General features: G+C 36.2%; 1 protein-coding gene across 3 annotated transcripts; it reads right to left on the bottom strand.

Annotated features, from left to right (window-relative positions):
* Positions 1 to 41903: 41903 nt before the first annotated feature.
* Positions 41904 to 134400, bottom strand: RGS4 (regulator of G protein signaling 4). Of its 3 annotated transcripts, none has more exons than XM_074266471.1 (6): positions 134237 to 134400; positions 50728 to 51037; positions 47245 to 47349; positions 46187 to 46248; positions 45002 to 45168; positions 41904 to 44641 (listed from the first exon to the last, which is right to left on the bottom strand). In XM_074266471.1, exons 2-6 carry the CDS (start codon positions 50769 to 50771, stop codon positions 44393 to 44395), a joined length of 627 nt encoding a protein of 208 aa, XP_074122572.1. In that variant the 5' UTR covers positions 50772 to 51037; positions 134237 to 134400; the 3' UTR covers positions 41904 to 44392. The 3 variants fall into 3 exon arrangements, with proteins under 3 accessions (XP_074122572.1, XP_074122573.1, XP_074122574.1); XM_074266472.1 differs by having other exon boundaries at positions 50728 to 50992; XM_074266473.1 differs by lacking the exon at positions 134237 to 134400 and adding an exon at positions 75268 to 75405 and having other exon boundaries at positions 50728 to 50992.
* Between the last annotated feature and the right edge of the window lie 1023 nt (positions 134401 to 135423).

The following is a 135423-nucleotide window of genomic DNA, read 5'->3' as shown; positions in this document are numbered from 1 at the left end:
ATCTAACAATATGTAGTAGTGAGCTAATGGGGGCTGAAGCTAAAAGCAAAGCAGTTCACATTAAAAGCAGACCAGGCCAAATCTCCTATATTGACCAGTAGTGGGATTAGGCTGTGAGACGTCTCTATGCTTCCAACCTCTGTGAGATAGGAAAAAAAAAAGTAGAATGACTCTTGTTGGAGATAGTGGATTTCCTCTGACTAAAGCTCTTCAAGCAGAGGTTAGATGACTACTTTTGAGGTTGATTAGAGTGCATTATTGTTCAAGAGTAAACTGGACTTGATGGATATTATCAGGATAATTAATAAACAACTTGAGAAAAACTTGAATTTTTAATTGTTAATATCCAATTCATTTCTTATACTGTTTAGAGTAGGCAGCTATTTCTATTGTTCATCTATTATTCATTTGTTTGTGAAATCATTTGCGTTTGCAAATTACCAATATTTCCTCATGCTTGCTTATATTCATTCTCTAAAGCTTTTGAAGTATTCTCCTTGACCTATAGAATCTATAGATAGAATAACCCTAGGGGATTATCTAACCAATGCCCTTATTTTTCACATGAATAAACTGTCACTGAATGGTAGAACCTTTTCTTAGATCAAATAAGAAAGAAATAGCAGAGATGGAATTTGTTCTTCCCTCTCCATATTTAACAATCTGTTCACATTCCACAACACTGAGATTCTAAGGTAGTGAGTTGGCCACTCCTGGAAAATAATTGCTTTTTGGAATTCTAAGAATACAGGAATTCTTTTCATCTTCTCTCCCCCTCTTCAAAGATATTCTAAACAGAGTTTCTTATCTTTTTTGTGTGTTAAAGATCCCTTTGGAAGTCTGAGAAAGCTTATAGACCCCTTTATAAAAATAATGATTCAAATGCAGAAAATAAAATACACAGGGTTTCAAAGGAAACAAATTAAAGTGCAGTTATCAAAAAAAATTAAGACCCCATGTTAAAATACCCTTGTTTAGAGTTTGAATTCTACTAACTCTAAAAGTACTCAAATAAATTTTTTGGCTAATAGAGCTACTCAAAATAAAATTGACCTTGGAGAGACTGATGCTTAAATAACTATTACTCATTTCAGATCTTTTTTTTTCTTCTTTGACTCGATTCTCTGTTATTTAGGGGCAATGAATTTGAGTTTGAAGAAAGAAATCATATATTGGAGTAAATTCCATATTATAATATAATAGTGATAGCAATGAAAACTAACATTTTTTAAACTCTCTAAAGTTAGCAAAGAACTTGATAAACATTTTCTCATTTGAACCTTACAACTCTGAGAAAGAGTCTCGGAAAGTGTAAATTGGCAACATTTTTAGGAACTCAGGAAGAAAAGACCCAGAGAAGTTTAATAATTTATCCAAGACCATGAATCTAGTTAGTGGTAGGTCTGAATTAGAACCCAGGTTTCTAGATCCTTTCTCATGTAACCTTTAGCACCTACTGGGAACCCACAGTTATTGTTCCTAGTTCTCAGCTGAGGCCATTAATAGTATCAAAAATGGGTACTATTACTGGCTGGCACCAGAAATTTCAGAAGACACATACATCTCAAGTAGAACAAAAAGGTAGAATATTTATTGTACTCTCTTGGAGTCTGGGAAAGAATTTGAAATTGGTATTTATACAGCAATCTGTATTTCTAAGTAATTTTGTTAGTCATTTTTTTACCAGTCTGTGCAGGGGAGGTAAGATCATCATAGCCTTTACTTTATATATGACAAGAAAAAAATTTAAAACACACTAAATATAAAAACCTCCCAAACACTACACCTGCTGGATTTGTTCATTTCAAAACTTTCCAAGGCCATTTTTTTTCAAATAGCACAGTGGTTTTTTGGCTAAAACCATAGCAGACTAGTAGCATGTTGGCCACAATTATTTTCCATCCTAAGTAGAAAGAGTAAATCATAGCTTTAAAGTTAAAAGAGACTTTAAACTTGATTTAGCCCAATTCCCGTAGTTTATAGATGAGGAAATTGAGGTCTAGTTAGAAAAAGGAACTTAGCCAAAATTATGTAAGCAAGAGAGGACAAATTCAGAATTCAGATTCTGTGATTCCAAATCATCACACTTCCCACTATACCAGACTGTCTCCTTTTACAAGGTAACAAAAATTTCAATGATTAAATGCAGTTGTAAAGAATAAATGTTCCAGAAAAATTATAGTTATTCTCCCTGTACCTTTGAGTCAATAGAATGAAAATGAAAAGAGAAAAATTGACTGATATGGTTACTAAAAAGTCTGTGTAGCTTGCACAAATTTGGCTTCTCCTGATTTTTAGTATTCGAGCAGAGGTCTGACTATTCAATAATTATATCCTCATTATCCTCTTCACTATCAATTATGTTTCTCTGATCAATTAATTGCACCCTCTGCTTCAGACCTAGTAAACTTTCATAATCCCATGATTGCTTGTCTGACAAATTGTTGTGGTAGGTGTGGCAATGGAAAGACCCCTGAACTTCAACCCCAAATTTATGACTGCTTTGCCCCTCACTAACTGCTGCTAATTGGGCCGCTTGCATAACACATCTAAATCTCAGTTTCTTCTTATATAAAATTAGGTCAATCATATGAATCCATCAGTTAGCCAATAAGCATTTTAAAGTATTCACTATGGGTCAAACACTCTACTGGGTTCAGATGCTTTCCTTACAAAAAAGCACTTTGTAAACTTTTCTAGGCTGCATATAAGTGAGAAATATGATTTTTCCTTAAATGAGACAATCATGAATAAACTACAATATACCAAAGTTAAAAGTATCAATCTTAAGAAATTAGTTCCCAGTCCATATTTTAAGATAGATGTATTCCAAATGGGTTTCCTTGTCATAACTCAAGAAGAATTAATGTTTTAAGTAAGTCTTTGCCTATCTCTTTTATTTTTATATCACTTAAATTTTTTCTAGTATCTTTTTTCTACCATCTTGTTAATGCTAAATAAAAAAGAGAATGGCAGTGTATATTCAGGGACCCCTTGCAATACTTCATTTTGGAATCACTGACTTAATGAGTTATTTCTGTGTATCAAATTATGAATTTCTTAATAATGGCCTCCTCAAAGTAATTCTAATACAAAAAGAGTAAATTAAATAGTGGGAATTTTAGGCATGATGGTAAGTCAATGTGGGAGACATTTTGGAGGAATAGGCATGAAATTTCTTAGGTCACACTCCATAGGTGGCTGATTGCTCTCTTTTAGGAAGAATCATTCATTAAGTGACCTTTACACAGAAGCATAAAGTGTATCTAAAAATGGCCAGATTTGGGTCTACCAAATAATCACAGAATCAGAAGGGGCCTTAAAAACAATCTAACATAGTGGTTTAGTTCTCCAGGAGTGGTCTTAGAGCTTCTGGGGGTCCTCCAAGCTCTTCCAAAGCAGCCACAAAATCAAAAGAAGTTTCATAAGAATATTAACATTTTAATTTTTAATTTGGTAAATATCAATAGATATAACCCACATTAAAAAAGCTCTCTTTCATTCTCTTTTTTCCTCTGTCTCTCTCATTCTCTTTCTCTCTTCTTCTCTGTTTTTCTCTGTCTCTTTTTTCCTCCCCTTCTCTCTCTTCCTCCCTCTCTCACTCTCTTTTCCTCCCCCCCCTCTCTTTGACATACTCATCTATGCCAATGTGTTACCTTAATGTTCAAACACTTTTGAAAATCACTGTTCTCATCCAATTCCCTATACTTTTTACTTCAATGCAAAATGAAAATACTTCTCAAGGTCACATGCTATGACTAAACCCTAGATCCCCTGCTCCAAACAGGACATTATTAGACCCATGTAGAGTCATTCATAAACAGGAGCAGTATTGGCTTGAAGTAGAACTAAGGGAATAACAATAATAACTTTTTAGAAACATTTAAGAATGGGAATTATGTCTTTTATCTTTCAAAATCAACAAATGCCATGTTTGAAAGCCACATTATTCAAAGACAAATTTTTAACAATTTATGGTTGTGTCTCAGCACTCTGCTCCATAGGTCCCTCACAACTCTGTACTCCCTTATTATTTCTCAGATTGATTGCAAAGTTTGGGTTCATCAACTATATAAAAACTTTAGTTTGGGCAGTCACCTGGCAACCCTTATCACATCTCAGAACTTTTTCTTTCTTTTCTTTAAAAATATATTTAATATTTTATTTTTCTCTAATTGCATGGAAAAGCAGTTTTTAACATTTGCTTTTTTATTTAAATTTTGCTTTCCATATTTTCTTCCTCTCTCTCCTACCCCTTCGTTGAGAAGGCAAGCAATTTCATATAGGTAATACATGTACAGTTATATAAAACATATTAATCATGGTGTGAAACAAAATAGGCCAAAAAAGACCAAGAAATAAAACTTCTAAAATATGTTTAATCTATATTTCTTTCCCTGGAGAGGGATAGCATTTTTCATCATAAGTCTCTAAGAATTGTCTTGGATAACTGTATTGCTGAAAATAAATAATTTATTCACATTTGATCTGTATACAATATTGCTGTTATTGTATATAAAGTTCTCCTCCTTCTGTTTATTTCATTTTGCATCAATTTATATATATATCTTTCCAGATTTTTGTGAGAGCATCCTGCTCATCGTTTCTTATAATACTACTATATTCCATCACAAACATATACAACTTATTCATCCATTCTCCAATTGATGGGCAATCCCTCAATTTCTGATTCTTTGCCACTACTAAAAAAGCTGATATATTTTTGTATTTATATGTTCTTTTCCTATTTGTTTTTTTAATATCTTTGGGATAGAGACTTTGGGTCAAAGAGTATGCATGGTTTTATAACCTTTTGATCATAATTCCAAATTGCTCTTTATATTGATTGCATTAGTTCATAATTCTACCAGAGTTGTCCACCAACTCCATTGATATCTCAATTTTCACATATCTACTTCCATATTTATCATTTCTTTTTCTGTCACATTAGTCAATCTTATAGGTATAGGATGTTACATCAGAATTATTTTAATTTGAATTTCTTTAATGAATAGTGTTTAAAAATATTTTTTCACCTGATTATAGATAGCTTTGATTACTTCAACTGAAATCTACCTGTTTATAATCTTTGACCAATTATCAATTGAAGATTGGTATGTGTGTGTGTGTGTGTGTGTGTGTGTGTGTGTTTGTGTGTGTGTGTATTAGTTAGCATGTTCAAGGAGGATTAGTACCTCTATTGTGAGGATTTGCAAAAGCCTTTTCAGGACTGTTTATCCACCTCTGTTGTTCATCTTCACTCAACTCTTAGGTGTGACTTTAAGAAGCTATATCACGAATGGCAATTACATCCTTACACACACACACACACACACACACACACACACTTCAGTTGGATTTAAATAGCCTTGATTAATTTTTTGCATTTGGGCAGGCAATATGGTCATTTTTTCCTGAGAAGCTCTGCTTTCACCTATGGACTTAAATGAAGTTTATATTCTAATATCATGGATTTTTCTTTCTCAAGGAGAAAAAGATGGGTAAAGGGAGACAAAACAATAGGGAAGATTTAATTGAAGTTTAGGTAGGTAATCCCCACAGCATAGTGAACTGGCCGATAGTTTCTTCTGTTAAAGAGTCATTTGCCATCCATTTCTAATGAGAAAGTCACTGGAGAATTACTTTTCAGGATGTAGATAAAGGCAAGATTGCCCCTAGTACATGATGAACCTCTGGAAAGAAGTAATTGATAATTCTTAAAGAATTATCTGTTGAAGTGGGCTTACATGAGAAAAAAGGGGGTCAAAATTTTAGAGCTTAAAGGGAATTCAGAGGCCACCTTGAATAATCTAATTATTTTATAGAGAAGGAAACTTAGCCAGAGAGGCTAGGACTTCATCACAGCCACAGTATACTCTGAATTTGAACTTAGAACTTTTGAATACAAATCCATTATTAGTCCTCCTGAACCAACATTGTGTTCCCAAATACTCAGGCCCCCTATGAAGAGGAATTCCCAGAACTACTCAGAAAAGATCCATTTAGAAAGAGCCTCTACTGCTGTGGGGAGGCTGTAATGAGTCTATTTACATGGGGGATTGATTTCCCCTTTGCTTCTTTTATCTGTACACTCATTTTGACACATTCTTTATTTAGCAATTGAAGCTGTGACTTGCATTTCATTATACACATTCCATTTTCTCTGATTGCTTTGTTGTCAGAGAAGGAGAAAATGCCTCTCTTTCTTGATTTCTGAAATTTTACCCTCTTGGTGATTAATTCCATTTTGTTCAACTTTATCCTCTTAGAGGCTCTCTTAAATTCCAAAGAATTTTGGGAAGAGTAACACATAATACCTAACCCTCAGTGTAGAGTTCATCTGAAGCTGTTCTTGAATGACCAGAAAGGGAACAGCTTAAAAGCTTAGAATAGCTTAGAATTATAGGAAGGAACAGGGTCAGAAAGCTAGGAGGTGGTAGGAAACTAAAGCCAAATTTACTTAGATTGGCCTAAATGTGGACCTGGAAATTAAGCAGTGGGAAAACTGGTTCATGCTGCTCCAGCTCAAGAATCCTGCGAGGTAGGAAAAGTAAGTATTTTAATTTCATAGATGAGAAAAAATGAAGTTCAGAGCTGTTCACTGGTTTACTTAAAGTACATAAACTCTAGGCACACTGACTCCAAATTCAGTGCTACAAGATTATGTGTAGAATCCTTGATCCTGAAAATTCTTTTTTAAATAATATTTTATTTTTCCAAATAGATGTAAAGATGGGTTTCAACATTCATTTTTGAAGACATCGTGTTCTAAATTTTCTCCTTCTCTCTTTACCTTCCACCCATCTAAAACAGCAAGCAATCTGATATAGCTTAAATATGTGCAATCCTTTTAAACATATTTCCATATTTGTCATGTTGTGCAAGAAAAATCAAACTAAAAAATGGAAAAAATGAGAAAAAAAACAAAACAAACAGTGAAAACCTTATGCTTAAGTCCCCATTCTCTCTCTCTGAATGTGGATGGCATTTTCCATCCCAAATCTTAAGAGCCAAGTCCATCACAGTTGATTACCACAAAATCTTGTTATTGTGTACAATTTTATCCCAGTTCTATACATTTCACTCAGCATCAGTTAATTGAAATCTTTCTAGGATTTTCTGAAATCAGTCTGCTCATCAATTCTTATAGAACAATAATATTCTGTTATATTCATATACCATAATTTTTTCAGCCACTCCCCAACTGATGGGCATCCACTCAGTTTCCAGTTCTTTGCCACTACAAAAAGGGCTGCTATAAATATTTTTGCACATGTGGGTTATTTTCCCTTATCCTGAAAATTCTTTGAGAATTGAGTCTTTTTGAAGTCTGGCCCTTGAGTCCCACTGCGTCTTGGACTACTCTGAGCCTTGCATGGGTTGGGCAAAAGGTAAAAAGATGAAACCTAGGAAGGCTCAGATGGTTGAGAAACTTCCTAGGAAAAATAGAAAGAAGGTTCCTACAACACAAAGGTAAGGATTTTCCTTTTTCAAGAAGAAAAAAAGTGAATAAAAGGAGATAAATACAGTGATTTAGCTCCAATTTAAGTAGGTAATCCCCACAGTCCAATGATCATCTGATAGGTTCCTCTGTTGAGTTATTTGCATCCCTTTTTGATAAGGAAGTCACTGGAGAATGTTTTTTTTTTTTTTTTTTTTTTTTTTTTTTTTTTCAGAATGTAGATAAAGGCAAAGTTTCTCTGTAGGGATGGAATCTGGCCAGGTGATTCCCAGCTTTGATAGAATGAGGCTTTGGAATCATGGGGTTGAGCAAGGGATTTCAACAGCAGGAAATGTCCGAGATCAAAAAGGATTTTGTCAGTAGTTGGGGAACCCCTTGCCATACAAAGATGTTTCTGTGTCGGCTTGTTTGTAAATTAAGGGTTAAATCGGCATCTTTCTTACATTATATTTTACTCTGAGAATCACACTTTAAGAAGAACATTTAAAAACTAAAATACTTTGAAAGGAAAATTAAGAAGAGTGTCAGTGACTAAAATTCATATTATGAGTTCTCAGAAATATCATTTCAAAGAAGGGCCAAGACAATCCATCTATGAACCTCTCATTCTCCTTGGACCATACATAAATCTTATCAATAAAGATGTGATTGGGTTTGAGAGAATTGATTCTAATTTTGAAATAAGTTCTAAGTAAAATGCCATCAAATGGCATTGCTTGCTACAAAGAAATCATTTATGAAAGGAAAAGTCAATCTATGTAATAAACTTCATTGCTTCTTAAGAAATTATCACAGCTTCTCCAACCTTCAGCAACTGGCACCTTGATCACTTGGCAGCCATCAACACTGAGGTAAGACCCTTCACCAGCAAAAATATTATGATCTGCTGAAGGCTCAAAGGATGGGTTGGCACTTTTTGGCAATAATAAAATATTTTAATTATGATATGCCCTTTTTTAGGCATAATATGATTGTACATTTTATAGACTATAAGATTGTCATGAGATCAAAGAAAGCATGTATTTAAAATTCATTTGCCTGTATTGTTTTGTGTGTTTTTTTAGCAATGTTTATATATCAACTAATTCTTGTTAAAAATAATCTTTCCAGATATAACTTTCTTCTTTTCTACCACTGATTTATTAGCAACAGTCTCATAGAAACTCTACTAAATAGGAGTTGCCGATTAGTTCATTTGAAAATCTACCAGACAATAACAAAAGCAGAAAATGTGTTTAAATCTATAAGCAATCTTAAAACTTCAATGAAAGGCAACCTTATTTTGATTTCTAGAGAATATTTGTGATGGTTCATGATAGGTTTAAAATGTTTTATGAGGTTCAGTGATCATAGTTTTCAAACAGCCTGATATTTGCAAGAATTCAAATGTTTATGTGATCACATAGCTGATAAGGTACAACTATAGGGTACAGATACAGCAGAAACAAAGAAGCTACTCTGGCTTAGAGCACAGAAAAATAGAAGAGTATGCTATGCACCAGACTATTTGTTGGAAATCACTTTGCACTGAAATGTTGAACTTTTGTGGTAGTTTGGATACAACATGATGATAGCTTGAGAAACTGCAAAACACTATTCTCAGAAGTATTCAGAATTTAACACAATCACTGAACAAACTCCAAAATCATTGTGTTCATGACCATGATAATTTCAAATCACTAAAGAAACTAATATGTAATGCTTTAAACATTCACATGCTTGTGACAAAGGAAAAATATAATTATCTATACATTCCAATTATCTAAGATAATTGGAAAAACATTTGTTGTTTAATGTGCCATTAAAGAATTGGTACAAACTCTTTGAACCATCATGATGTTCATCAGTCATTAAATAGGAACTGTTGACCTAAAATGGAAGCACTGTCATGGGAGACAATGGGGACTTGAATCTAGAAAAAATATATTTTGCACTGGCCTTCTATGTTCAAAACAGTTTCTATTCATTGGCTGTGTAGATAGAACTGCCTATGTCTTTAGATCTATCTGCCTGAGACATAATTATTCTTTCTTTCCAGCAGAGTCCAGGAGTGAAGGTCTTTTTTGCTCAAAACAGAGATACCATGAAGTAAGTTGCACAGGGAAAGGCCTCTTTCCCTTACGTGCTATGGCCCTGAGAAACAGGCTTTGGTCTATAGACTTGCTTCATTTGACATTTTTTCAATTCCAAGTGCAGGCAATGTAGTGGCAAACAGGGGATCACAAGCTGTGATAATGTTTAGAGCCCAGGTGTCCAAGCCAGTTCACTGGGGAGCCCAGAGAAAGCAGGGTTCAAAGAGTGGGGTACTTTGGTTGGGAATTTAGTGTAACTGATCCCATTTGGGAATTGAGTTAAATTGTAAATCCTTCCAGAGACTCAGGGGGATATAGGTAGAATTATGTTCTCCAGGGAGTTGAGGAAAATGCTTACATATTTGTTTTTACTATATCTTAGAAGTAATTATGTCTTTGTAAAAGTCAATCTGTTAATTAAAACCGAGGTACTTGGACCCTTTTAATTGGAGTAAATGGACTGTTTGTGACCAATCTGTGGTAGAGCCTTCCAAGATCACATTGGTATGATCAGCCACAGTTAGACACACTCTACCTGGCAATGACTCAAGATGTAACTTTGGTCCTCTTCAAGTATAAAGAACACCACCAACAATAATTGGAGGAATATAGACAATAAATGTTTAAATCAATAGTCTAAAATGTTGAAGAAAGCTGGAGAAGGGATGGACATATAACCTTCATTTTCTGAAAGTTATCTGACTTTCAGGTAGTGAGGGACCTGAATAATTACTAAAATATTTAAAATTAGAGGAAATAGACTAGGTGATCTATGTGACTTAAGGAAAATTATTTCTTTCTGGTTCCCTCATCTATAAAACATAAGGGTTGGACCAGATGCCCTTTAAGGTCATAATAAACAATGTATAAATGTATATTGACTAATTAACTATTTTCCACTTCTATATCTATGTTCTATCATCTTTAAAGTTCTATGTACTTTTAACAGTTTGTGAGTACCTTTCCTGCAACCCTATTCTCCTGGCTGATATGTAAACATTTTAATCATGGCTTTTTGGAAACTCCAACTTCTGATTTTGGGTTGTCTTGTCCAAAGTAATACATTTCAGTAGAATTTCAGTCCTAATTATCCAGACACAAGGCCAGAACAGTGGGAGAGATCTTGGGGGCAGATAAAGACTCCTAGCACCTTTCAAGTTTACTTTATTGACTTAAAAGACCCTTCTTTTCCTTCTTATAGGTAATTGTCAATTAAATCACTTGGATTCTGCCTCCCAGACTGTGTTCCCTTCAGTGGATAAATAGGTCAGCCATCAGGCAGTGTTCACCAAAACATCCAAGGACAATTTATTTATTATTTTAAAAAAAGAAGAAACCAATTAAATGCATGTTGCTTATTGTGGGCAGAAAAAGTGGTTTTTCATCCTAATTCCATTTCTATTTCACTCCTGGGGACTTTGAAGCTCTGCTTCATTCCTCTAAAAAGGGATTAATTGTCTTCAGGGATTATGTGGTCCTCATCTTGCCAAATCTTGCCAACCCAAACACCCCTGAATAACGAAAGATACACAGGAGGGCCAAGAAGTTTGTATTTTTAGCCTGTATTTTTAGAAAGGAACTGAAGAGAAGAGGGCATGTTTATCCAATTACCTGTCCCACAGTGGGAGGCAATTGGCCTACAGAGGATGTTGTTAGTACAGGTGGCAGATTTGAGTAGAAACAAACCAGCTCAAAAATCTCAAAGCTACTGGTTTAATTTTTCATATCACAAAGACTTTCTCCTCAAAAACATTTTTTATTTTTAAAACAACTCTTATGGGGGAAACACTCTGCTAGGCACTGTCAAAAATTAATGTCAAAATGTCAAAACTGTAAATTTATTCTTGTCCTCAAAGAATTTCTAATCCCTTAGAGGATTTAACATGTATATAGTCCCTACCACTTGACTAAAACTAAAGGACTTAGGTCATATGATTAGTGACTAAGAAGCAAATAGGGGATGAGGAAGAGGATGTAAGGAGGGTAGTCTGTTTTACTTGGGAGTGTGTTTATACACCTGAACAGGAAGGGCTTTTTGGTCTTGCTTTATTTTCTTTATCTTCAGTAAAACTGGGGTACTGATATGACTCTAATCATACAACAAACATTTCTCAAATACTCAGTGTTAGGAATTAGAAACACAAAAACAAAAATTAATGAGATAGCATCTGATGCTAAGGTGCTTATATTCTACTAGTTGATACTACGTGTAAACAGAAATGGAAATTAAAAATAATTTGGAGACAGTGAGTGGAGTGATATACCTGGAATCAGGAGAACTTCAGCTCAAATCTGGTTTTAGACATTACTAGCTGAGTGACTCTGAGTAATCCCTGTTATTTTCCCCATCTCATCATAAAAAAAAGATAATTTGGAATGAAATAAGAACACTAGCAGTTAGGCAGGTCAGAGAAGACTTTAGAGAAAAGGATGTAGCTGCATTAAAGATTCAGAGGCACAGTTTGAAGGGAATGCATTTCAGGCATTCATTTAGTCAATAAATATCTGAGATTTTATTGTTTGAATAAAACCTCTGCTAGATGCTAAAAGCAATTACAAACTCCTAAACAAGACAATCCTCATCTTCTTAGTGCTAAAACTGCTCAAAGTCTATAAGAAAACATATAAATACACAACAAATTCTTGTACAAAATAATACATTCTAAATGAATTAAAGAACATTTTTAAGTGTGCTGTTTGAAGTCTTGGGTGAGGTAGAAGAGGGTATCATTAATTGGGATAATCAGAGAAGGCTTACTGGAAGAAGTATCATTTGAGTTAGTTGTAAAAGGTGGAGCAGAAACTCCACTGGAAGGTATTTAAGACTCAAAAATGGCTCTAGTAATCTACTGTTTGATAAACTCAAAGACTTCAGTTTCTGCGATAAGGATTCATTGTGACCAAAACTGCTTTGGAAAACTGGAACAATTTTGACAGAAACTAGGCATAGACCAACATCTTGCATACATGCAACTATGAGATCAAAATGGGATCATGATTTAGACTCCAATAAACAAATTGGGAGAACAAGGAAAAGTTTATCTGTTGCATCTATGGAGAAGGGAAGAATTTATGACCAAACAAGAAGGAGAGCATTATAAAATGCAAAATGAAATGCACCAAGATTAGGAGGAAAGCAGAAAGCTGGGAAACAAATTTTACAGCAAATGTTTTTTTTTTTTTTTTTATTATATATATATATATTTTATAATATTATCCCTTGTATTCATTTTTCCAAATTACCCCCCCTCCCTCTATTCCCTCCCCCCGACGACAGGCAATACCATACATTTTACATGTGTTACAATATAGTCTAAGTACAATACATGTGTGTGAATATCATTTTCTTGTTGCACAATAAACATTAGAATCCGAAGGTACATGCAACCTGGGCAGACAGATTGTAGTGCTAACAATTTACATTCCCCTCCCAGTGTTTCTTCTCTGGGTGTATCTACCTCTGTCCATCATTGATCAACTGGAAGTGAGTTGGATCTTCTTTATGTTGAAGATTTCCACTTCCATCAGAATACATCCTCATACAGTATTGTTGTCGAAGTATACAGTGATCTTCTGGTTCTGCTCATTTCACTCAGCATCAGTTGATTTAAGTCTCTCCAGGCCTCTCTGTATTCCTCCTGCTGGTCATTTCTTACCGAGCAATAATATTCCATAACTTTCATATACCACAATTTACCCAACCATTCTCCAACTGATGGACATCCATTCATCTTCCAGTTTCTAGCTACAACAAAAAGAGCTGCCACAAACATTTTGGCACATATATGTCTCTTTCCGCTCTTTAGTATTTCTTTGGGATATAATCCCAGTAGTAGCGCTGCTGGGTCAAAGGGTATGCACAGTTTGATAACTTTTTGGGCATAATTCCAGATTGCTCTCCAGAATGGCTGGATTCTTTCACAACTCCACCAGCAATGGATTAGTGTCCCAATTTCCCCACATCCCCTCCAACATTTGTCATTATTTGTTCCTGTCATCTTAGCCAATCTGACAGGTGTGTAGTGGTATCTCAGAGTGGTCTTAATTTGCATTTCTCTGATCAGTAGTGATTTGGAACACTCTTTCATGTGAGTGAATATAGTTTCAATTTCTTCCTCTGAGAATTGTCTGTTCATATCCTTTGACCATTTATCAATTGGAGAATGGTTCGGTTTCTTATAAATTATGGTCAGTTCTCTATATATTTTGGAAATGAGACCTTTGTCAGAACCTTTGTTTTTAAAAATATTTTCCCAATTTGTTACTTCCCTTCTAATCTTGTTTGCATTAGTATTATTTGTACAGAAACTTTTTAGTTTGATGTAATCAAAATCTTCTATTTTGTGATCAATAATGATCTCTAGTTCTCCTCTGGTCATAAATTCCTTCCTCCTCCACAAGTCTGAGAGGTAGATTATCCTCTGTTCCTCTAATCTATTTATTATCTCCCTCTTTATGCCTAAATCATGGACCCATTTTGATCTTATCTTGGTATATGGTGTTAAGTGTGGATCCATATCTAATTTCTGCCATACTAATTTCCAGTTTTCCCAACAGTTTTTTCCGAATAATGAATTTTTATCCCTAATGTTGGAATCTTTGGGTTTGTCAAAGATTAGATTGCTATAGATGTACCCTTTTTTGTCCTTTGTATCTAATCTGTTCCACTGATCTACCGGTCTATTTCTTAGCCAATACCAAATAGTTTTGGTGACTGCTGCTATATAATATAGCTTTAGATCAGGTACACTTAGACCACCTTCCTCTGAGTTTTTTTTCATTAGTTCCCTTGCAATTCTTGACCTTTTATTCTTCCATATGAATTTTGTTGTTATTTTTTCTAGGTCATTAAAATAGTTTCTTGGGAGTCTGATTGGTATAGCACTAAATAAATAGATTAGTTTGGGGAGTATTGTCATCTTTATTATATTCGCTCGGCCTATCCAAGAGCACTGAATGTCTTTCCAATTATTTAAATCTGATTTTATTTTTGTGGCAAGTGTTTTGTAATTTTTTTCATATAATTCCTGACTTTTCTTTGGTAGATGGATTCCCAAATATTTTATACTCTCAACATTTGTTTGGAATGGAATTTCTCTTTGTATCTCTTGCTGTTGCATTTTGTTAGTGATATATAAAAATGCCGAGGATTTATGTGGATTTATTTTGTATCCTGCCACTTTGCTGAAATTTTGAATTATTTCTAGTAGCTTTTTAGCAGAGTCTTTGGGGTTCTCTAAGTATACCATCATGTCATCTGCAAAAAGTGATAGTTTAATTTCCTCATTTCCTACTCTAATTCCTTGAATCTCTTTCTCGGCTCTTATTACCGAGGCTAGCGTTTCTAGTACTATATTGAATAGTAATGGTGATAGTGGGCAACCTTGTTTCACTCCTGATCTTACTGGGAAAGGTTGCAGTTTATTTCTATTGCATATTATGCTTACTGACGGTCTTAAATATATACTCCTGATTATTCTAAGGAATAATCCATTTATTCCTATACTCTCAAGAGTTTTTAGTAGGAATGGATGTTGGATTTTGTCAAATGCTTTTTCTGCATCTATTGAGATGATCATATGGTTCTTATTAATTTGATTATTAATATGGTCAATTATATTAATAGTTTTCCTAATATTAAACCAGCCCTGCATTCCTGGAATAAATCCTACTTGATCATAGTGTATTATCTTGGAGATGATTTTCTGAAGTCTTTTTGCTAATATCTTATTTAAGATTTTAGCATCAATATTCATTAAGGAGATTGGTCTATAATTTTCTTTCTCAGTTTTCGATCTACCAGGTTTAGGTATCAGTACCATGTCTGTGTCATAAAAGGAATTTGGTAGGACTCCTTCATTCCCTATTTTTTCAAATAATTTATATAACATTGGGGCTAATTGTTCTTTAAATGTTTGGTAGAATTCACATGTGAATCCATCTGGCCCTGGGGATTTTTTCCTGGGGAGTTGATTAATAGCTTGTTCTATTTCTTTTTCTGAAATGGGACTATTTAAGCAATTTATCTCCTCCTCTGTTAATCTAGGGAGCCTATATTTTTGGAGGAAGTCATCCATTTCACTTAAGTTATCAAATTTATTGGCATAAAGTTGGGCAAAGTAACTCCTTATTATTTCTCTAATTTCCTCTTCATTGGTGGAAAGATCCCCCTTTTCATTTGTAAGACTATCAATTTGATTTTCCTCTTTCTTTTTTTTGATCAAATTTACCAAAGGTTTATCTATTTTATTGGCTTTTTCATAAAACCAACTCTTGGTTTTATTTATTAATTCAATAGTTTTTTTACTTTCAATTTTATTGATTTCTCCTTTTAATTTTTGTATTTCGAGTTTAATTTTTGGTTGGGGGTTTATAATTTGGTCTTTTTCTAGCCTTTTAAGTTGTAAGCCCAATTCGTTAATCTTCTCTTTCTCAATTTTCTTCAAATAAGCCTCTAAAGATATAAAATTTCCCCTTATTACCGCTTTAGCTGCATCCCAAAGATTTTGATATGATGTCTCATCATTATCATTATCTTGGGTGAAATTGTTAATTGTTTCTATAATTTGCTCTTTCACCCAGTCATTCTTTAAGATGAGATTATTCAGTTTCCAATTACTTTTTGGTCTATTTACCCCTAACTTTTTACTGAATGTAGCTTTTATTGCATTGTGATCTGAGAAGAAGGCATTTATTATTTCTGCCTTCCTACATTTAATTTTGAGATCTTTATGTCCTAGTATATGGTCAATTTTTGTATAGGATCCATGAACTGCTGAGAAGAAAGTATATTCCTTCCTATTGCCAATCAGTTTTCTCCAAAGGTCTATCATACCTAGTTTTTCTAATGTTCTATTTACTTTTTTAATTTCTTTCTTGTTTGTTTTGTGGTTTGATTTGTCTAAATCTGAGAGTGCAAGGTTGAGATCTCCCACTATTATAGTTTTACTGTCTATTTCTTCTTGCAGTTCTCTTAACTTTTCCTTTAGAAAGTTAGATGCTATACCATTTGGTGCATATATGTTTAGTATTGATATGGCTTCATTATTTATGCTACCTTTCAGCAGGATATAGTTTCCTTCCTTATCTTTTTTAACGAGATCTACTTCTGCTTTTGCTTGATCTGAGATAAGGATAGCTACCCCTGCTTTTTTGGCTTTACCTGAAGCATAATAGGCTCTGTTCCAACCTTTTACCTTTACTCTGTATGTATCTCCCTGCTTTAAGTGTGTTTCCTGTAGGCAACATATTGTAGGGTTCTGCTTTTTGATCCAATCTACTATCCGTCTCAGTTTGATGGGATCGTTCATCCCATTTACATTTACAGTTAAAATTACTAATTCTGTATTTCCTGCCATCGTATTATCCCCAGATTATGCTTTTTTCCCTTGACCCCCCTGATCCCCCTCCCCGATATTTAATTTACAGACCCCCCTTGTGACGCGCAACCCTCCCTCTTTTTTTTTTTTTTTTTTTTTTTTTAGGATCCCTCCCCCCTCCCTCCAAGTCCCTCCACTTATTCTCCTTTTCCTTTTCCCTTTTCCTCTCCCCCCTTTTAATGAGGCGAGAGAAAATTCTCTGAAAAACAAATATGTTAATTATTTACTCTTTGAGCCTCTTCTGATGAGAGTAAGATTCACACAATGATTCTCCCCCTCACTAAGTTCCCTCAGATATGGTGTATTTTCTATGTCTCTTCCTGGGATGTAGTTTCCCTCTTTTTATCACTCCTTCCCTTTACTACACCCCCCTTTTTTTCTTTTATATCAGTAAAATCAAATTATCCTTGAGTATTTTTTATATACCCACAACAGAGTTACAGTTCTCAAGGGTTCTGTGTACCTTTTTCTGTTTCTCTTCAGTCTTGTGGATGTAGATCAAATTTTTTGTTTAAGTCTGGTTTTTTTCTTAGAAACATATAGAATTCCTCTGTTTCATTGAATGACCATCTTCTTCCATGGAAAAAGATGCTAAACTTAGCTGGGTAGTTCATTCTTGGTTGCAGTCCTTGATCTTTTGCCTTACGGAATATCAGGTTCCAGGCCCTTCTATCTTTTAATGTGGAGGCAGCCAGATCTTGGGTGACCCTTATTGTGGCACCTTGGTATTTAAATTGTTTTTTTCTAGCTGCTTGCAGGATTTTCTCCTTTGTGTGGTAATTCTGCAGCTTAGCCACAATATTCCGTGGTGTTCTTTTTTTAGGGTCTATTTCAGAAGGAGTTCGATGAATTCTTTCCACATCTACTTTCCCTTCTGTTTCTATTATCTCTGGACAGTTCTCTTTGATAATTTCCTGTAAAATAGAATCTAGGCTCTTTTTTTGGTCATAGTTTTCTGGAAGTCCAATAATCCGCAGATTATCTCTCCTAAATCTATTTTCCAGGTCTATAGATTTTCCCAGTAAGTATTTGATGTTGTTCTCCAGCTTCTCATTTTTTTTGTTTTGTTTGACTGATTCTTGGGTTCTCTGTGAATCATTCATTTCTATTTGTTCCATCCTGACTTTTAAGGAGTTATTTTCTTCTTTCACAGTTTTTAGTTCTTTTTGTAAATGCCCAATTTCGTTTTTAAATGAATTATTTTGCTCTATTGAATTTTTTTCCATTTCCCTAATTTTTTTTTTTTGAGAATTATTTTCTTTTTCCAATTCAGAAATTCTATTTTCTTGAGACTTTTTTATCTTTTCCAATTCAGAAATCCTACTTTCCTGTGTTTTTTTAACCTTTTCTAATTCACTAATTTTGTTTCCCTGCATCTCCTGTGAATTCTTTATTTTTTCCAACTCCAATTTCAGGACGTTGTTATTCTCTATCATAACTTCCCTTTCCTTTCCCCATTTTTCTTCGATCTCCCTCAATTTTTTAAGAGCTTCTTCTAGGAGAGAGTTATGTGATGGGGGGCAGGAATCGTTCCCCTTTAGGTTGTTATCTTCTGAATCTTTGCTGTTAACTTCCTCGGGGTTGGATACCCGCTCTTTCTCTGTATAGAAGGAATCTATAGTTTTTCTAGCTTTTTTGCTCATACTTAAAAAATGTTTTGGGGTCTGTCCCTGGGGTAGGAAATTATTTACTTCTTTACCAGCTTCCTCCCAGACCGGATGGATGCAGCGGCCCCTGCGCCTGAGCTAAGAGAGAGCTCTGGGAGAGAGTTCCCCACCCCCTCCCTGGAAGTGCCTCAGAGGTGATTAGCACTACTGTGCTTCGAGGGCGTAGAATAGTGAAAACTGCAGGAAGCCCAGCCTATGTGTCCGGGTGGGGAGTGAATGTCTGCAGCAGGTGATGTGAGAAGCCCCTGCGCTCAAACTGGAAGTGTCTGCCAGAAACCGCGGTCCCTAGTTCAAAGGTTCCGCTCCTCTGGGACTTCCTGGAGCTGAGTTCCACTCCCTCCAGCTAAGCTAGGCAGTGTGTGTTGCCTTGGGCCGTATCCACCCACTTGTCAGTCTCTTAACTATTCTCAGGAGGTAGCTGTGGCCACACCCCCTGGTGCCAAGAGATTTGCTGAGTCACCCCCCAGGATCGGGGAAAATCTAATCTGAGTTTTAAAATATTTTGGCTTTCTCTTCTGAACTGCTAAATAATTAGCAGAGAAGAGCTAACAGCCTGTGCCAGATTCCTTTACCTCAGTGGCTTCTCTGATCCCAGAGCCCCTCCCAGCGCAATGGGCGCAGTGTGCCCCTACCCCACCGTCTGTGCTGGTCTTTCTTATTCCTCCCCTGAGAACTGACCTTTCCTGTTGAAACTCCAGATTCTCTTTAGCTGGTAAGTCGTGCTTCCAGTCCTTGTGGTATCTATCAGTCCTGAGCTAATTTTGAGACTTAATTTATCTAATTGGTTGTGAGGGAGTGAGGACGTTCACTGAGTCGTGTGTTTCTTCTCCGCCATCTTGGCTCTGCCCCCCTACAGCAAATGTTTTTAATAAAAAGCCTCATTTCTCAAATATATAGATAAGGTAGTCAAATTAATAAGACTACAAGTCATTCCCCAATTGGTAAATAGTCCCAAGTAGATTCATAGATAGTTTTCAGATGAAGAAATTAAAACTATGACCAAATGAAAAAGTACTCTAAATCAACTCTTCTCAAACTTTTTCCACTCATGAAATCTTTTCTCCTGAGAAATTTTACATGAATCCAGGTATATATGTACATAAAATATGCATAAAAATCAAATATTTATGGATAATAAATCCTAATTTTGTGATCACCACATTAAGTTCTGTGACTTCATGTGGGATCACAACCCATAACTTAAGAAGCCTTGTTCTAAGTCATTCTTGATTAGAGAAATGCAAATTAAAACAATTCTGAGGTACTACTTTACATCTATCAAATTGACTACTGTGACAAAAAAGGAAAATGATAAATCTTGGAGAAGATGCAGGAAAATTGGAACAGTAATTCTTCATTGGTGGAGTTATGTACTGATCCAACCATTCTGGAGACCACTTTGCAACTGTGCCCAAAGGGACTCTGATTGAGCAATACCACTACTAGGTCAATATCCCAAAGAGATCTTTAAAAAGGGAAAGGACCTATATGTACAATTCCAAAAGACTCAGGATGGAAAATACTATTCACAACCAGAGAAAGAACTATGAAGTCCAAATGCAGATCCAAGCACACTATTTTATTTTTTTGCACATGGTTTTTCCCCTTGTTCTGTTCCTTCTTTCATAACTTGACTAATGTGGAAATATGTTTAACATGATTGCATATGTATAACTAGATCAGATTTCTTGCTCTTTTGAGGAAGGGAGAGATAAGGGAGGAAGGGAGAAAAATTGGGAACAAAATATAAAAATGAATGTTGAAAACTATTTTCACATGCAATTAGAAAAAAATAAAATATTATTTACAAAAAAAGTAAACAAGAGATGAGGGAGAAGAAGAACATTACAAACATAGGAAATGATATAATTAGATGTTATAAAAGAGATTATTGAAATACAGGGGAATATGAATCATAAGACCTAGTATTTGAATCCAACTTCTGCCTATTACTACCCATGTGACCTTGGAGTAATTGACCCTCTCTGAGTCTCAGTTTTCTCATCTGTAAAATGAGGGAGTTGGCACAATGACAACTAAAGGAACTTCAACCTCAAATCATGTAATCCTATAATAAACTAACTAGTCTTTCCTGTAATAATATTGAAATGGAAACTGAAGAAGAGAAGTTAAATGACTTGTTCAATTTTAATTGGATTTATTTGTTTTTTTAAAATTTTATTTAGCAATTTATTATTCAGTTACTAAGGCAGTTTATGTTTTATTATTTTGGCAGGAATAATTGTGTGGTTTTAAAAAAAACCACTCAATTGGGAAACAAAAGTCTTGGTAAATTATAGATTTGACTATTAACAACAAACTATGTAACTTTGTGCAAGTGACTTGCTCTTTCTGTTTTTCATTTTCATCATTTGGAAAGGAACATGGAGATATTGGACTTTGGGGGAGGAATTATGGAGTTCTAGATCATGTTGTCACATGGGATCCCAGGAAGAAAGAGTTCTACTGCTAGTTCTAGCAACAGAATGGAGAAGTAAACTTCATCAGTAGTAGAACTAACTGAGTTTTGTGTTTGGCAATTTCTTTCCTTGGCCAAGTAAACAAATGAGAGAGAGAAAGATTAGGTCAAAAGAAGAAAAGAATCTAGAAGTACAGAGAGAGAAGACACACAGAAACCTACAGACAGAAAAATGGATAGTTCACAAGTATTTATTAAGCATTGTATGCCAAGAAAAGACAAAGACAGAAAGAAACAGACACACAGAGAGAGGATATATGGTTGAAAAAAGGAAATGATTCTCCTCCTTTATCTTTTCTTGCTCTGGTCATAATCTAAAAGGATCCTAGAATTATTGTTAGGACAATTCAAGTTTGGAATGATTGAGAATGTGTTTCTATGCTATCCTTTAAGATTCAAGGAGTAATCATATTCTTAAGCTACAAATCAAATTTTAACCATTTAAAAGTCTATGCTGTTATTAGTGGGGTCCAAACTGGCTTTAGCCCTTTGCACAATATATGGGTACTCAGTCTATTAGGAAACGATGAGACAGCCTTTTTGGCAAGGTCTCTTTCCAAGGCAGCCAACTTGAAAAGATTCCAGGAAACTTGGAAGCAAAGGGCATACCAGCTGGATCTGCTTTCTCCCCTTGTACTTGTAGATAGATATACACAGAAGACATTAAATGATGAGCTTAGGCATTTAACAATAATACCAATCCAACAAACAATTTGGCAAAAATTTGTCAAGCACCCATTCTATAAAATACAATGTGTAAGAAATAGAGAAAGAGAATAGAGATAGAGGAAGATGAAATAAGAAATAATCTATGCTCTCAAGGATTTTACAATCTGATAGATATGTTTAAAACTTCTTTGTATTTGTGTGTGAGAGTGAATGTATACATATTCACATATATATGTTGTGTGTGTATGTTTACACACACACACACACACACACACACACACATCTTGGGGGACAAATAGGACAAGCAAATCAAAGTTTGGCCTCTCAAATATATAACTTTGTTAGATACCATTACAGGTAGGGAGGAACTTAAAAAAAATCCGATCTAACAAAATAGGAATATAATCAACAAGTTGAGAAAGGAAAAGGAAAACAACTGATCCTCCTCTTTCCATCTCATCCACTGTCAAGTTAAAAAAAAAGTACAAGGTCAGTAAAGATGGCTGGCAGCTTGATAGGGATCTCTAAGAAAAAGATCTATCTGTTGGAAAGGAGATGACTTGGATTCAAGGGTTTCTGAATGAACTCATTCATTATGACCAACTTTTAATACACTGATTCTGCAAGCATTTATTTGCTAATTAAGTGATATGCATTAGCTCTGAAAAGTTGAATGCTACCTAGGATGCCATTCTAGTATCCTATGTGAACCCCAATTTCTTATGTGAACAGACAGATATCAACCCACCATCCTGATTTCTGGTAAGCATGTAATTAAGGCTTTTTTTTTTTGCTTAATCAGTCATTCATTCTTCATACCCTGTGACCCACCAGAAGAACCCCATAAAGGATTTATTTGAGCCAAAAGTAAGAACCAGGAAAGGTACCTTCCTTTGGGGACTGCAGTGAGAGACAAGAGATTCCAGGACATTTGTTCAAAAGGAAATGAAGAATTCACTCCTGCAGATTATCTGATAACTTCACATCCCAACTCAATCCAATCCAATCCAATCCAATCCAATCCAATCCAATCCAATCAAAGAATAGCAACTATGTTCTAACTCACTACCCTAGAGCCAGGCTGCCTTAGGGCTTGAGAGCATCTCAAGAGGTTTGAAGATATATTTCTTTTTTCTATTCTTATTGTTTTGAGCTCTCACTTGCGTTTCCCTTATTATTAGAGGGCCAGTGCCATTTCTCCCATTTCCCCTAGCTTCATTTAGCCAATGATTTTTTTTTTTTTACAAAGGGATACCTTCTTCCCTGATATATTGAGTTCAAATATACAAATATTTCCTCCCAGTTCAAAGGCATAATGTTCTCTATATCATCTTAAACTTTTTCCACTCACAACCTCTTTTTTACCTGAGAAATTTTCATATGATCCCAGATATATACTTAAAATAGGTATACAAATCAATTATTGATAATAAACCATAATTTTTCAACCCTCATATTCACTTACAAGATCCCATGTAGGGTCATGAACCATAGTTTAAGAAGCTAGGTTCCATATCACCTTAGCTTCTGGGAAGAATAGGTTCAAAGCTTAACTCGGTTTACACATTCATTACACTGTATTCACCAAATTCATCACAAAAAGTAGCATTTCTTTCAGCTGTGCTTCTGTCTTAGGTACTGTTAGACTGGAGTCCTGAAGCTTGCTTTTTGTTTTCTGGAACATCAATAATGTACTAACTAAAAAGTTGGAACTCTGAAATAGGAATCTAAAATATGCTCTAGACCTTTCAGATTCACAGTCATTAATTAGCTCTAGTTCTATTCTCTTCACCAGTTGCCAAGAATAAAGGAATCACCTAATGAAACCAAGAGTAAAGAGGCAAAGAAAGAACTTTTTGAATGACTCCATGACTGATCAACAAACCACCGCTCCATCATAGGATCTTGACTATAAAGGGGATGAGAGATATAAGGAATTATCTTATTTTTAAATGATTATTCTTACTAATTAGAATGGCACTAAGCCAGCATCTATCAAAGGTGAAATCAGTGGTACCTGGCACATAGTAAAAACTTAATGCTTGCTGCCTTATCTTTTGATTGATTGACTCTTAATCTCTAGAAAACTTTTACTTTAGCTCTCTGGACCCACTTCCTCACTTCTTAAATGGAAATGTTTCAAGATGAGATCTCTAAGGTCCTTTCCAGAACTAACATTCTATCAAAGATTTACCATGACAAGAATGATCCAAGGAAACCGTCTGGGCGGCACATACTTGGCAGGAGCATCAATCTGTTCTAACTACTTGGCAGTGACTCACTGACATTTGACAGACTTCCAGGAAGGACGATAGAAAGGAAAAAGAATGTGTGATTTCTGAGTAAGGGAGTATTCTGAGAGGGAGGAGATGCATGAAGATAATGGGGAAAATCAGTTTTCTGGAATGGTGGTCATGGAGATGTCCTTATAGGGGAGTAACAGTCTATGTTCAGGACCAGATAATAACAAACATCTTAGTGCTGTATTAAACTTAAAATGACACTAAGATTTTTGGGACACCTTGCTTTAGAAAACAATTTGTTTAATCCTTTCCCAGCAATTGGCATCTGATTTGTTTCCAGTTCTTTGGTTTGACAAAAAAAAAATACTGCTATATTATTGTGGGATTTGCTATATTATGCTATAATATGGTGTTTTTCTTTTTCTTGTTGATCTGTATGCTTAGTAAAGGTGATCCCTTAGTCAAAAAGTATGGATATTTTAATTATTTTCTTTGTATAATTTCAAATTGCTTCTCAGAATCTTTCAACTAATTTTACAGGCCCAGCAACAGACTTACTAGTGTTCCTCTCCTTCTTTGACAAATAATTTAGACAATTCCCATCTTTTATTATCTTGGTCAATTTATTACATGTCAGGTTAAAACTTAGGGTTTTGTTTTTAAGTTTTTAATTCCCTAATTTAGAGCAGTCTTTTCTGTGGCAGCTTTTAGTTTGTATTTTGAGGAAAATTATTTCTTTATGTCCTTATCCATCAGGGAACAGGTTTTACTCTCACCTATTTGTGTTGCTTGCCTATCTTATATTTTGGGTTTTTGAAAATGGTTATTATTGTCAATGATAATTATTATATATAAATAAATATAAATTATTGATAATAATTGCTAAAACTATTAAAGATACTTAATGCAAACATTCTTCCCAACTTTCCCTTCTTCTTTTAGTCATGATAATATTTCTCCCCTTGCTACATTTATGAAAGTTAAAAAGTCTGATTCTCTTCTGATTATTTTATGGCATGACTTTTAATTTCTGTCACATCCATTTTGAGCTTGTATATGAGGTAAGATGTTGTTATAAACAAAATTTCTGCGAACAACTTTAAATTTCCCCAAGCATTTTCTTATCAGATAAAAATGGTTCCTGGTTTTGCTGGATCATTAAAAGGATGATCCCCTGTAACTTTCCTTTTGGAATCCTTGTAGAGTCTTGAAGCTGTCTTTCTATGGGTTCCTGGTTTGCCCATGGTTCCTTATGTGGGTGATATGCCAATGGTTCTGGGGAAATTGCTAAGAGTACAATGCCAACAAAAAGCACATCACCCTCTGAAGTTCACAAAATCTTCCTCCAGTCAAGGGAAGGAAGAGACAACAACAGAGGCTAAACCTCCTTCCTTTTCTTCCTCCGGCACCTTCTTCTCAGAGGTTTGATTGGAAAGTTTCCACCACAATATCACCAGACACTTTAATCCACAGGTTTTAAGCAGACTTGATATTTTCCATAACATTCACAGGCTTCATCAAGTTTCTTTAAGCAATGTGAATATATTTCCTGTGCTAGATCACTCCAGTTTTTATAAAATAGGTTCTCAGAAGTTTTGACCAACCTAGTAAATCCAACTAGATTTTTTTTCTTTGATAGCTTCTTTACAGCTTGCCTAAGTTTCATAGATTCCAAGATGAAAGGTCTATCAGGTACTCCAAAGGTAGTATCTAGTGTTGTTTGATTCAGCCATTTTTCAATCACACCTCTCTTTGTGATTCCTTTTGGGATTTTCTTGGCAAATATACTGTAGTGTACCATTTTCTTCTCCAGTTCATTTTACAGATAAGAAGACTAAGCCAAACAGGGCTAAGTGACTTGCCCAGGTTCACTTACCTAGTAAGGATCTGAGATGATATTCAGGTCTTCCTGACTCCAGGTCCAGTTAACTATCCACTAAATTATCTAGTTCATCTTCTGTATTTTACAAATCAAAAAACTCTAACCCAGTGAGATTAAATCTCTTATCCCAAATAACATAGGAAGCAAGTGTTTGAGAAGGTTGAATCTTGAACTGAGGTTTTCTGCCTTCAGAATAGTACAATTACTGGGGCAGCTAGGTGGCGCCAGTGGATAGAGCACCAGCCTTGAATTCAGGAGGACCCGAGTTCAAATTTGGTCTCAGACACTTAACACTTCCTAGCTGTGTGACCCTGGGCAAGTCACTTAACCCCAGCCTCAGGAGGGGAAAAAAACAAAGAAAGAAAAGAAAAAAAAAACTGAAAAAAATAAAGAATAGTACAATCACTAGTTAGTATTATTTTTATTTGAATGTTTTATATTTTTGTAGATTAATATCTATTTCTTGTAAATTCTCAATTTGTAGGATTACAATGTATAGCATTTATAATTTATTCCTTCTTTGTTGTGATTTTACCTCGTTCATTTTTATTTTTGCCAATGTAATTTTCTTGACTCTTCTTATTAATAAGAATAGCTAAAGATTTATTGATTTTCTGAGTTTTTAAAATTCTGTTAGTCCTCTATTTACATTTTTTCTCTCTGTGGGTGTGATATATCTATTCCTCTAATTTTTAAGATTTTCTCCTTTGTACTTTTTAAAGCTTATTTACTTGTTGATTTTCTAATTTTTGAAATTCTATATCCAAATTCCATATAGAGCTTTTTGATGCTTTTTCTGTTTTGTTAATTTAGGTTCTCAAGAATATAATGTCTTCCCTAAGATCCATTTTATTGGTTTCCTAGACATTTTAATATATTGTCCCATCATTTTTTTTTCTTTTTACCTCTTCTCTTTCCTTTACCCCTTTACTTTGAGTCTTAAAGTTTGCTTTCTCAATCAATGTTTAATTATTTCAAAAATAACAAGCCTTCTTCCTAGACCTGTATTTATAATCTGACTTTTGTATATCTGATATTGTCATATTAAGTCCATAAACATGTATCCTAGGGAGTTCTCCTCTCATAACTTCTAGTGACATTGCCTTGAGCTAGTCACTTAATGTCTTTGAAAAAAAAATGGAGAGAGTAACATTTATACTACATCAAAAATTAAAGATCATATAAGGCAGCTAGGAGTCACAATGGATAGAATATCAGATCTGAAATCAGGAAGACCTGAATTGAAATTCAGCTTTAGATATTAGCTGTGGGACCCCAGCAAATCACTTTTCCTCTTGTGTAAGATGAGCTGAAGAAGGAAATGGTAAACTATTCCAGTATCTTTGTCAAGAAAACTCCAAATGGGATCACAAAGAGTTGGACAAGACTGAAAAGTCTGAACAACAATAAAATCAAGTGAGATAATATCTCAAAAGCACTTTGAATCCAGAAAGAACCACTTGAATGTGATCCTGCTCTTCTACTTATCCCCTTCTTTTTTTCCTGGATGACCACTTGCTAATCTTGTAGATGGGATCTCTTCTGAGATTCTGTGTCTTTTCCTTTAGTTGTCTCCTATTTTCTCACTTCTTTTTCATTTCTTTCTTTTCATCTTTATTTCTTCCATCCCCCATAGTACTCTCTTATTCTTAGGTTACTATAGACATTGGCGTATGAAACTTAGAACTAAAAAGGTGATTACTCTCTAGGCTACCTCAGATTCCAGAAGTAGTAAATCCAGGCCTTCAAGATCATGGATTCTAAAGGAGCCTTTATAGAAAGGAAGCGTGAGAGGTGGGAAAGAACATGATATTGGGAAGCCAAAGACTTGAATTCTAGCCTTGGTTCTGCCATTGACTTACTGTGTGACTTTGATTATGTCACTTAATTTGGAGGGTCCATTTCCTCATCTCTAAAATGAGGAGGATGAACTGGACCAGTGATGTTAAAATCAAATATAAATAAAAGCTATTAATTCATACATAGGGATTTCTGAAGGGTAGATATTAACTTATCTTTAAAATGTAATGTTATCTGCTTTATCATATATATATATATATGTTATCTATTTTATTTATTCTGTTAAATATTTTATGATTACATTTTAATCTAGTTCAGATAGCATTCAGGCAGCTGTTGACAACTACAGGTCTTTTGTCTGATACTTTGAATTAAATAATCTCTGAAGAATTTTTTTTTTTAGCTTTCACAATCTTTCTACATTTGCAGCTTTCTACTATGTGTAATGGGACAATGTTCATTTGGGAAGGGACGGCAAAGATGCTACTAGGAAATGCTTGAACACTTGTGAGTTAGTTAAGTTGGTTTCTTACCCACGATAGCCCAGTGTTTATCAAGAGAAAGCAGCCACAGCTGGACCAGCTCAGCATCAGTGGTTCATTACAGTAAAGCTTGTTGACTTTAGCAATGGGACTGATAAATTACGTTTCCCACACCCTGCAAATATTTGTCAAATCTGTTCTTAAAGAGAGTATTGGGATGTGAGCCCAACACTAATGTCAACACTTTAAAAAAGTTTTTTTTTTCCTTTCTCTTTTCCCTTCATACATAGATAATTCTAGAAGGTACCAAATATACACTTTGGAACACTCTGGAAGCACAATTAGGAATATAAAGGGTAGCATAGAACCCCTACCCTCAAGGACCTCACAACCTTCTCAAACCCTAATCCTTTCTCTTAGTGGATCATCTGGCTTCTTAGTTTATTGAGAAAATAGAGATCATGTCACCTCCCTATCCCAAGCACCATATTCTATCTCCTCCTTCTGTTCATTCAAACTAACTATCCCTCATACATAAAATATGCCCCTTCTTCACCTCCTTTGGCACTACTAGTTGTTAGTAGTCCTTTCTCACTCATTTCTACTTCTACTGTACTGATTTATGTATAAATTCTATCTCTGAGTAGCATGTAAGCTCTTCAAGGGCAGGGACTGTTTTATCTGTATCCTCAGAAATTGATATATAGCCTTGACCTTTTTAGGTACTTAAGTCTTTATTGATATTATCCTCATTTTATTGATAAGGAAAACAAGTCTTAGAGAAGTGACTTGTTCAAGCCCATGCAGGGAGGAAGTGTCAAGGATTGTAGTCAAGAGTCAAGTTATTAAGTATCATATGTTTTTCCCAAAAGCCAGTGCTTCTAGCTAAAGACTACAAAGGTTGGGCAGTCTTTGACATCATATGCTGCTTTCAGAGGGCAGATCAGAGAGCAGCAAAACTAAGAGCAGATTTGGCTCCTATAAGGTGTGGAGGTATTCACTCTCACCCATGTAGCCTGAGCTAACATTCTGCATTTCAGATTTGGAGAAACCATGGTTTAATCTCGAAGTCTGGAAGATGGCTGATGTAGCCAATTAGTGGGAGTACCATCTGGTACCCCTAAGATCCTTGGTAGAGCAAGGAAATTTTCTAGGTGATGTCAGATTTAGGATCACTTCTAACCTTAAATTTGAGAGTCCCTGGTCCCCTACTACTGAAGAGAGAAAAGAAGTTTCTAGGCAGTCATCCTATCTAGAGGAAAAGATCACATATCTTGCCCCCCCAGAGCTAGAATTTCAACAAGAAACAAAAGTCATGACATGGGATAGTAAAAGATGTGTACTTTTAATATTATTATCTTGGTTTCCCTTGACTCTTTGTAATGAGAAAGTTGTAGACTTTCTGGAAACTCCAAGTTCATTTCTCTTCTAAGAGTTCAAATCAAAGGATAATATCATTAGTCTTGTGGACTGGATAGGGTCCTGGGGAAAAGGTGGGACTGACTAGAGATATAGGAGAATTGTACTAACTTTTCACAGTCTTCTCTGTAATCTTTATATGTATTCTGAATTTTTTTGTGGGTTAAAATAAAAGCTGTCCTGTACTTAATATTCACTGTCACCTTGCAAGCTTGCATTGAAGTTAGGGACTTTTTTAATTCAGCCACTATGTTTATGAGCTCAATGTGACTGATTTTATAAAGCTACCTGCAATACTGAATCCAGTACATGAAAACTTAGAGTCCTGAGCTATTTTTAGACTATTAAGAAAAGAGAATTTGAAAGCCTGAGAGAATCTTTCATCTTCTGGGTTCTTTTAAACTTTTAATTGGGGCAGGGTTTTTTTTTTTTAACTTAATGGTCTGTGGTCTTTGCAGACCATTTTTGCAGTAATTAGGAAATCTCAGTAACTCCAGTAATCTCAGTCCACTGTTTGAAGTCTTTTTAATGTGTTTATTTAACTGGGAAGTCAGTGGGCTTATTTGAACAGCAAATGACTGGCTCGTATTTTCCCTCCCATACTATTTCTTATTCAAATATGTTATCTTTATTTATTTTCTAACTTGGACATTTTTGTTTCTTTAATTTTCTCAACTTTCAAAAAAGTATTTTCCCCCAATACCTACCTGGAACTAATTACCAGCACCATCCATTCCTTATTCATCTACCCAATATATTGATTGCATTAGATATGTGTAAGATTTTGAGCTTAATGGAATGGGGAGATAGGAAAAAATAGATAATCATTGACCTAAATCTGGAAAGGACTTAAGAAGCCAACTCTATTTTTGCAGAAGAGGAAACCAACTTAAGAAATAATTCTAGAAGCTTGTTCAGGCTCCCACAGGTAGTAAATACTAGTGGTAGGATCTGAACCCAAAGCTAGCATTTTTTCCTCCTATATCATATTGTCTCAGAATTGAGCTCAGAATTATGTAATTGTAAGACTTGTCTGCAACATACCCTGAATAGCAGAGTGTCTACTTGGATATAGGCATTTATAATAGCACTCCCATATTTTAGTGCATAATCAATAAGCATTATCAGAGCATGCAGTGATATATAAGGTCTTGTTGAAAGTTACAGAAGTATAAGATGTAAGATCTTCCCTCAAGGACTTCATAGCCCAACAAGGGAAATAAGACACAGGAATACATTATGACACGATGTAATTAATTACTAAATTGTGTGGCACAAATCCAAGAGTATTCTGGAACCAGCTCAAACCATTGCATAAAAGCTAATTGTTCAATTTTCAGTGTTAGCATTTACACCTCAAAGATCTGTAAATGTTTTAAGTCAGGGCTTGATTTATTGTTTTGCTAATAGTCTAGACTTAGGAAAATATCAATTATGCAGATTAAACTTTAAAATGTGTCATATGTATTTTTTCTAGAGTGTCGTTGTTTCAATGTTTTAAGCTGTGTTTAATTGTGAGTCCATTTGGGGTTTCCTTGGCAAAAATACTAGAGTGGTTTGTAATTTCCTTCTCCAATTCCTTTTACAGATGAGGAAACTGAGGCAAACAGGATTAACTATCTTGCCTAGAATCATACAGCTTCTTCTGGAGAACAATATGGAACTATGTCCAAAAGGCTCTCAAACTATGCATAGTCTTTGACTATCCATCCAGCAGTGTTTCTATTTGCCTGTAACCCAATCATTAAAAAGGGAAGGGATCCACATGCATGTGCAAAAATGTTTGTGGCAGGCCTTTTTGTAATGGCAAGGAACTGGAAACTGAGCAAATGCCCATCAGTTGGAGAATGGCTGAATAAGTTATGGTATATGAATGTGATGGAGTATTATTGTTCAATAAAAAACTATCAGGAGAATTTCAGAGAGGCCTGGAGAGACTGACATGAACTGATGCTAAATAAAGGAAGTAGAACCAAGAAAGCATTGTACACAGCAACAATAAGATTATGTGATGATCAGCTGTGATGGATGTGACTCTTTTCAATAATGAGGTGATTCAGACCAATTCCAATAGATTTGTGGTGGAAAGAGCCACAAAGGATTATGTGGACTGAATGCGGATTACAACATAGTATTTTCATTTTTGTCGTCATTGTTGTTTGTTGTTTGTTTACTTGCTTTTTTACTTTCTCATTTTTTCCCTTTTTGATCTGATTTTTCTTGCATAGCATGATAAATGTAGAAATATGAATAGAGGAATTTAACATGTTTAACCTATATTGAATTATTTCTTGTCTTGGGGGAAGATGGAGAAAAAATTTGGAACACAAGGTTTGCAAGGGTGTAGGCTTAAAACTATTTTTACATGTATTTTGAAAATAAAAAAGCTATTATTAAAATTCCAAAAATGAATACAATCTGAAGTATCACCTCCAGTTATCAATATCATATTATCAGAATCTGTAAGATGGAAGACATCTTGTGGTAAATAAAGATGGCAAAGGAAATAAAGACCATGCTATATGAGGAGCAATTGATAGATCTGGAGACATTACTCTGAATAAAAGGAAATTTGGGATGGGGGAAGGAAAACATGATATATCATGTCCTTAAAAATATTCAAAGGGTTTTATATCAAAGAGCATTAACTGTTTTCAGTTTGGACTAGGGAGAAGAAAAAAAAAGAAATTATGACTAGAAATGAGAGAGAAAAATTCAGTTGGATCTAAAGAATAAGTTCTAAACAATCAAGACTAACCCAAAGAGGAATAGAGTGACTTATTGAATAATAGGATTCTCATCATAGAGTCCCTCAAAGAGAGTATAGATGAACAGCAGTAAAGAATGTGATCAAGGGGATTTTAATACATATGTGAATTGGACTAGAAGGCCTTTGAAATTCCTTCTCATGGTGAGATTTCATAATTACATGATAGATGGAGAGAGAAAAGGGATACAAATCAAGCAAGGAGAAACAACATGAGCAGAAAGTTACAGAGGATACAATTATCTCCCCTCTAATTTTCTACTCCTCTTATCCCATAAATCTTTCTTGACATTATTGGTTCAGAGAGATGTTCCATCCTTTTGCATGATTTCATTTCCAAAGCTACATCCATAAATCTTTTTTTTTTCAGAGAAAAGGCTAATGTTAATAATCTTGATTCTCACTCCTAAATTGTAAGCATCTAAAGTTAGGTTTTTTAAAACTATAAACCAAAAGGTTTCTCTTTAGTTCTTTTCAGAATTCTAGAGCTCATTATTTTTTGTATTGGTGTATGAGCATTTTAAAAGTAAAACAAGAATCATAAGGAAGCATGGGAGGAGGATGAAGATGATGATGATGAGTCAACATTTATATAGTGACTTAAGCTCCACAAAGCAATTTAAACACATTTTTTCTTTTTTTTAAATTTTATTTATTTATAATTTTTTGACAGTATATATGCATGAGTAATTTTTTTTATAACATTATCCCTTGTATTCATTTTTCAAATTATCCCCTCCCTCCATCTACTCCCTCCCCTTGATGACAGGCAATCCCATACATTTTACATGTGTTACAATAAAACCTAGATACAATATATGTGTGTAAATACCATTTTCTTGTTGCACATTAAGTATTAGATTCCAAAGGTATAAGTAACCTAGGTAGATAGACAGTAGTAGTAACAATTTACATTCTCTTCCCAGTGTTCCTTCTCTAGGTGTAGTTGTTTCTGTCCATCATTGATCAACTGGAAGTGAGTTGGATCTTCTTTATGTCGAAGATATCCACTTCCATCAGAATACATCTTCATACAACATTGAAGTGTACAGCGATCTTCTGGTTCTATTCATTTCACTCAGCATCAGTTGATGTAAGTCTCTCCAAGCCTCTCTGTATTCGTCCTGCTGGTCATTTCTTACAGAGCAATAATATTCCATAGCCTTCATATACCATAATTTACCCAACCATTCTCCAATTGATGGACATCCATTCATCTTCCAGTTTCTAGCCACTATGAAAAGAGCTGCCACAAACATTTTGGCACATACAGGTCCCTTTCCCCTCCTCAGTATTTCTTTGGGATATAAGCCCAATAGCAGCAATGCTGGATCAAAAGGTATGCACAGTTTGATAACTTTTTGGACATAGTTCCAAATTACTCTCCAGAATGGCTGGATTCTTTCACAACTCCACCAACAATGTATTAGTGTCCCAGTTTTCCCACATCCCCTCCAACATTCATCATTGTTCCTGTCATCTTAGCCAATCTGACAGGTGTGTAGTGGTATCTCAGAGTTGTCTTAATTTGCATTTCTCTGATTAGTAGTGATTTGGAACACTCTTTCATATGAGTGGATATAGTTTCAATTTCATCACCTGAGAATTGTTTGTTAATATCCTTTGACCATTTATCAATTGGAGAATGGTTTGATTTCTTATAAATTATGGATCAGTTCTCTATATATTTTGGAAATGAGACCTTTATGAGAACCTTTAACTATAAAAATATTTTCCCAATTTGTTACTTCCCTTCTAATCTTGTTTGCATTAGTATTGTTTGTACAGAAACTTTTTAGTTTGATGTAATCAAAATCTTCTATTTTGTGATTAATAATGATCTCTAGTTCTCCTCTGGTCATAAATTCCTTCGTCCTCCACAGGTCTGATAGGTAGACTATTCTCTGTTCCTCTAATCTATTTATGATCTCATTCTTTATGCCTAAATCATGGACCCATTTTGATCTTATCTTGGTATATGGTGTTAAGTGTGGATCCATATCTAATTTCTGCCATACTAATTTCCAGTTTTCCCAACAGTTTTTTCCAAATAATGAATTTTTATCCCTAATGTTGGTATCTTTGGGTTTGTCAAAGACTAGATTGCTATAGATGTACCCTTTTTTTATCCTTTGTATCTAATCTGTGCCACTGATTGACCGATCTATTTCTTAGCCAATACCAAATTTTTTGGTGACTGCTGCTATATAATATAGCTTTAGATCAGGTACACCTAGACCACCTTCATCTGACTTTTTTTTTTTCATTAGTTCCCTTGCAATTCTCGACCTTTTATTCTTCCATATGAATTTTGTTGTTATTTTTTCTAGGTCATTAAAATAGTTTCTTGGGAGTCTGATTGGTATAGCACTAAATAAATAGATTAGTTTGGGGAGTATTGTCATCTTTATTATATTCGCTTGGCCTATCCAAGAGCACTGAATGTCTTTTCAATTATTTAAATCTGACTTTATTTTTACACACATTTTTTCTTCTGAATATGTAATACCTTCTTTGTGTAGTATAATACATGGTCTTTCAATATCTCCAAACCACCATCCCATCCTTTTGGAGATACTTATTTCTTTCTCACTCTGTGGCTTGTTTCCCATTGACCTAGATCCAAGTGGATAATTTGGGATTTTTTTCAGAGTAGGAAGAATGCTACATTCATTACTTTACGCTAGAGGTAATCTTTGTGGATGATTATTAACCATATGCTACAAAAAGTAATGATGATAATAATGATAATGATTCATATAGCACTTTAAAGTTTGTAGAGCACTTGACAAATATTTTCTCATTTGATCCTCATAGCAACTGTGGGAGGTAGGTTTAATTATTATCCCTATTTTACAGATGAAGAAACTGAAGCAGACAAATTAAGTGACTTGCCAATGATGATACAGTTGCTACATGTCTAAATTTGAACTTAGGTCTTTCTGTTTCTATGTACAATATTTTAATCCCTAATGCTATCTTTTGACTTTCTCCAATTTATCCCATATATATCTTGCTTGTATATATATATGTATATATATATGTATATACATATATATATATATATATATACATTTGCATACATATGTATGTATATATGTACAAGGGAGGTATATACCTTTCTACATACCCCACCATTGAACACAGTGGCTGGCACCTAGCAGGTGTTAATACATGCTTGTTGTTGACTTGACTATCGATTGTACAATCTAATTGTCTATAGCTATACCTATATATCTCAATCATACTCTCACATCAAGTCACATGGTATTCATGGGGAGAATGGGTATATACTTGAAGACCTAGTACTAGAATGGAATATGAATAGTGGATATATATATAGTGAAGGTAACTTTTAATTCTGGAACTGCCAAAATCAATACTGTCTATTTCAATAAATGTCCAAAACATTGTTTGATGGGGGTTTCTTCTGTGTGAAGAAATTCTTCCACTGCTAAACTGAGCCAATCTGTTCCATGGCATATCATTTCAGCCATACAAGTCAATCCATTCATCAGTCCTTGATAGCAACTATAGTATCTGCCACTTCTAGCTTCAGGCTTAGATGATGCCTTTAGCTAAAGAGTGTGGCCTTTTTTAGGAAAAGAAATTACCTGTCTCCTATTATTGGCAAAGGCCTTTCCAATTCTGTTGGTTTGATAGTGTTCTTTTTCATCTCTACTAATTCTCAACAGAAGGCACTGCAAAGAAATATCTCTTCTTTCTCCTTTACTTTCTCTTTTTCTCGCTTCTTTCTCCTATTTTCTTCCTCTTTCTTCCTTTTAACAAGAAGCAATAGAAAACAGAGTATATTCTCTCCACTTCCTTTCCTTCTTAGTAGTAAATAGTAGCTGGCACTTTTCTAACCTATAATATGTGAATCAGCAAGTGCTCTCTCAGAACACTCAAATGCTGCTTTTCTCAGAACACTGAAGCTGACATGCCCCAGACAAGTGAACTTCCAAGAGTCAGCTCCTTTAAAAAAATATAATGGAAAGGTCTCAGTATTAGAAGACCTGTGTTTGTATAAGACCTGACTCTTGTATTATACACTATCTAACCTTTCATAAAGGCTTACTTTACTTTCCTCTTCTATAAAATGGAGCTAGTAATACTTATCTCAGAGAGTTGTTGTGAAAAAGTGTTTTAAACAACTTTAAAGCATACATATTTATATCACAAGTTAAACATACATTTATTTGTTAAAATTTATTGCTTATTTAACATATATTTAATAAGCCATCATGCTTGAATGACCTAATTCTTGTCTTGACAGAGTTACTAGATTTTAGTAAGGTGTTTCACAAAACTCTGACAATATGCTTATAGGCAAGGTGAAGAGTATGACTCTACACTAAATAGATTCAGGTTATGGTTGAATCAATGGACCCAGAACAATGATGATTGATAGATCAATGGTAACCTCAAATAGAGGCTCTTAACCTGGGGTCTGTGAACTTGATTTTTAAAATTAATAATATTTCCTTGTTTCAATATAATTTGTTTCATTTGAAATCCTATGAATTTTATTTTATGTATTTGAAAACATTCTGAATAGGAGGATATAAACTTTATCTGATTCACACACATATACAACATTAAGAATTTTTTATCTAGAGAATGGTATCTAGTGAAATGTTTCAGGGGTCTGTCCTTCAGGTTATATTAATGAACATTTTTTAGCAATATCTCAAAAGTATAGATTACATGTTTATCAAATTTATTGGTAGTCTGGGAGACATAATTAACATGCTGAATGTCAATCAAAAGACCAAAACTTCCCTCTAAGATCTCTTCTTTTTTCTCTGGATTTTTTTCTAACTCCTCTTGTATTACTTTCTCACCTTGGAGATGCCTCAAATCCTGTGGTCCCCTCCTCCAATTGGATCATCTTTGAAGGAAGTATCCTGGCCATCGATGATCACTTTTCTCCCAGATGTTCTTCTGACACTACATTTTTGCCACATAACTCTCATTTTTACCTCTCTCCTGCTTTCTAACCCCCTTCTATGTGTTGTTTTCTATATTAGAATATAAACTTCTTGATAGAGGGAACTGGTAGGTTTTGAATTTGAATTTCCACTGTTTATTACAATGCCCAGTCTGGTCTCACCTAAACAAACTAGAGTTCTGGGCTTAATATAATGAAATTCAGTAAGGATAAATGTAAAATATTCCCCTTTACTTAAAAAAAACACATAAGTTACTACATAAGTAACAAAGGAACAACATAGCCAGATAAGAATTAATTGAAAAAGTTGCACATTTAGTGGATTGTGAGGTCAATATAAGTCGAAGGAGGGATTGAGCAGCCAAAAAAGAAATAATGCAATCAGAGGCAGCTTGAAGAAAGTTGCCTTGTCCAAAGCTTAGAAAGTGATGACTCTGCACTGATCAGATCCCAGCCTGTTACTGTGATCCATTCTAGGCTGCACATTTTAGGAAACACTTTGACAAATTGAACTGTATCAAAGGAAGGGACCTTATAAAGTCATTTAATTTCTCTAATCCTAAATTACCTCATTTCTAAAGTAGAAAGAATGATGAGGGTACTACTTAATTGATAGGTCATTATAAGGAAATCATTCTCATTTGAATCCACATCTGATTTTTCTCCTTTATCATTACACTTAAATCTCTTTCTTCACGATTCCTATAAAAATTCAAATATAGGTGGATGGATGACATTTTGTTGAGCTGGAGTGAACATGTCAAAGAGAAATTTTTAAGAGGATCTCCAAAAGCAGAGTGCTTTCTAAATAGTGATTAGAATTAAAGAATCAAAGAGCAAGTGCCATATTGAATATGGCCACCCAAGAATTTGCCATTCCAATATTTTGGTTTATTTGAGAGGAAGTATGATAGCTACACTATTCTGAGAGAAAATAGCTCCTGAAAGAATGACATATGATTTAGAGGAAGGAACTGGGAATTTTACCAATGAAATCTGTTTATTTATTTATTTTGAAATTAAGAACAAAACTTTTCCTTTTCTTTCCCAACAAAGCAATGCCCTTGGGGTCAACCCTAGAGAGCTACTTTCTAAGGTCATTCCTGATTCCCACAGTCTCTCTCAGTACTGACTTGGACATCCTGTTGTTTTGACCAGACCCTTGTTTGGAGTTGTTCCCACTTAACCCTAGTGCCATCATGACAGCTGGACATCCTCACAAGGGAAAGCTGGGAGCAACGTGACCGGATCCTGGAGCAATCCTCTGGTTTCCATTTTGAGTCTTGACTTCGTGCAGTTTCCCCAGTGAATGTATGACCCTGGTTCCCTTTGAACTTCTACTTCCACCAATAAAGAAAAAAAAATTTTTTTTGTTTCTTCCTTTTTGAAGAGGGGAAGGGAATAGCACAAAAATACTATTGAGTCAGGAGAAAAGGCAAATTTCAGGAATTTGAAGAGAAAAAAAAGAAATGTTGTAGTATAGAGGACTCTAATCCAATCTTCTACCAACAGAAAATAGGATTACCACAGCAAGACAAATTATTTCTCAGCAAATGTGGCTCAGCCAAATACTGAGATCAAACAATTATAACCTAGATAGAAATCATAGAATTTTAACCACCTAATCATAGAATTTCTGATTGATAGGAACTTTTGTTGCCACAAAATCCAGTCATGTCTCATTCTTCATGATCCCATGTGGGATTTTCTTGACAAAGATATGGGAGTGGTTTGCAATTTCCTTCTCTAGTTTATTTTACACATGAGAAAACTGAGGCAAACAGGGTTAAATGACTTGCAGACTGATACAGCTAGTAAATATGAGGCACGATTTGAATTCAGGTCTTCCAGACTTCAGTACCAGAACCCCAGCCATACCTAGCTGCCTTCTTATATATTCACTGGCCCTTGATTATCTGTTATCTAAGACCCATAGTCCTTGTCATCAGTGCCTGTTGGCTAATGCAACCAATATTAATCACCAAGATGAGATATGGTCTGATCATATCACCCTCCTTTTCAATGAACTCCAGTAGTTCCCTATTGCCCATAAGATCAAAGCTATTAGATTATAAGCTCCTTGATAGCAGAGGCTAATTTTTGTCTCTTTTTAGGTATCCTCAGCACTTAGTACAGTTCCCTTGATGTTAGTCTCTCTCTCCTCTCTTAACTCCTTTCCTTTTCCTTCCTTTCCTTTCCTTGTCCCTCCTTTTCTTCTCTTGAAGTATGAGTTAAATCTTGAAGGGAGCTAGATATTCCTAGAGATGGAGGTAAAGAATCGGAAGATCAATCAATCAATAAACATTTATTAAGCACCTAATATGTGCCAGACACTGTAGTAAGTATTTCAGCCGTGAGGAATAGCCTGTACAAAGTAACAGATGCAGGAAATTGGATGTGGTATATGAGGAACACCAAGTAGTCCAGCTTATCTGGGATTTAGAATGCATATGTAATCATTCTGGAAAGATACTCCAGAGCCAGATCTTAATGGGTTTCAAATTCCGGACAAAGTTTGTTTTTTATTCTGCCACAATAGAAAGCCACTAAAATGTCTTGTGATGGGAATGACATAGTCAGAACTGTTCTTCAGGAATAATTATTTGGCAGCTGTATAAAACATGGATTGGGTGCTGGGAGACTAATTAGTAGGCTATTGCCCTATCTAGGCAAGAGGCCCAAGGACCTGAATAAGGAAGATTATGTTATGAATGAAGAGAGGAAGATTATGTTGTGAATGCAATAGATGTTAAGGAGATAAAAATGACAAGACTTGGAAAGTGATTGGAAGGGTATTTTGTTTGTTTGTTTTTTAAAAGTTGAAGCTGACTCTTAGGTTGTGAAACTAGATACATGGAACAATGAGGGTAACCTGGACAAAAATCAGGGAAATTAAGAAGAAAACTAGGTTTGGATAGAAAGATAATGAGTTTGGTTTTAGATCCATTGAGAGTGATGTATGTAGTTGACAATCTAGACTGAGATGTCTGGTAAGCAGTTAGAAATGTGTGACCTAGAGCGCAAGAGAGAGATACAGGTTAGATTTGAGGATTTGTGAGTCATTTACATAGAAATGAGAATTAAACACATGAAAGTTATAATATAATAGTAATAGCTACCTTGTAATATAGTATTTTAATTTGCAAAGTACTTGGTCCTCCAACATTCCTGGGAGGGAGGATTATATGAGACATTCATGCTTTAGGTAGGAAGCAGTATTTGGTGTCATGGAAAGAACTCTAGATTTGGATTCAAAACAACTGAGTTCAAAGAATATCTTTGCAATTTATGATTTGTGTGAATTTGGACAAGCCACTTAGTTCTGGAATCTCAGTTTCCTAATATGAAAAGCGAAAGGGTTGCAGTGGATAATTTCTAAGCCTTCAAATAAGGCTAAACATCCCCTTTCATGGCATATCATATTCCAATTAAATATGGAATATTTAATTCAATATATGGAATATAAGTTTTTCCTTCAGAATCTCCATTTGAGGAAAATATTTTTTCCTTTCCAGCCTGGCTTTGCCTTAGACTCTCTAGACTACTTTTCCTCCAAGCTAGAAATTGTACTAGCTTTATTTATTTATTTATTTTTGCTCCTCTTTAAGTCTTGTCTAGTTTAATTAGAATATAAGCTCTTTGAAGACAGGAATTATATTTATTATTTTGTTATATTTGTGTTCCCAACACTTATAACTGTGCCTGTTACATAGTTGCTGTTTATTCATTGTTAGAAGACAACCAATGAGATTATAGGGGAATTAGATTTAAGTGAGACAGAGTTGCACAAAATCCACCTCACTCTCTCTTCCTTAGTCACTGAAGCCCAATAGAAGGACAAAAGCCAAGACCACTGGCAATGGCCTGGGATACAGTGGATGCCCTTGGTGTATATGCTGCCTGCCCAAGCTCTCAGCAAACCACAGTCCATGCTTCAGTTACCTTCATGGCCATCGGAACAAATTCTTCTCTTCCACCCATTGTAAACTTTTAAACAATTGATCTTTCTCTCTGTGTCTCTCTCTTTCTCCCATATCCCTCCTTCATTTCCTCTCTCATATTTTCTTACACTAAATGTATCAATAATCCATTGGTTGGCCTCTGATGTGCTTACCAAGCCAATTCTCAGGTTCCATACATAAAAAGTATAGTAGGATAAGAAAGAGATTGATTATGGTGGGGACCCTTGATTTATGAGAGGAGTACCCACTATAGCACATCTGAAAAACAACTGTTGAGGGAAGATCAACAAGAGGAAAAGATTAACCTCCAGTAATTTTGTGGGGATTTCTAAACACTGTACTTCGAAGACTTTCACCTGTTACTATTCCCATCTCTTCTCAACATTACAAAAGAGAAGAGGTGCAGGTGTAAAATGTGAACTCATAGTCTGGGAAATTAAAAAAATACCTCTCAATGAATTATTTGGTGACACATTTAGTCAGAGTGCCCCAGGACTTTAGTGTCTCCTGAAAGATGGGAGGGATTTGGTGTCTGCTCTTTTTTTGCCAATATAGGCATGAAATGTGATGTAAAGGTGAAAAGAAGGGGATTTTGTTGCACTCCTCTGGGTTTTCCACTCATTATGTAACATCATCCCCAATCATGATTCATATGTTAATAAGCAGACATTTTGTATGAAGCATTTATTCATTGTTAATAAAATATCTTGGGTTTTTCACTGGAAGTATCAGCATTGAATTGTATGGTATTTGCCACACCGTACAGAGAGGACATCAAGGGGAATCATGCATAGTTTGGAAGGAGAGGCATCTGTGTGGATCCTGGCAATCAAGATCACTTTGCCAAACAGAGCCTGAAGTTGAGGGGGAAATACAGAGGAAAACCACACTTCCAAAAATCTTACATGAAATAATTTACTTCTCATTCTGAATCATCTCCTGGCTATCCCTCAGTTTCTATCCCCCACAAAATATCTGCTCAAAAATATGTCAGGACAACTATAATAAACCAGGTGATTGTTAAGTTTGGGCCTCTAGTTCTGAAGTCTAGCATGGAGTAGGGAGCAGAGCAAGGAGGATGTAAGAGACAGAGGGAAGACCAAAAGACATCCTTCAGGAATGGGAGATCAGGAGAGAAGGGTGAATGTGACTGTCAAAGAGATGAGGAAGACACAATGGAAAGAACCTCTCTCTCTAATACAAAATTATATTACATTGATACATACACAGCACATCACAAACTTATTCTCCTGCCTTCATCTTGCAGCCTGAGGGAGTGACTCAGAAGCCAAAAGTGTGTTTGTGCATATGAAAAATTTGGAAAGGATTTTTAATATAGATGTATATACATATATCTGCAAATATCATTACATATTTAAAATGGCAGCTCCAGAAGAATGAGAAGAAAATTAGTACCCCAACCATTAAAAGGTAATTGACAAAACACCTTACACTTAGAAAATATAATAACAACAATAATAAACATTGTACAAAACAAAAGTCATAAATAACAAAAATGAGAAGTCTTCAAGTATTCAGCCTGCCCTCAAATTCCAAATAGTAGTTGTCAACTGTGGGGATTTTCTTCTTGCTTCATGATCCAAGATCCTGTCATGTTCCAATCAGTGCAGGGACAGACCTTGTGTGCAGGCTACGCATGGGAATTAAGCTGGGGGAAATGAAAAGGTCCTCAAGAATTCACTCAGGTGATTTGCCTCAAACTGCTTTCCTTTTCCTTTATAAAACTGAAACTTTCTCCTTAAGAGGTAACAACAATTGTTACCTCTTACAACAATTGGTAGCAAGAACTAGCTAAGGGACCTTGGGGATGGGATTGATAATTAATAATAATAAATAAAATGACATTCATAAAGCACTTTACATTTACAAAGTACTTTCCGATACACTATTTTATTTGATTGGGTAAGTCACTCCATTCTTCCAGAATTCACTTTCCTCATCTATAAACTGAAGGGCTATGCTAAATGGGAGGGCACGGGACTCTCTCAGCCCTAAGATTCCTTTTCATTGGGTGTACATTATCTTCAGAAGCAAAATGTAGAGAATACCTTGCACAGAGGTGGGAAAGAGCATTTTTAATTCTTTAACATCTTACAAATTGATCATTGAACTGGGAGTGGACAGAATACTGCTTTTGGCAAGTAGATTCACAAAGACCTCAACTTTCTCTCTTTTAGTCCAAATACTCCTTCATCTGTATCATCGATACCATCATTTAAGAAATACAGACAAAAAATCTGTGTGTTTAATAAAGCTCTGTGCAAGGAGAATGACAGGCAAGTTCCTGGTTGCTTAAAGAAATGACCACATGGGGCTTTGTGGGCTAAGCAGAGGAGCATTGAATTAATTCTAGACCCAACAGTCATTCATACTTTCTTTCTGCTCTGTCTGTTCAATAAAGTAAGAGAGCATTTCAGTCTGTATTTTTATGGAGTCCATTAAAAATTCAGCATGCAGCTTCTTGGAGATTTCTTTCTACCAAAGGGTCAAAGGTGGCTGTGGTTTTGTCCATTGAAATTCACGATAATAGCACAATGATCACTTCTCTCTGTCTGTCTGTCTCTCTCTTTCTCATACATACACACACATACACACATATACACACACACACACACACATACACACTGTAGTTCTGAGCACCTAGGGTCCTTTTTTTTTCTCCTCTTAGAGCTGTGTCTGCATATATGATATAGGTCACCCTCATACAAAATCTACAGCATAAAGCATTGATTAACAGCATACATATGCACATATGGATACCACACCATGTAGGGCAGTCAGCCCAGGATTCAAAGAGCTGGATGAAAAGCTCTTAAGGCCTTGATGATGAGTTTTAGAGAATCAGATGGTAACCTTAAAGGGAATATAAGGAAAAGGGATTTGGATGATATTCCTGCCCTGATGAATGTCAAGACAAAAGACATTTAAACACTGAAATGGAACATCTACAGGTGAGTGAAACATTGCACATGCCTGCAGTAGATGAGATGGTGAGTTCTGTCATGGGGACATGATGTGGACACTAGGCTACTATTTGTTTATAGCACTGATGCTTAATAATACAGATTAGTGATTTGCCTTAGTGGGTTCCAGATGAGAGAGTCTTGGAAATGTCCCCTTTCCCCTCCCCTTGGGGCTTAGGCACACTGGGAAACCAAAGGACAGTCTAAAGTGGCACCCTTGGCTCCTTTTTGGTTCTCCGATCCACAGCCACTGCTGCTAGCTTGGTTGACCAAGTCAAGATAGAACCGGGACTTCAGGAAACGGCGGTAGGAATCCTTCTCCATGAGGTTGAAGATTTTTTTCTGGGCTTCATCAAAGCAGGTTATTGTAGGCTCCAGCATGTTCCGGCTGGTCTCCTCTCGTGTACAAGAATCCAGATTCACCTTGGGGTAAATAGTTGAGAATTCTGTTAGGACTTATCATTCTGTAGGATTCATAGGGAGGAACAGCCTCAGAGAGTTAGTTGAGATACATATATACAAACACACACACCCTACTACCATACTACCATTACTAACAACAACAATAACAACCAAAAGCAAAATACATTCTTTAGTGCTCAAATAATTTCTGCAAAAAAAAAGTGTGATTCAAGAAAAAGTAGGTTTGGAGAGAGGAAGCAGAATTTGCAAATTCTATAAACTTTGGCTACCTCTGTTCTGTAAAGATATAGCCCTGTATCCTTTCCCCTAGCTCTCTCCTCCATTTTCTTTCTAAGATAGCACAGCACCATGGATACCTACCTCTTTAGTTGCCTGGACAGAGATGAATTCATTGTATATCTTCTTGGCCTTGGGGCTGAGTTTGCTGGGTGATTTGATCTTCTTATACTCCTCACAGCTGACCCAGAAATCGATATTCTCCTCACTATATTCAGACTTCAGAAAAGCTTTGAAAGCAGCCAAGCCACCTGTAGCAAAACAAGAGACATAGCTCTGTTTGTCATGTCGGGCTCCTTCTGTGAGATACTACATTTAAGACCAAACTGAAGGATCAGGCTGCTGAAGGGGGCCACATTAAGGGTTAGGGACCTTTGATCTTGGGGTTGATCTATCAGATTTTTTTTCCCTTCTTGTGTAATGTAAAAAAGGGTCAGATATTCTTGGACTAATTGTAGTGGGATCTTTGCCCTATCCCATTACTAGTTCTGTCTTCAAGAACAATTTTTCAAAGAAAAAATTCATTGAAACTGTAACAAAAATGGTCATGAAATAGGAAAGCATTCCTGATCTACCAAGTGTCACATGATAATTTAATTTAAAAAGCTAGACTTTGGAAAATTGAATACTTCTATTTGAGGGAGAGGAAAAAAAAGATTTCAAAAGAATCCTCCAATAACATGACTCAATCTTCAAGAGAATGAGGTTTCACTTGCATTTATTTCACCTCTCTTCTCAAATTTGCTAAGTCTCTCCTCCCATATAGATATGAGTGCTTGATCAAAATCATCTGATGTTGGGGAAAAGAACTTGTGCATTTCTTTAGCAAGCTGTTTAGATTCTGAATTTCCATTCCCTGATGTCATGTTTCCTTAACAGAAGGGGTGAACATTTTTGTTCTGAGAGGATACCTATATTCTCTATGGAGCCATCTCAGAATCAGAATTTGAGAAGTCATTCAGCTTGACCTTCTGAAAGTGGTGTTTCTTCTCTGTGACAGGCCTACAATGTAATCACTTAGCCTTTGTGTGAATGCCTCCAATGAGGAAAAGAGAGCATCCCTCTTCCAAAAACTCTGTTAATTCATCCTTGGCTCAAGCTCAAAGGCTATTAGAGCATCTTTACATGCAACAGATCCCCCTTATTTGGGAAAATCCATATACGATATGAAAATACTCTTATTGAAAAAAGTTTTTGTGAAGTATCTAAATGCTAAAAGACAGTGATATTGATCCCTCATTATAAGGAATGAAGAGCAAGCCTACTTACAGTCATGACTAATCAGGTTTTCCAAAGATTCAGCCCATTTCTTGACTTCCTCATGGCTCACCCTATATGCAAGAGAAATAGATTGGGGAGAGAATAATTGAACATGCCTGTTTGACATAACCTATAAGACCTAACTCCCATCTTCATGCATCAGGGATGTGTTTTCTCCCTATTCCCACCCATTCCCCTCAACAAATCCTTTTGACATTATACGTATAGTCTCTTTTTCAGTTTTTCTCTTGATACAATACTGATAAAATCTAAATTTGCTGAATCTTGAAATTAAAAAAAAACTAAGTCACTGGGATGCTAATACAATTATGCAGGAGCCAGATGTACTCGCTTCTTAAGCATAAAGATATTTACTGATATAGAAGGAAGAACTTCTGAAAATCTTGGGATGGGCTGAATCAACTGCTCTAATTATACAAAAAATAATAGCTTAAATTAGTAAAACTTGCTTGCCTTTACAAAACCCCTTCATGTACACTTGCTTATCTGATCCTAAAATGGTCATTGTAAAGTAGGTTATGAAAATATTAATCCCTATTTTATAGAAAAGGAAACTGAAGTTCATAAAAAGATTAATGACATTCAAAGTTTCTTAACTAGTATGTAATTGAGCAAAGAGACTCAAATTCAGCTTTTCTGACTCTTAGGTACAGCATGGCATACTAGAAAAGAAGATTTATGTTATTTTCAGAATTCTGGGTTCAATTTCCAGCTCTAGGAGGCAGCTGGGTAGTGCAGTATATAGAGCACGAGCCCTGAATTCAGGAGGACCTGATTTCACATCTGGCCTCAGACAGCTGTGTGAAGCTAGGCAAGTCACTTAACCCCAATTGCCTAATGAAAAAAAAATAGGGATACTCAATTTCTTGCTTAACCACTCATTTCTCATGCAATTTTAGGCAAATCACAACCTTTATAATCTCAGTTTCCCCATGTATAAAATGAGAGACTTGATTTTGTGACATCTAAGGTCCCTTCTATGTATCTGAAATGAGATATCTACCATGGGATTTCAAATGGTTTCATTATATGGGATTACTCTTTACCTCTGGGAAGAAGATGCCTTGTCCTTCTTGCTATGGGAAGAATTTTGATCGCAGGAATCTGTTTTCTGGAGCAAGAATCCTAGGCGGTGTTTCATATCCTTTGCACTGTGAAAGAAGAAATTAAGAAAAGTAAAGATAACCTGATAATCACGTCTCTGGTTTCCCTAAAGGAGCCTTGATAATGATAAGAGAATTTAGAGGCATAAGCTTAGTAATGACATTTCATTCAGTGGTAAAGGTCGAAAAGCAAGTTAGTCTCTGAATGTAATCTAGAAGGAACAATTCAGATGTCTGAATTCAATTTCTGTTTACACCTATGTCTTTCTGGAGAACTGGAGGCCAGTCCCTTCTCTTAGGGATTTTCATATGTAAACCAGGGGTCTTGGGACCTGGTCCCTAGCTAATATGCAACTACTGAAAGTATAAACTGTAAGTATAAACTGTAAAATTTATTTGCATTCCCTGGAAAAATAAACCTATCACCTCCAAATTCAGGGATAAGATCTGAATAATTACTATGTATGTGTATTCATGTATGTATATGTATATATTTATATATATGTGTGTATATGTATATATGTATGTGTATCTACACATGTATGCATGTGTATATATTTATATATGTATATGCATGTATGTATATATTTTTTTTCATTAAATGAGAAAGCAGCAAGTAAGTATATGCATGACAAAGTAACTGCAGAGTTGGGTATTTTAGTGTCACCACCTACAGAGTGCCTTGAAATCACAGCCTGCCTCCTGGCTGCCTGCAAATCCAGACACTACACCGCAATGCTGACAAGTAGGAAAAAGCAATGCAGTTATCAGAGAGGGAAGGAGGGAGGGAATGAGAGAGGGAGGAAAAGACCGAGGAAGGGGGGAGGCATTGGATGCTTCCTGCATCTTCATCAAGGCATTCACAACTTAGTCTTCCTTGTGGGTTTCCTATACGTGATGTGGGGGCACTTGTGGGACTCTGAAGTACTGTGCCAACAGAGGCAATGAAAGGAGGGGAGAAAAGAGGGAGGAGGGATTGTTAAACCTCCAAAAAAAGAACTAGCTTTCTGTTCACAAATGCTCTTCCGGGGCTAAATCTTAGGTCACCTGTGAACAAGTTTTCCCCTTCTCTGCCCCTTCCCCCCAATTTATTGTTCATAAATACCTCATAAAAGAAATTACAAAGGAGTTAAAGATTGAGAAAATGGGGAGAGAAACTGGGCTCAGGATTTAGGAAGAAGCAGGTGGGATAGTTATTAACACCGACAACCTGTTTTAATTAAAGCAGAGGTTTTTAGCTTATTATCTATGGTTGGGGATTTTTTTAAAATCAACTTTCAATTAGGTTCCCTAGCTAGCGACCTGTTGATTGTTCTGGGTTAATAATCCATTTATATGCAGGATCATTCCTCTAGCCAGTAATTTAGCAATTCTCAAACCAAGAGAAGCATGAGATTGAAAGGTAGATAGGACAGAAGAAATCCATGGCTTAGTAGAAAGTGTGCTGGATAGGAAGGCAAGAGACATCTACAGGTACCAGCTCATTATATTATATTATATTATATTAACCAAATGTCTTCATTTCTCTGGCCCTCACATTTCCTCTGCTATAAATTGAGAGGGTTGATACTCTCCTGTTCAAAGACTTATCTCACCTAGAGGACAGACTTCGGGTCTAATTTTTAATCTGAAATCCAAAGCTGTTAGGAAAATAAACCTCCCTCCCAACACTGATATATTTGAATACTTTGCAAAGGCTCAGCCCAGGCCCAGAAATGCTTAAGTTATTTACTGGACTGGCGGAAGAAAGAAGCACTGACATATTCAAGGGTCAAAATTGCCCTAGATGCTACTGTCCCCCTTACTAAGATCAATGGCATCTTTTAACAGTCTGTGGAAAGAAAGATAAGGAAGAAGGATGTCCTGGAATTGATGGCAGTTTTCTTGGTAAGAACTAGAGGGATCTGATGAACTGGAATCTGTTATCAGTAGGAAGTAAAGTTATTCTCTGTGGTGGATGACCTTGCCCTAAATTTGCTTGAAAAAAAAATGGAATTTGTTCCACTTTAAGGCAACAAGCATGAAAGGAGAGAAAATATTGTAACAGAAGCCATTCATTTATTCAAATGTGTGTTAGGGGTCCCTGTAGGCATTTCTGTGGTCCATTTTCTTAAGAGCTATATACATGTCAGCAGCTGAAACTGTCTTAAAGGTTAAATAACATGGAACCATCTTTAGGATGTAATCTTCTGTGGATTCCCTTACAGAATGCCTGCAGTGTAAACCTCCCCTGAGCCACAATGCACTCATATGGAGCCTTTTAAAAGCTGGGAAGCAGTGAGAGAGGCTAGATTTGAAGAAAAAATATTCTGTTTATATAAAAATATAGCTTTCTGTCTCAGCACAAGCAGTTCTGTGCACAGCAACACATCAGTTATGAAGGGTTGGAATGTGTGACAGGCTAATAAAAGTTAACCATGAGTTTCTAACATATAGCTGTAAAAAGAAGCAAAATGTCTCAAAGTGAGTTTTCTTTAACAGATGAATACTAATAGAAAATTTAAAAAATCTTAGGAGTTCAATTGAACACATTGTGATTACTGCTTTGTTTGAAGAAACATATGACTGTCATGGCTAGCCAGAGCCCCATGTACTAATTTAGAGTAACTGGGATGGGCTCACTGCATTGTCTAAAAGTATTGGTTGTTATACAGCATAGTTCTTGTTGACAGCTTTATCCCTATGCTATTTACTCCAAATCTGTGTTTCAGGAAAATATAAAACATGGAGTCACCAAGCTTTTCGTGAATATTGATTTTTAACACCCCCTTTGGTAGAGTGTTTCATTGATACTGGAAAATACTACAGCATAATATAGATCCTCAAATTCAGAATGATACAATTCATGAATTGGAACAGTAGAATCAAAAGAAATCCCAGAGATCATCCAACTCAAAATCTTCATTTTTTTTTTTTTAACAAAAGAACAAACTGAGATTCAGAGGGAGCTGACCTGCTCAAGGTCATACAGTCAGATAGAGCATTCTTTTCACATCAGACTATACTTTTTATATCAACAAAGTGATATGTCATTGGAGAAAAACTGTCTAGTTTATGCTCATTGCTAGCACAGAACAATCATAATACCCACCTATAAGGAATACTAACTAAACATCCATAATGAGATAGATTTCAATGCATTCAAGACAAAAAACTAATTCTTCTTCCCCAGACTAGAGGACCCATTATAAGGCATAGAGACATTAGAAGTAAAGGAGAAAAATATTCCTTAAGTTAGTATTCATATCTAGTTTTTAAGAAAAGTCTAGTAAGTTGATGTTGCACTGACTGAATGCAAATACAGGGTATCCTCAAAGTCAGAATTTTGAGCTCATAATTGCACTAAGATTTTTAGGACAACCTGCATAGTAAGTTCAAGCTTAATAGAGCACATCTGTCATAATTGATACATGAAAATAACCTTACCTCCTCAAGCAAGTGGCTGGCAGGGCAGCAAGTCCTTTGCACATCTTGCTTTCTTATTTGTCTTCAAAGTGCAGAGGAGAAACAGGGCAGGAGCGCTGGAGCTTCTGTTGGAGCCTTTTTGTCTCAGGCAGGATGCTGTCAGAATCCTCTGAGGGTCTTTCTTGTGAACCTGCCTGAGTTTCTTTTATAGTCCAGTCCAGCCCAGGCAGCCAATCAGAAGGCAGTACTGCGGCACTAGTTCTCCTCCCCTCTGCCTCCTCCAACCCTTGGAAGAGAAATGAGGAATAGACAGGCTGACGCATGAACAATGCTAAATGGATAAACGGGGGATAAAGAAAAAAAAGAGGAAAAATAAAGCACACACCAGAGAAAAACTTTACCCCAATACCCCACCAGATGTCTGTTTTGACATGTTCGGGCTAACAGAAAAGAAAAAGCAAGACTTTTATGATTTTTTTTCTAAAGAAGGCAATTTAGGGATTAAGAGCTCTGACATGGGAATCATTTCTAGACTTGTCTCTGCCACTAGCTTTGTGACACCTGAGAAGTTATTACCCTTCTCACGGCCTGAAATCAATTAATAATCACCAGCTGTTCTCATCTCTAAAATGAGACATCTATACTAGATGGTCTCTGAGGCTCCTACTGAGCTCTGACATCCATCCTCTGTTTATGTTTTTATCTGTTTTGCAGAATGAAAGAAAACCATCTCAAGGAAGCTAAGGTGTTATTTAGCAGGGGCATGTGCTTATTTTGTGGATAATTCCTATCACCTGTGCTCAGCTACTGTTATAGATAATACAGAAACCAATCATCACCAGTTTCCAAATGAGAACCATCAGGATGCTCTTATTTCTCAGTAGAGATTTGCAAAAGTTGAACCAACACCTGGCATATTGCAAAGGAGTGTACAAGGGGAAAAGGAACCTGGTAAGATGATGATTAGTCTGACAGCATATAAAACCCATCCAGGAAAGATGGATTAGCTGCACCTGTAATCAGCCTGTCTGTAAAATGTGTGCCTAGAAACCTTATAGGGCCAAAAAACAAAAATAAAAACATAAACAGCAAGCTGCCTAGCCAACTCTCATTTAAATGTCTATTTCAGGATGGAATAGCTACTTGAGGACCAGAGGAGGGAGTGTGTGAACCAATATAGAAATGTCTTTCTTTACAAATAGGTCTGTGCCTTCTACAGCTCTGAGCTTTGGCTCTGTTGTCTCACAGATGACAATTTAGATTTTTATCAGACAGCATCAAGTATCAGATGAAAACTGAAAAAAAAAATCAGCCATACCGATGCACACAGATATCAGGATGTTTGCTATCACAAGAATGAGTCATCCAGATGATTAAGTAAATGTTTCATATATTCAAGTCATTTCACTTAAACAATCATTTCAATCAATCAATTCTTAATCCCTTCTGTGCAAAATGTGTTGTCCAATAGGGATAATCTATAGTTCTCTTGGCAGATGGGAGAGCAATTCAACTGAATGCTCTTCTAAGAGACCCAAGCTATATATAGCAAATAGAGAATGTCTTGATAATTATTCAGGTACATGATTTGAAAATAAAAAGCTCTAATAACCCCCCAAAAAAGAGAATTAATCTCGAAATCAGGAAAACCTGATTTCAAATCCTTCTTTTTGATACATACAGACTCTAGACAAATCATTCATTCTTTCAGTGCTTTAGGCAGCTCTGGGAGTTGTAGGGAAGAAAATGATTTATCATGAGGGAGCTTCCTGTGTCAAGGAAGGCACAGATCTAGTCCCTATGTGCAAGATAGGACAGAAACTATCTAATGGAAGGAATGGAATATGCAGAAATAATCTGACAGGGGGTTGTTGAGCTTACAGGTCGTATGCTGTGAGAAATATGAGGAGGGAGAGATCCTTGTAAACTGTTCAGTGAAGGAGTGGGTGAGTTGGGAAGATTAGATAAACCTCTATGGAGACAGGGATTTCAAGACTGAAAGTGTCAAACACTCTCAGATGCATAAGACCCATTAAGACTTCCCAGTAGGGATTGAAAATCAGATTAAAACGTAATATGAAAATATTTAATGAAACAAAAAATAAGATAAAGCACTGATAATGTTATATTTTTAAGCTAAATCAGTATGTCCACAGGACTCCTTATATATGGTTTAGAAGCCCTGGTTTCTATTTAAGTTTGACTCTACTGGTGTAGAGAATGAAGGCAAGCACAGAGCATTCCAGGAAAAGGAATATTCTTCAGGAACTTCTGAGGAAGGATTAGAGGTCAAAGAAACCATGTTTTGTTGCAGCTGGCTACAGCAGCTTCCATTTTGAAAGTGGAGAGGTGGGTGTCAATTATGGAGACAAGGAGACATAAACAACAACAATAGCTGACCTTTCTGTAACATTTTATATCTCACAAAGGGTTTGACGTAAGTCTCCTTTGATCTTCAGGCTACACCTGTGTAGATAGAATAGTTTTTGCATCAGCCAGCTGTGGTAGAAAGGAGAGCCAGCAAGTGCCCTAAAGTGTAGCAGTGAGAATAACTATTTATGGTAGTCTGATACTTTCATTTGTTAATGTCTTGCATTTCCCTATGGAATGAAAACTTTTTGTTGCCTGAGATGGTTCTTTTTGCAAGAATTATAGTGGCGCTTTATAAATGCTCATTGGATTGAATTGGACATCACAGACATAATGTTCATTGATCCTTACAACAAAGTAGTAAGGCAGGCAGTGCAGCTCCTGCCCATTTTACAGATGATTAAAAACAGAGTAATAAAATAATCATAAATAATAATAATAATAATAATAATGTAATAAATATAATTTTAGGTAACAAAATGATTTTTTACAAGCCAGAATATAAACACCAATCTTTTGACTCCAAGTTCACAGTTATTTTCATGTTTCCAAACTGCTGGGAGAAATACAAATATTTCCAAATAAATATATAAATATAGAACCCATAGCCAACAGAGGAGTGAATGGTAAAATCACATTAGAAGGAGTCAGAAAATTGAAGATTAGATAACACATTGTTAGCTGGAGAAAAGCCAGAGAGGCTGAAAGGTCCAAAGCAAGCTTTCTAGATAGGCATACTTTAAACCCCCTTTACTTGAAAGTGGGATCCCTTGTCTTTTTCAGTCAATTAATGTGTCAGTTAAGTAAACCGGAAGATGGGAAAATATTGGATAAATAAATTTCACTGCCCAATTGTGTAATGAAATTCATTTATCCTATATGAAGGTAAAGGGTTGGGTGGACAAGTATGAGAAAATGAACATCATTCAGACAATTCCTAAGGAGCAATTCAATCTATCAGTCAGTTATGAAGTGCCCACTATGTGTAGGTACTATGTAAATGTATTAAGAAACAAAGACAAAAGTAAAAACAAGTTTTATCCTCAAAGGGGTTAACATTCTTTGTGTTCAACACTTGCCTCACAATGCACCTCAATCCATTTGATTCACTTCCCTATGTCAAAAATTGCCCAATTAGAGCTCCATTTGTTTAAAAACCTTAGCCAAAAGGGAATTTTTGTCTCTTGTTCAAACACAAACACTGTGGGAGAGATACTACTTAGAATTTTGAGGTCATCTGGTCCATTGAAGACATCAAAATTAAATGATTTGCCAAGGATATACACCTAGGTAGTGATAAAGCCAGTGCTACACTCATTCTTCTTGATCTTCATCCAGCCTAGTATTCTTCCCAGCATACCTAGCTGCTACTTATTGAATCTTAAGAGTCATTTACAGTTAGATGACCTTCCTTTCCTATATACTGATAAGAGTCATCATTCAAGTTAATTTTCTCATTCTCATTGCCTCTCACCTGAACTATGGCAAAAATCTCCAAATTGGTCTCCCTACCTCAAGATCTCCACATTACATTCTACAATACATCTGTCAATATGATTTTCCTAAAACGTATATCTGACAATGTAATCTCCCTAATCAATAAAGTCTGATGATTCCCTATTACCTCTAGGATCAAATAGAATATCTTTTGCTCAAAAGTACTGGAGGAGGATGGAGAATGAATCATGAAGAGCAGGGAAGGACAGAATTATGGGGCTGTAATTTGTTGGGAAGGACAAGAAACAGGATGATTTTGTCAAACAATACTGCTTTTGGAGGCAGAGACATGCATCAAAGTCTCAGTTTGTCACTGACTATCTAAAGAGAGTACTTAATCCTATCTGTAATGATGGTTGATGATTTGATAAGTCCAATGGTTCCCTATAATCTCTTCAAGTTGCTTAGGGGGTCATAGAACGAGACATGTTCCCATGTCTTGGGCTTTCTCCAAGATGATTAGTGACTGATGTAAGGATGGAACAGGTTGTTTTATGTTGGGATTACCCCTGATGCAGTCTATAAGAGTGAGCCATTGAATTTTCAGACTAAAATGTAGGAAAGTGAGGAACAGTGGAAAAAACTTTTCCTGTGGCATCCCAACCTTGAGGAGTTATGGTGATTCACAACAGAATCAAACAGCAGGAAACATTTTTGGGGGGATGGGAGGCAGTCAAGGTTAAGTAACTGGCCCAGAGTCATACAGCTAGTGAGGGATTGAGGCTAGATTTGAACTCTAAGATCCTTCTGACTCCAGGGCTCATGCTCTATCCACTGTACAACCAAGCTATCTCAGGAACACATACTTATATATACCCTAAAAGAAGAGTTTGTTGACCTTGACTTCTAGGATAACTTTTTCTCACTGTTTCCCTTACTGAATACATGTCAGAGAGTATAAATTTTGAGAAAGGACATTTTCATCCCTGAGGTTACTTCATGGATGACGTTGGATTTGACAGTTGGGTCCCAGTTACTTTAGGGAAAATTTATTTAGCAGCATGCTTCTCAGAGAAGACAGCTATCAACAGAATTATCCTAATGCTTTGGGACTAAAACTATGCCATGAAGGGATCAGGATTTCCCCATGTTTATTTTTTTTTTATACAAAACCCTTTTTTATTAATTTTATAATTATAAATTTTTGACAGTATATATGCATGAATATTTTTTAAATAACATTATCCCTTGTATTCATTTTTCCAAATTTTCCCCTCCCTCCCTCTACTCCCTCCCCTTGATGACAGGCAATCTCATACATTTTACATGTGTTACAATATAACCTAGATACAATATATGGGTGTAAATCCAATTTTCTTGTTGCATGTTAAGTATTGGATTCCGAAGGTATAAGTAACCTGGGTAGATAGACAGCAGTGCTAACAATTTACATTCACTTCCCAGTGTTCCTTCTCTGGGTGTAGTTGTTTCTGTCCATCATTGATCAACTGTAAGTGAGTTGGATCTTCTTTATGTCGAAGATATCCACTTCCATCAGAATGCATCTTCATACAACATTGAAGTGTACAGCGATCTTCTGGTTCTATTCATTTCACTCAGCATCAGTTGATGTAAGTCTCTCCAAGCCTCTCTGTATTCCTCCTGCTGGTCATTTCTTACAGAGCAAATAATATTCCATAGCCTTCATATACCATAATTTACCCAACCATTCTCCAATTGATGGACATCCATTCATCTTCCAGTTTATAGCCACTATGAAAAGAGCTGCTGCAAACATTTTGGCACATACAGGTCCCTTTCCCCTCTTTAGTATTTCTTTGGGATATAAGCCCAATAGTAGCACTGCTGGATCAAAGGGTATGCACAGTTATCAAACTGGGCATAGTTCCAAATTGCTCTCCTATAAGGGCCCTTTAAATGGGAGGACACAGTGCATCGGGAGATTGAGGCCCGGAAATAATTTCTGTGGATATTAGGACTGCCCTTGGGCGGGATCCTGGCCATATTGAGATAGCTTCGTAATGGGTGACTCTCTCGCTGATTGGCTGTGTGTGTGACCTCACAGGCCCTATGTAAGCCCACTGCAGGCAGCAACCGCCCTCTTTAACCTCGTGCTCTTCACTCTGGCTCCCTAGCCTGGGTGGCCAAGCCAAGATGGGTAGCCAAAAGAGGTAAGGGTTTTGGTAGTGAACACATGGGTCTTCTGACCAGGTGTTCACTCGGGAACCAACAAGTAAGGGCATCAGTTAGGGCATTATGTGAGTAGGTATAATAAAGGCTTTTAAGATTACACATGGCTGTTCTTGAGTGCGCTACTGGTTATTAAGCTAGTAATTGTAACTGCCAGGAGAGCACGTTACACTCTCCAGAATGGTTGGATTCTTTCACAACTCCACCAGCAATGTATTAGTGTCCCAGTTTTCCCACATCCCCTCCAACATTCATCATTATTTGTTCCTGTCATCTTAGCCAATCTGACAAGTGTGTAGTGGTAGTTCAGAGTTGTCTTAATTTGCATTTCTCTGATTAGTAGTGATTTGGAACACTCTTTCATATGAGTGGATATAGTTTCAATTTCATCACCTGAGAATTGTCTATTCATATCCTTTGACCATTTATCAATTGGAGAATGGTTTGATTTCTTATAAATTAGGGTCAGTTCTCTATATATTTTGGATTTCCCCGTGTTTAAACTATAAAAGCTTTGTTTTAAATTTTTCCATGATGTTGAAGAAGAGCAAAAGGGAGAAAATGACCTTTCTAGGCAACTAAGGAGTACAATGGATAGAGTGATGGTCCTGAAGTTAGGAAGATCTGAGTTTAAACCCAGACTTGATAATTGTGTGATCCTGGACAGATCATTTAGCTTCTGTCTGCCTCAGTTACTTCATCAGTAAAATGAAATATAATTGCACCTTCCTCCCAACTTGGTTGTGAGAATGAGATAAGATGATATTTATAAAGTGCTTAACTTAAATCACCATATTAGTGTGAATTATTATAATTTAGTCAAGATCCTTAGATATAAATCCAATTTGTATAGACCAGAGTCTCTGGGGATGTGAGGAAGAGAAAAATAAACATGTGAATATGTTACACAGGGATATATTTATTTCAAGGATTGTGTAGGGATCAAATGAGAAGATAGAGATAACAGGTTATAGTAACATAAATTTTCTTTATTTTCATATGTTACAAGGTTGCCTAGACCCAGTTCTAATCAGATAAATGATGCATGGAAGAAATTGCAGCTAGATGGGTATTTGGTACCTTTCTTCCAAGTCATGGTTGTGTTACCTAATGCTCCCATTTAAGCTTTCCCTTTCTTCTGCTTCCTCTAAGAAGAATCTTGACCCAGAAGTCAGGAAGTCTCTCTTTATATCCTTGTTCTCCTAATAACTTTCTGTAGGACATCAAGAGAATTAGTCTACCTCCATATTTATGAACTGTAATATCTTCATCTATAAAATAAAAGGATTAGAGAAAGAAAATATTTCATGGTACAAGGGAATTAAAGAAAATATGAAAGCCAATCTTGCCTTTGACATTTACTATCTAGATGACCTTGGATCTGTGATTTAACCTCCTCTAGTCTATTTTTCCTCACTATAAAATGAGAAGGTCACATAAGAAGATTTCTCAAATCCCTTTCAGCTTTGAGATTAAATATTCTATGTATTCACGAGCTAAATTCGGGGCTATCCCTTTGCTTTATGTGGATATTTTTACAAAGTAAGTCAATATTGGACAAGAAGTCTATTATGGGCTTGTGAAGCATTTGAAGTGGCATTTTTACTACCCTACTTATTCTTACCTTGAAAAATTTTGATTAAAGAAGACAGGGATAGGGGACTCAATAGATTCTTGACAGGCTATATGATATATGGCCAAGTCCCAATTAATTCTCTTAAATGGTTGCATGTATTCAAATTCAAATTATTCAAAGTCATAATGAAAAAAAAATATAATAATTGGCTTTACCTTTGTGGAAATACACAGTGTGAATTCCAAAAATGTGACCAGTATATAGGATTCATTATTTGGACTAGTCAAATACTAACTGTAATACTATATACATAATATTTTGTAGTTTGCTATGTTTGGGGGCAACTAGTAGTACAGTGGAGTAGTGGGCCTGTAGTCAGAAAGATATGAGTTTAAAACTAGGGTCAGACACTTATTAACTATGTAACCCTGGTCAAGTAGGTCCCCCAGTTCCTTATCTGTCCTAGAGAAGGCAAACCATTCGGACTATGAAGAGTCAGACATAATTAAACAATAGCAACAATATTTGGGGGATGGAGTTGGAACAGGAAACAAGCATTTATTAATCACTTACTGTGTACCAGGCACTATGCTAAGTGATTCATAACTATTATTTCAAGCAATCCTCACCACAAATTTGGGAGTAGGCATTATTATTATTACCCCATTTTATAGTTGAGGAAACTGAGACAGACAGAAGTTATGTTACTTGATTAGGGCCATATATCTAGCAATTACCTGAGGCCAAATTTGAATTCATATTTTCCTGACTCCAAACTCTGAGTTCTTTCTAATGTGCCACTATCTGCCTCTTTGGAAGGTAAGATTTAGGTTGAAATCTTGGATCTATCTCATATTAGCCATAGGACCTTAGCCACAGTACCTCCAATTCTTTTCATCTTTTTCTGCATCTATAAAATGGAGAAAATAACTTGTAGCTATGATAGAGCTGTTCTATGTGTGTGGAAAACTGAAATGAATGTAATAAGCACTTTTAGATAATTATTTTAGAAGTAGCATATTGCTAATAGTTTTGAGTAATAATAGTAGCAAGATTATTATTGGTCTCTGATTCATGCAGGGTTATAAATTGTTACGTTTGATCAGTATAAGAAGATTTTGCCATTTGTGCAACAACAAAAAAAGTTAGAGAATATATACTTCAACACTCCTCATTTTGCAAAGGGGGAAATTGAGGCCTAGATAAGTGAAATAAAAAATGACTTATTTAGGTAGGTAGTAAGCACAACTAAAATACAAATTCAACTTAATTCAATAAGCATTTATGAAACATCTGTTTTGTAGTCACTATTGCTAGAGTATTAGGGATTCAGGGACAGATATGAAACAGTTCCTGCCCTCAAACAGCTTACATTCAACCACAGGATACTACATGGAAACAACTAAGTAACTGGAGAAGAGACAGATCATGAACAGCCTCCCATAGGAAGAGGTACTTGTCCAAATCTTGAAGAAAACTAGGCATTCCAAACAGTGGAAGCTTTACTGAGTTCCTGGATACAGGTGCTATATCAGAGTATGACACATGGAGAGAAAACATATGAACTCCTCTATTTCATCATCCCTGCTCTGTGAAAAGAAAGAAACAAAGGGAAACCTAGCTGAAATAAAATTAAAGATAATTAAATACAAGAGAATAAAATGATTGAAATGGTCATTGACTGTCCAGTGAATCTAGACCCAAATTGTCTCCTGTCCTTGGGCAGAAAAGGAGGTAAGGTTAAGGACCAAAAAAGTAGCCCTTATGTGCCTCAGATTCCAGTTTCCTCCTTACTAGCAGAGTTTTCCCATCCAAGTTATTTCATATGACAGCAGATTGAACATCAAACATAGATTTTAGATCACTGATTATCTGCAACAATTGATTTGTAGGGAAAGTAAATAGAGGAAGACAATTTGATGAAGGATGTCTTAAAATGATAAAGTATTTTCCCAGTACTTTTGGACTTTAGGGAATGTTTTCTATCCTTGGTGCTGAAAGGGCAGGTTTGTGGTTTCCTGTTGCTTGTACCACTAACCTTTGGGCTCAGGAAATGTGTCTTACAATTGAGAAATGCATCACTCATTTTCCCTGGAGGAGTTGTGCCTCTTGGAATTAAACTGAAATAAGATAATTATTGCATGTTTATTTTTCCATGAAAGCAGGAACAAAAACAACAAACAACAAACTAACAACCAAAGTACTCCTCAGGCTCTGCAGATATAATCTCTATTCCACAGAACTCCATCCAAGGGGACAGGGTGGGGGAGGGAGGAAATAAAAAGATCGTATGGTACTATTACAGCAAAGAAAAAAGTGAGGAAAGATATAGTGAAGGGTGGATATACTGGGGCCAACAACAGTGGAATTTAATTTGAATCCTGGCCATGGGACTCAATGGTTGTATAACCTTGGGCACAATAAATTTTGAAGGTGAATTTCCTCTTTTGTAAAATGAGGTAACAATCTCATGGTTATTGTAAAGGAAGGGCTTTGTAAAAAAAGACAGTAGTAAATGGTATTTGGATGAAAGGTGAAAAGGCCACCAATGTGTATTAAAATAGACTCTTAATCATTCATAGCTATCCTTTCACATGTTATTGTTTTTTATTCTCAAAATAGTCTCATAGTTTCATAGTCAAGAGTTAGAGATTAAATGACTCCTCCATAAAGATCCACTAGTTAGTAAATGACAGAATTTTGCCTCAAACCAACCATCTTTGTGTTTGTCATCCTACCTCCTTTGTAATGAATGGCATATAGATAACATATTTCATATTATTTCATTTAATCCTCTTGTGAGTTAAGGAGTGCAGATATTATTATTCTAATTTAAGAACGAAAAAACTGAGGATCCAAGAGATCTAGACACTAATAAGTTTCTTAAAAGTAAAACTCGTTGCTAATTCTTGAACCCATTCCTCCTTGCATGATTCCCATACTATTTGCTCCAACCATTTTGCCTCTGCATAATAACATTTATGTTCTTGGAAACATGACCAAAGATGAGATTTGGTCCTTACATATTCCAACCAAATCCTGGGAATGGGTTGGGGTTAAGTAAAGCCTTTGTAGTGTGATTTATGAGGTTCCCCAAATCTCCCCTGCCTAAAGATATCTTTAGCTTTTGTGTTCAAAATTCTACCATTAAATATTTATTTGGAGTTAAGTAGAGATTAGTTTGTCTCATTGTCTAGGCATATGATATGTGCTATAATAATGTGATATAGAGGAAAGTGTTTTATATCGGGAGTCAGACAAGGCATGGATTCAAACACCATCTTTGATGTTTACCATCTAGGTGATGATGGCCAACTCACTTGCTCTGAATCTTAGTTTTCCAATCTGTAAAATGGAAATAATACCAGAAATAATATTACTTGAAATTCCTCCTGCACAGGACTGTCTGAGGAATAAATTAAATGATGTTTATAAAATGATTGTTGAACTTTAAAGTACAGTACAATGAGAGGAAGGTTGGCAGAGTAGATACTGGGCTGTCTGTGGAATCTGGAGGATCTGGGTTCAAGTCTTGGCTCTTAAAGGATTTGCAACTGTGGGGCAGTCCCTTAACATCCATGCCCCTAGGCAACTATCTTAAGATTCTAATTTAGAAATGAATGACCAATTCTGAAAGGCAATTTGAAACTATTCCCAAAAAGCTAAAAAACTGTGCATACCCTTTGATCTAGCAGGCTCACTATTGGATCTGTATCCCCAAGAGATCATAAAAGAGAGGAAAGGACCCATATGTGCAATACTGTTTGTTGCAGCTCTTTGTGTAGTGGCAAGGAACTGGAAACTCTGCAAATGCCCATCATTTGGCAAATGGCTGAATAAGCTGTGATATATGGATGTAATGGAAAGCAATTTTTTTGTAAGAAACGATGAGCAGCCTGATTTCAGAAAACTTTGGAAAGACTTACGTGAAGTGATGCTGAATGAAGTGAATAGAATTGAGATAACATTGTACACAGTAACAGCAAGATTATGTAATGATCAACTGTGATTGGCTTGGCTCTATTCAGCAATGCAGTGATCCAAGACGATTTCAATAGTCTTAGGATGGCAAATGCCATCTGAATCCAGAGAGAGAACTATGGAGATTGAATGTGGATCAAATTTTCACCTTATTTTCACAATATTTTCGCCTTTTTTTTTACTTTTTCTTTCTTCTTTTTGTTTTAATTTTTCTAAAACAATATGACAAATATGGAAATATGTTTAAAAGAATTGCACATGTTTAACTACATCAGATTGCTTGCTGTCTTGGGAAAGAGAGAGGAACGAGAGGAAGGGGAAAAATCTGGAACACAAAGTCTTGTAAAATTGAATGTTGAAAATTATCTTTACATATATCTGGAAAAATAAAATATCACTGAGGAAAAAATAAATGAATGGCTGGTCTATATCTGCAGAGGAATTTGACATATGAGGCATTTCCTAGGCCCATGAGATCATAGATATATACCTTTCTTTTTCCTTCCCCCTTAATAGTACTCTAATGCCAGATTAAAATAAAAAAAATCAGAGAGATTATTTATTAATTCATCAGGATCAAATGAAATAATATATAGAAAATACTTTCAAGCCTTAAAGTACTATGCAAATGGTAACTATATTTATTACTATATTTGTACTGGAAAATATTCCCATTCTGGTATTTTCACTGTTGACTTGCAGATTACATATGCCATTTTCTATATGCCTCTGGGAAACACCCACTAAGTGACCAATCTGGAGTCATTTAAACTCTTACCCCATTTAAAAAAAATGAACTTTCCCATACTATTCTTGAATTGAATGTCCTTGAGTCTAAAATGTAATCAAGAAATCTATAAATCACACTTAGATAGTCTCTGCTTCTGCAAATCAATGAATAGAAGTTCTCCCTAGGTATAAGCCCCACTGATTGAAACTATGGTTTAGGGGCAGCTAATACAGTGGATAGAGTGACTGGCAGGGAAGTCAGGAAGACTCATTTTCCATGTAACCCTGGGCAAATCACTTAATCCTATTTGCCTCAGTTTCCTCATCTGAAAAATGAATTGGAGAAGGAATAGCAAATTATTCCAGTATTTTTGCCAAGAAAATTCCAAATGGGGATACAGTTTGACATGACTAAAATCAACCAAATAACAACTGTAGCTTAAACTATAATTAAGCATTTTTTAGCTGATAGGGTAGAGATGAATGAATAATTAAAAAAAAAAACATTTGTTAAGTACTGACTCACTGCCCAAACCTGAGCTAAGCTATGGGAACCCAAATTGAAAAGTGAGCAAATTTCCACCTTCAGAATCACATTCTAATGGGAGAGCATATATCTAGAGAAGATTTCTGCTACAATCACACAGAAACAAATGTTAATGCATTTTTCTTAAAGTCATTTCCTTTTATAAAATACTCATATTTTGATATTGGACCATTTAATATTTCCAAGGAGTTTGGTGGTGAAAGCTTTCTTTGTGTTTCTCTAGTATCTTTGCCTCTAGCAACAACAAACGCAGTTTTCAAGTCATATATCAAGAAAGGAATGTATTATAACCAATAATTTTATTTTTTTCAGATTCTACATATAATACACTTTATAGGTAGAATATGAAAAAAAAAAACCTCTGCAACATAACTCTTTTCCTAGGTAAATTCAAGGGGTCATCAAAGCCAATTTTGCTTCTAGACACCACAGATAGATATGCCTTAGAAGCTACCTGACAAAATGTTCCAGGGTATCACATGTAAATAAGTTAAAACAATTTTCTCATCCTTTGACTTTTCCTCCTTATATCTTTCATAAAAAGAACTTCTGATTTCAAAGGGAAAGATTCCCCTACTAAAGATTCATCCATTCATTCCATTCACATATATTACACATTTGTTCATATGTGTAAAATCACCATTAAAGTCCTCCATTGGTATCTTATTGTTATATGGATATAGCTGTAAGTTTGTGTAGCATACATGTTTATGAAGTTCTAATTATTGGGCAGCTATGGGGTATAGTAGATAGAGTGCTGGATCTGGTCAAGACCTATCAACCTGGGTTCAAATCCAGCTTCAAACACTTATTAAATACATGACCCTGGACAAGTCACTTAATCCTGTTTGCCTCAGTTTCCATTTTTGCAGAATGAGCTGGAGAAATGTCAAACCATTACAATATATCTGCAAAAAAAAATCCCAAACAGTCATGCTGACTTGACATCACTGAAAATCTATTTAACAACAAAAGCACCTGAAAAGAATTTTGAAACTGGATTCATTGATGCATTAGCAACATGTTATCTGGGGACTAATCTGTCTAAGTTAAGAAAGGATCATTGCTAAAAGCTTGGTCACCAGGTAATAACTTTAGTTTTTGTTTTTCTTTATGTGTGTTGTTTTTGACCTTTTATCCATTGCAGATGTTGTGAAACATAAAATATATCTGCAAAGCATTATGGTAATGGTTGAGTGGGTCCCTGATATAAAATGGAACCCCTGCTCCCTTCAGTTGTTCATTGTATTCATGTATCCAATGAGACAGATCACAAGTCATCCATTTTCTCTCATCCTGTGTAACTGAGTATGATTAATAATGATTAATGAGAATAATGGAATACTCTCATTAATTTTTCACAGAAGATCCACCCAAGGTACTAGGTTATTCCTTTTCTTCTCTTGATATGAAATACATACAATGGGGTACAAGGACTATCCATCATGGATCCCTCAGTTTTGTCATATGAATGGCCCACCTTCTCATCCAGCTATACTTGTCTCTGTTGACATCCCTTATACTCAGGGCTGTGTTGAAGCCAGCTCATACTGGATAATGGGACCAGATTTTAAAATTTCCTTTGTGAGCATTTATGTCTCTGAAAATTCTACAAATCTAGGCTTGATGGATTATTTTGTTGATTGTCTAGACTTAAAAACATGATAGAAAAACATTGTAATAATGAAGATTAACCTTGAAAATATGTCTGCATACTTCTTCCCCCGTAGTACTAGTAATTAAACATTTTCTAGCACCCTCTGCTTATACTTATTTCCTTGCACAATTTGTGGTTGATATGATTTCTCATAGCCATAACATCACTGGAAGAATATTATTCAAAGGAAGGCCTTCTGTTTTAGGGGAAAACTTGGTTCATTAAAACACTGTGTCATTTTCTATTTATAATTCGTTAATTAATCTGTTTAATTTATTCTATTTGCATTTTTCAAAAGCAATCTAAGCTTTTTTTCCTTCATTTATTCATTTATGGCCTCTGGTTTTTTGTCCATGAGAAGTGTATGTCTAGAACATGTGTGCTAATGCACCAAATGAAATTAATCTCTTTCCCCTCCCACTTCCAGTCACCAAATTAAATTTTTTTTTGATTAGGGGAAAATATCAGCAATGAGCAATCAGGAAAGATCTCAAGTACAAAGTAGCATCTAGTAAGTCAGTAAGAGCTTCTAAAAGGATTAGGAAGGAGTAATGAAATGAGACCATCAATGTAGACTTAAACAGAGTTGGGATGTAGAATAGACTCCTCTGATTGTAGCCCAACACTGTTTTACCTATGCCCATAGATCAGGGCCAAGTTAAAACTTGTACCCACACTGCCTGAATGCTAAGTTGAGGAATTTTTATTATTATGTATGGAATAATAGGAAAAAGGAAGGTGAGTCTACATACTTTTCTTCAGCTACAAAAAGCAGTCATTTTATCCATGTAGGGCAATAGACTTTACAACATTAAACATAGGGGCAGGTAGATGGCACAGTGGAGAGAGTACTAGCTCACAAGTCAGGAGGATTCAAGTTCAAGTCCAGTCTCAGATACTCACTAGCTTTATAATCCTGGGCAAGTCAAAAAGATGGTAAAAGAACATTAAAATGATAATAATAACAAAATAGTGGCTTTTCCCTAGACTGTTTCTTACCTAAACTCTATCCAAAAAATGAGAATATGATTATTATATTATCAGTAATAAAATATCTTTCTAGCTTATGTAAACTCCAAATGACAAGTTTAGACCCCCAAATATCCTTGAAAATTTAATAAATTCACTCAACAAGAATTGAAGCATTGTTAAAAATAAAATCCTCTCTCAACAATCCTCTGATAAGAAATAGAATGACTTTTTAAAGTATTGTTGCCAGATTGAATGTTCATCATCTCCAAACAAGTAGGTCCCAAAGGAAAAAAAGTTCAGGATTTGCAATGAGAGCACCTGGCTCTATAAGTTTTATCTTGTATGATGTGGGACAACTCATTTTACTGCTCTAGGACTCACCTACCTAATCTATAAAATGAGGGAACTGGACTCAGTGCCCCTAAGGTACTATCCAGCTCTAAGTCTATGATGCTATGAAAGTCATGTGGAAACAGGGATAATGTTTTGAGAGAGCCTTTGGAAGCTGAGCTCACATCACAATCATTCAGTTATAAAAAGTAGTCATTTTTTTGCCTGCACAAATATTTCACAGAATATTAAATGTGAAGGATTTGAGTTTTAAAAGACTATAAACATGAAAGCATAATAATAAAGCACTGAACAGTAATAGGATTATTTCTGAGTTCTATAGAAAAAAAAAGAATGAGTTAATGACAACATGATGACATATTGCGTCCTTGATATGTGACTATGATATTGTTGATGCACCATCAATAAGGCATACGGTTTGAGTGTTTATATAGGAGGAATGATGGATTTTCCCTAGCCAAACAAATTTCTTCTCTTATGATCAGGGACTCACATATGTCACCTACCAGGGTAAGAGGGCACAATTTGGGCCAAAGAACAGAGAATAACTAAACAAATCCACAGAAGACTCAATTCAAGATTTTCCAACTTCCTGGGCTGCCCTCTGTGATGAGAACATAGCTGAAGGGAGAAAAAGGTAGCAGAGTCTATTATTCCTTAAAGTCAGCTCCACTGATATGCCAGCATGGAAAGACTGAAGGACACACATATCTTATATAGCCAAAAATAGAAACCCAGAAAGCGATAGCCTCTGTTGTTGTTGTCCAAGACCATAGTCCTTGCTGCTACCAGGGAGAACATAGCAACAGGCATAATGTGAAAAAAAATAAGCCTTCAGCTGAACTACCTGCCCTGTAAACACCATTAGCAGCATCTGCACATTTAAAGAACAGTGATGGGCTTAAGGTGAATTAATGGGACTACAAATCAAGATGCATAAACAATACTGCAAGGGAATAGTCTATTCCCGTTTCTAAGAAGCATTGCATGCTACCCACTCTAGAAAGCTGAGCATCTAGCCTTTAGCAAAAGAACTCCAGAAGGCAATATGACAAGAATATTTTTGATATCTCAAATAAATGTTCTTTCTAGAATGTATTCCTCCTTCTCTTATGTCCTTGTGGGAACAAGCCATATTTTTCTCCATTTCTCATCTCCATTGATAATACATCTCAAGATTATTCCAAAAACTTTTCTTCAACCTTCTATTTTTCTAGGGTTTTTCAGAGAATCTAAAAACACAAAGAAACCTTACCAATCATTTAATCTGTCAATCCATTAGCTAATATTTATTAAACACTTAGCAGATGTCAGGTACTATAAAATTTTGAAGATACAAAGACATAAAAGAGTCTCTGCTGTCCAAAGGCTGAACTCTTCATGCCATACTCCTGACTCTCCTCCAAGACATTCTCTACCATGTCCTCATGCTGGGTACTTTCACCCCTTCTCCCCCACATTCTGACTTCTTATGGATTATTTTTCCCCTGAAGGCAGGAGTCACATTTGTTTCTGTTTATATTCCCATTGTGTAGCACAGGACCTGATATACAGTGTATAATAAAAGCTTGTTAAATTGAACATCATACATAGCAACAAGAAGATTATGTGAGGATCTATTGTGATGGACTTGACAATGAGTTGATTCATGGCAATTCCAATAGACATGGGTTGGATTTTGCTTTATTGTGTGGTTATTTTGCCTTTATTTTTTGAGAGGCAATTGAGGTTGTGACTTGCCCAGGATTGCACAACTAGTAAGTATGAAATGTCTAAGACCAGATTTGAACTCAGATCCTCCTGACTCCAGGGATGGTGCTCTATCAGTGGACCATCTAGCTTTTCTCTAATAGACTTGTGATGGAAAGTACTATTGGTATTTAGAGAAAGAACTATGTAGACTGAAAGTGAATCACAGCATAGTATTTTCACTTTTCTGTGTTGTTTGTTTGCTTTTTTTCTTTCTTATGTATTTTTTTCCTTTTGATCTGATTTTTCTTGCATAGTATGACAAATATGGAGATGTGCTTAGAAGAACTACATGTTTAACCTATATCAGATTGCTTGCTCTCTTGGGAGGTGGGAGAAAAATCTGCAAAACATTGTATCGATAACTATCTTTGCATATATTTGGGGAAATAAAAATCTATTAAAAATAAAACCATAATAAATAAATATATGTATAAAAGTTTGTTGACTTAAGTCTACTTTATAACTGATCAAAAATAGTAGTTTGCATTTATATAATTCTTTAAATTTTATAAAACAATTTATAGGCAAATGAAAGTTGAAATGGGATGCCAAGGAAACAGGACCACAAAGCATTGTTATCAGGATATGAGCACAGATTTTCTTGTCTCAGAATTCATCACTCCATCTAGAATCCCACACTAATTACCACTCTATCCAGTATACCCTATAGCCTCTAAGAATTCTACTTAAAGTAAATGCCCTTACAATGGGCATTTGATCTCTGCTCTTATGCCAGTCTTTTTCCTTCTTCCCCACCCCCACCATTAGATAATTCACTAAATTATCGAGCACAGGACTTGAGCCAAATGCATCTCAGAACCCTCCCAAGTGAAAGAGGAAGCCAATTAAAATGCAATTGGGAAATATTTAGTAAAACAAATAAAAATACAACTAACCAACTTAGCTAACATTACTTTTGAAAACCAAGTCAATAAGTAGTCAGCAGAGATTCTTCTCAACAGATTAGTGACCCACTTCTGTTTAGTTTGATACAATCATACTAAAGCCATTCATTTCACTTTTGGATAACTCTAATGTTACATGAAGCAAAAGAAATACCATGAAGTGTTATGGATAGAGATGTGTCATTGGGAACAAAAAAAATGTGAGTTCCTTTTTTCCCCTGGATTATTCAGTTGTTTAAGCATCACCCTAAGATAATTTCAGCCTCATACAATTGACTCCAAAACTCCAAAATGCTTCCATTTTACAATAAAGGAATCTAAAACCTAGAAGATGTAATAACTCATATTCATATAAGCATCTGTAGATTTTCAAAACACTTTTATCACAATAAGCCAGTCAAAGGAATAGTAAATATATCATTATCCCCATTTTACAGATGGAGAGACTGAGATTCTAAGATCATTCATGGTCTTAGATTCCCTATAATCACATTTTGTTTTACTCTAGGTTAGTCTTCTTTGAAGCTCACCACAGTGAGCATCAGCAAAACAGATTTTTGGCTTCCTGTATTATGTTAAAATCTGAGTTAAAAATCCAGCTCCAGTCACTCACTATGGGATCCTTAATAAACCATTTGCCTCAGTATCTTCATTTGTAAAATGCAACAGAGAAAGAAATGGAAAATCGTTCCAGTATCCTTGCCAAGAAACCCCCAAATGGGATCAGGAAAAGTCAGACATGACTAAAAATGACATAATCAATGCTGTTTGTAGCATATTCCCCCATTTGAATGAGAATTCATTAAAGACAGAGATTGTATTTTTGCATTTCTTAATATTCCCAGTACTTAGCATATAGTAAGTAAGTGCTTAGTAAAACTCTGACTAATTAAATCTCTCTTCAATGTCTGGAGAAGCTTAGGGAAGCTATGATGTGTCCTGAAAATGGTCTCATTTGCTGCAGGCATCATATTGTTGTTCACAATGCACTGGACTTGGAATCAAAAGGTTTGGCTTTGTTCCCTGGAAGGGAGAAAGCACCTAATGAATAATTCTTGAATTTGTTGAATTCTGTTTCATGTTTAGTCAATTCTAAAGCAGATGGATATGAAGACCAGGGCAGATCTGGATGACAATAGATATGAATTCTGAGGTTTTTTCTTCCTTTGGGAGTTGTCTCAAGTCTTTTCCTCTGCCCATTCCCAAACATGCAGTTCTATGAAAAGTCGTGTCTTCAGATGCAAGAAGCAAGGGACTGGGTCTTGACTGGGTACCATCTAAGTTATCTTCCTCAAGTCATCAGTTTGATCTCTGCAACTTTCAATTTTCCCACTTATAAAATGAGGATGTAAACCCTCAACTTTCCTACTTCTTGGATTATTATGAGTATCACATGTCTGTGAAAACTTTTGGAAAGCATTCATCATTTTGAAAATTGTTGCTGTCATCACCTCTATCAGTGAAAAATAACAGACCTTTTAAAAAACCCTCATTCTATTGTTTTTAGCTTTCTGTCATTAACGCCCAAAGCTGTTTATCCATCTAGAGAAGTATACATTTTTTTTCTGAGTCAAAATTGCAAGAGTCAAATTTTATCACACCGTAAAAGAAATCCACTTTGGGAACTGAATTAATTCAGAAGATAAACAGACTGAGTGATTACTGTTATCTGTTTATTTAGTCTGTTCCCCATTTGGGAAAGCCACATAAATGGGTCCTGGAAAATGGGAAAGGTCATCCTACCAATGAGACCCTTAGGTTCTGCATATATTCTTCCCCTTAACCTCCACTCTGGGTTGGGAAAGGGAGGCTCAAGATAGCTTCCAGAGGAAGGAGAGACTTCAGAAGGCATAGCTATAATCATGATGATCTGCCCTGGGCCAGGATTGGAATTATCAAGGAGTGTGGTTGCCTAGATTCTAGTACTGGACTGAAGCCTTCCTAAGTTGGGAAACATGGTAGTGAACTTTTCTGTGATTCTTGAAAAAGATTATATTGGGAATTAAAGTAGAGATAGAATTGAGTTAAACTTAAACACAAATTAGTAGCTGGGGATGCAGGAGAGAACCAGGGATAACATCAATAAGCACCAATAAATGTTTGTTTTCATTCATTGGATCATTCTATGTTAAATATTGGTGATACAAATATATGAGTCACATTCTGACCTCAAGGAGATCACATTCTGATTATTGTGAAGACAAGAAATTTAGGAAAATCCAGGCCTCAGAAGTGAGATGGGTCAAAGCAGTAGAATAGTCTAAAGAAGAGGTAGAATCAATATCAGATGTTGGAGGTTGGGAAACTAGAAGGAAGCAAGATAGGGTTCAGAATAAAGAATTTCCTGCTCAATGAGCAATATTATTGATTCATTCTAGAAAATAATCCAACGTTCAACAATCACATTCAACATATTCTCATAGCATGTTGAATTTTTAAGGTATTCCTACTTTGTTGCTCCATAGCAATTATGAGTTTTGCATATTTTATGAAACTGGTTTACCCTGGAGAAGGAAAGGATAGCCACAACTATTTGATAAATCTTATCAGTCCTACTCTATGTCTCCTGCTCTCTTCCTCTGCACATTCAGACAGCAAACATTTTACAGGCCCTCATCACCTCTTGCCTGAATGATTTAAAACCATTTCTATCTTATGTCCATCTCCAGTCTTTCCACACTGTTACCTGTCCTCCAAACAACTGCCAAAGTGATTTTTGTCTAAAGCACAGGCCAGTCCCCTACACAATAAACTTCAGTGGTATCCTATCACCTCTAGGTTCAAATATAACTCTTTGTCTGACATTTTAAGCCCTTTACAACCTGGTCCCTTCCACTTTTTCCAGTATTCTTACATATCATTCCCCTCCATGTATAACATGGTTCAGTTACCTGACCTACATGCATAGCCTGTCTCTGGTACTACTTTGTCTTGTAATTGGCTCCCTCTTTATTCCATCTTCTAGAATCCCCAGTTTCCTTCAGCTGGTACCACCTTTCTGTCAAATCTTTCTTGATCAGCTGATAGTGCCCTCTCTCTCTCCTAAATTATATTGTAGTCAGTAATTTAGCCAGTTAACTAGAATTTATTAAGTATCCACCAAATACCAAGGATTAGGAGATGCCCTAGATTCATTTTGTTCATATGATATAGATGCTTTTTCTTATGTCTTCCTTTCCACCTCTGTTTGAATGGAATCTACTTGAATTGTCAAGATCTTCTTCACTTTTGTTTTCATATTCTGAATTCTTACCATATTGCAAGGCAAATCCTAGGCATTTGATAGGACAGTTTGGTAGTATGGTGTAGAGGACCATAGAAGATTGTGGGGGAACTCTGGGTGAGGTATAAGATCCTTCCTCCCAGAAGGAACCTGCTGACAATGTCTGGCTTAACTCCCCATCTCCCCTAAGGGCTCTCAGCCTTCCTGAGAAGTTAGGGGGCTGTGATGATCTGTGCTATAATAAGCAGAGTGATACCAAATGGCAAAGAGTCATCTACATACAATAGCAAGTTGTTTATGTATTCCAACATGGTGCAGTTTATAGTTAGTGGCAGGCACATGTTATAGTTACATAAGGATATTAGGATATATACGGGTGAGAGAATTGGGAATAAACAGACACTATCTTTTGACCATTCACATGAGTCTCTCCTCATCACTTCTCCACTAAGACCAAGGACTTGGGCTGGTCTTGAGATCCTCTAGAGGTGGTCTGGACAGTATACTTTGGCACCCCTGTATGGGGACTCTAGAAAGCATAGTACATTTTGGTACCCCAACTTGGAGGCTCTAGAAAGAATACAACAGTATGAAGCATAAAGCACCAGTCTTAGCTAGATGCTCACTGTTAAACAAGACCTTGCAAGACAACCCCTTCCATTTTTGGATAGATGAGTAGAATGTGAACAGCCAGAAGGGTATTTCAAAAATATAGGCTACAGGGGATAAAGGGCTACACCAAGATGGCAGCAGTGTTAGAGCAGAAAAGGGCTCTATGTGAGACATATTACCAGAGGGAATTGATAGGAATTGGTCACTATCTGAAATAGGGGAATGAGAGAGAATGAAGATTCGAGGATGACACAGAGGTTATGTCTGGGTGACTAGGAGGATAGTGATACATTTGAAAGTAATAGGGATGTTAGGAAGGCTTCATGCAAGAGAGAACTTTTGAGCTGACTTTTAAAGGGAAGACAAGGCTCCTGGGAAATGGAGCTAAATATGAAATGAACTGCAGGCACAAGGGATGGCTTTTGTGAATGGTGGCCCCATTATCATTTCTTCCTTTGGCCAAATCATTGTCAGTTACCTCTCAGCCTGCTTTCTCACCTGTTTAATGAAGATAAAAATAGTCACATGCTTTACCTCACAGGGTTATGGTGAGGATCAAATGAAATGATGCATGCATTCATAAAGCACGGTATGGACGTAAGAGCTACTCATAAGCCATTATGAAGTTATGCCTATAGGCTTGAAAAAGATCAAGTGAGAAAATGCAATTATTAGAAATGATGCTGTTGCAGTATTGTTATTAGAAATCATGGATGATTTAATCTACCTGGAGATAGCTAAATAACTACTAATGAGTGGGTTGCTAGGGTAACACTATTTTTAATTTTGTAATCTTAAAAAAAAGTTCCCCAGTGATAGTAGAGTAATTAGATAAGTAGAGCAAATGTCTGCTGTGGTGGATATTAGCAGGCAATCCACAGATGAGCACCATGTCATTTGCCAGAGTTCCTGCCTGGGACAGACTAGAATTTCCCCCTTGGAAGAGTGTTTCTTTCCCCAAAGCATATTATCCCACCAATAGTCTCTTTTGCAAGGCATACTAGGTAATCAAGTTCTCTCGCAAGTCTTAGTGTGACAACAGCAGGGTAAATGGGATTCATCTGCTCTCCCTGAGGAGAGCAGAATGATGACCTTTGATCTCAAATTCCTGCTTCCCCTCCTGTCAGGAATTAAAATGTCCCTTGAAGTAAGGTAGGGGGAGAAGAGACTAGAAATGTCTCTTTCTCCCTTCTTCAAGCCACACAAGGAAACCCCATGCTACAAGGGGAAGACAGGGGGCAGCAACATGTTAAAGCCTCACTATCCATGCTACCCACTTTACTTCTAGATTTGGAAATTACATGCCTAAAGATAACGAATGAAGTCATGAAGAGCATGGTTCTTGAGAGACTTGGAAACATTGCATTGAGAGTCTCCAAGGTAAAGAATGTAGCACCAGAGAGAGAAATGTGAGCCAAAGGCAGTGCCTTATTGGACACTCACAGCAGCAGAAGAAGAATAATACCTAGCATTTATTCAGCATTTTAACATGGGTAAGATACTTTATGCATATTTTCTCATTTGATTCTTACATCATTCCTGTGAGGTGAGTGCTGTTATATTTATCATAGGTATGGTGACTTATCTGTGCCCCCCAGCTAGTGTCTGAGTTTGGATTGGAACTAAGGTCTTGTTCCAGGACTCTATCCATTGCAGCCTAGAAGAAACAGAAGAAAGCAATATAATGGAACTTAAAGAAAGGAAGAATATTGGGTGGGATAAGAAGATGTGAACTATAAAATAAATTTTACTAGAGAGAATGGAATACCCTGAAACGAATTTCTCTCTCTCTCTCTCTCTCTCTCTCTCTCTCTCTCTCTCTCTCTCTCTCTCTCTCTCTCTCTCTCTCTCTCTAACTTCCTACTTTTCCTCTTCTCTTCTTTTTTTCCCCAACTAATATACACTAGTATCTCCAACTTCTGGTAATCCTACCTGTCCTTTGCAAACCTCCTTACCATAGGATAATCAGACCTATAGCATTTATCTCAAAGGGTTGACATGATGCTTAAATTAAGAAATTAAGTTAAATGCTTTTCAAGCTTTAAAAAGTGTACAATATTAATAGCTACAATTATTATCACTATTATTACAATTATAACAAATGAGAACAACAACATTAGCAGTAACAACAGTTGAGGGCCTCAGGCACCGACTAGCTGTGTGATCTCAGGTAAATCACTTAAACTTTGTTTACTTCAATTTCCTCAGCTGCAAAATGAAGGTGATGATAGCACCTACCTCCCACTATTGAGAAGATAAAGTTAGATAATAGTCATAAAGGATTTTATGACCTGCAAATCAATCTATAAATGTTTTCTTCCTTTTCTCCTTTTCTCCTTTTTTTTCTCCTCCTCCTCCTCCTCCTCCTCCTCCTCCTCCTCCTCCTTTTTCTTCTTCTGTAAAGGGCTAGAACTGAGCAATGCACTTGGATGATGAAGCACGTGAGACTAATTGCCAATTGGACAGTTCCCTATTAACTTGTTTAAGGTTGACCCTCCCCAGCTGTTCTGTGCTGACTTGATTGGTGAGACAAAGAGAGGGAAGTGACTTGTGTGGGAGGAGCAAGAGAAACTTGGGTGGTGGAACTCATGCTCACTTGCACTCGTGACCGGGCGTTGGAGGCGAAGGTAAAGATCTAGAATAAAGACGTTTAGTGATCCTGACTCTTGCTGATTTCTGGAAAGATAGAGTTCCAGCATTTGGCGTCCAACGTGTGGCTGGCACCCTACTTCCACCGAAGTCCTCCTGTGACCAGGAGATTAGGTGAGTATTCTAATAGAAATAAGGAACTTACCTTGTTAAGGACTAAATCAGCAATCTCTAGTAACTGAGATGGGGCAGATGTTAGGTAAATTCTGGGCCTCAGCTGACCCTGCTCCAACTCCAGCCCCTGCCTCATCTAGCAATGCTATAGAGGATATAATTAAGATAATTGATGAGAAAAGTTTACTTGTTCCCATCCCACAAATGAATAATCTCTTACACTCATTGATTCGCACATCCCCTTGGTTCTTAAATGAAGAAAAACTACGTATAGATAAATGGAAGCTAGTGGGACTTAAAATGAAAGAATTTTACTCAAAAAATGGGAATTGTCAAATTTTCCCAGAGGTATTTTATCTATACAACTTGATTCTATTAGACTTAAGCTATCAGGAAGAGTTTAGAAGAAGGAAGAGTTCTAAAAAGGCACTGAGAAGGAAGCTTGAGGAACAAAAGATAGAAGATAAGCAAACTCAGGACATTGCCAGAGGGCAAGGGGATTTGAACCAGGAATCTGAGTGTGTAGACTCTGATTGTCCAGAAGAAATTTCAACCCCACCTAGAGAGCAGATTATTGATCAGCCCACATCCACTCCACCTTCAGGGACGGAGGGAGGAGGAGTAGTGGGAGGGGCGGTGACCTCATCAGCGCCCCCCCTCCTCCCACACAGAGCCCCCCCTCCCAACAACTGCCCACTCCTGTAACTAGATTAGAAAGAGGGCTTATTGAAGCAATTGAAAATGGAAAAGAAGTAGATAATGATTTCAAACTTCAAATTTTTCCCGTGATTCAACAGCATAATTCTGCAGGTCAAGAGAGTAGAAGATATGCTCCTTTTAATATGGATGTCCTTAAAAACCTGAAAAAATCTTGCACTGTCTTTGGGGCTACATCAGATTATGTTAAAATGTCAATACACAATTTGGCTTATGAAACCTTAACCCCTAGTGACTGGAAAGTCATTGCAAAAGTGTGCTTAGAACCTGGACAAAATTTGTTGTGGTTTTCTGAATTTACTGAGCTCTGTAGAATTCAAGCCCAACAAAATAGTCAAAGTGCAGCTAATACTTCCATCACCTATGACCTACTAATAGGTATAGGTTCTTATGCAGACGCTTTGGTACAGATTAATTACTCCATAACAGCATTTGAACAAATTTCTGCTGCTGCTATCAAAGCATGGGCTTCTCTCCCCAGTAAAAACTACAAAGGTGAGACCTACACAAAAATTGTACAGGGACCAAATGAACCTTTTGCTGATTTTGTGGCACGTTTGCAGACAGCTGTCATACAGGCAAATGGTGAAAATGAAGTAACAGACACTTTGGTGAGGCAACTTGCTAGAGACAATGCCAATGAGGTTTGTAGAAGGATTATACGTAAGGATGCTCCTTTAGAGGAGATCATAAGACGCTGTGCCACAATGGGCACAAATACCTTTTATAGCCAGGCTATGGTGCAGACTTCCCAAGATCCCAACATGGGGAGACAGGATCCCTTTTGGCAAGGGGTTTCCAGAGAGACTCGTCAATGCTTTCAATGCGGTAAAGTAGGCCATTTGAAAGCTCAATGTTGGCATAGAGACAGAGTGAGAAGACAGGCTGGGAGAACAAGACCCAAAACCCCATGTCCAAAATGCAACAGAGGACTCCATTGGGCCTCAGAGTGTAGACTGATTCAGGGAAACGGGATGAGGGGCCCAGCTCCAGGGCCCCAAGCAAAAAACACTTGGGGCATGATGGCAGCCAATGCCACACCCAGAGAGTGCCTCCAAGTCCAATACCCAGACATGACCCATCAGCCAGGAAGCCATCTGAGGGGAGAAAGGGATTACACAATCAGTCAGCCAGGAAGCAACATGATGGGAGAAAGGGACTACAATTAGGGAGGATAGAGTTGTATGCAGCTGGGACAATTGAGATACCCCCTGGAGAGGTGAAATCTGTTCCTCTCCAACCTATGGATCCCTTGCCTCCAGGCACAGTAGGCTTGACCATTTCACCTCCTGAGAGTACTTACAAGACAGTGTTCATTCATACACTGATGTGGGAAACTGGGGAATGTGTAGATAATATCCCAGTCACTAACACAGGGAGACAATGTGTGACTTATCAACCAGGGGAAGTAGTAGCATCAGGTTTATTGATACAGACTCCTAATAAGCAACCTGGTGACAGTCACCCATGTTCGGACTCCAAGCAGAAAAACCCAGGAATATACTGGACAGCAGCTGTGACAGCTGACCGACCTATGCTCACCATCTATATAAATGGCATAGCATTAGAAGGACTGGTGGACACAGGTGCAGATCGCACAGTCATTAGAGGTGCCAACTGGCCCAGCCACTGGCCAAAGACTAAGGCAGACACATACATGTCTGGGGTAGGAGGATCAATAGCAGCTGAAGTTAGTGCTACCCCTTTAAGATGGGTATATGAAGGTGAAACAGGAGTTTTTACTCCTTTTATAGTTGAAAAAATCCCCATCAATCTGTGGGGAAGAGACATTTTACAACAATTAGGGTTAAAAATGAGTACTGCGGTTTTTTAGGCAGGGCTGCTGTTGAAGGCCTGCCAACACTTTCACCTGTTCCTATCCAGTGGAAAACTGATACACCAGTGTGGATAAAACAGTGGCCCTTAGATAACAATAAAATTCAGGCCTTACTAGATATAGTACAGGAACAACTTGATCAAGGACACTTACAACCTTCTCTAAGTCCTTGGAATTCCCCAGTATTTGTTGTAAAAAAGAAATCTGGAAAATGGAGAATGTTGACTGATTTAAGAAAGGTAAATGAACAGATGGAAACTATGGGAACTCTTCAACCTGGACTTCCATCTCCTACTCAGTTGCCTAGAGAATGGCCTCTGTGGGTTATAGACATTAAGGATTGTTTCTATTCTATCCCTCTAGATAAGGAGGATATGAAAAGATTTGCCTTTTCAGTGCCCAGGGTTAACTTAGCTGAGCCTTATAAAAGATATGAATGGACAGTTTTGCCACAGGGAATGAAAAACAGCCCTACTATGTGTCAAATGTATGTTGCTGCTGCTCTTAGTCCAGTAAGAAAAGCATTTCCAAAAGTAATGTTATTACATTACATGGATGATATATTGTGATGTGCACCTGAGGAACAAATGTTAGAAGCATGTCTACAAAAAACCATAGAAACACTAAGGAATTATAAATTGCACATAGCTTCAGAAAAGATTCAAAGACATGCTCCTTTTCAATATTTAGGATATGAAGTATATCCTAAGGTGCTTACAGTACAAAAACTCTCCTTAAGAACAGAGAAGCTAAACACCTTAAATGACTTCCAGAAATTGATAGGAGATATCCAATGGATGCGTCCCGTGCTAGGCTTGACTACCTGTCAATTGCAACCATTATATGACATTTTAAGTGGAGACAGTGCTTTAAATTCACCACGTCAGCTTACAAAAGAAGCTCAAGAGGCTTTGAGACAAGTTGAATTGGCTTTATCCAATGTGGTTGAAAGAGTCACTCAAAAACCCTTGGAAATATCAGTTTTTGCTACACAAGAGGCCCCCACAGCAGTCCTTCATCAAGGAGACAGTGTGATAGAGTGGGTGAACCTCCCAGCACAACCAGAACAAAGCCTTATTCCTTACCCAGTGCTTGTGGCTAGAATTTTATTAAAGGCCATTAAACGAGCAGTACAATTATCTGGGACAAGACCTGACAAGATATATACCTTTTATACTAATGCACAAGTTAATGTGTGCTGCGAAACCATCCCAGAGTGGCAAATTTTATTAACCATGGCTCCAAATTTTGCACACGGGTCTCCATTAAAGATAACCAGACTGCTACATAATTGGCAATGGATTCTTGAAGAAAAGGTTTCTATGCATCCAAACATAATATTTGCGCTGTGTATTCTCATGACTTAACTATAAAGAAAGTAATCAGAACTCCTTTTCAGTCCACTCAGCAGAATGAATTGTATGCAATCATTCTAGCTCTTGCTTATTATCCGGGAGACATAAATATAATATCTGATTCAGCCTATTCAGTAGGTGTGGTACAAAGAATTGCCACAGCCCAAATAAAATTTGTAGCCTCCAATATATATCAGCTCTTTAAAGAGCTTCAAGAGCAAGTGAGAAAGCATCCAGGTAAGATTTATATTTTGCATGTCCATTCCCATAGTGGACTTCCAGGTCCTATTTTTGATGGTAATTCAAAGGCAGATAGCCTTCTAACCATGCTGGCTAGTACTCCTTTATTTCAAGAAGCACAAGAGTCTCATTCTAAATATCATCAGGCTGCCCGAGCTTTACGTTTGCAGTTTGGAATAACAAGAGAAGAAGCTAGGAGCATAGTAAAAGCCTGTACAGCTTGCCTTCCTTTCCATGCTCCTACACTCCCTCCAGGGAAGAACCCTCGTGGTTTGAGACCTAATGAAATTTGGCAAATGGATGTGACCCATTATAAATCTTTTGGTCGTCTATCTTTTATCCATGTCGTGGTAGACACCTTTTCAGGATTCACATTTGCAATACCAGCAGCAAAAGAGACAGCGCGAGTGGTAACTGAATTCCTTATACAAGCATTTGCAATTATGGGTGTGCCACAAGCAATAAAAACAGACAATGGACCTGCATATACATCTAAACATTTTACACACTTTTGTGCACAGTATAAGATTTTACACACTACGGGCATACCCTTTAATCCTCAAGGGCAGGCAATAGTAGAGAGAAGAAACAGAGATATTAAGACACTCCTCCAAAAACAAAAGAAAGGGGGAGCCACGGGTAACCCTAGAGAACTTCTAAATTTAGTTCTCTATACCATTAATTTTCTAATTTTTGACAAAGATGCACTGGCTCCAGCAGACAGGTTTTATAACTCACCGGAAGGGCAGTGTCCAGTGCGAGCAGCTCCACTGTCTTTAGATAATCGCCAAGTGATGTGGAGAGACCCAGAAAGTGGTGAATGGAAGGGACCAGATAGGTTAACTGCTTGGGGGAGAGGGTTTGCTTGTATCTCTACAGATGGAGAAGGAATCAGATGGGTGCCAACGAGCCGTATTCACCTTGTCCATCGGAGAGAGACAGAGCAGACCCTTGAAACGAAGGAGAAGGCCCAAGAAACATCGGGTGGTTCCGTTGCTGACTGTGCCCCCCACTGAAAGAACCTGGCAGTTATGGCGTTTGACCCATGGACATCAAAAACTGTTGGACTTGAAAATCCTCAAAAATCATTGGATTCTCTGAGACATCATAAGACTATTGTAGGACTTGAAAGTCTCAGGAATCATTGGATTCTCTGAGACATAAGACTATTATAGGACTGAAATCCTCAGGAATCATTGGATTCTCTGAGACATCATAAGACTATTGTAGGACTGAAAGTCCTCAGGAATCATTGGATTCTCTGAGGCATCATAAGACTATTGTAGGACTGAAAGTCCTCAGGAATCATTGGATTCTCTGAGGCATCATAAGACTATTGTAGGACTGAAAGTCCTCAGGAATCATTGGATTCTCTGAGGCATCTTAAGACTGTTGCTGGACTTCAAAATCTTGTGGGGATCATTGGATTCCTTAACATATAAAAAGACTGATGTGGGACTTCAAAAACTTGTGGGGATCATTGGATTCCCTAACATATAAAAATACTGATGTGGGATTTCAAAAACTTGTGGGGATCATTGGATTCCCTAACAGTGAAGCAATGGACAATAGATTGGTTTTGGACTATCTCTTGGTTGCTGAAGAAGGGGTATGTGTGTCTGGTGTTTACATACCCTCCTTCTAGGACTTCTGGAAATCTCTTACAATACCTTGTTGATTTATATTGTTTGTTATATCACTATTTGCATGTACAATTCCTGTTTGTTACACCACATCGAGTCTGCACTGACTGTGGGGAGAGTCACCACTAATAGCCTCTGTGTTATTGCTATGTGCTTGTGTAATAACTCCCATGCTGATGGGTTTGTGCATACTTGTCTCTAATAAGGCCCTTCAATCCAGAAACCCACTAGCAAATCCCCACTTCTCTTTGGTGCTTCTCATCTCCCTTCCTGAGATGTCAGGGAGGGCATGATTATCTCCTTTTTAGTGCTTTCATCTCCCCTCCTGAGAAGTCAGGGGGGGCGTGATCACCTCCTTTTTGGGGTTCTCATCTCCCTGAAAAGTCAGGGATGGTGCGACCTCCTGTGGTCTAAAACAAAAGAAAGCGGGAGATGTAAAGGGCTAGAACTGAGCAATACACTTGGATGATGAAGCACGTGAGACTAATTGCCAATTGGACAGTTCCCTATTAACTTGTTTAAGGTTGACCCTCCCCAGCTGTTCTGTGCTGACTTGATTGGTGAGACAAAGAGAGGGAAGTGACTTGTGTGGGAGGAGCAAGAGAAACTTGGGTGGTGGAACTCACGCTCACTTGCACTCGTGACTGGGCGTTGGAGAGGATGGTAAAGATCTAGAATAAAGACGTTTAGTGATCCTGACTCCTGCTGATTTCTGGAAAGATAGAGTTCCAGCATTCTTCTTCTTCTTCTTCTTCTTCTTCCTCCTCTTCTTCTTCTTCTTCCTCTTCCTCCTCCTCCTCCTCTTTTTTGTCTTCCTTTCTTTCTCTTCCTTCCTTCCTTCCTTTGTTTCTTCTTTTTCCTTTCTTCTTCTTAACTTGCATCTTCTTTTTATACTCTTCCTCCTCCTCCTTTTTCTCTTATTATATCTTTCCTTCATCTTTATCATCTTCTTTTTTCTTTCATCTTCCTCTTCTTTGTCTTTTTCTCCTTCTCATCTTTCTTCTCTTCTTCCTTTTTTCCCTTCTTTATTTTTCTCTTTTATAGTAATAATTATTATTGTTGTTAATTAAAGCTTAATTAAAGTTAATTAAATAAATAGCAAATTGTAACGAGCTGTCGTCTCCAGAAGCTGCTGGATCGCTCTCTGGGAAGAGATCTGCTGTGTCTACTCAAATCTCTCAGACAGATTCTTCTTCCTGTAACGAACCGTTGTCTCCAGGCAGTTGCTGTTAACTCTTGTCCTTAGAAGTGACTTCCCTTCCTGCAGAGAGCCCCGTCAGGCCTGATGTAATGCAGAGAGTCTTCTTCTTTCTCTGAGAGTCCTCTCTTTTATTCTCCCAGAGAATGGGCGTGGGATAATGCAAGGGCTTCTGGGAAGAACCACCCCAGCCAATGAGCTTGCCCCCTCTATCAAGTCAACCTGAGTTCTCACCTTGTAATTGTCCAGAAAACCTGAATTCTCACCTTGTCACTGTCCAGACAACCTCAGTTCTCACTTAGTAATCCTAACATCTCCCCCTTTCTTTTGATTTAGAACATAGGACAGTCATGACCTTGAAACATAAATCCATCAATATGGGAAGTATTACAGATAATTACATAAATGACCTTGAAACATGGGAAGTATTACAGATAATTACATAAGCATATAGTAACATAGTAACATAACACATGCTAGAAGTATATAACATAATCATAAATTGAAAATTTATAAATGTCCATAAGTCCATTGTCCATTAGTCTCATCTTGTGTGAGGAAGTCCAATGATTCCTGCTGGTTTTTAAAGTTCTTTAACAGTCTTCTTATTATCCATGCTCTTTCAGTGTCAGATGTTTCTTAGATCTTCTCCTTTATTTTGAGATCTTTCTCTTTTTCTGTCTCTCTCTGATGGACAAGGCGAATATGACTCGTTGGCACCCATCTGATTCCTTCTCCTGCTGAAGAAATACAAGCAAACCCTCTCCCCCAGGAAGTTAACCTATCTAATTACATTCTATTTACCACTTTCTAAATCTCTTCTCATCATCTGGCAATTACATTGGAATTGTTTGCACTGGACACAGCCCTGTTGGTTTAAAAGGCCTGTATTCTCCCCAAGTGTAATCCATTTTTGCAATCTGATTGCCTTTTGGTTGACTGATTGGGTAATCCCTTTCTGCCATGTGATTGCTTCTCTGCTGATTGATTAAATCAGAGTCCTGGCCTTCTAAAGGTTCTTTGGGTGTAACATCAGCTGCCATCATGCCCCAAGTCTTTTTTGCCTGGGGCCCTGGACCTGGGCCCCTCATCCCATTTCCCTGAATTATTCTACACTCTGATGCCCAATGGAGTCCTCTGTTGCATTTTGGACATGGGGTTTTAGGTCTTCTCTCACCCTGTCTTCTCACTGTATCTCCATATCTACACTGAGCTCTTAGATGTCCAATTTTTCCACATTGAAAACATCTCCGAGTTTCTCTAGAAGTCCCTTGCCAGGAGGGACCCTGTCTTTCCACATTCATCATTGTCCGGGTGTAAAAAGCATTTGTTCCCACTGTAGCACAGCGTCTTATGATCTCCTTTAAAGGAGCATCTTTGTCTAATCCCCATATAATTCTTTTGCAAATCTCATTGGCATTTTCCTTAGCCAGATGTCTGGTCATTATTTCTGTAGCTGCATTTTCTCCAATAGTTCTTTTGACAGCAGTTTGCAAACGTCCCACAAAATCTGCAAAAGGTTCATTGGGACCTTGCTGTATTTTAGTGAAAGCCTCTCCACGATCTTTCTGTCCAGGAAGGACACCCCAAGCTTTTATTGCAGCCTTAGCAATTTGTTCATATATTGTCATGGTATAATCAGTCTGTTCTGAATTCTCTCCATACCGACCTTCACCAGCCAAGTGCTCAAAAGTGAATTGTGTGTTAACTCCTATTTCCAAATTGCATCTGACTTGAATTTTACATAATTCATGAAATTCCGCAAGCCATAATAAATTTTCTCCAGGTTCCAGACATGTCCTTGCTATGGATTTCCAATCATTCGGGGTTAGGACTTCATAAGACAAACCATCTAGTAACATTTTGACATAAGCTGATGTAGCCCCATAAAGGGTACAACCTTTTTTCAAATCCTTAATTGTATTCAAATCTAAAGGTGCATATCTTCTCCTTTTTTTACCTACAGAGTCAGTATTTTCAATCACAGGATATGCATGTATAAAATCACTTATATCCTGTCCTTCTCTCTTAGCTTTAACCAATGCTTTTTCTAATCTTGTCATAGGCTTAGGCTTCTTCACAGGCAATTCTGTTTGTGTTTCTGCCTCTTCCCCTCTTTCTTCCTCCATCTCTGAAGGTGGGGTTGATGTGGGCCTGTCAATAATCTGTTCTCTAGGCAGGGTTGAAGCTTCTTCAAGAGAATCATACCATAATTCCTCATTTAAATCCTCTTGCTCTAGGGAAAGATCTTGATCTTTCCTTTTTTCCTCACACTTCCTCCTCTGTTCATTTTTAGAACTTTTCCTTCTCCTACAACTTGCTTGATAGTTTAAGGCTAATTGAACTATGTTGTAGATATAAAATACTTCTGCAGAAATTGAACGAGGCCCATTTTTTGCTTGAAATTCTTTCATTTCATATCCCACTAGCTTCCATTTATCTACATCTATCTTTTCTTCCTCTAAGAACCAAGGGGATGTGCGTCTTAATGCAGCCAAGAGTTTAGCAATCTGTACCCAGGTTACAAGTAAACTCTGCTCCTCAATTATCTTGATTATACTCTCTATAGAACCACTCCTGAATGGAGCTGAGGTTGCTTCTGGGGCTGAGGTCCAGGGATTGAATATAGCTAACATCTGCCCCATTTCAGCTATAAGAGATTCCTGGTTTATCCCTTAACAAGTTAAGTTCCTTATTTATCTATTAGCACGCTCACTTAATCTTTAACAAAGTTTCCTCGTTACTCACGGTTCTGGGTCAGAGAGACTGAGATCTAGATTGGAAGCTTTTCCACTGGAATCAGGACCGTGTCTGTCCCTGTTCGGGCGCCAAATTGCGAAGGTCTGGTCTAGCTCCTCTTGTCAGGATAAACAAAAGTCCTTGCCCCACGTGTGGACGCCAAATGTAACGAGCTGTCGTCTCCAGAAGCTGCTGGATCGCTCTCTGGGAAGAGATCTGCTGTGTCTACTCAAATCTCTCAGACAGATTCTTCTTCCTGTAACGAACCGTTGTCTCCAGGCAGTTGCTGTTAACTCTTGTCCTTAGAAGTGACTTCCCTTCCTGCAGAGAGCCCCGTCAGGCCTGATGTAATGCAGAGAGTCTTCTTCTTTCTCTGAGAGTCCTCTCTTTTATTCTCCCAGAGAATGGGCGTGGGATAATGCAAGGGCTTCTGGGAAGAACCACCCCAGCCAATGAGCTTGCCCCCTCTATCAAGTCAACCTGAGTTCTCACCTTGTAATTGTCCAGAAAACCTGAATTCTCACCTTGTCACTGTCCAGACAACCTCAGTTCTCACTTAGTAATCCTAACAGCAAATGGCATCTGGTTGCTCTGTAGGAACTCTTACTGGGGGATTCTATTCTATTTCTAATTTCTATTTCTAGATTCTATTTCTAACCCAGCAGAAATTCATCCATTCCTCTTGTGGCCCACACTGCTGCCCTTGGTTCTAGCCTTGGGTATAAGAGAATCCTCTGGAACAAGACCTAGGTCCTACTGGATGATCATTTACAGATGACACTGCATCTATCCAGATGAATACTCTGGGAGGAAGCTTAAAGATATTATTGTTTTCATATTTCAGTGTAGAGATACTTCAAGTTTTGTTTTTCTCTATAAACTAGTGATAATTCACTTATGGCCGAGAAGAGCACATTTCATTTCTATCCCTTCTTTCCTTGAGTAGCTTGGAGGGATCTGGTTAATCATTGCTATGTCTCTGAGGCTATGAGGTAAAACAAGATTTGTTATCTCTCTTTTTAAAGCTTTTATTTTCAAAACACATACATAGATAATTTTCAATATTCACCCTTGCAAAACCTTGTGTTCCAAATTTTTTTCTCCTTCCCTTATCCACACCTTTTCCCTTAGATGGAAAGTAATCCATCATATATTAAACATGAACAATTCTATGATATTTCCACAATTGCCATGCTGTACAAGAAAAATCAGCAAAAAGAAAAAAAATTGAGAAGGAAAACAAAAGAAAACAAACAACAAAAAGTGAAGATACAATTTTGTGGTCCACACTGAGTCCCCATAGTCCTCTCTCTGAGTGCAGATACCTCTCTCCATCACAAGTCCATTGAACTGGTCTGAATCACTTCACTGTTGAAAACAGTCAAGTCCATCAGAATTAATCTTCATATAATCTTGCTGTTGCTGTGTATAATGATATCTTGGTTCTACTCACTTTACTTAGCACCAATTCATGCAAATCTCTCCAGGTCTCTCTAAAATCATTCCACTGATTGTTTCTTATGAAACAATAATATTCCATAACACTTATATATCATAACATATTCAGCCATTCTCCAACTGATGGGCATGCATTCAATTTCCAGTTTCTTGCCACTACAAAAAGGGCTGCTATAAACATTTTTGCACATGGATATTCCTTTCCCTCCTTTATGATCTCTTTGGGATACTGGGCCAGTAGAGACACTGCTGGATCCAAGGACATACACAGCTAGAGAATCTTTTGGGCATAGTTACATCTTGTTCTACATAGCAGGGAGAAATTAAACTAGAAGGACTAAGTGATTCACTGAAGGTGGCTCAAGTTCCTATTAACAGTGAAAGTTAAATGCTAAGTATCCTAAGTCTTAGATTCAATGTCCATCCCAGTATAGGGTGGGTATAAAAGACAAACCAGTCCTCTTATTACAGCCAACCCAACAGAACTCAGCATTTTGGTTTGTACATAAAGTCAGTAGGACTTACTTTAAGTAAGATCTAAACTAATCTATGAGCCTAATCCTTCCAAGACTGAGGTAGTAGATGAGGGGAATATGTCCCCCAGATGGGAAAAATGTTATTATGTTCTTGTAATATCTTTGAAATAAATATCCACTTAAAATCACCTAATATAATGAGACTAAATAGAAGTGGGATACCAGTCACTGGGCACTTAAAATGAGGTGAATACCTCAATGATCCCAAATCAATGATGGAGGGAAAAGATTCCTCAATCACTTTAGATTCCTTGACAACCCTGAATAGATTAAAAGATAACAAGTCTTGCTCTGAAAGAGTGATCAAAGTAAAACACATTATAATAAAAAGTAATTTTCAAGGTGATGCTCTGAGAATCAGGAAGATGAGGTCCTCCAATATATGACCAAAGAATTGCCATTCAACCTTCACTTAAAAGCTTCTAGTGAAGGGGAAGACATTATTTCCTGAAGTAGCCTATTTGCCCTAATTGCTCATATAATTTTCCTTGTATCAATCTTAAATCTGCCTTTCTGAAGCTCTTACTTTTTGTTCATGGTTCACGTCTCTAAAGCCAAACAGAAAAAAAAAAAAATAATGGATCTTTTACATGAAAACCCATGAGAATCCAAAAACTTCCTTTGGGTTTTTGTTTCACTCTGTTTTTATTTTTTGGTTTGTTTGATTCTGGCCTTGCTTATAAGAGGCTATTTCTGCACTATACACACCTCCTAATTGTTCTGCAATCTCTGTTGCCTCCCTACTTCCAGGAACACATGATCAGTGTTAATATGATTGAAATTATCCATTTTACACCTACATTTGCTCTTTATATCGTTCATAAGTTGTTTACCTATCCGTAAGGTGATTAAGTAATAAGTTCCACATTCTTCTAATTTTTTTGTGTATGAAATCTCTCTTGATATCTAGGTCATGTATCCATTTTGACTTTAATTTAGTAAATGGTGAAAGACATTGATGATCCATGCCTACTTTCTGCCATACTGCTTTCCAATTTTTCTAGCATTTTTTAAACCAAATAATGAATTCTTATCCTAAATCTTAAGTCTTTACACTTGTCAAAAAAGAAGCTTAGTATATTTATTTGCTGATATATACATTGTATATCTATTCTATCTCACTGGTCTATCTTTTAAGGAAAAGAAGTCATGAGTTGTCAGAGAAAGACTTCAAGGGAAAACCACAAAGTTATTACATTGTTACTATATATTTGAAAAGGTATTGAATCTTACCCACTTGACTGAGATTTCCTTCAAGAAAGGATCCTGTTTAATTCTTTTTTAATCTATCCTAGCACTTGATGTATTGTGGTTGCATATATTAAGTGCTCAATAAATGCTTTATGGAGAAAATGAATGGCTTACAGAAAGACATAAATAAAGGTACCTCAGCAGCCTAGGTTTTTGCATCCAAGTTTGTTGCTCTTTTCACTAGAGCTCACTGCCTCTCCATAGGCATGCCATTGGAGCTCTAGTTGATGGGAATAATTCAAGAAGTATCAGGAAGGCCAGCCACATTAGCTACTTAATGATATATAAGGATATGTACATACATGTTCATATATACCCACACACATATATGTATATATACATGTATTTAAGTGTATTTGTGTTTGTTTATATGTTGCCTATTAGTCATACCATTGAAGTCATGTTATGGAGGTAATCCAGAATACACTAAGAATTCCAGCCATGTTGGCTACTTATTTGTGTATATATGCGCTGTTAGTCAAATCTGCTACATATTTGCCCTCAGTAAAGATTTGGGCTGGTCCTCCCTTTAAGAGAGTAATGAAGATCAGACTACTACATTTTTGCTAATTGACCAGAATAAAAACTAAATCAGAGTTGGGAGCACTAAGTCTTGAACAGAACACCGAGAATGAACTTGAATTGTACCATTGTAAACACATCCTGACTCAGAACTGTGACCTACATATTGGTCACCTAGGCATTATTTTTAGGAAATTGTATCTCTTATCTTTCACATTTGTAAAATTGGATCTGAGAAATTCAGTAGAGCTTGCACCTCTAGGGATGTCTGCTTCAGTGTTCCTCATCAGGGTATAATGCTAGCAAAAGTTTTTTTTTTTCTTTAGAAAGAAGCAGTCCAATAGGGGGAATTCAGAACATAGGTTATTGGCAACATTAATTGATATGATGAGTTCTTGAGCATTCACAGCTGCTTGGTCCTAAGGGAATTGTCTCTAGTGACTGACAACATTTGTTGTTTAATTGTGTTGGATTCTTGATTTGTTTTGTTTTCCAATTCTGTCACTCAGGAACATCCTGTGAATTGGTTAACTTTATGGGATTTGGAGTCCATAAAAGAATGAATGGAGCAACTTTTTGGAATAGTAAAAAGATTATTGATGTTGGCCTCAGAGGACCTAGGTTCTAGTCTCAATGTGTAACTACCTGGCAATGAGTAACTACCAGAACTTCTCAAAAACTAAGTTTTTTATCTATCAAAATGTGACCATATCAACCTGCCATCTGGGGGAGAGGGTGGGGGGAAGGAGGGAAAAATTGGAACAAAAGGTTTGGCAATGTCAATGCTGAAAAATTACCCATGCATATATCTTGTAAATAAAAAGCTATAATAATAAAAATGGGACCATAATGCTTGCCTTATCTCCTCTACAGGGATATTGCAAAGATCAAAAAAAGATATACATGCAAACTTAGGCCATTTCAATATCACATTGGTCAACTCTCTTGGTGACCCATGCTGCTTGAGAATCACTTTACTCATCTCTCAGACATTCTCTGTGATAAATTTTATTTTTTCCATCACCAGAATTTCTCCCAGTATACTTCCCTCTCTCAAAGATCTTGCATATTGCAAATAATGTTTTAAAAAGAAATAGAAAAGATTAAAAATCAACCACAATGTTTGCAAGGTTTCACACTATGGTGGTAAAATCATTCTCAGTAATTTGTTACTCCATCTCTCTCCCTCCATGTTCCAACTCCACCTGCTCATTTCCTGGAGATGGACTGAACCCAACCATATGGAATATGTGGAAATCAATCACCCCATCTCTTAGCCACATCTGTATCTCACCAGATGTCTGCCCCAGTTCTGCCTTTTGGCAGCAGATGAAGCAGTTTCTCTCTCTCCAAAAAGAATTCTTCTTCCTACACAAGGGATTAACAAATATTCAGAAATAATAGGTTTTTTTATATGAAAGTTAGTTGAGTTTTACACAGAAACAAAAACTGAGCTTCATAAGTCATCCAGAGCATTGTTATAGAAAGAAAGAAGTAAGAAACATTGACAAGCCTGAGCTCTGCCACTGTCTTGGTGACCTCGGACTGGTGACATGGACTCTTCAGGACTCAGTTTTTCATCTTCAAAATTAAGAAATGGGATTAAATGAATTATAAGTTCTCTTCTGTTTCTAAAAGTCTAACTGATGTGAAAAAGGTAGAGTAGCAATAGTTTATGTCACATTCAGATCAACAAAAATGTACAACACTAAGGATGGTGGAAAATGTTTCTGCTCAATTTCTATTCATCTTAAACAATCCAAGTCAAACTATTGCCATCAGCCAAGTTTGTCTTCATTGAATACATTTTTATGGTCTGCTGAAAAACTAATCCAGCTCTGGAATAAGAGAATCTGGATCCAAACTCTCCCTTTGAATTTTACTACCTTTTCTGATCTTGGATGAGTCACCAACCTCCCTTGACCACAGTTTACTCCATTGGAAAAATAAGAGGGTATATTAAACTTTGGTCCTCAGAGATCCCTAATATCTCTAGATCTATAATCATTTGATATGCACTAAAGAGCATGGATCTAGAAAGGAGGAAGATCTGGAAAGAAGGGTGCTTTCCCTACTCATCTGGGTCACAGCTAGTAAGTGTCTGGAGCAGGGTGATGAACCCATATTTATTGACCCATGGTTCAGCAGGATATCCACCCAAATTGTAAGTGACTCTTTCAAGGTCATGGGGATTACTTAAGGCAGCAGGAGATCTCAAACCCCCTGCTGGGAGACTGAAGGAAAATGACTATACTTACAAGAAATGGAATAACAAAATCAATTTTGGAAAAGTTGATCCCAGTATTGCAGCCTAGTGAAGGTGACCTTTAAGTTCTTATGAGTTGGTAGAGGATGATAGCACAGATTAGAGACTGGATTTCATAAAGCCATGGGCTTCTGATATAGGAAAGGGACAGTTGAAGCCCTGGGAAGTAATGGGGAGCCTTTCCTTTATTAAAAGGCTTCTTACTTTTTTTCTCCTCTCAACCCCTTTACATCAAGAAGTTTTTACATGAATCTGGGTATATAAGTACATAAAATAGGTATACAAACTAGACATTTACTGATAATTATTCATAAAAATATTCTGGTAAACATATTCTGATAAACATTCTGGTAAACATAATTTTACCATTCATTAAAAATAAAAGCAAGTTTATATACTAATAAGATAGATGTGCTTATTGTCTTTTTTTTACATTTTTAACATTTTTATGAAATTTAAAAAATCTGGCAGAATGTTTGATACTTTCTACTGTTGCTACATTTTTTGTGACTTCCCACATTCAGTTATGAGACCCATAGATAAAAGACCTTTGGTCTACATCATGTTGTCTACTCATTCTGGTAACAAAGTTTCCAAAAAAGGAATTTATATTTGGAATACATTCTCTGCATAAATAGGGAACTGATTAGGCTCTTGACTTATTTCTTCATACTTCCTCTTGGATATTGATTCTGTAGTTATCACTTTTTCTCTAATCTATTCTCTCTTTACAAGCTCCTTCCCTGCTATCTACTAAAGTACTCATCTCTCCCTTACTTTAGTACTTTGTTTGATCTTGCCATCTCTTCTAGCTGCCATACCACTCTTTTCTTTCTTTAGAAATTCTAATTTGTACTCTTATATTTTATCTATCCACTTCTTTACTAACTCATTACAGATATGCTTTCTATTCCTACATTCTACAAAGTGGATTCTCAAAAGACACGAATAATTTTCTTGTGGACAAATATGGTGTCCTTTTCTCAAAATCTTTTTAGTATTTTATACCATTAACTTTTCCCTCATTGAAATTTTCTTCTTTTATAATGTCTTTCCAATAGCCCTATTCTTCTTGCTTTTACTTTTGATTTCATTTGGTTATTTTAAGGACTTCTCTTTGTTCTACCATTCAATTGGGAAATTACCCAAAGATTCTGTTCTTGATCTTCTGACCTTCTCTTTCTATGATGCCGAGTCACTCTTTCACTGAATTCCCCAACTCTTGTGAATGATTTATTATTACCTTTCTGTTCTACATTTCTAGCCTTGACTTTGATCTACAGAAGCCTACTATATTTATAATAGTCTTGCAACAAATCCACTGGGAATTTATATCCAATTCAACTTTTCCAAAACATAATCATCATTCCATTCTACTCAAGTAGTAATTTCCCCTCTTCTAATCTCTTATGATTGAAAATTTAAAGGTATCTTGGATCTGTAAATATTAATAAATTCTGTTTTTCTCCTTCAAATGTCTTTCAGACTCTCTTTCCTTTTTATTTTCAATAATACTATGTACAAGTCTAAACTCCATTATTAAATGTCTAGTAATGTTAGCATGGTGGGGAAAATAACTCTTTGGTCTTAAAGACAGATAATCTGGGCTAGAATCTTAATTATTTTTAGTAAGTATTGACTTTAAGCAAGTCATTCAACATCTCAGAGTTCTTAGTTTTTCCACATGGAAAATAAGGGCAGTCATTTTTACTTTATGTCACAGGATTGTTTTGAGAAAAGTGCTTTGTAAACCCTAAAGTCAATTATCAATTAGTCAGTCAATAAGCATTTGTCAAACACTATTCTATGTCATATATCATGCTTAAGCACTGGTGATATGAAGAAAGCAAAAGTCAGTCCCTGCCCCCCAAAAACTTGTAGCCTAATGGGAGAGACAACATGCAAAAACTATGTATAAAGAAGGTATAGATAGGACAAACTGAAGAAAATCAACAAAGGGAAGAGAAGAAAAGCACTGAAAAAGATGATTTTTTTAAAAAAATTACTGTTTACATTAGCCTCTCAATCCATATTCCCATATTAATCTTTCCAGTTTGAGTCTATGAATATCTAGCATGCTGTAGTGTGCTATTAGAAACCTCACTACTTTACCAGATTTTACAATATCCTATTCCTAGTTCTTAGCTCAGTGCCTGGCACACAATAAGTGCTTAAGAAATGCATCTAGGTGGCATAGCAGATACAGTGCCAAACATAAAGTTAGAAAGATTCCTCTTCCTGAGGTCAAATCCAGCTGTGTGACCCAAGAAAGTTACTTAACCATTTACCTCAGTTTCTTCATATGTAAATCATTCCAAGATTGTTACCAAGAAAACCATAAATGGACTTACAAAGAATCTGAAATGACTGGACAATAAAATATAACAACAAAATGCTTGTTGACTGGATAGATGGATGGGTGAATGGTTGGATTGATGGAAGAAAGAAGTAGTCTAATGTAAAATATTCTGGATTTATAGTTAGCAAGCCTGAGCTTGAACCCATAGACACTTATTCTTTTCGTTTAGAGATTTTAACATTTTGTGTCATAAATCCCTTTCTCAGACTATATACCAATTTGCAGAATAACATTTTAAGTGCATAAAAGAAAATATATAAAATTGCAAAGGAAAACACCAATATTGCCACAGTCCAAAAATATTCCTAGAAATTATTGATCCCAGATTAAGTAATAATTCCCTACTCTAGTAAAATGCAAGGCCATGGAGAACAGGCAATGTTTCATTTGTTGTTTTTGTATGTCTGGCATATAATAATGCTTAATATGTACTTCTTTCTTTGTTAAATGTGATTTTGGTCAAATCATTTAACTTCTCAGAGCTGAAGTTTATTCCCTTATACAATTGGGCTAATAATATTCACACTGTTTATCTCATAGTTGTAGTGAGAAGTGTTTCACAGATATCTAAATGCAAGTGAACATTGTTATCTCAAACTTGGGATGAAGGTCTTCTTTACTCTTTTCTTTCCCATTGGTTATTTTCCCAGCTTTGCCCAAAGGACATGATAGGACATTGGTTTCATTTTAACTCTTCCTATCTCTATTCAATCCCTTGGTCACAGACAAAATCAGAAAAGCCCTAGCTTGTTTTCTTTAATAAGTAGCCCTAATGTACTTCCAAATGGGTCCTTTCATACAAGTCATATCCTAGGCTGATGTGATAGCTTACCTAAGCAGCCTTAGAAAATGGGACAGTACTAAAGAGATTAAAGGAATTAGAGTAGGTAATGAGGAAATCAAATTATCACTCTTTGCTGATGATATGATGATATACTTAGAGAACCTCAGAGATTCTACTAAAAAGCTATTAGAAATAATCCACACCTTTAGCAAAGTTGCAGGATACAAAATAAATCCACATAAATCATAAGCATTCTTATATATCACTAACAAAATCCAACAGTTAGAGCTACAAAGAGAAATTCCATTTAAAGTAACTACTGATAGTATAACATATTTAGGAAGGGAAGGGAAATCAAGGGAAAATTAGAAACTATATGAGCAAAACTACAAAACACTTTCTACACAAATTAAGTCTTATCTAACCAATTAACCAATTGAAAAAATATTAAATGCTCTTGGATAGGGTGAGCAAATATAATAACGATGACAATACTACCTAAACTAATCTATTTATTTAGCGCTATACCAATCAGACTCCCAAAAAACTATTTTAATGACCTAGAAAAAATAACAACAAAGCTCATGTGGAAAAACAAAAGGTCAAGAATTTCAAGGGAATTAATGAAAAAAAATGAAGATGGCCTAGCTGTTCCAGATCTAAAATTATGTTATAAAGCAGCGGTTACCAAAATCATTTGGTATTGGCTAAGAAATAGACAAGTTGATCAGTGGAATAGGTTAGGTTTCAAAGGACAAAATAATCAATAACTTTAATAATCTAGTGTTTGACAAACCCAAAGACCCCAGATTTTGGTATAAGAACTCAATGTTTGACAAAAATTGCTGGGAAAATTGGAAATTAGTATGGCAGAAACTAGGTATTGACCCACACTTAACACCTTACACCAAAATCAGGTCAAAATGGGTTCATGACCTAGGCATAAAGAATTAGATTATAAATAATTAGAGGAACATAGGATAGTTTAGCTCTCAGACCTGTGGAAGATGAATGAATTTATGACCAAAGAAGAACTAGAGATCATTATTGATTACAAAATAGAAAATTTTGATTATATCAAATTGAAAAGTTTTTGTACAAACAAAACTAATGCTGATAAGATTAGAAGGGAAGCAATAAACTGGGAAAACATTTTTATAGTCAAAGGTTCTGATAAAGGCCTCATTTCCAAAATATATAGAGAATTGAGTCTAATTTATAAGAAATCAAGCCATTCTCCAATTGATAAATGGTAAAAGGATATGAACAGACAATTCTCAGATGAAGAAATTGAAACTATTTCTAGCCATATGAAAAGATGCTCCAAGTCATTATTAATGAGAGAAATGCAAATAAAGACAACTCTGAGATACCACTACACATCTATCAGATTAGCTAGAATGACAGGGAAAAATAATGCTCAATGTTGGAGGGGATCTAGGAAAACAGGGACACATACATTGTTGGTAGAATTGTGAACATCCAGCCATTCTGGAGAGTGATTTGGAACTATGCCCAAAAAGTTATCAAACTGTGCATACCCTTTGATCCAGCAGTGTTAGTACTAAGTTCCCTTTAAAGAAGGGAAAGAGACCTGTGTGTACAAGAATGTTTGTGGCAGCCCTCTTTGTAGTGGCCAGAAACTGAAAACTGAGTGGATGCCCATCAATTAAAGAATGGCTGAATAAATTGTGGCATATGAATATTATGTAATATTATTATTCTGTAAGAAATGACCAACAGGTTGATTTCAGAAAGGCCTGGAGAAACTTACATGAACTGATGCTGAGTGAAATAAAATAATACTATATGATGATCAATTCTGATGGATTTGGCCCTCTTCAACAATGAGATGAACCAAATCAGTTCCAATAGAGCAGTAATGAATTGAACCAGCTACACCCAGGGAAAAAACTCTGGGAGATGACTGTGGACCACTACATATTCCCAATCCCTCTATTTTTGTCCTCTTGTATTTTTGATTTCCTTCACAGGCTAATTGTACACTATTTCCAAGTCTGATTGTTTTTTGTACAGCAAAATTACTGTTTGGACATATATGCATATATTGTATTTAATTCATACTTTAACATATTTAACATGTATTGTTCAACCTGCCATCTGGGGGAGGGGGTGGGGAGAAGCAGGGGAAAAATTGGAACAAAAGGTTTGGCAATTGTCAATGCCATAAAATTACCCATGCACATATCTTGTAAATAAAAAGCTATAATTAAAAAAAAGAAAAGAAAATGGGCCAGTTCTAACCCATCATGAACTGAATGACCATTGCCATGAATCCTGAGTGAGTGAGGAGGGAAACATCTTTTATGGGTACCTAATGTTTATAATGGTTGCATTTCTGTTTCTCAACCACTCCCTTTAAGAAAGCTAAAGGATTCTGCATTTAAAAGTCCTAGAACTTGGGTTCAATTACTGATTTAGCAACTTAATATCTACCACCTAAACTCTTTTGGCCAGTTTCCACCTTTGTAAAATGAAATGGTTGAACTAGAAGACTGCTAAGTTTTACTCTGTAAAACAAGAAAACCAGAAAATCCCAAAATTCAACATCATACTATTTGGAGAAAGGAAACAGAGGAGGTTCCCATGGGAAATAGGACTCCCAGCCTGACTCAGCCAAGGAGAAGCCCATATATGATTCCCACAGAGAAAAAGAAAAATGACTATTGTGATATCATCCAGTAAACAATTTCTGTGTTCTGCCCATTGAAAAATTCAAGGTTGTGGCTTGCGTGGCATCCCTGCTTGTGGGTAGTGAACATAATTCTCAGCTGTTCTAGTGGAGGGATGAGACTCATTAGAGGGAAGGAAGGTCAGGAGCTGAGAAAATACCAGCCAGAAGGAAGCGGGGGAACAATTAGGACACAGATTGCCTTCCCTCTCTTATCCATTGATGATGCTGTCTCTAAAGGGGAGGTTTTCAGAAAGGTTAAGGAGGCAAGGAAAGGCAGGATATTCAGCAGTAATCTCTTGGTAATAATCCAGGGACAAAGAAATAATTAGCAATTTTGTGGTTGGGTTGAAGAGCCCTCAATTCATCTATAGTTGGGATGGTAGTGCCAACTCTGGGATTCTTTAAAACAGCTTTAAGATGAAGCAAGTAAAGTGGGATAAGAAATACCAATGGGAAGTTCATTGGAGGAAGAAGTGAGCCATCTGGTAGCTTTTAATTATATACCTAAACTCATTAGCAGCTAGGTGGTCCAGCGGCTAGAGCACTAAGCCTGCAGTCATAAAGACCTGAGTTCAAATACAGCCTCTGATACTTCCTAGCTGTGTAATTGAGCAAGTTGCTCAACTTCTATATATATTAACTTCCTAATCTGCAAAATGGGAATGATAAGAACACCTATTTCCCAGAGCTGTGTGAAGATCAAATGAGATAATTATAAAACTCTTAGAACAGTGCCTAGCACATAGAGGTAATTTCCATGTGTTTAAGGATTTAAAGATTTGTCATCACCCTGAAAATATTGTCACCATGGACCACAGTCCTGATCACTTCAGTCAAGTTATGTCTTGGATAGATGAAGGGAAAAAATGTGATCTGGATTATACAGAGTGCTGCTTCAGCTCATTCCAGCTCTAGTGGAGCTAGGGCACATCTAAGGAAAAAAAAAAACCAGCCATAATGGTGTGCCCCAGGAGTGGGCTTATAGGAGACCTGAGGGAGATTCTATCCCCCCCATCATGATCATCTTCAGCTACTATCTTCCCTAAACTGCTCCTAATCCAATGCCTTCCATAGCCACCTTCTGAAATGAAATGATAAGTCAAATAGTTGAATGGAAATTTCTTCACTAAATTGACTATAATTTAACTGAATTAACCCCATCAAATAATGGCTATCTTCTTGTATCTTTGTGCATCTGTTCAAATTGTCCCCTCTTCCTAGAATACTTGCTTCCTCATTTCTGCTTGTGGAGATCTTTTTACTCCTTCAAGGTTCACCTCAAGTACGACTTCTGAAGTTTTCTAGGATGTCAACTGAAAGGGATCTCTTGAAATTTCTTGGATAGAGTTTTGCCTGGATATTGCTTTTGCCCCAAGCAGTCTCTGTGTCATACTCATTTCTGTATATTTCACTCACTTCACAAGCAGACAAACTGGAAGCTCCTTGAGGGCAAGAGCACTGACACAAATTAGCTACAATGCTTAGAACAATACTAACAGCTACCATTTAGATAGTGCTTTAAGATTTGCAAATTGCTTTGATGATAGTATCTTATTTGCTCTTCACAACAACCCTATGAAGTATATATTATCCTCATTTTATAGATAAGGAAACTGAGGATCTGAGACATGAGATTTGCTCAGAGTCCTACTAATAAGTTACTAAGATGCTATTTGCCAATGTTTAATACAGGATTTGAAGTAGGATCTTCCTGACTCTAAGTCTAACCCTTTACCTTACTGCCAAGCCACTTCTAAGAATTTCTTCATGGCAATTGTTGGAATACAGGCACTAACCAGGTATATTCTTATGACCCTTTGGAACACTAGTTCCTTTGGAATGACTTGGAGTAATAATAATGATGTTGTTTGTCCTTAATTTTAAAAAAGAATCAATGACAGTAGAAGGTGATTTCATGACTTGTGGGTAAATTAGATTTTAATGAAGCAGAGTTCCACAACTCTGCTTCCAGAGTCACCAAAGTCCACTGGCAAGACTACAGTCAAGACAACTGGTGAAGGCCCAAAATCCAGTGAATGATCTTGCATCTTTGATGTTTGACCAAGTTCTAAATATTCCACTGGTGTCTGTTTTAGCCTTCATGGCCATTGTAACAAATTGTTCTCATATGCTCATTTCACGTACTTGGAGTAAATATTCCCCCAACTCACCAACTGATTTGAGGCCCATCAGTTACAACCTAGTTTAAGTTATATGCCAAGGTACTTTGCTGTGGATAGCTATCTCCCATGCTAAACCTTCTTTGAGCCACAGGAGAGTGTTGAATACCAGGCAAACATCGAAGGTGAGTGAACAACCCTGAAAAGGGCTCAGCAAGCCCTCAAACCAGATGCAACTTCTCTTCAAACAGCCATACATCCTGGTAATAATAACTCATCTTCATATAATACCCCAAGGTGCTTTTCTCACAATAATCCTATGGGGCCAGTAGTGGGAAAAAAAATTCACATTTTACAGCTGAGAAAAGATACACAAAAATGGTTACGTGACTTGCTTAGAGTTACATGCCTAGTAAGTGTTTGATTTCAAGCTACACTCAGGTAGCTTATCTGTAGTGCAGGAAAGATACTACAGGACTGGAGGAAAGTAAACTTCTCAATGCCAAATAGAGATTAAATGGTAGAATTTTACAATTTAGTTAGAACACTTTAAATTCCTGAAAATTTTGAGAATACATTATTAAAAGGATATCTTGTGGGCACTTAGAAAAGGAGGCTATAATGTCTGGACTAGTTTTCTGGAGGATCTCTGGATGAGTCTTGGTCTTAGGTGGAGGGAGGAGTGATGAAGGCAGAAGAGCCACCACCAGGACATCATGATGGTCAAGGATGGAGTCTGGAGTCTGAGCTCGAGCTCACATTCCCTTACATTCCCTGTGTCTTCAGTCCTCCTAGCCCTTAACTACCTTAGTACAATTATATCACTACAGCACACTGAGCATGTGCCAATTGTACAACCATATCACACTAAGTATATGTGAACTAGAGAACAATTATCTCATCATTCACACTGAGTAAACACTCTTCTGTAAGTATCTTTGCTTCAAATATACTTTTCTCAGAGTTCCCCAAGGCCTACAGTCTTCTACAGGAAGCAGTGATAGATAACTTTAAAATAGGATATCTTCATCAAGAAAATGTTATATCAGATGAACCTTATATCCTTTTTGTAAAATTACAAAATTTCTAAGTCAGAAGGAAAATAAATATATGATAACTAAAATTTATGTAATGTTTTAATTTTTATAGAATAATTTATATAAGAATACATGCCTTAGTTCTTTGGTACATCACAATTCAAGATACAGACTGAAGAAGTTATTAATTCCATTTTGCAGATAACAAAGCAGACATGTAGAGAAATTAAGTGAGTTTCCCAATAGCAAACAGCCAATACATGTCAAAGGAAGAGATTCAAAGCTTAATATTTCTAGTTCCAGGACTTGTGTTCTGTCTATCAGGACTATGATGCTCTAATTCTATAAATGGAATATTCTTGGGAATTCAGTATAGGATCAGATGTGTTTCAATCTGTATCATTGGAGGGAGTACCTACTTCAGTAAGATCACATATTGGATTACATGAGAGTATCTCATGTTATCCTTATGGAGAAGATGAAACAAAAGACTAGATGACTGGGGAATTGGAATTTGTCCAGTGAATGGACCAACAATATCATCTTGAAGGAAGGTCTCCAGTGAAGACCCAGGGATCTATCCTTGGTCCCATGCTGTTTAACTTATTTTTTTTAAATCAATGATGTGAATGAAAATACAGATTCCATACATATCAAATGTGTCACACAAAGTCAGACTCATAGATGAGACATTAGATGATGAAGGCCGAATCTTAAATGATCTCAGCAGAGTAGAATAGTGGGCTGAATTTAAGTGTGGTAAAATTGTTAAGAATCATCATTAAGCATTTGAGTCTAACATAAAATCAAGCTGGCAATTAAAGGATGATTGTACAGACATATAATATTTCTATTAAAAAAGTTTTCACAGATAATATGCCTCAAGTACAATATGAGTCAAAAAAGCAAGACAGTAGCCAAAGACCTAGGTTCTATCATGTGAGGCATATGGTTAAAATGGATGGAAGCAATAGGTTAGTTATATTCTTCCTTTATCTAACTAAAGCTAGAGACCTATTGAGTTCTGTGTACTATATCTGAGGCGTAACATAGACCATGATGAGAGTAGGTGCAAGACCAAGCAAGAGAGTAAAAGGTTTGGGGATCATCCTATATGAACTTCCATTAAAAGTACTCAATTGTTGAGCCTGTAGAGGAATAATAACATGATAACTATCTTCAAATATTCTAAAGGTTGACATATAGAAGAAGGGTTAGACTCATTTCATTCCCTATGGCCACAAAGAGTGAGGAGAATGTGGTAAACGGTATCAAAAGAAGTTTCCTAATTGGGCCTCTTGGGAGGTGGTTGTATCCCCCCTAACTTCTTAAGGATATTGTAGGGCACTTAGGTGACACAGTGTATAGAGTACCAGGAAAACTCATCTTCCTGAGTTCAAATCTAGCCTTAGATACTAGCTGTGTCACTTTGGGTGAATCAATTATCCCTGTTTGCCTCAGTTTCCCCAACTACAAAATGAAATGGAAAACTACTCCCATATTTTTGCCAAGAAAACTCCAAATGGGGTTACAAAGAGTTGGATAAGACTTATACAAATGAACAGCATAAAAGGGGAATAAGATTGCTGGTCAGTTACAGTTTGGACTATTTGGCAACTGGCATTCTTCTTACCCTGAGCTTTGTTTCTCTGATCTTTCCACTGAAGCATATGGAGAAGAAAAGTTTTGCTCATGAGGTTTGCTGGCTAGTATCTTTATCAATCTATTATCCTATATTCAAGTACCTAGTACCTGCATGATCCTGAAGTAATTACCTTTTACTTCAGAAGTCACTAGGTCATCAGGACTGCTGATATTAAATATGAAATTGGATCCTTACAGACATTGCAGGGACATTCACTTAACCGTGGAGTTAGCCTTCTGCAAACTAACCCTTTTATAGAAGTAGTGTGGTTTAGTAGAAATAGTTCTGGGTAGAAATAATCTATATACATGGCCTAAGATATCGGTTCACTTCATATAAATTATTTTCCTCTGAAAAATGGGTAAATAATGTCTTTACTTCCCCCTTCACAGGAATATTGTGAGGAAGTGTTTTGTAAATCTTATCACACTATAGAATTATGAACTGTTACTGTTCTTCTCCCTTGTGGCTCAAATATCAAGGGTGAAGATTTAATCAGTCCATGCAAAGAACATATTGGTGTGCATATGCTAAAATCCTGTTGAGATTTGCACTTATGACAATTCCTTTACCTGGCAGAAGTCAGCATATTTATCGTGCTTGATATTTTCAGAGAGCTTGTGCACAGTCCTCCCTCAATGAAGTGCCCTAATATTGTGGAAACTGAGGCACAGCATGATTCTTCTAGATTCCTGTAATTTTGTATCTTCAGGACATGGTACAATTTCCTGATTCATATGTCAGAGCTCAGATGTGGGTTAAATTTCCCTTAAAGGGTTCCCTGAGTTTATGGGGGAGAGTAGGTTAATGGATATCCTTACCAACCCTGTTTCACTGCCATCACCACCACCATTACCACCTACTCTGTCCCTCACAAGTTAAAGGACAGGAGCTATTTGTTTGGGGGTGGGGGTTCTGGAATGGAAAGCTAGAAGAACATGGACTACTCCAAAGCTGTTGCTTAGCAACCCATGCCCCATTTTCCCTCTAAAGATTCTGGGCTTCAGATTCCTGGCAATGAGCTCATCAGCACCTGATAAAGCATGAAAAAGGGATGAGGAAGCTGAAAAGAGCTATAGTCCTACTACTTCTAATTGGGCACGGTGGGAGGCACATTATGGTTTCTTAGGTGAGTGGGAGGAAGCCAAGTCCCTAACTCCCTGCAGAAAGGTAATCACACTAAGGGGATAAGGGTGAGACCAGGACCCAGAAAATCAGCAGGTCCAAGTGCTCCTTAACCCTAGGGCTTATGGGGCTTAGAAATTAATTTTTCCAGATAATGGTGAAAAGTAAAAAAAATAGTCTTAAGAACAACAAAGTCCCTAAGATTTCACCCTCGGGTTTATTTTTTTTTCTTGCTCGCCAGAAATTTTTCTAGTGATATGCAAGAGGCCGGGTGCTGAAAGTTTCTGGAATGCATTGTTAAAGGTTCTGATTAAAACTCAAGCTGAGTGTTCACCATGGCAGAAGACATGAATGTGGTTAGATCCTGCTGGTGTATGCTACCTTCCTTCCAGTCTGCCTGATGTCTCACTTACAGCTTCTCTACCCATTCTAGTAATATAAAATTACATTAATAAAGTATTTTAAGGCAAAATGGTTGCTTCAAAATCCTGCAAGGTAGGGGATACAAGTATGATTATACTCACTTTACAAAAGAGGTAACAGGATGACTGATTTGTCCATGTTCACATAGCTACAAACTGTCAAATCAGGATTCAATCCAACACATATCTCTGAATTATAGATTCAAATTTTTCCTGCCATATATTTGGGGTCAGCATTGGTTAAGATGACAACATGGATAAATTGTCTACAGCAGCTCTATCACTCTCATCCTCTAAAATAAATTAAATCCATAAAGCTTTCTCCTAATGTCTGAATGCTCTAAAACTTCGTTCTCTCTACCTCTGTCCTTAACTAATTGATCTGATCAACTCTGTGTCTCAACTTAATCATCTATAAAATGGGAAGAACAATATGTATACTTCTTTCACTGGGAAGTTGTGAAGATCAAATAAGTTTAGGTATATAGCAGCACTTTGAAATAAGAAAGAAACATAGTCAGAAAAGGGAGTCATCCTTGTAATTACTATTGTAATTGTCATCTTGTTTGATAACTGGAACACTATTACACTGTTGATGCAGTAATGTACTGATCTAGCCATTCTGGAGAGCAATTTGGAACTATGTCGAAAGGACTATTAAACTGTATATACCCTTTGATTCAGCAGTGTCTCTACTGGGCTTATATGCCAAAAAGATCATAAAAGAGGGGGAAATTGCATAAATGCTTATAGTAGCTCTTTTGGTAGTGTCAAGGAATTAGAATTTGATTATATGTGCAACAGAGAATGGCTATATAAGTTATAGTATATGAATGTAATGGAATATTATTGTTTTATAAGAAATGATGAGCAGGCTGATTTCAGAAAAACCTGGAAGACTTACAGGAATGGATGCTGAGTGAAATGAGGAGAACCAGGAGAACACTGTACACAGTAACAGCAATATTATGTCATGATCAATTATGATAGATTTAGCTCTTCTCAGCAATACCGTGATCTAAGATAATTTCAATAGATTTTGAATGGAAAATTGCCACCTGCATCCAGAGTGAAAACTATGAAGCTTGAATGTGGATTGAAGCATACTATTTTCACCCTATTTTGTTTTGCTTTTTCTTTCTTGTGTTTTTTTCCTTTTGTTCTGATTTTTATTTTACAATATGTGGAAATATGTTTAAAATTATTATATCTATATAACTTATATCAAATTGTTTTCTGTCTTGGGAAAGGGGAAGGGGAAGGAAGGAAGAAGAAAAAAATGAAACTCAAAATCTCACAAAAATAAATGTTGAAAATTATCTTTAAATATAATTGGAAAAATAAAATTCTATTAAAAAAGAAATAATTCTGAGATAAGTTCCCATCCTACTTCTTTTATGTTTAATGCTGCTATTGTCTTTAGTGTTGTTATTCTCTCCCAATTCCCATAGAACCCATGGATTTTTTTCTCCTCATTGTACCTCTGTATGTACCCAGAAGATGACTTTAATAGTGAGGATTTTGGACATTGCAATCAGTCAGTGAGAAAGTTGTTTGAAAGTTAGGGGCCCACCCTATGTGATCCATATAACTTATGGGTTCTCAAATAAGGGTAAAATAGGATTCCTTTTCACATTTCCAAATTCTGTCCTACCTTATTGACACCCCATTTATCCTAGAACTGACCTTAAGCCAATTTTCCAACCCCTACTAAGGGGAATATCTCAGCTTTACCATCATCTATCTTTTTGATGAAGTGACATGGTAGAATGAAAAGAATTACATATCCATAAGCTAGAAATTCTGAGACTGAATACTGGCTGGACACTTACCATCTGGTAAAATCATTTTACTTCTTTTCTTTTCTTTCTTAAATAATTTAATTTCTTATCTTTTCCTTATGTAAAAAATGAGGGGATCAAGATTTCTAAAGTCTCTTCCTGATTTATCAATATCTTTCCGAATTTATTTAATGAAATTCAAATTGATAAATCCTATATTATATGTATAAGGTCATGAAAGATGATAGAAGTACAAAGACAAAAATGAGTATTTCCTGTCCTGAAAGAGCTTGAATTCCACTGAATATATATATATATGTATATATATATGTATATATATACATATATATATATACATATATCACATATTCATAAGGAAGGAAGGAACAAATATTTCATTGCTAATAGCTTGAGGGGTAAGAACAAGTTTTATGTAGGAGGTAGCTTTGCTCTGAAGGAAGCTAAGACTTCTACCAGGAAGATGTGAGAACATGAGGGATGACTTACAAAGTGCAAAGGCAGAAGACAGAATGTTATATATAGGAAAGAGTTAGCGAATAAGTTTGCCTTGGCTGAAGAGAATGCAAAAGGGAACAATATGAAATAACACAGGGAAGATGTTTGGAAGCCAGACTATGGAGTGCTTTACTTGTCAAATTGAGGAGGTTAGTTTTTATACTAGCAACAACAGAGAATCACTGAAGATTTTTGAGCAAAAGAAGCAACGCAGAGAGATTTATGTTTTAGAAGTATTAATTTTGTATCCTGTATAAGATGTATAGTAGAGAAGAAAGAATAGAAAAAAGGATGCCAACTGTGAAACTATCTTAATAGTCCAGGTGAGAGGCATGGATGTCCCAGTGTAGGGTAGATACTTTGGGAATAGAGAGAAGTAAACAGATGTGGAAATAAAATTAACAAAACTTATCCATGGCTAGGTTATGGGAGCTGAAAAAGAGGGAAGGGTCAATGATTACTCCAAGGTTGCAGATTGCAGAACTGAGTAATAGGAAGCCTGGTGTTGTCTATTCTGGTATAGAGCTGTGTTTTGTTTTATTTTTCCCCCTTTGCTTAGGGGCAGAAGGCTTTGCAAGGACAACACAAAGACAAAGTTACCACATTAGGCAAAAGAAAGGATGCTGATAATAAATTCCCTAATGTTGCAATTAAGTTTGCAAAATATTTTCCACTAAAATTGCCACTTCTTGGGCTCTTTACAAGTACTCGTCATGGTCCCATTTTTTGATATGCAGTCTCAGTTCACTGGAAGGTTCCTTTAGAAAAACAATTTGTCTTATTCCAAGAAGAATCAAAAACACATTTCCACTGAAAGAAAGGGAGAGAAAAACCATCTATTTGCTTGAACATCACATAGTTTAGAAGCAAATATCAGAATGTAGGTCATATTGCCCAAATCTGAGTAAGTTTTGTTTAAAATAGGAAGTGGATTCATTCAAATCCAACTGATCTTTTAAAACAAATAGTGGAGGAAAAACATACAGTGAATCTGACGTTGAATAAAGTAATGGGGAAACTACTCAAATTGTTTATTCACCTTTATTGGTGAATCCAATAAAGTCCCTGAATCTGAGGAGTTCTGCCTTATTCCCATTCACTTACGACCAAGAAGATTTTACAATGGCATGGAATTCATTCCAGAATCTAGAATTTATCCATCCATTCACTCATTCAGTGCATATGTATTGAGTATCTACCCTGTACTATACCCTGTCAGTTAACATTTATTAAGTGTTTTCTCTGTGCCAGGCACATACTAAGCCACTACAAGAAAAACCCCAATAAAATTGCATTCAATAAATATTTAATAAATTCACACTATGTCCAAGGCACTGAGGTAAGAACTAGGAGATGCAAAAACCAATCCAACAATCTCTGTCCTAAAGGAACTTACATTCTACTGAGGGGATACAACATGAGTCAATGTCAGTAAGTGGCCCTATGCTGATTCATAATAATATTAGACAACACATTTAATTCTTTAAGATTTGCAAAGAGTTTTTAAAAATTATCTCATTTAGTCCTTATAACAACCAGGAGGTGCAATTATTATCTCCAATTTACAGATGAGAATACTGAGGCAGACTAAATGGTCATACAGCTAGTGTTAATAATAAAAACAGTTAATTTTATATAGTGAAGGCACTGTGCTAAGAGCTTTATAACAATTATCTCATTTGATCCTCACAACAACCCTAAGAAGTAGGAGTCATTATATTTCCCATTTTACAGATGAAGAAACTGAGGCAGAATTTAATGGCCTGTCCCAGGTCATACAACTAGTAATAATTACTAACTACCTTCTATGTCACATTTACTATGTGCCAGTCACTATGCAAAGTGCTTTATAATGATTATCTCATTTGATCCTCACAACTCTGGGGGTGAGGTGCGTTATAATTCTCAAGCTACAGATAAGAAGACTGAGGCTAACAGAATTAAATGACTTGCTCAGGGTCACTTAGCTAGTAAGTGTCAGGTCTTCCTGACTTCAGGCCCGTTGGTACTTATTGTGGGCCAAACACTGTGCCAAACACTAGGCACTAAGGGCACAGAGACCAAACCCAATAGTCCCTGCCTTCAATTATCTTACATTCTGAGGAATTAAAGTAGGGAAACATGTAGTACCAAAGGATTACTATGAAAGAGCAGAAGAAACCTCAGAAGTTACATAGTATAACATGGATGAGGAGCTTGAGGTGGGGAAAAACAAAAGATTTACTTGTTCTGATTGCTCTCCTGATTCTGTGTCCAGGCATTTTCCCATAGTTCTCTGTGATCAAGTGGGAAAAGTTGGACGCATGGATGAATTGCTACAATATTAACACCAGGAGGCACTTATCAGAGAGTGGATCTCAATTTGTCATGAAATTAATTCATTGTCCATGAGGGTGACCGATGCTGGAAGTTCCTATATCCCTCTGCCTTGGGACATCTCTGATAGTTTAAACTGGAGGCAGCTTCCCATGAGCTTTGGTCCTTTGGTTTTAGGACCATCTTCTAAGACTATCCAAAATAAGCATCATGACTCTTCTAGGATTCATAGCCTTACAAATTCTTATATAGTATTTTACTTTTCTTTTCTCCATATTTGACAGTTTGGGTTCCTTCAATCGGCCTTCAGACTTCTCTCCAATATGGTTACCCTTCTTTAGACCCTCCCCAGAAAATTAAGTCCTTCCCCCAATGGAATGGCTTTATAACAATTTTTAGTACTGATTAATGTTATCCCCTTAAATAGAAAGCAGGGCAATAGTAGCTACCACAAAGGGTGGCACTGTGCTAAGCATTTTGACAATATTATCTTATTTTATCCTTGTAGCAAACATGAGAGGCAGATGCTACTTTTTAGCTCCATTCAACAATTAAGAAAACCAAGACAGATATAGGATATGTAACTTGCTTGGGGTCATACAACTAGCAAGGTTCTGAGGCAAATTTTGAACTCAGGACTTCCTGACTCCAGGCTCAGCACTCACTGGGGCTATTTATTGAATAGTAAGAAGTTAATTGATTATAAAGTGGATAGAGTGCCAAGTGGTACAGTAGATAGAATCAGGGAGACTGAGTTCAAATCTAGCCTCAGATAGTTACTAGCTAGCGTGATTCTGGGCAATTTACTTAACCCAGTTTGCTTCAATTCCTCCTCTAAAAAAACAGATCTGGAGAAGGAAATGGCAAACCACTCCAATATCTTCACCAAGAAAACTCCAAATGACGCCACAAGAGTTGGTGATAGGAAATTATTGAACAATAACAAGTGGTTAATAGACCAGGACAATCCCCCTCTCTCCTGATTTAAAAAAAAAGGAAAAAAAAAAACACCGGCCTCAATGGAGTTGGGGGTGTGAAGTGGGACTTCCCAGAATCTCTTCTGGCAAACACACATATGTTTTTTTGATAGGTAAATCAAGGAAATTATCCTGGATCTTTGTAGACTGTTGGAAGGCGCTAAATTGTTGCCATATGGATGTCAAGTGTTCACCCCTTTAGAAGAAAGTGAGACTTGATGTTTTCCTCCTTTCATCTTATTTGTTACTGATTTTAGTAGTTTTATTCTATTTTAATTATTTCCTATATTTTTGAAAGGACACTGGGAAAGCTGGTTGGTTGTTGTTTTTCCTTCAAGAGGACCAAAGGGAAATTTTGGGGATCAAAGTGTCTGACCAGAACTGATCAGATCAATAGGAGTTTGGAAGGCTCTATTGCAATTTAGGCACAGATAGTCCATATAAACATTTGGAGAGGAGATATATCTAAATTCGAGAAAGTATAAAGAGTTGCAAGTATGAAAGCAGGAAAGATCCTGGTGAAGCATTGTACAAGTATACACCAAAGGGTAAATATTCAGTTTCTCTTAGTTCTGTTTGCTAGCCTTTCTTCCAAAAAGGAAACAAAAAGGGGCAAAAGGTCTGTCTTGATCATTTAACTGCCAGTACAAAAGAGCATATCTGACTCACAGCAGGGTGAGCCAACTAACTCATCCCTAACTAATTCACTACAATCTCAACCCATTAATTCATTTTCAATCAATGAGGTACAATTAAATCCCCCAAAAAAGGCTTATTGCCCTGTGTTAGTGGTTGATCAGGTGTATGCTCTCAGATAAGTGTATTTTCTTCAAGGCACTCTGGGAAATATAGACAATGTTAAAGATAGAAGGGATGATAGGAATCAACAAATTGGATCCTTTCATTTTTTATAAGGGTACTTGAAATATTAGAGGTGTAACTACATGTAATTTAAAGGCAATATTTGAACTAAGATTTTCTTGTCTTCAAGCCTGTTTAGACCATCTAGCTGTTTAGTTATCATAGTGGTAAAGTCACTTGGCCAAAGCTCCACAGCTAGTTAATGTCCTCATTCCCTCAATCCATTTAACAATGACATTGTTGAATTTGAGATAGAGCATAGAACTCTGAGAAGGATGATGAATTGAGTCTTAAGGATATGAGTTTGAATCCACTTAATACCTCTTTGACTTCAAGCAAATTACTTCTCTGAATCTCAATTTCCTCCAGTATAAAATTCAAGCATTTGACTAGATCAGTGGTCCACAAAAAGGAGGCTGAGTGAGGTCTCCACAGAAAACCAAAGCAAAATTCTCCAGCCGTGACTGTATGAGTATTCACCAGTCAGATGAATGAGAAGATGGATCATGGCCCACTCTTGTTTCCATAGCCACTAATGGGGCTTAGTGTCACACTGACCTTTTATCCCTAATGTTCCCCCATTCTGTACCCTTTTACCATCCAACATTCTCTTCTTTTAGGTACATTCCAATGAAAAATAACACATAAAAAAGGTAAAATGGAAGAGGGGAAAGTAATCACTTGGAAATATAGTAGAGAAAAAATATGGAAATATGGAGAGTCAAGAGCTGAGAGCACAGATTGTTGGATCTTCAGGGCAGTTATAATCTAAATTAACTGCTATCCTTAGCAACTGCTACAGGAACTATTGGAAGAATTCTTCCTCTTTCCCCAGATAATTCCACATCCTCTCCAAGTGACCATTAAAGGTTTGGGTTCTACATTTGGGGGCAATAGCCAGTAAGAGCCATACCACTTGCCCTTTCATGTTGGATGGGACAGAGTGAATCACAGAAGATGCAAGGGCATGGATGGATTGTGATTTAATTCCCAAATAATATGACATGATCTTTCCTCAAAACCCATCTTTCTTCCAAACTTCTGGATCATGAAGTTGTTACAACTTCAAGTCAATAAGGACTGTGTCAGGCTCATTACCAAGCATAATTTCAGCATCATCTTGAATTCCTCACTTTCCCTCACTCCAATCCACATTTTCCATCAGTTGTCCAATTTCATTTTTTTCTCTCTCTCTGTCTTTCACATCTGCCCCTTTCTCTCTCTTTATACCATTATAACCTCCTTTTATCCCTCTATCTCCCTCACTTTAGGGCTTTATCATTTCTTGCTTAGACCATTTTTAATATTCTCCTAATTTGTCTCCCCTGTTTCAAGTCTCTCTCCTCTATGTGATAGCCAAAATTATTTTCCTAAAGTAATAATCCAATCCTGCTATTCCTTTAATTAATAAACTCCAGTGGTTCCTCACTGACCATGGGATCAAATGTTATTTCATCTTCATCTCATCTTTTTAAACATTCATTTTACAAAGAACTATATTATGTTAAATACATGTATACAAACACAGATAACTATGATATTTAAAGAGCTAGATGGTTTACATAGGTTTGAAGACAAGGAAACCTGAGTTCAAATATTGCTTCAGATGTTTGCTAACTGTGTGACCTTGAGCAATTCATTTAAATTCCTTTCATTTCAATTGCCTGTGTCCTCATCTGAAAAATGATGTAATAATAGCACTTACCTCACAGAAATAACATACATAAAGCATTATATAAATCCTAAAGAACTATATGAATGCTAATTATTACTATATACATATTAAGGATGTGTATTATTTTTACTGATGTGGGTGCACAGCCAAAAAAAAGTTTGGTGATCCCTGGACTAGATAACCTTTCACGAAACTCTCACTTATGATCCTGTGAGCCAATGAAATTCTCAGAAGGTCCTTCCTTCCACTTGAAACTTTGCTTGTTTACCTAGAAAGAGGCTAAAGCTAGTTGTACATGAGAGGCACGTTCATCAAGGATGGGAACATTGGAATTGCTAGGCATCAGCTACTCAAACAGTTTGGTGGGTAGCTCTCTGGATGACACAGACAAAAACAAGGAAATGATAAATAGACTTGAATTAATCATCATCTGTGGCAACAAGGCAAATGCTTTGGTCATAAATTATCTAGTACAGACGGATCCAGAGCCAATAAATGAAAATTTACAAGTAAATGTTTATTTCTCTGTGTTGATGTACATAAATAAAATATCCATAAATGGCATAAAAGGTTAAATGGAGTGCTCTAAGTGACCAGGACAAAGATATTAATTGTCCAATTACATTCTAATGTGCCACTAATGATGTGAGAAGAAAGAAATGGACTTGAATCTCAGTCCAAATCTAAATGGCCAATGTGAAGAAGATTCAATTAGTTCATTAATTAAGAGTGTCCTGGACTGTCAACCCAACTAATGCAAATCTGCTCATTTATTGGGCTAGATTATTTTTCATAATATCCTTTTTATCTTCAAAATACATGCAAAGACAGTTTTCAACATTCAACCTTGCAAACCTTGTGTTCCAAATTTTTCTCTTCCCTTCTTCTCAACCCCTCCCATAGCCAATAATCAATCCAATATAGGTTAACACGTGCAATGCTTCTAACCATATTTCCACATTTGTCATAGTGCACAAGAAAAATGAGATGAGAAAGGGAAAAAAGTCAGAAAAAAAGAACACAAACAAACAACAACAAAAAATCATGAAAATATTATGTTGTGATCTACACTCAGTGCCGGCAATTGGATGCAGATGGCTCTCTCCATCACTAGTCCATTAAAATTGGCCTGAATCACTTCATTGTTGAAAAGAGCCGAACCCATCACCATTGATCAGCACATAATCTTGTTGCTGTGTACAGTGTTCTCTAGTTCTACTAACTTTACTTAGCATCAACTCATGGAACTCTCTCCTGGCCTTTCTGAAATCATCCTACTGATCATTTCTTATAGAACAATATTCCATAACATTCACATACCATAACTTATTCAGCCATTCTCCAACTAATGGGCACCTTCTAAGTTTCCAGTTCCTTAACAGTAGATAATTTGCACAATCTTCCTATTTACCTGAATTTGCTTTCAAAGATCACCTATTACATGCTAACTTTTTTTTCATTCATCACTCTTGCAGTGTTTGATATCATTGACTTAAGGGTTCCTGGAATTCTCCCTTGATATAGTTGTGGTTTGGGGGACACAAAGAAACTTGGAATTTTAGGATGCAAACATTTTTACAGTTTTATTTACATTCTTGCTGATAGAGAAGATCTCTGTGTTATCTAAATCAAGTATGGTTATCTTTTCAGTATTCCATACAATTTAGAAATTTCCCTTCTCTTCTAAGTTCTGTTTCTACATTTGGAATAGTCTACAGGACCCCTTCATCAACAAGTCTGAACCCAAGTTCATTGTTTTTCCTCATCCTGTTTTTCCTTCCATCACTATTTCTGTCAGTGATACTATTAACTCAAGTCCCCCAAAATTAAAATCTTGTTCCACCTTTGATCCTTTCTTCTTCACCTGTCAATCAATTAGCTGTCAAGTTTTATTGATTCCACTTCCTTAAATTTCAGATCACTCTTTCCTAAATTATTGCTGTCACTAACACAGGCCTCATTGCCTCCTGCTCAAGTACAATGTGACTCCAAGTTCTTGTTGCATGCTTTGTCTCTGTAACTCAGGCTGATACACTGTATTTGGCAAAGTAAGGATTTTTAAAAATTTAACAGAATGAATAAATGAGTGACTGAATAAATAGAAAGAAAATGACATGGCACACCACGGAGTCTTATTTCAGCCTGCAAAAAAAGATTGTATTCTAAGTTGTATCAGTGCCTAGCTGTGTGCTCTCCAATGACTAACAACTTTTTTAAACAGTCTTCCTCTTTAAATCATGGAAGTGAACACATTTCCCTTTTACCTGAGTCATTGTGATTTTGTGAAGAAATAAGGAGATAATGGGTCCAATCTGCAGTGAGTCAAGGTAACCAAAGTGCCCTATGGATGTATACTACTTCAGGAATGAATTCTTCCAAAGGATTTGCTTTGCACAGTCTCCGTGCCAGCACACTCATTTTTTCTCTAGATGCTTTAGCAGAACTTATTTATTTCTCCCTGGGCTCTGGAGAGTGGACTGTATGTTTTAGAATTCTTTTATGAGAGAAAGAGGGCTTAAGCTTAAGTACATTGTGACTCCAAGTGCTTGTTGCATGCTTTATCTCTGTAACTTGGGCTGATACACTGTTATTTTTGACAGCTCACAAGTATCCACAAGAGTACAATTTAATTCTCTGCATGTGGCTGCTCTGCCTGGAGAACCAGTGTATCCTTCAACATTCACTAAAAGTTACAGAAATCATGGAGGGTAGATTCTCACATCTTACCTCACAGAGAAATGAAAAAGGAATTTCCAAGGACTTTGGATTAGGAGTCAGAAAGTCTAGTACCAGTGTTAGAACTTCCCATCTAATCTTGGAAAGTCACTTCCAACCTCTAGGTTCATTTCCCTCCAATTTTGGAAATTTAAACTTTGATAGGACCCCAGAAGTAATTTAGTCCAACTTGTAATTGATCAAGAATTCCCTTAACAAGATTGCTGACAAAAGATCATGTAACTTTTGCTAGACTTCTTGTAAGAGAGTACCTAGTAGAAACTAAAGCAGTTTATTCTTTGTTAGCAAGTTTTCCCAAACTCAAGTCTAATTTTTTTTCAATCCCTCCTACCTTCACTACCCTTGGTTTTGCCCTTTTGGGACAAGCAGGACCCTTTAATCCTTCTTTGACATGACAGACTTTGAAAAACTTGACCATCATCAAGCCTTTCTTAGATCTTTTCTTTTATAGGATAAACATTCTCATTTCCTTGAACTGATGTAATATTAAGGTTCTTCAGTTATAGGTTTCCATTGAAAGAGAACTTGGAGATATTTAGAAATGATTCAGCCAATTCCAACCTATCTATTAGATAGTTAATAATTGTAAAATGCCTAATACAATTTCTAGCACATAATTGGGTGTCATATAAATGCTTGTTTCCTTCCTCCCTTACCAGCAGGTATTGCAATACAAGTAGGTAGAGTGCTGGGTCTGGAGTCAGGAAAACTTGCTAGCTGTGTAATTTTGAATGAATCCTCAATTTCCTCAACTATAAAATGGGGAATCACAATAACATCTTCTTCTAAAGCTGCTGTGATTATAAAATGAGATAATATTTGACAAGCACTTACCATAATGCCTGCCATCTAGTAGCTAGTTAATAAATGCTTGCTTCCTTCCTACCCAAATTCTACTATTGTCTAGTTTTCTTTGACATCAAATAAAGATCTCTAATTAGTTCAATATTTCTCAAATAAATTTAACCACTCTGGGAAACAAGAGAGTTTTCTTTTATAACAATTAAGGATCACTAATTAGTTCAATATTTCTCAAATAAATCTGACTACTCTGAGAGACAGAACCTATAAAAGTTGGTCTAAAAAACTTGGAATAATGTTGCTCTGGGAAGCCAGGGCAAAAGGTGAAAGTTGTGTAGCAAAAAAAATCAAGTTTATTTTCATACTGAAAAGATTATTACTCATATGTTCATGTTGGTATATGTATATTTAATGTGTTCCTGGAACATAGCAGGTGCTTGATAAATATGTTCATTTATTCAATTGAATTTTGGAGGTGAAATTCATTAACACATATTTTCTTTTGGAACATGATTGGAGACAGCAAAATTCTATTGAATATGGCTTGGCAAACACTGGAATAGAAATTATATCTAAGATATTGTCCTGATTGTACATATTTCCATGGTGATATGTCTTATGATTCCATTAAAAATTAAGGGATACTTTCTTGTCTCTTATTCCCTCTTCCCTTTCACAAACACAAATTCCAACAAATTCACTGACTGATTTCTTTCTAAAAAGGTGATTCTTCAATTTCCTCTGAAAATTAAAATGAACTGAATTAAAATCATGAAACTATAGAATCTCAGAATGAGAAGAGACCTTACCATTGCCACCTAGTCCAATCCAATGCATAAGTAGAGAGTGAAGTAGTGGATAGAGCACCCGACCTGAAATTTGAACTTTATGATTCCAAATCTGACTTCAGATTCTTACTAGTTGTATGACCTTATGCCACTTCACCCTTTTTGCCTCAGTTTCCTCACATGGAAAATGAGCTAGAGAAGTCAATGGCAAACCACTCTAGTATCTTTGCCAAGAAACAAGTCAGAAATGATCAAACAACAATAAAACTGATTTAAGGTCTACAAGATCTTCCCTCTGACATCAAGCAGACAAATCTAACTTTTGTTTTGTTTTATTTTTCACAAAATAATCCTTTACTTCAAATCAATACAAATAGACATCATGACCTTCTCTATCTCTACCTTAAACCTGCTCTTTTCTAAGATAAACATTCTCATCCCTTCATCTTATTTTTTTGACATAATTTTCAGTTCTCTCCCCTGCACTCATATTCAATTCAGTTCAATTCAATTTAACAAGTATTTTGTTAAGGATCTATAGTGAGGCATTAAATTGCTCTAGAAACCAAATATACAAAACCATAAATGAAATTTAGTCTCTCCTCAACAAACTTACATTCAACCATTTTTGGTGTGTTAATCCTAATGCCTAAGCAGAGTAGCTACCACACAGTAGGATACTTGCTGGTTATTGAAGTAGCTAAGTGGTGCAGTATACAGAGCATTGAATCTGGAGTTAGGACATAAGAGTATCTAGCTTCAAATACAAATTAGTTGTGTGACCCTGTCAAGTCATTCTACCTCTTTCTTAATTTCTTCAACTATAAAATGGAGATTATAATAGTACTTACCTCCCAGGACTATGACAAGGAACAAATAAGATAATATATATTTATAATATACTTGCCTAGTGCCTGCCACATAGTGGGTATTTTGAACTTGTTTCCTCTGCTTCTCCACTTTGTTGATTCTATTGTGGGTGCCTATAGTTATACATTTGAATCAGTTCTACATTGTTGGTGGAACTGTGAATACATCCAACCATTCTGGAGAGCAATTTGGAACTATGCTCAAAAAGTTTTCAAACTGTGCATATCCGTTGTTACTGTGTTACTACTGGGCTTATATCCCAAAGAGATCTTAAAGAAGGAAAAGTGATCCATATGTTTGTGGCAGCCTTTTTTGTAGTGGCTAGAAACTGGAAATTGAATGGATGCCCATCACTTGGAGAATGGCTGAACAAATTGTTGCATATGAATATTATGGAATATTATTGTTCTGTAAAAAATGACCAGCAGGATGATTTCAGAAAGGCCTGGAGAGACATGAACTGATGCTGAGTGAAATGAGCAAACCAGGAGATCATTATATACTTCAACAACAATGCTATATGATGATCAACTCTGATGGACATGGCTCTCTTCAACAATGAGATGATCCATATCAGTTCCAATTGTTCAGTAATGAAGAGAATCAGCTATACCAGAGAGAGAACTCTGGAAAATGAATGTGAACCACAATATAGTGTTTCCACTTCCTCTGTTTTTGTTCACTTGCATTTTTGATTTCCTTATCAGGTTATTTTTACCTTATTTCTAAGTCTGATTTTTCTTGTGCAGCAAAATAACTATGGATATGTATACATATATTGTATTTAGCATATACTTCCACATATTTAACATGTATTGATCTACCTGCCATCTGGGGGAGGGGGTGGGGGGAAAGAGGGGAAAAGTTGGAACAGAAGGTTTTGCAAGGGTCAATGCAGAAAAAGTACCCATGCATATATCTTGTAAATAAAAAGTTATAATAAAAATATATATTAAATTTTGAATCAGTTCTTTCTATACTTTAGAAATGGATTTATCAAAGAAACCTGTTGTACAAATTTTCCCCAGTTTCCTACTTCCTTTCTGTTTTTAGCTGCATTGTTTTTGTCTATGTAAAGCCTTTTAAATTTTATGTAAATAACATATTGTTCATTTCATCTTCTTTGATCTGCTCAATTCTTTGTTTAGTAATAAACTCTTGTCTTCTCCATATATCTAAAAAGTATATTCTTTCTTGCTTCCCTACCTTGTTTAGGATGTCTAAAGGATGTCATCCCTTATGTCTAAATCATGTACCCATTTAAATCTTATCCTCGAATATAATGTGTGGATGTCAACCTCATTTGTACCCGAATTTTACAGTTTTTCCAGGAGTTTTTGTTAAATAGTGAACTCTTACATTAATAGTTATGATTTGGGAATTTATCAGACATTAAGCTATTGTGTTCTATGTGTTGTATACTTAGGTCTATTGATTGTTCTGTCTATTTCTTAATCAGCACCAAATGTTTGGGATAACTATTCCCTTGTTTTATAGTTTATTTAAATTTAAAATTATCTTACTTTTCTGGATTTTTAAAAAAATTATAGCTATTGATTTATTCTTCCTCTCTCTTGTTTATCAAAGTGTTAGAGGGATGCCTTTCCCTAAGTGTTTCTTTGGCTGTAACCAATTCCTCAATTTTGGCATGTTATTTCATTGTCATTATCTCAAATGAAATCATTCATTGTTTCAAGGATCTCAGGTTTTTTAACCCATCTATTCTTTAACATGGAATTAGTCTTCAAATGATTTTCAGTCTTTTCTTTAACTGAATTCTTTATTGAATATAATTTTATTGAATTATGATTAGTAAAATATGTCTTTAATATTTCTAGGAGTTTTTGCATTTGCAATCAAGATTACTTTCCTAGATCAATTTTTTTTTTCTCACAGTTAATGAATGTAATAATGCTCAATTTCCAAGCTACACAAAACAAAATCTTTAAAAAAAACATAGAAGAGATTAAAATTATACGGGGGCCATCCCTATTGTTATGTCTACTTCCCAGGTAGTCCAGAGCATGTTTTCAGCGAGCATACAGAAGATGATCTTACATCCTAATGAGTTTATTCAAGTATAAAATTCATTATTTATGAAAAATAATAGCAGTTTTGTCCGAGCATACAGAAGATGATCTTACATCCTAATGAGTTTATTCAAGTATAAAATTCATTATTTATGAAAAATAATAGCAGTTTTGTCCCAGAATTGTTTCTGTTTTAGCTTTGTTGAAAAAAATTAAAATAATAAAAATAAAAAAGAGAGAGATAACAGTAAGAAGACATGGGGAATAAAGGGAAAGTAACCTTCCTTTACTGCTCTCTCTCTCCATTCTTACCTGGACTTAAGAATTTTCAAGAGTCCCTAGGATCATGGGCTTTTACTCTACTTCCTTAAAAATACCCATATAAGAATTCAATGGCTGAATGAACTGAAGAAACTTTAGCTTATGCTGTTCTGTTGACAATTTGTTTTCTCCTGCCTTCTCTATCCTGTTTCAGGGTTCCAAAATCATATATGAGCTTGATATAGAGTTGCTGCACCCAAACATTATATTATAGAGGGTAATGTTTTCTCTTTCTAGCCAAAGAAAGGGAAAACTAGTCATCCTTGTGCCCTGTTTTAGGATTATCCTCTCCAGTCATGTTTATCATGCAAAGGAAGGTTGCACTAATGATATAAAAAGAGTCCTGTTTACAGATTCAGAAGACATGGATCATGGTTGGTGATTAAATTCTGCTATTCACTAGATAGGAGAATCCTGATCAATTTTCTGAGCTTTAGTTTTCTCATTTTGAAAATGAGGATCAATAAATCAATCAATACTTATTGTGTGCTCACTATATGCACAGTATTGTGCCAGCTGCCAAAAACGTAAAGTTGAAATGAAATGTTCCCTCTCTTCTATTGGTAGAGGTTATATGTACACATGCAAATATATTTATCTCTCTCTTTTTTTTTCTGAGACAATTGGGGTTAAGTGACGTGCCCAGAGTCACACAGGTAGGAAGTGTTAAGTGTCTGAGACAAGATTTGAATTCAGATCCTCCTGACTTCAGGACTGGTGCTCTATCCACTACACCAACTAGCTGCCCCTGTATATTTCAACAATTATGTAGAAATATTTGTAATATATAACTCTATACATGTATATAAAATGCATGTAGCGCAGTGCTTTTTCTGTTTTTTTTTTTTCTCTCTCTCTATGGTTTTGCCCTTTTGATCTGATTTTTTCTTCTAACATGATTCATAAAGCAATGTGTATTAAAAATAAATAAGCTTACTACAAAAAATTAAAAATTATAAATTAATATGTATACATAACATATTACATAAGATCTTGTAGGGGCAAAATCAGTACTGGGCTGGCAGATTAGGAACACCCTCTTTCACTAAGTGACTCTAGATGAATAGAATTCAGCCTTGGGGAACATAGCCTTTATAGTAATAGATCACATTGTTTATCATTCTCTGGCTCTTTACACCTGCATTTTAGAGTCTCAAAGAAAATCACATTACTTATGTTTGACTCATATGTAGGGTCTCTGCCAAAGAGTTAAAAATATGTTCAATATTTAATGTGGATTAGGTATAGGATAGTATTTGTTTTCTCCACACAAAAGAAATGTTTAAAATACAACAGACCCATAAGTACAGATTAAGGAAGACTTAAAATATGAAACAATAACCTGAAAGCTTCTATTATACTTTCCCTAAAGGTTGACACTTGAAATATTAAAACATAAACTACTTAGAGAAGCAGCTAAATATCCATTCCCTATTATGACAACTCTGGCTATTGTCTTCTCCATTAGACTGTAAGTTTATTAATTTCCTCATCTATGTGTGTTGCCCACATACAATGTGTATAAAACCATATGATGCCTAAAATTGTGGACAAAAAACTCAATAGGAAATAATAATTATTATAATAGGAAATAATAATAATAATAATAATAATTAAACATCATTAAAAGTAGCAAGTAATGAAGAAATCTAATTCTCCAGGTGATAATAAATGGAAATAAATTCTACCGATTCAAATATACCATACAATTGTTGTCATTGTTTAATTGCTTTCAGTCACGTCTGACTCTTGGTGTTTCCATTTGAAGTTTCTTGACTAAGATATGGGAGTGGTTTGCCATTTCTTTCTCTAGTGTATTTTCCAGATGAGGAAACAGAGTTAAGTGACTTTCCTAGGGTCACAGCCATTAAGTATCTGAAGATTTGAACTCATGAAAATGAGTCTTTCTGATTTTAAGTCCAATATGCTGTCTAGCTACTCTAGAATATAGATTTTTTTTTAATAAGAGAGCCCGATTAGATCTTATTAAGTCAAGAGAGATATCTTGATGTCAACCATAGAGAAATTCCCTATAGTCTCCAGGGAGTTACATCATAATAGTGCAAATTAAAGACATGTTGAGAAGTAAGCTTTTTCTAAATGTATACAAAGGAATATTTTTTTCTTTCTCTTTCCTGGAATTCATTATAAAGAGAGTTTGGAACCACATGTGTTTCTCTCTCAAAGGAATGAATAATGTCTTTCCTCTCAAAAGTTCTCACAGTAACATTTCCTCTCCTCTGGTCACATAGACATTGGGATCAGCATTCTCCCCATTAATTAAGGAAACTTCATGCAAAATACTCCAAGCTTGGCTAGAAACCCAGGTTGAAGATGAACAAGATGGCTTATGATTCCATGCTAAATCTAGGATTTTATGTCCCTATGTTATAATGTAGAATGTGGCTCTAAGAGTTGAGAGGAGAAAAATGAAATTGAAGATTTGACAACTGATTGACTATGGAGTGTGAAAGAAAAAAAGAAATCAAGTATTATAAAACCAATATTATGTCCATTACTTTTTGACAAGAAGGTAGTCAATATCCTATCTGCATCTCAAGGTTGTTTTAAGGAAATTGTTTGTAAGCAAGATAATTGCCTCCTAAATATTAATTATAATTCAAAGACAATAATGTGACATTTCAGAATTAACAGAGCAGAGCCTAAATCCATATCACATAATTTTTCAGCAGATGTCATATCAATTCCCATTTCTTTATGTTTGTACTTCAGGGCATTCTGTAGTGAAATGTCATAGTAGTTCTTGATCTAAGTTCCTTGGTGTATTGTGCCTTTGAAGTTTCTGTCACAATAAAATCCACTCATGCTTGATAATGGTGTGGCACTTTAAGAGGGTACATGATGCAGGGGAAAGAGGGCTAGCCTTGGAGTCAGGAAGCCTTTCTGTCCTATCTCTAATGCTCATAGGATATGTCACTTAATATTTCAGTGACCCACATGACTTTCGAAAATCATAGAGTTATAAATAAATGGTTGAGCGATGATAGAAGGATCTTTCACACTGAGAGTTCTTCATATCATGGCAAACTACAGCTTTTTGTATCTCTCTATCTCTTAATCTGTGTCTTTTTCTTTGTCTCTCTCCTCATATATGTCTGCATTGTAATCTCATTAGAACCTTAGAACAAGTTTATTAGATAAGTATAAGTATTATTAACATGACTATTTTACATGTAACTGAAAAAAAATCTAAACTAGTGCTGGAACTGTAGCTCCCTAGAAATCAGCCGGAGTCAGGATCACTAAACATCTTTATTCTTGATCTTTATCTTCCCCTCCAATGCCAGGTCACGAGTGCGAGAGAGCATGAGTTCCACCACCCAAGTTTCTCCTACTCCTCCCATACAAGTCACTTCCCCCTCTTTGCCCACCAATCAAGTCAGCATAGAACAGCTGGGGAGGGTCAACCTTCAAACAAGTTAATAGGGAACCGTCCAATTGGCAATCAGTCTCACGTGCTTCATTATCCAAGTGCGTTGCTCAGTTCTAGCCCTTTACAAACTAGGAGAGGTCAAATACATGACTACAATCACATAGCTAGTATGTGTAAAAATCCAAATATTGAGTTCATGATTTTTCCCTGTCAGGTACAGCTACTTCTTCACCGATGGCATAGTAGACAGACTGGTGGATATGCAGTTAGGAAGATCTAAGTCAAAATCCAGCCTTATGCACTTACTAGCTATATGATCCGTAAGTCACTTTAACTCTGTTTACTTCAGCTTCATCAACTACAAAGTGGGGTTAATAATAGCACCTATCTCTCTGGGCTATTGTGTGGATCAAATAAAATATTGTTTGTAAGGAGTGCTTAACCTGACACCTAGTATCTTTTATATAAATGTTTGTTTTCTTCCTTTTTCTTGCCCATTCCTATTCAGATAAAAGGTCTATTTTTAGACTCCTAACATGGAACAATTGTTATTATCTTTCTGTGGCCCAGAGTTGATGCCCTTGATCTGTTGGCTTGGAGTTAGACATTGAATTCTACCTAATTTTGTCTTCCAAATGTCCTAAGTCAGGATGTTCTGGTTCCAAACAAGCTATGGTAATCTCCAGATTTATTGTACACAGGGAAATAATTCCTGAAAGCAGAAAGATACAGCAAACTGATCATGTAGCTGTACTTGGCTGACTAACCCACTTCAAGACACAGAAGAGTTTGGGAGGAGACATTGAATTGAAATGCAGGACAGAAAGGTTGAATAGCTTTTCTGTTTCTCTAAATTCAGACCCGGTTTCATTACATACTTGGATTATTGGGGGGGGGGGAGGGTTCACAGAAGCCCATAAATAGCTAAATTATTAGTGTAGGGTTAGTTCAAATATCTGTCTTTTAAGAGTTTTACTTTCATTAACTAATAAGAGTGTGGAAAAAACTTGATATCAAAAGGTATAGGCTAGATACTTGCATTTGGTGTTTAGTTGCTGTGAAATCATGATAAAGTGGCTTTATTTTTCTGTTTTCCATTCAGTAGAATGGGAATAAGCACAGTTGGCCTACCTATCAAACAAAGCTGTTGGAAAAAATAAATTGTGATGTGCATGAAAGCTTTTAACTTCTAGAAAGTTCTCTCCAAATATGAGTTAATATTATACCCAGGGTGATTAAAAGTGAGTTGAGTTGAACATACCATGCAATCACAATTCTACAGAACCATTGAATTATGATGTTTTGACTTTTTGTGTAGAAAATGCACAGGGTTTTCACCTTCTCAAAAATGATAGATTATGACTTACTGAAAAATTTTCATATTTATAAAAACAGATTGATGCTGAGTGTGCTATTAATAGAAACTAAATTTTAGGGAATGTTCAAATTGAGGTAGGTGGTAGAATCAATTCATTATAGAAGCCATTAAATCTTTGTAGAAGAGTTCATTTCCCAAAGAAAGACAAATAGATTTTGTACATATGGTACAAGATAAGTGTAATCTCAAAAGAAACTTCTCTTTTTACTTTAGTACTCATTATATTTCTGAGTTTGGACCAATAATGTTTGAAAAAATTGCCCAATAACATCCACTCCATTTTCGCTATTACTATGGAAGTGTTTATAAATGTTTCAGGTGAATGAGGGGAAAATAATTCACTTGAAAGGACAGAAGCCATTAACTATCTGGCTTGGACCCACATAAAAGTGTTTTTCCTCTCTTTTTTACTTCAAGTTTTTATTTTAATTTCTCTCCACTTAATAGTGTTTTATTTTTTCCAATTACAAATAAAACTAGTTTTCAATATTCATTTGTATAAGATTTTGAGTTCCAAATTTTTCTCCCTCCTTGTCTTCTTTCCTTCCTTCCTCCCAAGAGAGCAAGCAATTTGATATGTTATAATGTATAATCATGTTAAACATACTTTCACTTTAGTCATGAAAGAAGAATCAGAACAAAAGGGGAGAAAACCACAATAAAGAAAAACAAAACAAAACAAAAAAGGGAAAATTAGTATTCTTAGATCAGCATTCAGACTTCATAGTTCTTTTTCCAGATGAGGATGGTATAATTCCATCATGAGTCTTTGACATTGTTTTGGATCTTTGTATTGCTGAGAAGTTGTCTATCATAGTTGACTGTTACACACTGTTGCCATTACTGTCTACAGTGTTGTCCTGGTTCTGCTCACTTCACTCAATTCATGTAAATCTTACCAGGATTTTTCTGAAATACTTTTGCTCATTATTTTTTACAGAATACTGATTCCATTACAATCATATTCCACAACTTGTTCATCCATTCCCCAATTGATAAACATCCCTTTAATTTCCACAACAAAAAGAGCTGCTATACATATTTTTGTACACGTGGGTCCTTTCCTCATTTTTCTGATTTCTTTTGGTTACCAACCTAATGGTAGAATTACTGGGTCAAAGGGTTTGGTATATTGTCTCACTATTTTTATTCTCTTTGATGAAATGATCAATTCTATTATTTGTTGTTTGACCCACTCATTCTTTAAGATTAGATTGTTGCGGATGGCGGAGAAGAAGCACACGACTCTGTGAACGTCCTTACTCCCTCACAACCAATTAGATAAATCAGCCTCAGAAATAGCGCTGGACTGATAGATACCACAAGGACTGGAAGCACAACTTACCAGCTGAAGAGAATCAGGAGTTTCAACAGAAAAGGTCAGTTCCCAGGGGAGGAAGAAGAGAGGCCAGCACAGACGGCTGGGTGCTAGCATACTGCACCGATTGCGCTGGGAAGGGCTCTGGGATCAGAGAAGCCACTGAGATAGAAGAATCTGGCACAGGCTATTAGCTCTTCTCTGCTTATAGTATAACAGTTCATAAGAGAAATCTAAACTACTTTTAAAAATTCAGATAGATTAGATTTTCCCCAGATCCTGGGGGTGACTCAGCAGATCTCTGCACCAGGGGGTGTGGCCTAAGCTCCCACCTGAGACTAGTTAAAGAGATTGACAAGTAGGCAGATACGGCCCAAGGCAACACACACTGCCTAGCTTAGCTGGAGGGTGTGGAACTCAGCTCCGGAAGTCCCAGAGAAGCGGAACCTTTGAACTAGGGACCACTTCTGGCAGACACTTCCAGTTTGAGAACAGGGGCTTTTCACATCACCTGCTGCAGACATCCACGCCCCACCAGGAAGCATAGGCTGGGCTTTGTGCCTTCTTTACAGTTCAATCTCAAACCTCAGGGAAGCAGCTAGAACACAACACCCTCAAGGCACAGCAGTGCTAGTCACCTCTGAGGCACTTCCAGGGAGGGGGTGGGGAACTCTCTCCCAGAGCTCTATCTTAGCTCAGGCGCAAGAGCCGCTGCATCCATCCGGTCTGGGAGGAAGCTGGTAAAGAAGTAAATAAAGAATTTCCTACCCCAGGGACAGACCCCAAAAGATTTTTTAAATATGAACAAAAAAGCCAGAAAAACCATAGATTCCTTCTACACAGAGAAAGAGCGGGTATCCAACCCCGAGAAAGTTAACAGCAGAGAGTCAGCAGATAACAACCTAAAGGGGAACGATTCCTGCCCCCCATCACATAACTCTCTTCTAGAAGAGACTATTAAAAAGTTAAGAGAGTTTGAAGAAAACTGGGGAAAGGAAAGGGAAGCTATGATAGAGAATAACAACGTCCTGAAATTGGAGTTGGAAAAAATAAAGAATTCACAGGAGATGCAGGGAAACAAAATTTGTGAATTAGAAAAGGTTAAAAAATCACAGGAAAGTAGGATTTCTGAATTGGAAAAGATAAAAAGTCTCAAGAAAATAGAATTTCTGAATTGGAAAAAGAAAATAATTCTCAAAAAAAATTAGGGAAATGGAAAAAAATTCAATAGAACAAAATAATTCATTTTAAAACGAAATTGGGCATTTACAAAAAGAACTAAAAACTGTGAAAGAAGAAAATAACTCCTTAAAAGTCAGGATGGAACAAATAGAAATGAATGATTCACAGAGAACCCAAGAATCAGTCAAACAAAACAAAAAAAAAAAAAATGAGAAGTTGGAGAACAACGTCAAATACTTACCGGGAAAATCTATAGACCTGGAAAATAGATCTAGGAGAGATAATCTGCGGATCATTGGACTTCCCGAAAACTATGACCAAAAAAAGAGCCTAGATTCTATTTTATAGGAAATTATCAAAGAGAACTGTCCAGAGATAATAGAAACAGAAGGGAAAGTAGATGTGGAAAGAATTCATCGAACTCCTTCTGAAATAGACCCTAAAAAAAGAACACCACGGAATATTGTGGCTAAGCTGCAGAATTACCACACAAAGGAGAAAATCCTGCAAGCAGCTAGAAAAAAACAATTTAAATACCAAGGTGCCACAATAAGGGTCACTCAAGATCTGGCTGCCTCCACATTAAAAGATAGAAGGGCCTGGAACCTGATATTCCGTAAGGCAAAAGATCAAGGACTGCAACCAAGAATGAACTATCCAGCTAAGTTTAGCATCTTTTTCCATGGAAGAAGATGGTCATTCAATAAAATAGAGGAATTCTATATGTTTCTAAGAAAAAAACCAGACTTAAACAAAAATTTGATCTACATCCACAAGACTGAAGAGAAACAGAAAAAGGTACACAGAACCCTTGAGAACTGTAACTCTGTTGTGGGTATATAAAAAGTACTCAAGGATAATTTGATTTTACTGATATAAAAGAAAAAAAGGGGGGTGTAGTAAAGGGAAGGAGGTCGTTTCAGAAAAAGGGGAAGGAATGATAAAAAGAGGGAAACTACATCCCATGAAGAGACATAGAAAATACACCATATCTGAGGGAATTTAGTGAGGGGGAGAATCATTGTGTGAATCTTACTCTCATCAGGAGAGGCTCAAAGAGTAAATAATTAACATATTTGTTTTTCAGAGAATTTTCTCTCACCTCATTAAAAGGGGGGGAGAGGAAAAGGGAAAAGGAAAAGGAGAATAAGTGAAGGGACTTGGAGGGAGGGGGGAGGGATACTAAAAAAAAAAGGGGAGGGTTGCGCGTCACAAGGGGGGGTCTGTAAATTAAATATCGGGGAGAGGGATCAGGGGGGTCAAGGGAAAAAGCATAATCTGGGGATAATATGATGGCAGGAAATACAGAATTAGTAATTTTAACTGTAAATGTGAATGGGATGAACGTTCACATAAAACGGAGATGGATAGCAGATTGGATCAAAAATCAGAACCCTACAATATGTTGTCTGCAGGAAACACACTTAAAGCAGGGAGATACATACAGAGTAAAGGTAAAAGGTTGGAACAGAGCCTATTATGCTTCAGGAAAAGCCAAAAAATCAGGGGTAGCTATCCTTATCTCAGATCAAGCAAAAGCAGAAGTACATCTAGTTAAAAAAGATAAGGAAGGAAACTATATCCTGCTGAAAGGTAGCATAAATAATGAAGCCATATCAATACTAAACATATATGCACCAAGTGGTATAGCATCTAACTTTCTAAAGGAAAAGTTAAGAGAATTGCAAGAAGAAATAGACAGTAAAACTATAATAGTGGGAGATCTCAACCTTGCACTCTCAGATTTAGACAAATCAAACCACAAAACAAATAAGAAAGAAATTAAAAAAGTAAATAGAACATTAGAAAAACTAGGTATGATAGACCTTTGGAGAAAACTGAATGGCAATAGAAAGGAGTATGCTTTCTTCTCAGCAGTTCATGGATCCTATACAAAAATAGACCATATATTAGGACATAAAGATCTCAAAATTAAATGTAGGAAGGCAGAAATAATAAATGCCTTCTTCTCAGACCACAATGCAATAAAAGCTACATTCAGTAAAAAGTTAGGGATAAATAGACCAAAAAGTAATTGGAAACTGAATAATCTCATCTTAAAGAATGACTGGGTGAAAGAGCAAATTATAGAAACAATTAATAATTTCACCCAAGATAATGACAATGATGAGACATCATACCAAAATCTGTGGGATGCAGCTAAAGCAGTAATAAGGGGAAATTTTATATCTTTAGAGGCTTATTTGAAGAAAATAGAGAAAGAGAAGATTAACGAATTGGGCTTACAACTTAAAAGGCTAGAAAAAGACCAAATTATAAACCCCCAACCAAAAATTAAACTTGAAATACAAAAATTAAAAGGAGAAATCAATAATATTGAAAGTAAAAAAACTATTGAATTAATAAATAAAACCAAGAGTTGGTTTTATGAAAAAGCCAATAAAATAGATAAACCTTTGGTAAATTTGATCAGAAAAAAGAAAGAGGAAAATCAAATTGTTAGTCTTACAAATGAAAAGGGGGATCTTTCCACCAAAGAAGAGGAAATTAGAGAAATAATAAGGAGTTACTTTGCCCAACTTTATGCCAATAAATTTGATAACTTAAGTGAAATGGATGACTTCCTCCAAAAATATAGGCTCCCTAGATTAACAGAGGAGGAGATAAATTGCTTAAATAGTCCCATTTCAGAAAAAGAAATAGAACAAGCTATTAACCAACTCCCCAGGAAAAAATCCCCAGGACCAGATGGATTCACATGTGAATTCTACCAAACATTTAAAGAACAATTAGCCCCAATGTTATATAAATTATTTGAAAAAATAGGGGATGAAGGAGTCCTACTAAACTCCTTTTATGACACAGACATGGTACTGATACCTAAACCAGGTAGATCGAAAACTGAGAAAGAAAATTATAGACCAATTTCCTTAATGAATATTGATGCTAAAATCTTAAATAAGATATTAGCAAAAAGACTTCAGAAAATCATCTCCAGGATAATACACTATGATCAAGTAGGATTTATTCCAGGAATGCAGGGCTGGTTTAATATTAGGAAAACTATTAATATAATTGACCATATTAATAATCAAATTAATAAGAACCATATGATCATCTCAATAGATGCAGAAAAAGCATTTGACAAAATCCAACATGCATTCCTACTAAAAACTCTTGAGAGTATAGGAATAAATGGACTATTCCTTAGAATAATCAGGAGCATATATTTAAGACCATCAATAAGCATAATATGCAATAGAAATAAACTACAACCTTTCCCAGTAAGATCAGGAGTAAAACAAGTTTGCCCACTATCACCATTACTATTCAATATAGTATTAGAAACGCTAGCCTTGGCAATAAGAGCCGAGAAAGAGATTCAAGGAATTAGAGTAGGAAATGAGGAAATCAAACTATCACTTTTTGCAGATGACATGATGGTATACTTAGAGAACCCCAAAGACTCTGCTAAAAAGCTACTAGAAATAATTCAAAATTTCAGCAAAGTGGCAGGATACAAAATAAATCCACATAAATCCTCAGCATTCTTATATATCACCAACAAAATGCAACAGCAAGAGATACAAAGAGAAATTCCATTCCAAACGAATGTTGAGAGTATAAAGTATTTGGGAATCCATCTACCAAAGAAAAGTCAGGAATTATATGAGAAAAATTACAAAACACTTGCAACAAAAATAAAGTCAGATCTAAATAATTGGAAAGACATTCAGTGCTCTTGGATAGGCCGAACGAATATAATAAAGATGACAATACTTCCCAAACTAATCTATTTATTTAGTGCTATACCAATCAGACTCCCAAGAAACTATTTCAATGACCTAGAAAAAATAACAACAAAATTCATATGGAAGAATAAAAGGTAGAGAATTGCAAGGGAACTAATGAAAAAAAAAACTCAGAGGAAGGTGGTCTAAGTGTACCTGATCTAAAGCTATATTATATAGCAGCAGTCACCAAAACCATTTGGTATTGGCTAAGAAATAGACCGGTAGATCAGTGGAACAGATTAGATACAAAGGACAAAAAAGGGTACATCTATAGCAATATAATCTTTGACAAACCCAAAGATACCAACATTAGGGACAAAAATTCATTATTTGGAAAAAACTGTTGGGAAAACTGGAAATTAATATGGCAGAAATTAGATGGACTTAACACCATATAACAAGATAAGATCAAAATGGGTCCATGGTTTAGGCATAAAGAATGAAATCATAAACAGATTAGAGGAACAGAGGATAGTCTACCTCTGAGACCTGTGGAGGAGGAAAGAATTTATGACCAGAGGAGAACTAGAGATCATTATTGATCACAAAATAGAAGATTTTGATTACATCAAACTAAAAAGTTTCTGTACAAATAATACTAATGCAAACAATATTAGAAGGAAAGTAACAAATTGGGAAAATATTTTTAAAAGCAAAGGTTCTGACAAAGGTCTCATTTCCAAAATATATAGAGAACTGACCCTAATTTATAAGAAACCGAACCATTCTCCAATTGATAAATGGTCAAAGGATATGAACAGACAATTCTCAGATGAAGAAATTGAAACTATATCCACTCACATGAAAGAGTGTTCCAAATCACTACTGATCAGAGAAATGCAAATTAAGACAACTCTGAGATACCACTACACACCTGTCAGATTGGCTAAGATGACAGGAACAAATAATGATGAATGTTGGAGGGGATGTGGGAAAACTGGGACACTAATACATTGCTGGTGGAGTTGTGAAAGAATCCAGCCATTCTGGAGAGCAATTTGGAACTATGCCCAAAAAGTTATCAAACTGTGCATACCCTTTGACCCAGCAGTGCTACTACTGGGCTTATATCCCAAAGAAATACTAAAGAGCGGAAAGAGACATATATGTGCCAAAATGTTTGTGGCAGCTCTTTTTGTTGTAGCTAGAAACTGGAAGATGAATGGATGTCCATCAGTTGGAGAATGGTTGGGTAAATTGTGGTATATGAAGGTTATGGAATATTATTGCTCGGTAAGAAATGACCAGCAGGAGGAATACAGAGAGGCCTGGAGAGACTTACATCAACTGATGCTGAGTGAAATGAGCAGAACCAGAAGATCACTATACACTTCAACAACAATACTGTATGAGGATATATTCTGATGGTAGTGGAAATCTTCAACATAAAGAAGAGCCAACTCACTTCCAGTTGATCAATGATGGACAGAGGTAGCTACACCCAGAGAAGAAACACTGGGAAGAGAATGTAAATTGTTAGCACTAATATCTGTCTGCCCAGGTTACATGTACCTTCGGAATCTAATGCTTATTGTGCAACAAGAAAATGGTATTTACACACATGTATTGTATCTAGGTTATATTGTAACACATGTAAAATGTATGGGATTGCCTGTCATTGGGGGGAGGGAGTACAGGGAGGGGGGGATAATTTGGAAAAATGAATACAAGGGATAATATTATAAATATATATATATATAATAAAATTATTTTTAAAAAAGATTAGATTATTGCAATTAATTTTTAGTCTATTTTTCCATGGCCCTTTATGACATAAAAATTTTATTGCATCATGATTTGAAAAGGATGTATTTAATTTTTTGCCTTTCCACATTTGATTGTGAGGATTTCATGACCTACCAAAAAGTCAATTTTTGTATATGTGTCATGTACTGCTCAGCAAAAGGTATATTACTTTCTAACAGAGGTCTAACATACCTAACTTCTAAAATTCCATTCACCTCATTAATTTCTTCCTGTAATATTTTGTGATTAGATTTATCTATTTCTTAGAGGGGGAGAAGGAGGACTCTGATAATATAGCTTTGCTGTCTACTTCTTACTGTGTAACTCACTTCACTTCTCCTCTATGAACTTGAATGTTATACCACTTGGTGCGTATATGTTTAGTATTGCTATTATTTCATTGTCTTTAGTTTCTTTAGTAAAATATAGTTTTTTTCCCTTATCACTTTTAATTCAATCCATTTTTGCTTTTCACTTTGTCTGAAATCAGGAATGTTACTCTGCTCTTAGTTTTACTTCAGATGAAGCATAATATATTCTGCTACATCCTTTTATCAAAAAGATAAATAGTTTTTTGTTTGTTTTGTTTTTTTGAGGATGGGGTTAAATGACTTGCCCAGGGTCACTCAGCTAGGAAGTGTTAAGTGTCTGAGATCAGATTTGAACTCAGGTCCTCCTGAATTCAAGGCTGGTGCTCTATCCACTGCACCACCTAGCTGCCCCTGCATCCTTTTATCTTGTGTGTATCTCTACACTTCAAATTTTTTTTCTTATAAATGGCATGTTGTAGGATTCTATTTTTAATCCACTCTGCTATACATTTCTATTTTATAGACAAGTAGTTCATCCCATTTGCTCTCACAATTATGATTACTGTGTATTTTCCTCCATCCTACTTCCTCCCTTGAGTAATCCTTTTTTCTGTCCTTTCATCCTGTCTCTCCTCATCAGTATTTTGTTTCTGACCACTGGCTCCCTCAATCTGCTCTCCCTTCTAACAGCCTCTCTCCCTTTTATTTTTCCTTTCTACTCCTACTCCCACCTAGGGAAAAATAAATGTCTATAACCAACTGACTATGTTTGTCATTCTCTCTTTGAGACAAATCCAATAAGAGTAAGTATAGAGGGCTGCAGATAGTGGGGGAACTGTGGGTAAGAATCAGTCAAACAAAATCAAAATAATGAAAAAATAGAAACACCTTACTGGGGGAAAAATAAACCAGCTTTCATATATCTAGAAGAGATAATTTAAGAATTATTATATTGCCTAAAAGTCATGATCAAAGAAAGAGGTTGGACATTATCTCTCAAGAAATTATCAAGGAAAACTTTCATTGATATTCTACTATCACAGGATAAAATAATAATAGAATTTGCCAATCACCTCCTGAAAGAGATCCCAAAATGAAAACTCCAAGCAATATTGCAGCCAAATTTTAGAATTATCAGGTCAAGGAAAAAATACTGCAAGCAGTCAGAAAGAAACAATTCAAATATCAAGGAACAACATTCAGGATTACACCAGACTTAAAGCTTTTACATTCAAGTATCTGAAGGCTTGAAATATGATACTCTGGGAGACAAAGAAGTTTGGATTACAATCAAGAGTTAATTACCCAATAAAATTTAACATATTCTTTCAGGGGTAAGAATAGACATTCAATGAAACAGGGGATTTTCAAACTTCTTGATAAAAAGACCAGAGCTGGACAAAAAATTCAGTCTTCAAATACAAGATTGAAGAAAAGCATAAAAACATAAATATGAAAAAACATGTTATTCAAAGTTTGTACAAACTTTATATCTCTACACAGGAAGATAATTATAACTTTCAAGAACTGCATCTCTATGAGGACAGTTAGAAGGGTTATACATAGACAGAAATGTGGGTATAAATTGACTCAGATATGACAATATAAAAAGAAATTAAGTAGTAGAAAAAGTGTTTTATTGAGAGAAAATGAAAGGGGAGACAAAAATGAGGCAAGTTACATCATTAGCTTTACATCATTAGTCATTAGCTTGTATTTGCCCAATTCTACCTTTTTACCTTTCTAGTCATCCTGTGTTGTGCCCATGTTAGTACCCTGGATATCTTAGAATCAGCTGGAGTCAGGATAAGCAAAAGTCTTTATTCTTGGTCTTTTGGGGTTGCCTTCAGGGGATTAGATCTAGAAATCTATGCATCTCCTTCCTCTCTCTCCACCACCCAAGAATGATCCTGCTTCTCCTACTCCACCTTCTGATTTCTCCTCCCCTTCTTTGTCCACACCTACAGTTCAAGCCAGCACAGAGTTGAGTAGGGTCATCCTCCAAGCATAAGTTAATAGAGAATTGTCCAAATGGTATTTAGCCTCAAGTGCTAGGTTATCTTGCATTAAGTGCATTTGCTCAGTTCTATCCCTTTACATCTCCTGCTTTCTTTTGTTTTAGAACACAGGTGGTCACTCCATCCCTGACTTCTCAGGGAGGTGAGAATTCCAAAAAGGAGATGATCACACCCTCCCTGACTTCTCAGTAATGGAAGTGAAACACCAAAAAGGAGGTGATCATGCCCCCCCCAACTTCTCAGGAAGGGAGATGAAAGCATTAAAGGAGATAATCATGCCCTCCCTGACATCTCAGGGGGCACCAAAGGGAGTGGGGATTGCTAGTGGGTTTTTGGATTGAAGGGTCTTATTAGAGACAGGTATGCACAAACCATTTAGCATGGGAGGTATTGCACAACCACATAGCAATAACACACAGGCTATTAGTGATGACTCTCCCTACAGTCAGTACAGGCTCGATGAGGTGTAACAAACATGAATTGTACATGCAAGTAGTGATATAATAAACAATATGAATCAACATGGTGTTGTAAAAGATTTCCAGAAGTCCTAGAAGGAGGGTATGTAAACATCAGTCACACATCTGCCTTTTTCAGCAGCCAAGAGATAGTGCAAAACCAATCTATTGTCCATTGCTTCATGTGTCAGGGAATCCAATGATCCCCACAAGTTTTTGAAGTCCTGCAACAGTCTTTTTATATGTTAGGGAATCCAATGATTCCTACAGGTTTTGAAGTCCTGCAACAGTCTTATGTGTCAGAGAATCCAATGATTCCTGAGGGCTTTCAAGTCCTACAACAGCCTTATCATATCTCATAGAATCCAATGATTCCTGAGGGCTTTCAAGTCCTACAACAGCCTTATCATATCTCAGAGAATCCAAAGATTCCTGAGGGCTTTCAAGTCT

Source organism: Sminthopsis crassicaudata, chromosome 4, assembly GCF_048593235.1.
Source record: "Sminthopsis crassicaudata isolate SCR6 chromosome 4, ASM4859323v1, whole genome shotgun sequence".
NCBI lineage: Eukaryota > Metazoa > Chordata > Mammalia > Dasyuromorphia > Dasyuridae > Sminthopsis > Sminthopsis crassicaudata.
Note: the sequence above shows the minus strand (reverse complement) of the source record. Positions and strands in the feature narration are given on the sequence as shown.

What these genes read in the sequence shown, in the direction of transcription:
- RGS4 (XM_074266471.1), bottom strand. Translation starts at nt 50,771, where the DNA reads ATGTGCAAAGGACTTGCTGCCCTGCCAGCCACTTGCTTGAGGAG. An exon ending in AAACCTGATTAGTCATGACT is followed by an intron (nt 45,169 to 46,186) that starts GTAAGTAGGCTT and finishes GTTTTGCTACAG; the next exon opens with GTGGCTTGGCTGCTTTCAAA. An exon ending in CTGTCCAGGCAACTAAAGAG is followed by an intron (nt 44,642 to 45,001) that starts GTAGGTATCCAT and finishes ATTTACCCCAAG; the next exon opens with GTGAATCTGGATTCTTGTAC.